The 144,179-nt window shown below is 40.5% G+C and overlaps 2 protein-coding genes across 3 annotated transcripts; one reads left to right on the top strand and one right to left on the bottom strand.

Annotated features, from left to right (window-relative positions):
• Positions 1 to 5,025: 5,025 nt before the first annotated feature.
• ROS1 (ROS proto-oncogene 1, receptor tyrosine kinase) lies at positions 5,026 to 73,519 on the top strand. Its single transcript, XM_053938540.1, has 44 exons — positions 5,026 to 5,148; positions 6,829 to 6,882; positions 8,729 to 8,788; positions 9,461 to 9,487; positions 12,305 to 12,365; positions 12,959 to 13,107; positions 14,283 to 14,421; positions 14,904 to 15,105; positions 15,788 to 15,864; positions 18,039 to 18,161; positions 19,113 to 19,297; positions 20,467 to 20,564; positions 21,100 to 21,611; positions 22,218 to 22,430; positions 23,289 to 23,399; positions 23,882 to 24,063; positions 25,019 to 25,210; positions 29,681 to 29,781; positions 31,378 to 31,592; positions 31,975 to 32,132; positions 32,710 to 32,872; positions 33,643 to 33,905; positions 34,727 to 34,790; positions 35,382 to 35,584; positions 36,079 to 36,290; positions 36,671 to 36,957; positions 37,870 to 38,046; positions 39,850 to 40,067; positions 40,489 to 40,630; positions 44,641 to 44,873; positions 45,687 to 45,863; positions 46,835 to 47,009; positions 47,487 to 47,604; positions 49,590 to 49,777; positions 50,417 to 50,509; positions 50,881 to 51,016; positions 51,428 to 51,590; positions 51,859 to 51,923; positions 54,665 to 54,794; positions 55,785 to 55,882; positions 56,490 to 56,693; positions 57,808 to 57,942; positions 63,070 to 63,233; positions 73,318 to 73,519. Exons 1-44 carry the CDS (start codon positions 5,026 to 5,028, stop codon positions 73,461 to 73,463), a joined length of 6,936 nt encoding a protein of 2,311 aa, XP_053794515.1. The 3' UTR covers positions 73,464 to 73,519.
• Positions 73,520 to 86,238: 12,719 nt separating this feature from the next.
• VGLL2 (vestigial like family member 2) lies at positions 86,239 to 92,166 on the bottom strand. 2 transcript variants are annotated; one of them, XM_053939250.1, is made up of 4 exons: positions 92,086 to 92,166; positions 89,627 to 89,918; positions 87,350 to 87,868; positions 86,239 to 86,279 (listed from the first exon to the last, which is right to left on the bottom strand). In XM_053939250.1, the coding sequence occupies exons 1-4, from the start codon at positions 92,164 to 92,166 to the stop codon at positions 86,239 to 86,241; spliced, it is 933 nt and encodes a 310-aa protein (XP_053795225.1). The 2 variants fall into 2 exon arrangements, with proteins under 2 accessions (XP_053795225.1, XP_053795226.1); XM_053939251.1 differs by lacking the exon at positions 87,350 to 87,868.
• Between the last annotated feature and the right edge of the window lie 52,013 nt (positions 92,167 to 144,179).

Below are 144,179 nucleotides of genomic sequence, written 5' to 3' on the forward strand. Positions count from 1 at the left end.
CCTAGCTTTTACATCTCTTCCTGTTAATCTCTACAGCTCAAATTTGCCTAGTCTGAAATCCATCATTGTGCATCGTTTAATGAGACATTTCTCCAGTCATCATTACTGTAGATCAATAGAAGCAAATCCCTGTCTCCTGACTGGTTTAGCTAAGGATCTCATGCATGACTGTCTTTCCAATTTGATCCAGTTTAACAGTCTGTTTCTCCCCCCCCCCCCAACCCCACTTTTCTAATCTGCAGAGATAGATATAAATCTTGAGCCAGACTCCAGGGGGTTTCTCTTGTATGGCCTTCCCTTGTTTGTTCACAGCACTCCCTGACCGACTGGCTGCTATTGCCAGACAAACAGCTGTCTTAGCAGTTGCACTAACAAATAAAAGGGGAAGGAGGGAGATCAGGGCAGTGGAGGGAAGCTTTTTGCCCTAAGGGTCCTTGTTCACTTACTTTACTAAGAAATTCAAAATCTAGTGGGGGCCCATTGCTGGAGGGAAAATGAGAATAATCTATGATCTTTGGAAAAGAGTGAAATTCCATCATCACTTATTGAGTACTTCACATCAGAGTAATTTTTCAAGATGACCTCCTCAAAACAAAGAAGGTAGAAACTGATAAGTAAAAGCAGAGATTTTCCTTTTCATTGCTCTGCCCTGTAGGCTGGTTGAGGGATTGACAGTCTGTCCTTTCTCACTGCTCCCCACTTTCATTCCCATCAAGATAGGACTCATGAACGGTGGTCTATCTTCAAGGAATTTTTAGTGCTGTGTGACTGGACACAAACAGCCCAGATTAGACACAAACATCTGTGGGCTTTGGGTGTCCCCCTGCCTGCCATCCCATGTTCAGTTTTTGTTGTCCTGCCAATTCCTGCTGTGTGCTGCTGTTTTGTGGAACTGTGCACAGATGTGCTTAAGCGGCAGGACATAGACAGTTGTTTCATTTGATGAGATTTTAGGTGCCTGACTCAAATGTGGGAGGAGATTAAAATGAGATTGCTGGAGTGGGTATTATGTTGAGTTTTTTGGCCAAACTTTGTGATGGAGGTTGCTGTCACAAGGGCAGGAATGATGGCACAACTCCAGGTCTGGATCAGCTGAGAGCTGACCATTTGAGAGCTTTTGTCCTGTACTATTAAAATAAGCTGAAGTTGCTATCAGTTTATGTTAATGCGTTGGGCTGTAACCTTTAAGCAGCCCAGAATGTGTTTCCCAGCTGATCTTTCTGGCTGTATGTGCAACAGCCTGTGGCTGGGCACTGGGGTGAATGGTAGAGGAGGCTGTCAACCCACCCTGAGCCAATAATTTTAATCTTCTACTGTAAGTGCAGCAAAGCACTAAAGCTGTGTCTTTGATCCTTTGTCTGCTTATATTATACCATTCATGTGTACATATGCACAGTCTTGTGCATGTTCTTGTACAGGAAAGATTTGTTTTTATGGATCATGATAATTTCAGATATAAAAAAGGTGTTAGTTACTCACTTTACTGGCAGTAACAATGTACATGTTTCTCCTCAAGGTATGATAGCCCTTACTCATGGCTATCAGGGCTGACCATTTATCTGTACATAGTTCTATTTTTCTTACAAGATACTCAAAAGAACTTGAAAGGTGAATCCATAGTTTGCAAAGAGCTCTGATATGTACTTCTGTCCAGGTAGGGAATTGTGATCAAGTTTTCTTTTCTCTATTTTTCTCTTAATTCTCAGTCTTCTCCCTTGCAGGTGTGCTGGTCTGCAAACACATCTTCCTCGTGCTGCCCTTTGAGATAATTATATTCTGTAAGGAGATCTATAATATAAAGGACTAGGTTTATTAATGATATCTCCCAAAATTTGGATCCCTAGTTCCATGTCAGGGTGCAGTGTAATGGAAGTGATGTACTTAAAAGTTACGTGTAATGCTTTGTTATTTACAGATATTGCAAACGGTCCTTTTAAAGTTCGGCTTCTAAAGCCCATAAGTGCTCGCTTCTTGTAGAATTCCTGAAATTCAGGTTAAAAACCTGAAGACTCAGGTGACTGCTACTATTTGTTCTCCCAATGTGTTCAAAGGAAGGTAAATAAGAAAGGAGATATTTCAGTGCTTTTCTTCTTTGAAAGTCGTGGTTTATGGAATGTTACAGTGACACCTGGTGGAAAACAGTGTTGAAAGTTTAAGAAAAATTTCTGTACCATTTGAGTAGTTCGTTTGAATAGTGTCTTTAATATAACTATTTTATTAACTAAGTGCAATGGTTAGAGCCCATTTGTGCGAGGCATGTGTGCACTACCCCTATATGAGTATGCAAAGACTCACTGACAAGAATTATCCTCATCAGTAACAGCCAAGTTTTCCAGTTACAAAGGGTTCGTTATGTGCATTGGATAGTAACCAAATTTCCTTGTCTGAAAAGCCAAATACTGTTTTGTTATTATTACGGTGCTGTGGACTTTTTCTTCAGACTAAGATGCACCTTGATTATATTCCTCATCAGGAGTTAACCTGGTTCTTAACCTGGTGGAGTCATGTCCCTGGGGGCATTCAAGAAACCTGTGGACATGGCATTTAGTGCTATGGTTTAGTTGGCATGGTGGTGTGCAAAGATTGGACTCAGTGATCTTGGAAGTCTTTTCCAACTATATTGATTCTATGATACTGTCTTTCTCTTCTCCCAGTGCTTCTCCCTATACATCCTGAAAAAACATGTTAGACATCCTAACAATCAAACAGTTCTTTTAAAAGAAAATCCAAAACAATTTTTTTAAAAAATTGACTATTTAAATGCTATTAAAATATTTATTTTTTTTTAAGTTTGAATTTAGGCATATTTTTTTTTACCTTCACTGCATCTAAGTTAGTGATTTAAATCCATGCCAGCCAGCATTCTTAATCCGAGTGACCACATAGATCAGTTGTTGAACCCTCTGTCTGATTATAATCCACATCAGCACTAGCACAAATAATATCTGGGAACAGTTTGGGATATAGTAAATCTAAAACCTATGGCCATTGCCCATAGGTATTTCAGCTGTATCTATCTTCTCTTGGATTATGAGAGATTTTTAAAGTGTGGATGTGGGTTATCCCATGCCACTTGCTAGGGTACTGATGTGGGTACACTGAATTTACTAGTATAGACCTAAAAGTCCTGGAGACCAAATCCTGAAGGTCCTAAATCTCCTAACTATCCAAAGCCAAAGTTCTTTGCTTCAGGAAGAAATTGCAGCTTCCATCTGTCTGTCATCAGCTTCCTCTTCAGTGTCGCTGGTCACGTGAACTCTGATGAAACTTCTTCAGCCAAGATGAGCTGGATTAGCAGAGACTTTTATTTAAGCAGTCAGACTAAACTGGCTTATTTTGGCTGGATCTAAGGAGCTCCTTCTTGAGCAGCTTTTCTCATGGGCTGGAGTGGGGGCAACATCCTTCTGGAGTGGAGAAGTGACAAGCAAATTGGGTGGTAATTCCCCCACACCTGTGTAGCTGAAAGCCCTTAGCTGAAAGCAACTCTCACACTAGATGTGCCTTACTCTCATCTGGAAGCTCCGTAGAGCAGTGGTGAGGAGACTGAGATAATGCACAAGGAAACCCCTCAATGCTTCCCAGGGCAACTGGAAGAAAAGGGAGGAACCTGGTCCTAAAAGCCTTTCCTTCCTTGCACCACATTGAGCCACATTCTTCCCAATATTCACTGTCTGTCTCCAGCCTGGCTTTCCTCCTCTCCCTTTCCTCCTGCCTTAGTGCATTTACTCCTTTCAATGCATGGACAGAACAGCACAAGGGATTCTACTAGAGCCTGAGCCAGAAAAAAACAGCATCAGGTTAATGCCAACCAATTTACCTCTGCTGTTGCAGGGTTAGTGTTAACCAGTTCCTTGGCCTATTTTGCTGCATGACTGCAGAAATGTTTCCTTGGCAAGTGAATGCGGCTTGGAAAGGTATGGTGGAGAAGCAGGTACCCTCTCTAAGCAGCAATAATAGGATGTGCCAGCCTCAACTGATCATCAAAATTCTGTGTTATTTATAAAGTAGCACCTTTGATTGGTAATGAGTAATACACATGCACAAAATAACATGGCATTTGTATATATATATATATATATATATATATATATATATATATATATATATAGGTGTGTGTGTGGGTGTGTGTGTGTAAGCTGGATCAATCTTCTACTGGGGAATTACTCTGTGGATATCTCTGCTGGTACAGCACAGATGTACCACAGACCAGAACCTGGATGTGTCAAAGTCAAGCTTAAGGCTTGACTTTCCACGGTCCTCTTTAATATGAGTCTTCAACTTTACGTAAGACTCTTGACCACTCTTTAAATCAGACACACGATTTATCTATCAGCTTCATTTTTCTTCCATGATATGGATGCAAACTTACTTGTACAATTGTGCCTCCTCATCTAGTGAACCCCTAGGAAATTGGCTCTGGTTAGTTTATGTCTAGATTGCATCTGAAGGCAGACACGGGTCTGTTCTGTGTGGTATTTTAATGCGGAAATGGAACATTTGGAAACAGGCATTCAAATAAAGAATTAATTAAAATTTTTGCCATGTCTGATATAACCAATGGTATTCTAACAGTTATTCATCATCACCAACAAATTTTCTTAGTTGCATCCACGTGCAAATATTTAGAAATAGCTTAATCTAGTCAAAATTAACATTAGGCTGTTTTTTCCCCACTGTTTCCTTGTTTCCGTGTGGCTTGGAGCACCTGATTAAAAGCATTGCACTTAGTTTCCTTTTTACGTTTATGATATTTGTGTAAGTTGATACACTGACTTTCATTTGTCAACTCTTTTGTTTCAGTGGCTTAATAAGAAACTATGAAATAGAGGTTGCGTAACTTCAAGCAAATGTTCCAGGAAGCTGAGAAGTTGTTGAAGGAGCAGAGTGTAAACAAGGATTCAGAAAATATTTTAATGATCTGACATGCAGAAATTTCACAGTTGTATCTCTGTCACCTAAACTAAAAGGAGTTTGTATGGCTGAGTCAAGGGAAGAGGCAAATTACCAGATGAAATTGTTTAAGTTATGAAGAACAATTGCCTGTGGGTTTTCCCTCTAAAAAGGCTTACTGCGTTTTGCTGCCTATGGATTTCTGCAGTGTACTGTGCTTTCTCAAGGAACTGTCAAAACTTATGTACAAGTAACCTGGTAAGTTTTCAAAACCTGTACCTAGTCTTTTGAAATACAGATTGTTGTTAGCACTGTAAGAACTTCATATTACATGTCAGTGTTTTCAAAATTTCTCTAAAGAATGTGTTTTATTAAGAGCAGAGTTTGAGAATTAATGTTTAACATTTGAATTTGTGGAATCTGGTAAGGAAAAAATCCCACTACTCTGACTGCATGCAGTTACTATAAATGCTAAAACCCTGGAGGGTGGGGAAGATAAACTTCTATTCTTTCAGTTTATTCACTTTATTAATTCATTTCAGTCTAGTCCAGGACTTCTGTTATATAATCGAGGAAAGCTGAAAAGTCACAAGAAATTTTCTTTCTGTGACACACACAGCTATCCTGAACCTAGTTGCAGCTTAATTTTTACGTTACCTGGTTTAAATTGTGGGTAATTCTGTAAGTATTAAAATTAGCCGTCAGATCCTTAGTTTTATACTTAATATTCCTTGGAATAGTGTGAAATACATTCTATGAATGCAAGACAAAGATAAGCAAAACCTCTGAAATCTAGACAATTATTCTGCCTTCAGGAGTTGCCTCCTTGCTTCTATTTGCCAGAAACATGTTGATGTGTTTTAGAGCACTGTGTAGCTTTGCTTTGTAAAAAAGACATTTTGTGCCTTGGTGCTAATTGTGGAAACCTGCTGCAGCGAACTATCACCTACTCTACTTTATTTCATACACTTCCCTGACAGTTCCTTTAAAACTATTTGAAGCTCTTGCACCAGTCAAAGAGTTAATTGTCTTCCCTGATGGAAACCTATCATGCAATGATAACTTTAATGGGGATCCTTTGATTTGAGTTTAAATTAATTCAGAATAAGAAATCAGCTGCTCTTCCTTTCAGCTTTGAAAGACAGGAAAATCACATTTATGTTCAGTGAATGTATTGATTCAGGTGTGAAAAATATAATCTCTGAGTATGAAAGCTGTAGATTTTATTTTTCTCCTTTGGTCTACTTGTTGTGTTCAATTTTTTTTTTTTTTTTTGGTGACAGCTTTGATTCTCACTATTTTCATGGTGTACCCAACGTGCTGAAAATTTCTTCCAGAGAATTGTTTTTTTAAGACTGCTCTTACCTGGTTTCAGGTCAGAATTTTATGAGCTGCCATTCAGCTTCTCTAAGGTTGTCTCAAATCATTTGCACTTCAGTGACAGTGATAGGTTTTGCACACTTTGAATGATGTGAAAAAGCAGGCACGTTTGCTGGAGAGCACTTTTGGCAGGAGAGGAAGGGTGGCTGCGATCACCATATGGCTGTGTAAAACTCCTTCAAAAGGTGGCCAGACAAAGGCATTTAGCTTGAAGAAAGGTCTTTCCGCTCCCAAGAGGTCAAAGCCACTTGGCTTTGTCATTTAAGCCCAACATATTTGTGAAGCATTTGTTATTGACTCAGTGAACCAGAATGGGAAGGTAAGAGCCAAATTCCTACCGCAGATTGACTAACATTAACTGATTCTGCCAATGTCTTTGTTTGATGGTATCTCGGAAATCAAGTGAGAAGCTACTTATCAACAATAAATTTCTCCAGATGAGGAAGCATCAGCCAAAGAAAATTTGGTTTACAAGAAGCCAATGACTTAGTGTGTTTTAATCAAAGAATTTTGGGGAAATATTTTGAGTCTTTTAAAAAATGATATATTTTCCTACAGGAAGGAGAACTTGGAATTACTAACCTTTGCAATGTTAGTGACATCACTGGAGCGGTGAGTAATGGTTTACTTTGTTAATTACTGACATTTTATGTTCCTACAATTTGAGTACAATTGGTACAATGATCATATTTTCAAAGAATTCATGAAAATGTGCACAGTTGCCTGTCTAGCATGTCACTAAGTTGAGTGGGTAGATTTGGTCCAAATTATTAAAGACATGGCTATATTTTTTATTTAAAGAAAATGTGTAAAGGGTGATGATCTCTCCTGTGAGTTATGTTCACATTTGTGATCTACAAAGTGCATAACCTCTCATTTTTGAGACAATGAGTCAAAACTAGTGTTGCCTCCAACATGCAAATCATTAAGACTTTCTTATTCAGTTTCCTCTGTACAGTTGAGTAGTTTATTTAGTTTTCTCAGTGATTCAGTGTAAGAAAACTTATAATTGTTGAACATTTAGAGTTCTCTAAGACTTCAAATGGTTGTGTCTTTCACGGGGGTTTAACCTGAGCTTTTCATAGGAGCATTCTTGGAGGACTTTAGCTGATTTCCTAGTTCAGACTGCAAATGCAATTCAAGCTGGTGGTGATAAATAACATAGAGAATAAAAATTTTCAGCTTCCCTCAATAGGCTGCTGAATAAAGCTTAAAGACTAACTGGCAAAAAAAAAGATAAAGGGATGTAAAGGTATGCATGCAGGATGATAAGCATGGTTGGAACCACAGGAGAAACTGATAAAAAGGACTACATTGGGGTTTTTGCAAATTATGTAACAAGAACCAGCAGCTCATGCCCAAAGAAAAAGTTCAAGGAAAAGTCACCTTTAATATTGAAGCATTCAGTGAATATGGCCACCAGAGACCCCACTTGATAAACCTTCAGGACCATAACAGGACTTCAGTAGGAGGCAGATACATGGAAATTAGCTCTAGGAAAGTGATGTTTATGTATTAGATAAGAAACACAATTTATAGGTATGATTATAGTAGATAAATACTTTGTTGTAATGTCTCACAACACACACAGAAATAAGGAGGTATCTTTCTGCGTGTCCTGCACAGATAAAGAATGCCTGCTTTCTAATGTCTCCGATTGTGTTAGAAAGTTTTTTCCTGCCAATTTCAGTATCAGTGATTATACATATTCTTTGAAGAGTGGTGGAGAATTTGCCACAGACTAGTGGCAAGCAGCCACTCAGCACCTGGTATCTAGTGACGCTGGGCCATTTATGATGCTGGGACCATAAAAGTCTTCCTTGTCACTAAATACATAGCAAGGTTGACTCACCTGTTTAAGTTACTGAGTATCTTTGCTCAGTGTTATCAAGTTTTCACTATATTTTTCATGAGGCTTTGCAACACTCAGTATCAGTCTTCTGCTTCTAAAGTTGTTCCAGCTTCCCTTTAAAAAGAAAAACCATCACAATCACTAAGAAGTAGATGGGACAGAATAAACAAGAGAGGTCCAACATCAAAACTGAACAACATAATATTTATTATTTCTCTGAAAACTCATAAAGCCAATGCCTATTGGCAAGCACATATGGGAGTGCTTGTGCTGAACAGCTTTCCTCTGTGCTTTGCTGTCCTGCACAATGCATATCTGCTGCTTCTGCACAGAGAGCAAGTGGTAAAACAAAGCTGGGATGGTGGGAGTGCTTGCCACATCGTAGCTGGCTGAGTAAACTCATTCCCAGAACAAGACTGAATTTGTTTTACTTTGCATTTGGATTTACATGGAGAAGGACACTATACAACATAACTCTCTTACTGTAGGATCTGAGTACTTACAATACCCATATGTACCTTTAATGTATCGCTACTGCTGGAGTAACCCTTGCCTTTGGAATTCTGCTTTCAAAGTCATTTTTAAAGCCATCCTCTGTCTTTGCAGTGTACACAGGGATGTCAGTTTTGGAATGCAACCGTGCAAACTGACTGTCCACTGAAATGTGTGAGTATTACCTGAGCTTTGGCTCTATAACACTTGTCTCCAGCCTGTCAAGTATTGTATCCAATGGCAGACATTCAAAATCCAATCAGAGCAGTGTTTCTGTGAAAAGATGTAATGTCTGCATTTTTTCTCTCTCCCTTATAAATTCTGTTTTGGAAAATTAGTAATTGTTATTCAAGTTGCCTCTAATATCAAAAGTTTTCATTGAGTTTGTCAGAATATATATATTTTCCAGTTCATTAAGCTCAACACAGATTTTTAAACAGTGAGAATGCACTAGTGCTTCTCAGGATTTTACTCTGCTGGGGCTGTTTCAGACTTGCATGCAGATGTAAATGAAGCACATGGCCCTCAGTAGATTGATTTCTTGTTTTTACTAAATCAGGTGGCTGAGAACTAGCATTGGTCTGGGAAAACTGCCATGATAGCTTTTAAACTTCTAATTTTTCTGCATCTCTTGAACACCTGAATCTTATTCAACCTTAGCATCACTCTAATGCTGACTTTCTGTTTTTCAAGTGTGGGCTTTCCTTCTTTCATTATTTGCCAGTGATAAGGTTTTGTAATGTACTTTCACTGTAAGAAATTCTAATAAATTGGTATTATCTGTTTGAAATACTCTGTCATTATATTTATGCTGACCCCACATTTTATTAATTTGTTTCTTGGCAGAATGAGACATACACTAGAGCATGTGAGGTAAGTTAAATGCTATCAGAGCAGTACAAAAAAAATCACTATTTCAGTGATTGCTATGTCCACACAGTGGTAAGAAATACAGTGTAGATACAAAACTTATCAGTTCGGGTGTAATTGTTTTGTACTCCCTAAAGCTGAAGAATGAGTTACTTTTCAGCATGATGACTAAGGACAGGTTTGCATTAAAAACTGCTGTGTGACAAAGAGCATTGCTGTAAAGAAAGCAAACTAATCTCATTATTATGAAGCAGGACAGACTTATGTAAACCATGTAAACTTATGTAAACTACGCTCTCCGAAGAGTGTTGTTTATCCAGTTTTTCTTTAATTCCATTAAAGACTATCCAGAGAGAATACTTGTTATGGCTGGTATGATACCAGCTTGGCTAGAAGTGGAAACAAAGAGTGGGAGCTAGAAGACAAAACTCTTGCCTGGATAGAGCCTAAATGAAATAAAATGCAATTCAGTAAGGGGCAACATGTGGCCCCTTAGAAAGAGACCTCAAGCAAGGAGTGCTGTGGATGGACTGGTGTTCACAGTGATGAGTATGGGTCAACAAAGTGCTGGTAAAGAGATGGGCGTTTTCAGCATGAACGTAGAGTGTAGGATAGGATAGGATGGGGATGAGATGATTGAAAGATTGTGTTTGGCACTGTCTCATCCTGAGACCTCAGGATGAAGGCTGATCCCAGATGGAAGCAACACATTTCAAGGCGGTGGTGGAGAAGCTGGAGAGAGTAATGAGTAGAATACAAACCCACTGGCAACCTGTACATTTGATTGAAAGGATTTTTTTTTTTAAATAGCTTTTAGTCTATCCAATTATGATGATGACAAAGGTTTATTAATGCACTAAATGGGGGTTTTGGAGTGTAGGAACAGTCCAAGAAGTAACCAAATTACTTTTGTAGAAACATAAAATGAGTGTGGGGGTTTTGTTGCTTTTGTGTTGGTTTTTTTTTTTTTTTTTTTGCCCGTCTGGTCACACAATATGCCACTTAAATATGCTGACTCTGCAAGGGCTTTTTTGGGATTATCTTTCCACTGGATCAGCTGACTGACTTGACTACCCACATGTCAGGCACAAACTGTGTCACTGCATCCAAAAGATCAGGTCATTGCAGCCTGCAGAGCAAAGGAGTGGGAGTAAGGGTGGAACTTTTCTTTGGCATTAGCTCAATTCTGTTGTCTGAATCCGCCTTGGGACTGAAATCTGGTAGCATTTCTCCTTCCACCTAGGAACAGGGGATTGCCACTGAATTTCATGGGAACAGTCACAAGAAAAGACATCAGACTGTGGCTTATATAAGAACATTGCTGATGTATGGAGAAAATATGAGTATTTATTGTTCTCAAGTAGAGCAGCTGGCAAATTTCCCCCAAAATTTAAGGTTAGGAGCCTTAGCAATCCTCTTACCTCAAGCAAAAATTGCATTCACGGTTCAGGTTCAGACAAAAATCAAAAGAAAGAATAACAAAACAAATAACAAATGTTCAGAAATACCTGTGTTCAATGAGGCAGAAAGCATTATGAAGCGGCATGCAATCTGGGGACACTACCCCTTAAAAAAAAATATTACTCATAAATTAAAGCTACACTGTACACTAGATAACTACTAATACCTGAATTTTCACCTGCTAACAGTGATGATAATTTGATAATTTACATGGAATTATTTTATTTCTCTGAATATGAAAATATTGGAAAAAAATGATAAGTCGTTGCACTTGGCACTGAATGTCTAGATGTGACATAATGTATATAGGAATATACAGCTAAGCAGGTTTTCAAATCTGTCTTGGTTGCAACTGTGTTGTCTGAAATAACATGTCTTATCAGTTTTCATAGGGTGCTGGAAGTGTGTTTCCTCAAATCATAGGAAGAGCAATTAAAAAACTTCCCTCACTTGCCATAATGAATTGCTTCTGAATTATCTAAATGTTGATTATCACTTGAAAGGTTGCTGCTGTATGGAGCAAACTTCAAGATTTTAAAGGCTGAATGAACTTGCAGAATAAAATGAGTCCAAATAAACTTCCTGCCTAGAAAAGCTCAAATCACCACTTCTCAAAAGGTTTGGATTTCCAGGAGATTCAGTCTTGCATGTAATTTTAAACCTACTGAAACCCACCTAGAACATGTTTCTACTTCTTCTTAAGTTCTCTACATAAAAAGCAGGATAACACTATATTAATCTTCCCTACCTGAACTGAAAACAGGAATTTTCTGTTCTTAGGTTGTCAGTGTGAAGCTCACTGCCCTGGGGTATTTGTTATGTTTGCAGCTTGTAGGCACAACTGTAACAGAAGGAGTAGCTGATGAAAAGGAAGTGTGAATTGGGCATGGCTGCTCTAAAAAATTGCCAATTTCAGCTATTTTGAAAATTCACTGGAAATACATTGTAAGAATGTGCCTCATTCATAGGGAATACATGAAGCAGGAAAGGGTGAAATGCAACATGTGGAATATATTAGTAACTAGCTAAAAACCTTGTCTTCCTAACTCCATGGTAATCACTGAAGTCTATTTCCAACTGTAATGTAGCCCCGTGTTCATGCTTTCCACAAGGGGACAGTGTGTAAGGAGGAAACCTTTAATTCGGGGCTCAGTGAGTTGATGAAAAGGTTCTCAAGAAAATCTTTGGAGTGAGTTCATGGTAGTGCTATTTTTTAGATTTAAAGTAATTATTTCCACAGGGTTTGTGTATTTGCAAAATGTCCACAGAATTTGTATGTATTTAAAATGTGTCTGCATGATTGTGGAAGGAAGTTTGCCTTTACACAAAGCTAACCAGTGAGTTCTGTGCCCTACACAGACAGTTTCCTGTAAGTTTGGCTGTAGCCGTGCAGAGGATGCATATGGAGCTGAAGCACTAAGTAAGTCTGAATAGAGTCCTGTGTCCAATTGACAGTCTGATAAATTCATAGTCTTGTTCTATGATCTGGATTTATTTAAAGAATAGGAATGTCTTGAGTATTTTCATTAATCAGAAAACTACCATTCTTTTCTTTTAATACATACACTGAGTATTGGAGTAAAACATTTTTCCCTCCCTTTCATGGACATAAGACTTTTTGAGACCAGTCTCAACTGTTTAAGACGATACCTTGGGCCAATACAGTGCTATTGAAATAGTCCCTTTGAAAATATTTTCAGAAGTCTCTCATGCCTTCTCTATGTTTCTGTTCAGAAAAATTTTACTAAGTAGCTGTAACTAAAAATGCACTTATACAAGTATGGGGTAGTAGTCACAATTGCTCACAATGAACGTGGCCCATTTCTATCTGACTTATCAAACTGTCTTTAAAATGCCATATGAGTTACTCAGCAACATTTCCAATATATTCTTTTATGTGTTTTTATGGGCTTTGCAGCTTTTAAGTGTGTGAGGTAAGAGGTTTTTACCTTTGAGATGCAGGGATTGCCATGAAAGACTTTTTCTTACTGTTATATTGTATTTTCCCCTCAGGCTACTTGAACAAACCAAGTGCACCATTTGCATCTGTCATTGGAAACCACAGTGTCACATTAGGGTGGAAGGCAGCTAACATCTCTGGGGTGAAATATGTTATCCAGTGGAAGTTCAACAAGCTCCCTGGTGACTGGAGGTACACAGAGGTAAGGGAGGACACCTGCTTTTACTTTGCAAGGAAATTGGCTCTTCTGTGCTCTTTTTTTTTTTTTTTTTTTTAGAAAGATATTGGATAATATGTTAGGTACACGAAAGAGTACTCAAAATCATGAGTGGCATGGGGAAGCTGAGAAGCTGGGGATTATTCCCCATTTCCTCTAATATAGGAACTAGGGACCTTGATGGAAACTAGCAGGTAGTAGGTTCAAAACTAACAAAACTATTTCCTCACTGAATGGGTAGTTGAAATGTTCAGCTATTTCCTGGCATGTGTGGATGTTAAATTGCTAAATTTAAACTCCTGAATATTAAAATTGCTAAAATTACTAAATAGGGTTTGAAAAGTGACTGGAAAAATTAGCAGAGAAAATATCAAGTTCTACTAAATGCAAATATTCCCATTGTTTCATGTTGAGTCATGCTTGTGAAATGCCAATGAGAATATTCAGGAGAAGTATGGCTCTAGGCTTTCTTCTCTCTTTTTTTAATACATTCCCCTAGAGAATTTTTTTTTGGTTCTTGTCAAAGCACAATACTTGGCTAGAAAGACCTTTGTTCTGACTCAGTAGAGTTATTCTCATAATTTGTTCTTTTGCGTCACCTGTACACTTGTAATCTTGCCATCATCTCTATTGGACCAATTTACAGGGCATGACAAGTTGGTGCCACAAATCAAAGGTAAAGATAATTTGTTAAGCAGGAAGTTATTCTGAATGAATCATTGATGAAATAATAGGGAGCAATTACTTCAGACAATAAATATTTCAGTGTAACTAGGATCCTTTGTATCTGAAACCTGTGGTAGATGTTTCAAATACATTGGTTGTAATATGCTACTATTTCAGCTTTTTTTTTTTTTTGTACTTTTTTCTTAAAATTTACTATTACATTGCATCAATCCTTTGATCCACCTGCTCATTACTGAGAATTGGTGCCATGTTCTGAGGAAAGAGAAGAGAAAATGTTCTGAAGAGATGGAAAATCAATGTCTATGTTGAAAATAATTTTTAGAATTTCCTCTTAATTAAACTTAGGATGCTGCTCATTTTTATCTTGAAATATGTATGTTGTTGTATGAGACCTCTTTTGCCCTCATAATACCCTACATAGTAGCTGCAGCTGGAGGAAGGAAAAGCCCAGTTGTGTTTGTGCATTTATCTAGGTAGTGTCTGAAACTTCATTTACTGTCAAAGACCTTCAGGCCTTCACAGAATACTTGTTTCAAGTAGTTTGGATCATTACGTCTCAGCTGCAGCTCCATTCTCCACCTAGCCCCAGCTACCGGACACATGCTTTTGGAGGTAATGAATTTCACTATTAATTCCATCTTTCAGGACCTTAACAGAAACATTTGAGTTTCAATGTTGTTTCTTTGGCAGAAAACTTTGGTGCCTAATCTTTAGAATCACGTGTGTGTCGTCTCTTGGGTAGCTGCAGAAGACCAAACTAAAAAAAACTATAGGTTCTTTTTGTTTGACCTAGAAGATTTAGGGCTTCTCCCTGCTTTTGATTTTAAAAGCAAGCACAGAAAAGTACATGGACAAAATTGTGAGGGCACATGGGATACGTTTGTACATAATTATGCATGTATTTGATTGAAATGCAGTCCTGTTTTCCTGAACATTAAAAAAAAGCTGAAATGCTGCTGGAATGCTAACTGTCCCTAATAATGTTTATTGGTGTATAAATGAATTAACTGGTGTGAAACCTAAAAATGTATTTAAAAATCAAAATCAATTAATGTCTTAATCAAGTATCGGAGTCAGATATTTCTGTCTTGCAGTTCCTGCAACAGCTCCTGTCATTAAAGACATTCAGAGTTCAAGTCCAAACACTGTTGAAGTTAGTTGGTCTCCACCACTTTTTCCGAATGGATTGATTATTGGCTATAACTTGCTCCTGACCAGTGAGAATCATGAATTTCTGAGAGCCTCAAGAGGGCACAGCTTTCAGTTCTACTCCACCTTCCCAAACACCACTTACAGGTACAAAAAGAAAAGATACCAGGTATCTGAAGTGTGGCTAGGTATGAGGTCACACTTCTTGCCCAGATAGCACTGAATATGCCTTAATACCACTTCTGCACAATTTTGCTATTTACTTACATCCTTGCCAAAAGCATGGGCACCTTCCTTGAGGTAACAGAGTTATCCCAGGTAATTTGGCTGCTTTTGCAGAAGTCAGATGCTGAGGAAGGAAAAGCAACTGGATATAGGGCTGGGAGGCTGCATTTTCTTTGCTGCTGTGTTAAATTTTTTTAGGCTTGTGTGGCATGTTTTTAGTATAGCAGAAGAAATATAGAGTGGTCTTCTCTAGTCCTGTAAGCATCTGGACAAATGTCTTCATTTTTATTAAATGCAGAGGTCTGCATTCTGCTTGCACTGGTAAATACAGATTTTCCTTTGAAATGAAGCTGAGTTGCTATTCTAAGTCTGAAAACTTATTTTGAATTGAAATTTAGAAGATTCTGTTGTTGTTTGTCCTTTGGGCAATTCAGACTTTGGTTTGGTTTTTTTTATTCTAAATTTTCCCAGACATTATATTTAAACGGGCATTTTCTGAAAGTCAAGCACTTCTGTACCAGCTTCCCTACTGGATAAAATGTTTCTCAGGCAATCTTTCAAAAGAAACCTGCCAACCAAAACCTGTCTCTTTGGTGTACCATAGGTTCAGCATTGTGGCAGTTAATGAGGTTGGTGCTGGACCCCCTGCGGAAGTCAACATCACAACCCCGGCATCCAAAGGTACGAGTGGCAGAGTCCTTACCACTGTCTGTTCCTGGGGACAAACTCGTGTTCCCTGGCCTGCCACATTCCTGGCAGAAGTACAAATATTTAGACTGTGAATATGTCAAGGAGTTGTACAGTGGGGAATCAATAGTACATCAGAGAGGGTCCTGTTCTTCAGCTGTGGACATGATAAGGCAGCACAGCATGGGAACGGTCACTTAACGTGAAACTCTTTTGTCAAAAATTCTCAATTATCTCAAGCCAAATCCATGAAATCATACCAACTTTTTATTTTTGCTCTTTCATGGAGGTATTTGTTTTACTGTATCAACTAATTAATATTGAAGGTAATGATGCGCTATAGCTATTACTCAAAGAATTACAGAATTATTAATTAATTGGCAGAGAAAGATACATGTTGAGATAGAACACAAATAAGAGTGAAATCGATGTTATCAAAATGTTCTTTTAGGAAAGAAAATAAAATACTTCCCTTCTCATGAAAAGATTCAGTTGTCAAACACCTGGAAATGCTTCAGCCTTATGAAAACACTTCAAGACTATCTCTGAATTGCCATTGGTTAGAGGAACTGAACTTGCTTCTCTACTGCTTTTTAAAATATTGGGTTTTTTTTTGGCTGTGTGTGTTAGCTCAGACATACTGATTTTTCCTTACTTACTACTCCACAGAGGTTTGCTCTAGGTTGGCTGACTCTGAGTTATAAATATTTGTGTCATTTTTGAAAAGTCTGGACTGTGTTCACTATGTCAATCAAATTGCCAAGCAATTAATTTAAGGTAGAAAACAAAGAAACAAATAAATAAACAAACCCTATCACCCCCCAAGCCCCCACCTTATGGGGGTGGGGAATCACCCCCTTACTAGTCACCACATAAAATTTCAGTTGTTTCCCCCTGAATTGCACAGGCACATGCTTTCTCTCTGTGCTAACACAAACAGGAACAGCCCATCCTCATGTATCATGTCCAGAAATGGTGTTACTGCATCAGGCACTGAGCTGTGTAGATCTGAGCCCTGAGAAGGGTCGGGGAAAGAATCTGATTGCCGCTGTTGATTGCAAGAAACATTACTTGAAAAGAGATAAAGAGGTAATATTGTCCTCTTGTACTTTGCTTTGAAGGCATCATTATTGAAATTACTCACAGTGCGTCATGTGAGAAATACACACAGCTCAAACTATGCAGATTATCTGGAAATAAATTAAGACAGTATTTGATCACAGTTTTGTGATATCCATATGAGGAAATGATATCTGATTGCAGACAGCTGCTTAAACTGGAGAGGAGGAAAAAAGGGGAAAGATTGTTTGCTGATGGAAGTTAGCCAAAATCATACTTGAAATAATACACCATCTTTAAAAATGAAGGTAGCAATCAATTTAGCAGGGTGTGTGCTAGATTTCCAAGGATCTGAGATTCAGAAGTGAGGCAAGCTATCTTTCCCAGGGCTAGGTACAGCCCAGACAGAAAGTACAGATTTACTGCAGAGGTTTTGTTGTAAATTACTTGGGCCTTTACAAGCATGAAATCAGTTTATGTGACCAAAACTATCCTTGTTGACTTTAAATTCTGTGACTTTATTAGAAAAAATTAATAAGTTTATCACCTTTGAAACAGAGAGATAATTATCCCATTATCATCTTTGTCTGTGATAGGTACTTCTTTTTGAATAAATCACTTATCATTACAATAAAACGCCTGAAATAAACAGACTTGCCTTGCTTTTCTCTAGCTCTGTGGGATAATATTCTAGTTTGACTGGGGTTTTCAAAGAAGTCCAGAGGGGTTAAATATCCTATTTCTGCTTCATCTTGAAGTCACACGGATGTCTTAGTGCCTTCATTTCCTCAAGTCAATAAAGCTTCATTTGCTCCAGCTTACTTTCCCTCACTAGGGAACTGACTATTGTTGCAAGAATGATGGCATAAAATTCACATGGCCTGTTCTCACCTGTGTGAGGAGCCAGAATCAACTGTAATGGTGAATAATTCCATGTACTTTCAAGACTCAGAGAGTTTAAGTTTTGGTCTGTCACTGGTACTGTAATACGTTCATACATACAGGCATAACGTAATTTAGGTACACATGCACATGCACGTCTATTAATGATGTATCTGAGTTAGCAACGTGCTGTGGTCAGCTAAATTCTGAATTTCTCTGTTTGCTAGTTAAGGAAAAAGGAGCATGGCTCTTCCTATCCAGAAGGGAGTCTTTAAGGAAGAGATACACAGGACATTTCCTCGAAGCTGCTCAGTGTCTGCCAGATGGTACTATACACCACAACATCACAGGTAAAATCGGATTGGGCTCTCTCCTTTTCTATCACGTGCGACTAAGACCTCTTTACACCAAGGACAGGATGCACCTCACATAGCTTGAGACAGTATCTAGTCTCCCTTTATAGTCTATCAGGAGAAATAGGAACTTTCAGGACATGATTTGACAGGCATTAGGAAGCAATAAATGGTTCTCCCCAGAGCAACTGTTTCTTCACTGTATCTCGGCAGCCTGGTTCATTTTTTACACTGTAGGTATCTAAATTGAGGTAAGATGAATCCATGTTTCCCTGCAATTAATATCTACTTTTTCTCAACATGAATAAGGGGAAATGAAGTAGTTCAAACTTCTGAATAAAATAATGCTGAGTGCTAAAAGATAGGGCCAATATGTTGGCATACTAATGAGGCATATGGCAGCTGTCACCAGATAACCATGTTATCTCAAATTACTCACCACTCCAATGTTTCTTATCTACACTGGTCCTTGGTGACAGTGTGGAAATCTGAGTTTATCTACCAAATTTCTCAGAGCCACAAAGGCTCCAGAGAAAGAATGTTGCCCGCATCTAAATAGCCTTTGATAGTGCAGAGGTGGCATAGATTATGTCAAGTTTGAATCCTAGAGTGAATGGTGCTTTGTCAGGAGATGCCAGCTGCAGCTGTTTGACCTGTAGAGGGGCAATCAGTGTCAGTTTGCATATTACATGTCCTCTCTTTGATTACCTTTCTGAAGGGCAATTCTCTATAATAATGTCACTTACATAGCAAATGGGAATGTTTCCTTGTTATCTGAAAGAAGACTAGAAGTGAGGAGAAAAAACAGTTAACCTTTCTCTGATGATGATGATGATAATGGTGGATTGCAGACTGAAAAATACATATTTTTAAGGCAAGGAGAAAAACTAACTGAAAAATGGAAACTTTTTTTATATTATCTGTGTGCATGTATCTTTCTATTTTTAGGTATTTCTGTGAATATTTATCAGCAAGTTGTCTATTTCTCTGAAGGGAATTCTATCTGGGTGAAAGGCATTGCAAATATGTCTGATGTATCTGACCTAATGCTCTTTTATGCTGGCTGGGGGAATATTGTGTCCATCTCAGTAGACTGGCTTTACCAGAAGATATACTTTGTCATGAATGAAAAGGTAATGCTCTAGTGCTTAATTAATTTCTTGCTTAATTTGAACCATTACATGATTAATTTTACATGGAAAAATATGATTTATGTATAGATTTGTATACACAAAATATAATTATGAAAATATTTTAATATAACATTAATATTCACATATTTAGTAATTTAAAAAAGAAGAAAGGCTTGACCATCAGGTCACATTTAAAGTAAACACCCTATGTGGAACTCTGGCTCCTTGCCTTATTTTTCTCCTTAGGACATAAGTGTTTTGGTTTTAATTTGTTTTTGAAACTGACTTCACACCCTCCTCATATCCAGTATTGGCACACCGTTTCTCTTGGTTACCCAGCTACTCTATTCATGTCCTACTCTGCCTCAGGAAGGTGGTCAGATAACTAGACAATGATTTTACTGTCTGTCATAACTGACAAAATATATTAAGTGTTCATACAATAGCAACAGCTCAGATTACCTCTGCTTCAGTTTGAAGTAAAAATGGAGATTAACCCTGCACTGGTTTTCCTACTCATAAAACATCAGTTACACTAATGGTCAGACTTTGCATGTACCCATGTAATCCTCTAATGTACAAAGGACTAGAAACCTGTCCATAATGGTTAGTGGGGGATTTTTACTTTGCATGTACCCATGTAATCCTCTAATGTACAAAGGACTAGAAACCTGCCCATAATGGCTAGTGGGGGATTTTTATTTTTTTAATCCCCTTGCCATGTTTGATCTTTTGCTTACTGCACAGGGAACAAGGAGCAGGAAAAGTAGTAGTGATGAAAAGATACAAATGAGCTGTAGATGGACAGACTGATGACAGAGATGTCTGACTTCCAAGGTATTGCTTCCAGGATCAGAAAAGCACTTCCCTTCCCTGCCAGATCATTTTCAAAGTACAGTTTGCCTATACCCTCCAAATTGAGTATAGGAAGTTGGATGTTCGATTTTCCCTCCAGCTTAGAGGTATGACTGACAGCTTCAGGGTAAGCTGTCATGGCTTTGTGTACAAGGGTGACTTGGCTGACTGAACACTCAGGAGCCCAGAAGGACCTAGGACTGTGAGAGAGGTGTTTCATTCTCTTGATCCTCTGAAGGAATCTCAGGTCAGCTTCTCCACTCATTAGCAAACACCTTATGAATGCATCACCCGTTTTTCTTCTCATTCCCCAGATACATGTCTGCCACTTAGAAAACTGCATGGTAGCTGAAGACATCACTCCTCTTTACGTGACATCCCCTAGGAAGGTTATAGCTGATCCCTATAATGGGTAAGTGAACTCCTTTGAGCACTTGGTGCCAAAGGTGCTATAAAGCTCCTCTCTAATTTTCTTCACTTCATTAGTCATCTAGGTTCCTGTTTCAAGGACCTAAGTTAACAAAACAAAAGTGCAATTAGCAAGAAATAACAAACTACAAAACAATTGGAGCAAGAGAGGTGCCATGAAGTATTGTTTCATACATTTTCTTCTTTAGGGCATTAGCAGAAGAGATAAAGCTTTTCCAATACAGAAATTTGAGTTTCAGAAATTTCATGCCTTTATGAATATGAAGCTCTATGAATTTTAAGTGTTCATGCTTAGCATTTAAGGTATTATAGAAGAATATTCTCCAATAATCTGCTATGCAAATTCCCAGAAAGTAAAAACTGATGTATCTACTTTCCCACCATATATATATTAATAATGCCAAAAGCATTTTTCTATTGTGCATAAAGACAGGCACATGTCTTAGCTGCTAAAATATTTGTGGCTCTACAGACTTCTTGCACTGTGTTTATTTGGGTTCATTTTGCTCTGTGGCCAGTTATATCTTCTGTCTCCTGGAGGACGGCATATACAGAGCAAACCTTCCACTCCTTCCTGGCATTGCCTCTGCAGCTTCATTGGTGGTGAGATCTAATGCTCTGAGAACCTTCATGATCAACTTCCAATCTAAGAGACTCATTTTCTTCAACAAAACAGAACAGGCCTTTGTGTCAGGTTTTCTTGATGGCTCAGAGTTTCACACACTGCGATCACATGTGCCATTTAATGACATGGAGAGCTTCGTTTATAAGGATAACACATTTACAGTCACAGATGGCTCAGCAGTTTTCCACGAGGAAGTCTCTCCAGTGGGAAGTTCTAGCTTCAATGAATACATTGTGGACTGCAATTTGGTGTACCCAGAGTACTTTGGCATTGGCAACTTGGTTTTCTATGGGCCATCAACTCAGCCTTTTCCTTTACCAACTGCTCCTCGTCTTGTCACGGCTCTATTTGGATTGGGCCGAGCCGTGATCAGCTGGAGACCACCTGAACACACAATTGGAACCAGTAAGTCCAGTTGATTCTCCCTGAAGGACCACTTCTTTTCTTTCTATAGAAGTAATTTTCTGCTTTCCCTTTTCTTGATTTGGGCTTTAGTGACTTCAATAGCAGATCCAGATGAAAATAATGGAATTACCTCTGTTTCAAAAATTTAGCCCATAATTTGCCAGTAAAAGAGCTAAATTGTCTAAATTAGCACAAGTTTGCGTTGGCAACTCATATGCCTCCTGCAAGGATTTTAAGCAAAGCTTGATCTTAAGTATGTTATGGAGTAGCAGTAATGCTGGGTACTGGTATCACATAAAAAAGCATGGCAGAGATGTAATGACTTTTGATCAGTGACTATGCTATGGTTTCTACCCTCTGTGCATGTGTTTTGAATAGCAGAAAATCACCTGGCCAAGGAAAATTTTTGTTCTAATTTCATTCTTCATGGAGAATTGAAGCATGGGGCCAGAGGGGACGAGTATAAATTTTTAATGTATCCCTTTCCTAATTCCACTGGTATTGGCGTTTTTGAAAGGAGTCTTCAATGTATATCTTTCTCAAAGGATGTATATCACCAGTTACAAGCATTTACTCTTTGCTAACACGATTATTTGCTTCACACAGGTTTATCTGCTTGGCAGAACTGGACCTACGATGTGAAAGTGTCACCTGAGCACCCATTTGAGGAGGAATGGGTTGTTTCCAATATTAGTAACACAAGGCTTGTAGTGAAGGGGCTGGCCAGCTTCACAGCGTATGAGGTGTTAATCAGAGCTGTGTCTCCTGCTGGTGCAGGGCCATGGTCAGAGTCATTTACAGGAACAACTTTAGAAGAAGGTGAGAATTGCTTTGTCACACAGGAAAAATGGAGAACTAAGTGTGTATAAATCTTTCCACCTAGTGAGGCACACACTTTGGGAAAAGACTGCAAAAAAAGGGGCACAAAGAGGTTTTTCTTAGCAATATTAAAGAACACAGGATAAGTAAATTTGCTTTTATTTAAAGTGGTAAGATTTTCAAAGAATAATGATATTAAATATTAAAAATGCATTAACATTAGTACATATCTACATTTTTCTAATGCAAATCAAATACTCTATCAAAAATATTGTTTGATATGGTAAAATAGGTGTTATCCCTTTTCATTGCTCTATAAAGAACTTTCTATGATGAAGTGGTTTGTGCAATGTCCTGAGGGTCAAAGACAAATCAAGGAAAATTGCAGCTCACCAAATGCTGAAAATCCTTGGTTTGAGCATAGATAATCAGGGGAAATGGATGTGTGCAAAATGTCTGAGATTTCCATGTCTTTGGAATGTTTTTTGAAGCCTTGTTCACCCAAATTAACCTAAGTCCGAGGGGAAAATAGCTTCGAGTTTAAGGTGCTGGACTGGCTTAGGGTTGACTTTTACCTGACTTTGATACAGACAGGTCCAAACCCACAGTGTTTTTTCAGCATCTAACAGGATTCCAAATTGCCTTATTGTTCTGGATCTGAAGCTGCCCTGAATCTTTGAATTTCTCAAATTATGATATGTTCATGCATTTCTTCTTTGTCCTTTATTCCTTAGGACAGGGACAGTTATAAAGGTGCTTTTGTAACTTTCCAGAAACAGGAACCACTGCTATTGAAATACAAAAATTATGCATAAATTGCTTGTTGGTGTGCACAACTGCAGTTTTCTTCCTTTGTAGCTGAAGAAGAACCATATATATTGGCTGTGGGGCCTGAGGGTCTCTGGAAGCAGCGACTGGATAGCTACAGGCAAGGAGAACTCCTCTATCCACATATAAGAAATGTTTCAGGTACATATTAAACAAATTGCATGCTGCAGCTACAGACTTTTTGGCATTTGTTAGCTCTCCATAAATTTCACCAACAGCACTGAAAGATAAGAGTTCTCTAGACTTGAAGGCGTGCAGTGCAGTACAGCAGCTTCACTGAGCCAACCCTTTGGGTTCATCCCCTTTCTTCTATTTTATGAGTCAAATTAATCCTTGGTGAAACCCTTCTGACATTACCACAGTTACAGCAAAGCTAAAATCAACCCTCTGAACTAAATAAGTCTGTCTCCAGCATCCCAATATATGTCATACATTTATAATAATCAGGGCTATATATGTACAATACATGTACATTATTTCTTATAATGAAGCAGCTACCTTCACATTAGCTGAGCCTAACTGTGCATTTGTATTGATTTTTAAAAAACTGAAGTGCCTGAATGCTTTTTATTCTTTAAAACAATGGTTTGTATAATACTTAACATCTTTCTTCTTTCTTCAAGACCTCGATTGGTGTAATAACACTCTTTATTGGATTAATTCCATGGGAGAAGTTCAGACCTGGACATTGAACAAAAGAAAGGGTACCAATGAGAACACTTATGTATCTGATGTCAGAAATGCAAGGATGTTGGCCTTTGATTGGTTGGGTCAATGCTTGTATTGGGCTGGCAAAGCAAATACGGTAGGTATAGCTTCATTTCTTAAAAGAAAAAAATCCCTTAAGTCAACAATAAAGACTGTAAGGCAGTATTTGGGAAAATAATCCCTACTTCTTGCAACCTGAGATACATTTGCTATTATAGTGTAAAACAAGGAGGCCTTTCTTTCCTTAAGTGATTTCCCACAGTCATACAAAATTTTGGGGTAAAATATCCACTGACATTCACTAATGCAGGATACTGAATTCACCAGGTGTAAAACAGGCAAATCAAACATGCTATCATCAGTTTTGTTGGATTCAACATTGTGAAAATAAATGAAGATAGTGAAAATGGAGGCTGCCCTGTTGATCTCAGCCAAGAAGTAGATGGACTTTATTTTAATCAAATTTGGCACTATTTGTTTACACAGAGATTTTCAAGGTTGACCTCTGCTCTGTGATATTTTGCAGATCACTGCAGTTAAAAAATAATTACAATTGCACTTTGTACACTCTCATATCAGGAACACTGACATGTGAATTATTTAAAAGGTATCTGACTTCAAAATTGTAGTGCTAATTTATGCAGTGCTGTCAAATTATGCCTTTCATTTCTTGTAAGTGCAAAGTCAGAAGCTGTTTTAAAAACTGGATCTAGGAAGCCAGATTTCACACTGCCTTGCACCCTCATTCACACTTGTGAATAGTGAATATGAAGTGGGTGAGAAGTTCTGTCAGACAGAAGGCTGCCAAAACTGGGAAAGTGAAGGGAAAAAGCTATTTCAGCTTTTTTCTTTTGTTACTTTCTGGCAAAAATGAGCTAATAATTTTGAATTATTCTTCATCCTTTTACTTCGAATGCAAAAGGTTTAGGCTTTGAAAGCTGAAGGCTTGCACAGTATTTTGATAAACAGCTGTGGAAAAGTCATTAATGTACATCAGCTGATCATAGCTGATGATTTAGATGTGATGCTAAAGTAAATTCTTTTGTCCCTAGATCTACAGAAAATCACTATGGGGAGGCCATATAGATGTTGTAGCTCATGTTGTGTTCCCAGTGAAGGATCTAGTTGTGGATTCAGTAAATGGCTATTTGTACTGGGCCACGATGTATTCAGTGGAGAGCACAAGATTGAATGGAGAGGAGTATCTCATGTTACAAGAGCAGCTACAGTTTTCTGGTAAACAGGTGACTGATTTTTACTTTTCTTTCTTTCTGTGAGAGGTGGGGTGGAGGGGTGGTGTGTGTTTTAGTATTTAGATCTCTTGACTATCGTCAGCGTTCATAGCTGTCAAAATTGTGGCTGTAATGCTGCTCCTTCCCACGTGTGAAAGTTCTTTTTTTCCAAATTATTTAAGTCTAATGGTCACTTCTGGCTTTCACATCAAAATATGGATCCAGAGCTTCATAGCATCCTGCCTCTTTTTTGATGCTCCCCAGCTTACAGGACCTGGCAGGGCCACTTTTGAGGCTTAGCACTTGCCAGGGTTGCATTTGAGGTTGCAGAAGTGCTGTTACAGAAACAGGCTTTAGCCACGGTGTTGAGAGAGAGGGAATGGCATCTGTCCCTGCTGCAGCCTGGCACAGCTTGCTGCTGCTGCTGCCACAGTGCTGGCGAAGGTGCCACATCTGGCACCAACAGTCTCCATCCTGCCTGATCCTGTCCCTCATGTGGTGGCAGGAGCACCAAGATCAACACCCTGAGGATTGTCAAGGCTCTCCTTCCCCAGTCTACCCCTTCCCTTCCCTGTCCTCTCTTTATCCCTTGCCCATGGCAGACACAGGCCTGGTCCCAGCTTGGCCACTCTTGCTTTGCCCCAGAGAGCAAAGCAAGAGTGCAAAGCTCATGAGGAGCTCCAGAGGGCTGTGAAGAGGCTGGTGCTGAGCAGAGCAGCTCCTCAGGGAGGAGGGGGCTTCTTGCAAGAGTGAGTAAAGACAGTGGGCAGCACAGGGGGGAAAAAGGGATGGAACATTGTTGTTTTAGTTGTAGTAGGGTGAAGAATGGGTCCCATGCAGAAGAAGAAAGGAGAGGGAAAATAGAGATGCTATTTCCACCAATAGCTCACCAAAGATCCTGTAGTACATGGAGGCGCATTAGTTCCCTTTTCCTACCTGGAGACATTTTGTTATGCTCTGAGGCCTGCCAAGAAAATCTCCATATCTCTACTGACTTCTCCGATGCCTTTCTTCAGCATTCACCCCTCTCTGGTGTCCTATCAAGTCTCTTAAAAACTTGGTTCACTGCTGGCTCCTCATAGATCACTGTGATCTTCTCCAAATCCATCCTGCCTCTGCCACCATGTGAGATTTGACCTCATTCTTGGTAGGTGGAATTTGGTGTTGCCTACGCAATGGAAGAGCTCTGAGACTGAGTATTCTCCTCATGAAAAGATCTGTCACAGTCTTAGCATATTCCTCCCTCTCTTCCTTCCTTCCTTTAAAAATTCCACCTGTCCTACAAATTTACTCCCATTTAACCTGAAGCCAGGTTGTCCATTAGAGATCCTTTCCAGGTTTAGAGATCTATCTCTCTTAGTTCGCTTTGTATCATTCCCCAGAACACTTAACTTTCTGTTCCCGAAAGAAAAAATTTGGTGTTTCTCTGATTATAAAAAAAAAGCTAGGCCTGGTTTAGTCCATGAAAGGGAATTAATATTCCAAAAGGCCAGCTAATCTCACAAATGTTTTACTTTCATGAGGGCTTGGGAAGTAGGAAGGCAGGGTCTGGTGTTCCACCTACTACACTTGTAATTTTGCGTACACAAGAACTGTAAAACTTTTGTACGTGAGAGAAAGGTCTGTGCTGCAAAGGACCAATCTATCTTCCAGTATTAGCCTCCCTACCTCTCTGTGGAAGCTGGCTGGTGTGGACTGTCTCCATGGAAAGATATATTTTGTCCAAGCTCAGTGGCACACTTGGACTTGGACATATCTTCTAGATGATCTGTGGCAAAGGACCAACATGTTCCAGTTTATTCTAAGTGGCAAACCTCAACTTTGTTGCCCTTCTCTTTTGATTCTCTACTTGCTTCTCTGGATTGCCTTATGCTAACCTCAAATTTCTTGTTCTTGCTTTCAAGAACCTTGGCAGCAGTAGGACTGCTTGTCTGGTCCTGTCATTTTTTTTTTCTGCACCTTTCTCTATGTCAGTGATACCAGCCTTCAACCATTCACTTATTCACACCTCCTACAAGCAAACATCTCTCCTGCTTCTCTGCTGCCCTAATCTATGCACTGACTTCTGAACTCAGCCTCCTGCTGTGATGCACATAGGCAAAAAGCCAAGTACAAATGTCTAGATTGAGGAGTGACCAGTTGTAGCTGACAGGTGTTTCTTTATGAAAATAAACCTCAGAATAAAACTATTAGGAAAAAAAGGACAGCACAGCATTCTTTAATGGTGGAATTGTTGAGGTGGTTGTTATTGACTCAATATCAAGAGGCAAATATATGTTTGCACAAGTACTAATATATATTTTCATTGCACAATGAAGTCCTTTACCTGAAAAGAGCATGTCTTCAATATTAAAAAACAGATGTAATAGTTAATTGCTGTTATTCAACAGTTAAAGTATGTTCTCTATGTAAGTGGTTCTTACTGGTATTCACCATCTGTTTTCCTAATAAAGAATTGCTGTTCAGCTGGATCTTCAGCAGTTTGTAGCTGTACTTTCTTTCAGCTTGAAATCTGAATGCTAGGAATAGGAATAGGAATAGAAGAGCCTACTGTAAAATGGCAGGTTTCCCAAACAAATACAAAGGCAGAGCTTTGAAAGTCTAATTTCTTTGGCAGGAGCTAAAAATAAAATCCTTTTATTTTATTTTCTGATCAATTGTTTAGCACAGTTGGGGTGTATTGGCAGAGCTTGATTGATTTGAGCAGAGCTACTCTGATTTATTCCAACTTAGGATCTGGCATAGAATTTCCAAAGCTCTTAGTAAGTTGTTTACACTGTACAGTATGACTAGAACAAAAGTAGCTTTATAAGGGAGCAGTAAAGTGCATTATATGGAAGTGGGACCAGGATCCTTTAGGTGTGGTTTCAATGTTTTTAGTCAAAGGTTATTTCAAATAGCTAAGTTTATCCTGCATCTCATGATGTTCAGTTACATTGCACCATCACAAATACATTTCGTGCCGAGAGACTAGTACCTCTCATGAGCTGGGAAGTGCTTGCCTGTTTTTGAAGCATCAGAGAAGGGAGGTGTTAAACTACTGCCTAACTCCTGAAAATGAATAGTACAAATATTTATTTGCCTTTTAATAATGATGATACAGGGGTCAGGATAAAGAAGATGGACTCATCTATAGGAAAATGTAATAGCTGCAGAAAAAAAAAAAAGGGGCAAGGAAGAAGGACCCAAATGTTCAAAAAAGCAACATAAATTCAGGAAGATGTCTTTTGGTGTTGAGCATGGGAGAGAGAATAGGTAAATGGGATAAAATATAGCACGGCTGACTAAATATACACTTGGGCACATACACGCTGTGAGATATTTTTAACAAGACAACCTACAGGAGCAATCATTCAAACCTTGATTTTCTGACATACAATGTCAACAGAAATATGTCAAGAATGTGATTGCATAAGGAGCAACAGACAACTAAGTGATATAGCATTTGCTTTCCTGTCATCATCTTCTGCAGTTTATTAATGAAGAGTTAGGGAAAAAAAAGGCTGTTCCACTTACATACATAATGGAAATTTAAGCTTATAAGAGAATAGTTATGACTAGTGTTTGCATAAGAAGTTTGAGAGCTGCTGGAAAACATGTTCAGAGAGGCCCCAAACAACTTGTTAGCTGTGCTAATGATATAAAATAGACTAAACTTGATAACATTTAGCAGACTAACTTATGGAAGCAAATTATTTTTTATTCACAGACCAGATTATAAAATGTCTGATTTTTATTACTGTTGCATATGGTATTGAACCTGTTGTTTACTGCAGAAACAAGAAAAATCTATTTTGAATATTAGTCCTATTAAAAAGAAACAACAAATCTTTCACCTTCCTTAAAGGAAGATGAAACACTGAAGCAATGAACAGGAAGATTGTTTAATTTCCTCCCCTGCTTTACTTAATAATAAATTATTTACAAAATTTTAAATATTCGAATTTCCTGCTTAATCAAATAAATGAATTAAAGTTTTGCATCTATTTTCCATAAGTAATGCAACGTTTTAACTGTTTATGTATTAAATCAAAGCTGGAAAGCAAAAACAAAAGACCTGAAATACTTTTTTCAGAAGGTGATTCTGACTTTCAGACTCGATATCGCCCACCTGTTTCAGACAAAGAATGTTAAAATACCAGATGTATTTTGGAGATTTTGATAGGTAGTTCCACTAAGCACTTGATATGCTGTTGCCATCATATCTGAGGTATTCAGAAACTCCAGGGATGAACACTGTGACAGGTGTTAAAAAAATGTGATCTAGAAAATCATCAGCTCCTATAAATAGGTGTCCACCAAGGACCTGATTATTTTCTAGTGCTATCTCTTTTTGTGTCAGAATAAACATTCATGGTAGTAATGCTATTTTTGCCAATAAAGAGCTACTCATGATGTTGTCTAGACAACTGTTGTGCCTAAGGGTGCTCATTTCAGAAGTGAAAATGTGTTCAAATTGCTATTTGGACTGTTTTTTCTTAGGTGGTTGGTGTAACTTTGGATCTCACCTATGGTTTTCTTTACTGGCTTGTGCAAGATAGTCTATATCTAAACCTATACAGAGCTTCTCTCTGCAAAGAAGGGTAAGTAAATGCATAGCAGAGATAAGAAAGTCTGTATTTTCTAGTTTTTGTCATACTCTTTAAGAAAAAGTTGTTCAGTGCTGGGCACATTATTTACTAATTTAACAACAAACAAAAGGAAGAGGTAATGATCATGGCTAGCTGATGGCAAGCCACATGTTGTGGTGGTTGATAACACAGTTTTACAGTGAGAGAAACAAGGTATGGGACTATGGGACACCAACTGAACTGAGATCATGCTCATCAATTTTTAGACTTAGCTTTAGGAAATAATTGCTGCTTATTGTCTACTTTATCTTGGCATTTACAACACTTGACAGTTTCCAAGTGCCTGCAGCTCTGTAACTGCCTCATCTTTCACAAATCTCAGGACTTGAACTGACACCACTTTCTCACTTGAGCAAACAGTACTCAGCAGGCTTTCCTCTTGATCATGAATGTGAAATGGCTGCATAACTCCAGAAAGGCAAAGTTCAATAAGACAAAACATAACAATGTTTATGGGTTATCTTGATTATATACTAAAGCCTTGAGAAAAATGGTGGTTTTTCTCTAAGTGCAAAGTGTATAATGCATAATAGTTTGTGAAATTATGTTTTTGCTCCTTTGCATGTGGAGAATGTGATTATATTAATTTTTTTCAAGCATCAGATTAAACTGCTTAAACTTAATAGAGCAGCATCTGTATTTACATGTGCCCATAATGTTGCAGGCTGGCTTTGTGTGGAATCAGATGAATTTTCTAGACTTGCTATGTTGCTTGTTAGATAGACTTGCTATGATTAATGGTAAACACTTAAAGAATCAAAATGTGTTGATTAATTTTATCTGGAACATACAGCTCCATTATGAACCAATTGGCAGCCATAAATCATGGTCCCTGGCATGCCAGAATACAGAGATTAGAAGTGATCCATCCTAATGGACCTGATGGTGTGTCAAAGCTTTTCCAAATTTGTTTTGGATGGCATGTGTCTAAGCTCAAAGACATTTCTGAGATGGTAAAATGACACTTCTTACCACATATTTTATCTCTTACCAAGATAAATTGGGATCTAAAAAGGCCTGTAAGTTTTGACATACAATATACAATGCAGATTAAATCACCAGTGATCCCAGTGAAGAAAAATGTTAATAGATCTTAGTAAATAATGGAAGGAAACTAGCAGGGTCAAATAAATCTGGGTTCCTGATGCAGTGAAGTAGAATGAATCTCATGCTCTGAGGTAGACTTCACTGGAAGTGAAAATTCAGTGGAAATGCTAAGAGAAGGTGGGCTGATTTTTCAAAATATTCATTTTTTTGCACCTATGCAGCAGAATTTTAAACCATTTTATAATTGTTTTCCAGTGAAATAAAGAGAATGAAGGTCTTTTTGTTCTTTCTGCAATGCCTCATATTCTGAAAAGTGTTCTGCTTTAAAGAGCTTAAAGAAAAATTTTTGATTTGACTTCCTGTCTCTTACCTTTTAGAATTTGAATTATAAGTATTAAGAACTTGAACTATAAGGAACTTAAAAATATGTCAAACATTGCATAAATCTGTTCCCTCTACATGTGTGCTATCAGTTTGCTAATTTCATACTTGTTTCCACAGTTGTAGTAATGCCATCATCACGGAATTTGCAGCATGGAGTACTTCAGAAATATCTCAGGGTGCACTGGAATACTACAGTGGTCGTCTGTTCTGGATTAATAGGCTTCAGCTGATTACAGTGCAGGAAGTCAATCAGAGCCTTAGCATTCCCTTCTCACAACCAGCACAGTTTACAGCCTTTACCCTTGTTCAGGCATCACTTAAACCTTTGCCAGGTACAATATTTTCTTTATCTAAACTCCTCAATAAAGGTATTCACTGTCAGTCTGAAATTCTTCATTCTTGAAATTATTTAGGCATTTGACAAAAGATAAGGTCAAGAGCAACTTATTAATAAATATATTAATAACTTATTAATAAATATATCAGGATACACCTGATATATGTATATATATATCACCTGATAAATATATCAGGAAAATATGCTATTATAAAAGCTGATGGTATATGTATGGATAAAAAGAATATGTGTTGTTGTTGTTGTTTCTAATTAATGTTGGCTTACAGGATTTACTTTCATGTTCTAAGTCATGTTTGAATAGTCCATCTAATCCTCACATTCCTTAGCTTATTATTATTTCTTCTGTTTATGGACAGGAAATTTTTCTTCTACACCAAAAGTGATTCCAGATTCAGTGCCAGAGTCTTCTTTCAGAATTAAAGGAAATTTCACAAGTTTCCACATCACTTGGAGTCCCTCCACAGAGGTGGAATGGGGAACTGTCTTTTACTGCGTGGGATCCAAAGCTCTACAAGTGAGGATATTGATGCAATCCCTCCCTATAATCTATGTGTATTACTGCATGTACTATCTGATACATCTATTTTTAAAAAGAAATGGAGTTTGTTTCTTCTCTGGCATTTACAAATTGGCCAAGAACCAAACTAAATTGCGAACACAGTGCAAGTTGTCCAGTTTCTCCACCACTGCAGTCAGCAGTAGCTCTGGGCTAGTGGCTGGGATGTGAATACCCAGGCAAGGAGATCCCAGTGATCAAAAATTTGTGAGAAAGCCTCTCAAAGTAACTCAGAAAAAGAAGCGTCCCCTGAGATGACAGTGGGACAGACTTTGCTTGAATGTGGAATCTAGCCTTCATCCCCCCTTTAGTGCATTTGGCAAGCTTTACTTTAAATTCAAAGGGTAGATTGCTGGCACATCACTACCCATCACTACAGTGCCACAGGAGCTGGTGAAACAATGACCACTCACAGGAAGAGAAGCTGTGTTTTGATTTAGGTGACCAGTTTGGTGAGGGAATTTTGGAAAACTGAAGGTCTTTTGAGCAGGAATAAGGTCTTGCTTTATTTTGTTCTGTTTAATTTCATTTGCAGTCTCTGGAGAGTGAAGGATGCCTTCAACCCCATAATCTGACAGTGCCATCCTACCGAGTGGATTGGTTGGAGCCATTTGCACTCTTTGATTTTACTGTCACTCCGTACACATACTGGGGCAAGGCACCAATGACATCTGTATCCCTTCGAGCCCCTGAAGGAGGTACTCCTAAAATTTTACATCCTCTTCTTCGTGTGTAATGGGTACTGGGAGCAGCTCAATGTCAGCAAGTGAAACCCTGGTGAAGGATGAGCAGCTTTCAGAGCTGGTTAGCTGCAGGCAGAATTGCAAGGACATGTTTCTGAGCATCTTTGGCAATCATCTATTGCATACATAAATGCAGACAATTGAAGTAATTGAATTCAGAACAGAAAAATGCAGGACAATATATCCAGCATGTGCCTGTGACTATGAGCAAGAAAGAGAACCTGAATTCATTACAATGTACACGAAAGGCTGCATGCAATATCTTAACCACTTAGTAGATTTTTAAAAGATGTTATGCGCATTTTACACTTGCTTCAGTGTTTATTTTTGTTCTTATGCATGTCAAAATTAAGTTAGCTAAAATACAGTGTTGAGTGACTGAAGCACTGAGAAAGCTTGTGAGATGCAGTAGATTTTGAAGTGAATAGTAGAGGGGATAGAATATGCTCTGTGTTGTAAAAATTTTTACAGCCCCATAGTTACATACATACTTAGCTAAATAAATATGTCCCAATCTCATTGCAGTAGTGCATTTTTTTTCCTGTTTATAATGCTCTTTCTTTTGGCTAGGCAAGTTAAAATCAGATAGCTTCACATCAATGAAAAACAGAAAGGAATAACCATTAAGTTTTAGATAATCTTCTGTAGAATTAGTTATGAGGTAGGGTTTGTGTTTTAACAGGAGTATTTTGTTCTGTGTATTTTATCTTTATTTTTTTATACAGTTCCTTCAGCCCCTAGGAACCCTAGAATATATGTGTTACAAAATAACCTACATGGAAGTGATGGGAAAGTCCTTGTGGAGTTCAGGTGGGACAGACCTGAAAGGGATAATGGAATATTAATGCAGTTCAGGGTTTACTATCAGATAGTGAATCAGAGCAGCACTGCCAGCACTTTCCTGGAGTGGATTGAAAGCAATGTTAAACCCACCCAGATGCAGTTTTCTCTCAAGGATGTGCTTCCCAGCCTCACAGTAAGGTTTCAGGTATGAAAAATTACTAAGCTTGTCTCGTGCTAGATGGTAGATGTTATCTGTGCAGTCTGATGTGTTTGCCTGGGAGATGTTTTTTGGCTTGGGGCAAGAGCTTGTGGTTTCTGTTTGTAGAACTGCTGATTTGCTGACTCACCCATGGATACCTGGCTTAACCTCTCTGTGTATCATGTTGTTCACTTAATGGTGAAGCCCAAAAAGAAACTTTTCCGGAGGTTTCCCCAAGCCATTGCTAGAAACTGCAAGTTGAACACAGATTCACCTGATCTGGTGGAGAGTGACAGGCCTTTTGAACAGAGCCACAGTTTGAGAAATTCAAGGACTCATGTGACTTCCATGGAAAGAGACTTCCAGTTCAAAACTTGTCAAGGAGTCGTATATTCATTGGGATAAATGTTTTGGAACAGACAGAATGTGTGCTTGAAAGACAAGTTAAAACTATGAGAGCATGTAACAGACCAGATACTAATAAGAGAGAACAGCATGTTGGTTGCAAGATCAACAAATAGTAGGAATTGTTCCAGGCTGGGAAAGGAAACAAAAAGACTGTCTGGAATCCTTTTAGCTCTAACTGTTAGATGCAGCGTGGATTGTCAATCTCTGGGCCACTGCTTAAAGTTCTCTTCATAGCCTCGGTCTCAACTTGAATGTAGCCTTTGAACTGACCAACACAGCCTTATGTCAAACAGAGTACACACTAATGTTTCTAGATGACATAAGTCAGACAGGGGTTTTGTTTCTGTTGACTCTAAAGGCTCTCAAGTGCAGTCATTTATGCTGTTACTTAACATAAGTATCAATCTCCTGTCTCACAGGTGCAGGCCTTCACCTCTGTAGGTCCAGGACCTTTGTCTGATATGACAGAGAGGAATTCATCAGGTATGGATGATTTAGTTGCCATCTCATGGTTTGTGTGCAATAGCTGGTGAAAATGACAGTACAAGAATTTGGCAATCTGATAAATAGCCTCCAACACTTTATGTAACATAAAACAGCAGACACAAAGGAAGAAATGGTTACATCCTCTGATACCAAAGATTAACACAGTCTTTATCATTAGACTAAATTTTGGGAATTTCAAACCTTTCCTCAAAACTATGCTAAATTATCTTTTCTATACAAGTCAGGGTAGCAAGGAACAGTAGGTTTTTACCTGTAATCTGTATACTGCTAGAGATCATAATATAGTTCTAGTTTTTCTGTTAAAGGTAATTAAATGAGCAAATCTGTTTTACTGTGCTTAAATTTGTTAGGTAAGCATTCACAATGCCACTGAAAATATCTTAGTAGTTTCACTGCAATGACAAGAGGGCATCTCATTACTTTATTTATTTACTGTGGCATGCAACCAAATATAATAAGTTCAGACCCATTGTTTATTTGTATCTCATACTTGCTTTCCTTATGAACAACTGTGTTTATCTAGGATGGGTTTTTTTGGTTAATTGTGCTGTGCTCTTTTCCTTCCAGATCTTTTCCCTATCCCAACTCTAATAACTATTTCTGCCAGCAAGTTGTTTCTTACTGACATAGACAGTGGTCATACCATATGGGAAATTTCAGCAAAGACTAATGTAAAGGACATCTGTTATACTGCTAACGATGACAAAGCATACCATATCACTGGAGATTCTCTTTTTATTCTGAATATACAGAATGCTTCAATGTTTCAGGTATTCCTGTGTTCACTCCCTTACTTGAGAGAATCTAGGAAAAATATCATTATGTGACCATTATTTCCATTATTTTATGGCTAACTGTGTTTTTGAAAAAGTAAAAATGATGACCAGAGTATGCTATTGTTAAAGTTGTCCTAATAATCATAAATGGTTTACTGACAAGTGCTTTGTTGATAAGATAATTTTATCAGATGTTCAATTTAAAATTCATACCAGTAAATACAAGAAATATGTATTTTGTATCACATTTAATTTAATTTAATTTAATTTTATTTACATCATTCTAATTTCAAGAATGAGGAAACAACAACTGATATTTGTGAAACAATAGTTTTGATTTGTCTAAAGATATTGCCAATCCATGACACGTCTTTATATTTTGACTTCTACTTCCCAAGTAGACATTTTTCTTTCAGAAGCAAATTGGTTTTCATAATGCCTTAACATCAGGTTGGAAAATTCTGTCCTTTTAAATTTTTTTTCTTAAGTTTTTCAAAGATGTGCGTCTTCACAATGTCACAGCCATCACAGTTGACTGGATTGCAAGACATCTCTTTGTTGCCCTGAAAACACCACAGAATGAAACTCAAATATTTTTTATTGATCTTGAGCTCAAGAAAAAATCTCTAAAAGCCTTGAACAAGCAGCTCAGCAAAAGTAATTCAACTGTATCATCTCTGTTATCATATCCTTTCTTAAGGTAAGGCACATACTACTAATAACTTTTTTAAAAGCAATTTTTAGACATGATTTTCACTAAAACTTGAACTCTTAAGGACCAAAAAGGATTTTTTATAGTGGATGAGTTTTGGCATTATGTAATTCTCAGAAAGTTTTGGATGTAGTGCCACTTCAGTACTGCTAGTTGGGCTTGGACATACCTAATTTCAAAAAGATGTCTGTGTTTGAGTAAAGATTTCAAATTATGCTTAAATACTGATAGGTTCTTCTATATGAGTAATGCAAATGAAAGTCAGCACCAGCAAAAAATTCTTTACAGTAACTATTTTGTCCAGAGTTTGCATTTAGATTGGTGAGGTTGAACTTTTCCTACTGAAAGCAATGCATTTTCTTTGATAGCCGCTTGTACTGGATGGAAGAGTTTGACAATGGCAGCCGCATGTTTTATTATGATATTCTGAACAAAACCGTGCACCACATCTTGGGACATGGCTTGGTAAAAAAACAGACGAGCAGCTACTGTACCTGTAACGTCACAGAAGCAGAGCTAGGAAGACCTATGAGTATAGATGTGTCTGACTCCAAAAATCCCCAGCTGCTTTTCATCAGAGGAAGAGATGAAATATGGGCCTCAGATGTGGATGGTTGCCACTGCTGGAGAACTATCAAAATACCAAGTATTCAAGGTCTGAGTGTCTTTTATTTTTCTAGATAGTTTGTGATTCTTGCTGTCTCTTACTTCAAACAACATTCATGTCAGAAAATAGCATTCATGAAGCACTTTGTTTATAAAACTGATTCATCTGTAGTCAATATGGACAAAATGTTTGTGTTCTGTGTTTCCAGTTGTGTACCCTGTTCATACAAACTAGGAAAAAGAGCAGTGTGAAGATGTTTACTTGATGCAAGTGCATATTCTAGTAAGATGTAAAAGAAATCTACGGTCTCAAGTGCTGCTTGTCAATAGATTGCACTTAGAATATTAACACATTATTTTGCTAGGGTTTTGTATTAGCTACACCTATTGCAGTTTATCCCAATGAAAAGATACAGCAGCAACTTATGCCTGAAAATGGCTTAATCATGTCGGGAAGGTACTTCACGCAGGTAGGGTCTTGTATGACAAGTTATCCATGTTTTACTTCTTGTGATAATAACACTTTTGGTTGCTCAGTTTTCAGCTCAGTTTTGGAGGCATGCTGGTAAAGCTGCTCTGTTACCAGATGAGCTGTCTTAGTTGCTCCTGAGAGATGGCAGATCACGGTGGTTTTTATCTTGGAAAAAAGATCGAAGTTTCTTTAGACACCTCTTTCTTTCGTGTTTTATTGCTTTTGTTTGTTAATTGAATAGCAGTTCTCATAATTATGGGTAATTAAACACCTTCAAATCTACACCTGTAAACTGGAATAGCAGTGTCTCAGCTTCATGAGACCCGCTGGAAAATATCAGAAATTTCTTCTCAAGGGGAGGTCATTGAGGATATGGTATGGCCAAGATGGCTATATTGAGTCACTCTGAATACAAGCACCCATCTGCTCTTGTAAAATCATCTCATCAGGGCTGACTATAAAACTTATTAATCCAATGTTTTCCCACAGGTAATAAAATTGGCAGCTTGACTGCAGATAAGAAATTTACATACTGGACCGTTGAAACAAAGGAATACACTGAAATTTGGCTAGCAAATAAAGAAAGCAGAAGACACTTTCTTCACAAGAGAGCAAACCACACACTGAAAATCTTAGCTTACAGCTCAGCAGCACAATCATATCCAGGTAGAGTGGATTTGGGTTGTTTTGTGAATGTTACCAGTTTCTATCAGAGCATGTATTTAAGTTGCAGGTGTGTATTTATGTAAAGTATGCTTCATGGATTTAGGTACCTGCTACAGAGAAACCATTTGCACATTTTAAAAAGGATGAATATAAGGACTGGCCTTGTGTTGGATACAATGGAAGGTCATGATGATGAACATTTCCCCTGTTTGTTAATGCCAAACTATGCCTATTTTCAAAGTTGTGTCAGGCATGGAGATTTAGAAAAGGTGGTGCATGTTACAGCACAGAAAAAGAGCTAGCATATTCCACAGTGTTGTAGCAAGAGTTTGATAGTGATCCCTGTTGTGACACAGATTTCTGAGTTTGTTCAAAACTAAAACAAAGGTCTGTCCTTCCAAAGATAAAGAGATAAGAACTCTGCTTATTAAAGTGATTTATAATGAAGTACCCAAGAGACAACTACAGGTTACATTATAGTAGACCCAGGCTTCACTTAGAACTCCTAATGTTTTAAACAAACCATTGTAGAATGATGATGAAATAAATAAAACATTAGTTTTAATAGAAAATTAAGATTCATGGTACCGATAGGGATTATCTGTAAATGCAGAGGTTTAGAACACCTACTAGCATGATGAATATATTCAAAATAATTATTGAACTCCAATTCTGCATAAAAAAAACTGGCAAATATACAAATGAATATTTTAACAAGATGAACCTCTTTGGAATAAAAAAAATTCACATTCTTTTGAGTAGCTGGTACAGTCATGCCTGCCTGTGGCTGCTTTGACCAATGCTCAGGCTATTCTTGCCAGCACCCTGGGCAAGTTTGTTCTCATGAGATCTGTGTGGGCTTGGCTTTGGTGTAGGAACCTGGTTTGGCCCTGGTACAGAATGTGCCAATCCCTATCCTCAGGGACAGGGTTTCCTGCAAGAGTTCCAGGCTTGGCTGGTGCAGAAAGGGAAGAACCAAATTTCAGTTCAAATGGATTATTTCTATCCAGAGATCCCCACGGAGATTTTCTAATTTACATTGACAGCTCCAAATATATTTGGAGGAATATGCATGAACCTGACTTTGGTAGCAATGGCAGGGTTGCTCACTTTGGGAGAAAATATCTTAACTATGAGGTCAGTTGTTGTGGCTGAAGGGCAAGAACTGGTCCTTGTACCTCCTTCCCTGTGCACATGCCTAAATTTCTTCCTTCTTAGCAGGAAGTCAATTTAATTTATTTTTATTTTGTTTTTGAAAGTACATCAAGTGATGAGGAATTTTCTCCAGACTCCTTTTCTGCCTCCCAGATTTGTCCCTCATTATCTGTTTTTACATTACATATGGAAAGCTGTTTGGAAGAAAAAAAACAAATAACATTTAATTGCTAGAGAAAGGCAATGTCTATGCAGCATATCTGTCTTTCCTGTAACAGGCAAGTTTGGGCTCATCTGTATGTACTGCTCTGACAACACAGAAACTACAATTTGCTACATCTTCTACAAAGATGTAGCAAATTGTAAAAACTACATCTTTTACTTCAAGAAGAACCTAAATTCTTTAATAAAAGTTTTTTTAATAAAAGTTTTATCTTGTTAAAGATAAATAAGTGTTTCTCTGAGTACCACTATTTCTGTGTCCATGAAAGTAATCAAATAAAGGTGGAATTTTCTTCTGTTTCTTTGTGAGAATAGAAAGAATAATTTGTAGCTATGCTTTCTCATATGAATGTTGGTAGAATCCCATGCAAGTTTGGATTGGTCCAGCCATAATTTTAATTTTTAATCTTTTGATGCCTTTCCTAGATAAAGGATGCCTGATTCTCTTGCCAGACACTGAGAAACCTACTATCCTTGCTATGACTAACACCAGTTTTACATTAAGCTTGCCATCTGTCACACCACAGCAGCTCTGCCCTGGCATATCCCAGCCTACACCGACGTATCTGGTATTTTCCAGACAAATGACAAACATCTGCAGGAACCCAAGACAATGTTTGTCTGCTCCACAGCAAAAAACATTGGTATGGCTACTTCACACAGAAATGCATGGGATATCATCTATAAACAGGGAATGTGATATCACTTTTAGTGATTTTATGAACCATTCTGTACCTTTCTGTCAGTGAGTTTTTCCATTTCTACATCCCAACAGTAATTGTCCTTTCTCTATGGTATTTGGTAAGTGGTAAATTCCTTAATTTTCCTTTGTGCAAGAACCCCCCTACTTTTTGTCTTGTTTTTTGGTATGTGCTTTCTTTTCTGTAGGGACCTATTACTGAAACTGTGATTCTAACATTCTTTTTTTAAACACTAAAGTGTATTACAATGCAAAACCACTAGTGCATTACTTTTTTTAACACACATTTCATTGACAGATGATTGGGTTGACATATGACTCTCTTTTCTAAGAATGCATATTTATTATCTGGTTTTGACTTACAGGAATATCAGGGTCCTATTGCTGTCTTAGAGAACCTACAGCCATTTTCAAGTTATGCCATACAAGTTGCAGTGAAAAACTATTATTCAGATGAGGAAGTGCTGCCTGTGGGAGAAGGCATAGTTGGCACAACTCTGTATGGAGGTTTGTTTCATATTTTATTCTGAATTTGAACAGAGTTCTCATCTCATTTAGAGAAAGGTGTATGAAAGTTTGGGTTGTAAATCAGAAAGTGGACAAATAATCTGCTTAAAATATAAGCTGGGTAGATCTTTGCAAGGTTTTGGCAAGAAGGCTTGATGAATTTGAAAGATTCATTCAATATATTTGTATATATTATTTAATATTTTGGCTTATTTGCTTCCTGAGGAAAGATAAATTATGGTTAAAAATGGCTAAACAGTTGCAGTTTCTGCCTTGCAACACATCTTTAAGTAAGTTGTATTTGAATGTATGTGTGGTTATGTAAGTTTAAATATCTGTGTTATGTATTCGTTCAATGTTAAGATTTTTTCCCTTGGCTTGATGTCACTCTCATGATTGCTCTTTCTAAGGGTAATACAGATTTGTTTTGTTGTGAACCAGGCTGAAAAGACAACGATCCATTTTCATTTTTGTCCTGAATGAAAACAGCTCATTTTCAGTTGATTTCAAGAATTTTGATGTGCCCTTTCAGTCCTTGTTCTTTGAGAATACTACAGTCTGAGCTAAATGCCTCCCATGCTTGTAAATACCTCAATTAGGGCAGGAAGATGCTTCTACTCATTCCCTGCTTCACTCTACCTGTTTGCAGCTGTGGGTCAGCTACTGTGCCAGTCTCCTTGAAGCTCTTGATGTCTTCCAGAAAGAAAAGGATCACACAAAAGCTGCATGCTATGCTTTTGCATGTGTTGCAGCCCAACCCAATAGAACTACCTTGCTCAGCACTTTTTCTTGTTTTGCATGTGTAATTTTGTACATGCACACTTGTCTTTATGAGGAGCTGCCTTTGTGCTCCTCTTCAGATAACTTTCTCAGTGCTTCTGCTGAACTCTCTTGCTGAAAACACAGAAAGCCATTATAAGAGGTAGATATTTCCCATAGTGGACATAGTGCTTGCTCTTCTCTTGAGTCAGTTTTGCTCTGTTGTTCCTGGTGTCACCAGCCAGTGTCACCTTGATCTACATAAACTCTTCACTTCCAAAGCCATCAGGCACCTCTCTTAATTCCTAAGTCAGAGAGTCAGAATTATAGCCAAGTCTACATGACAGCATACCTGTGCTTTGCTGAAAGACTGGGGAGGTGGTACCCAGGAATACTTGGTGTTGAACTTACTGGGATGTGGGAATGCTGCAGCCCCCATCTTCATTAGTTTTCTTGCCTGGGTCTTGTTCTGCAGAGTTGGAGCAGTTCTTTTTTTGAGAGAGGGAAAGGGAGTGAAACTGAGAGGCACAGCAGCCTCTGGCCCTTGGCTCCCTTAGCCCAGCTGCATCAGGGCTGGCTGTGGCTGGCACAGAGCCGTGCAGGCTGCACAGCTGTGCATGTGGATATTGCTGTGGCATGCAGTGAGGGAGCCATAGCAGAACTCCTAAGGTTTTCCTTTACCTCTTTTTATCTCTCCTTGGATTTTGTCTGCTTCAGAAGTTGATGGAATAACTGGAATTGAAGTACAGACAGCCACCACTGCGTTTTTCTTACTTTCCTCAATGTCTCTTTCCCCTAGTGATCAACTGTGCCCAAGAAAACATTTTATCCAGAATACCTGTCAACAAGTACACTCCAGGAGTTCTGATTTCCCTTTTCCTTTCCTTAGGGATGCACTCTTTAAAGATTTCTTTAAAGGTTCATTCATAGAATAATCAGTCTCTTTTTGCCACCATTGTCCAGAGGAGAGCATCACCTGTGAGCTGCCAGTGCCTTCTCTTATGCACAGATCATTCCCTGTTTTTTTTTTTTTTTTTATCCTGGGAGTAGTCACATTTTTTTCCCTTAAAAACCCTCTATTTAAGGTGAACTTTTTATTTTTCAAATGGAAGTGAAACAAGAGGTGCAGGCATATTGCCACCCTTCTCATGGAATCCAGACATGCTATACTTTGAGAGTTTCTAGTTCAACTATGCTGGGTATTTTTCTCTTAACAGTCAGATGCCTTAGCATCTGCACCATAAAGCAAATAGGCTCCCATCCTATCCGGATCTCTGAATATTGTGAGAATACTGGTCTCTTCTACCATGCCTGCAGTGAGAGGACTGGAGGCAATAGCCTTTATCTGAGATGGAAGATTCAGATTAGACATCAAAAAAATGTTTACACTGTTCAGGTGGTCAGGCACTGGAATAAGTTTCCCAGGGAGGTGGTGGATTCATCATCCCTGGAGGTATTTTGAGGCACCTGGTGTTGGGTGATGTGGTTTAGTGGTTTAGGGGTTACAGTGGTAGCTTTGGTTGACAGTTGGATTTAATGATCTGAAAGGTCTCTTCCAACCTTGATGATTCAACCTTGCTATGGAGTCTGTGGAGAAAAACGAACAATCAAAAACCCCAAAACTACCCAACAATTCTAGCTTTCTATGAATAGATTTCAATTCTTTGCATGGGATTCCACATCTGCAATATAAAATTTGTGTGATGCATTGATTGAATAACATTAAATACTATTGGGATGTGGAAAGAATTGACACAATTACTTTTTTATGGTAAACTGTGCTATCCTGCAGCAATGTACACCCTTTCTGTGATGAAACATAAAGGTAGAGTACGAAATAGGAGACTGGATTGCTCCACTCAAATGGAATTTTTTAGTCTCATGTTAAAATGAAACATGAAACTCAGAATAGGCTTCTCTAGTTGGGACAAAATGAAAAATCTGGATGGAAATCAGGTCTTAGATAAAAAGTAAACCAAATCAACAAAAACCCTCACCCTAGCCTACAAACACTATTTTGAATAGATACTTGTATCAGCATTCAGAGCTTTACACAATTTGTTGAAAAACTTCCAGCCAGCTGTAAATAGAAGGTATATGTGTCCTGACACTTATGTTCTCAATTTCATGAATGTAACTGCCAGTTTAAATTGTAATCAGATGCTGCTAGAGCCTCTTGAAGTGTGTACACTATTTAACACCTCAGAAGCTGTGTGAATTCCCTCAATGCCTTTTTCTCAATTCTCTAATGAAGTGAAAGAAGCCTGGAATAATTTATGATTTCCATCAAATAGCAAAATAGAGGGAATGAAAAAAAGAGGACGACAATGCATTGCTCTTGCCACAGAGTGTCACTCTTACTCCACATATGTTTTAGCTGGACAAATAAGAAATTTGTCCTTTCCTAGTCTAGTTTCTGTATATTTCATTAAATAATCTGTAGTTTTGCTACTAGGATATGAATTAAAACATATGGACTCATAATTTTGATATGTTGGGAACATAAATAGTGTTATGTTGGGAATGTAAATAGTGTTAAATACTTGTTAACTTTTTACCTCTCTGGACAGCTCAATAGGAAATAAAGAATTTTTTATACAGAGTAGGAACATGCCATATACCATTACGAGGTCCATGATATTAAAGCTTCAAAGGAAGGGTTGACCTTTCCAGAACAATTAATGATTAACCAGCTGGTATAGACATCTGACCGGCAAACCAATTTCTTCCTTACACAGCTCAGCCAGACTCTATTTCTGAGCAAAATTTTAATTTATGGGAAATAATGCTTAGTTTTGGGTTTTCTTCCCTCATAAGTTTCTGTTCAAGAAAAGACTTTCCAGTTGGAATAGTGCACAGGCTTTTTTTTTTTTTTTGGTGTGCATATTAAGTAAGCACGATATTAAATTCACATCTGAGACCCTGATTAGGAAACTAAGAAGGAGCAGGAATTCAGTGATATGACTGTAAATGTAGAGGTATGGGGCAGCAGCTGTTTCCCTGTTGTTGTTCAGTTTTTTTGGGTTTTTTGTCTGCTTGCATATTAGGATAGCCAAGAAGATACTAAAAGTCCCTCAAAATATTTTGAACTTGTCCACAGCTGACTTACTATACCAGAATATGAGTTTTACATGTGTAGAGTTTCAGTTCTGTGAATGAATCATAGTAATACACTGACACCCTTCTTTTATTTCCTTGGTGACATTTCTTGACTGCTCTAAAAGGGAGATTAATTTTTCTTTCTGTTTCAGTCCCAGAGGCAGTTAACACTATTAAAACATTAGTTTTGTCTGACACCACCATCAACATATCTTGGAGTGAACCTCTGAAGCCAAATGGACCTCTTGAATCCATCCGCTATCAAATCTCTGTCAATTTACTGCCTCCTGTCCCAGCAACACCTTTACGAAAAAGTGAATTTTCAAATGGGATGCTTTCCTGGTCTGTCAGTGGTCTCCAGTCTGGAACAAATAATTCATTCAAGGTATAATTGCAAGTAGTTTTACTGGTTTGTTCAACCTGCAAATCTTTAGACTTCTCTTCTGCAAAGCAGACAAATGAAAGTATGCCATGTGGATTCATAAGAACAAAATGCACTGCTTCTCCCTTTACAGATGAATGCTTAACAAAATAATAAATGATGCATCTGGACAGCAGGTCCATGATCAGAGTGCCATTTTCAGAAGTAACCAACACGTTATCTGCAGAATGCGCTCTGGGTATCACAAATAGAGTGATTTACACAGCTGGGAGAACTTTCAGATGATGGCAGGAGGGTATCTGTAGGTCCTAATTTGATTTTGGGCTTTTGTTAATGATTTGGATAATATAATGGGTAATATGTATACACACACATACCTAAATACCTGTATGTGTGTATCCAAGTATGCATACCTAACAGATCATATTTGCCTGTGGCTTAGTGAAAAGCAATGTGCTAAGGCACCTCTTGACTTTGTGTTTCTGTGGTTCTAAAACACTGCCTAATATGTGATGTGACATCTGATGTCTGTGTAAGAGTGTGTGGCATTTAAGAAAGATCTATAAAGAGGAGGGATTTGGTAGAAATCTGAGATGAGAAACTAAGAGTCTCTGTGGAAGAGTACTCCTGGACAGGAACTTTCAGCCTGAAGATATATAACCTTGCAGCTATAACGTGCAAAATCTTTCTACACCTTAATCTCTATTGTCTGAATACTGTAATTTGAAACTTTGATCTTCCAAACTTGGTGTTGCAAAAGCAAAGCTGCCTTTCCAACTGCTCTGGTATTGTACAGTTCATCCATTGCCTTACTAGGTTCTTGCTTTTCATCCTGATGAGAACTGGTTTTCTGAAAGTGTCCCTGTCATTGCAAAAACATTTGAGACTCCAGCTGCACCTATCAACATAGTCCCCAGAAATACCAGTTTCCAGCTAGAATGGAGAGCTCCTCTTCACATCAGTGAAACCAGCTTCTGGTTTGAGCTGCGTAAGGTAAAAATTCCTCTAAGTTTTGGGGTGGGTTTTCTTCAGATCAGAGAAAATTTAACCTACTCTGGCCTGGTAAGCAGGATAGGGTGGGTGGCAGGATGTACATGAAGAGTCTCAGTGGATAATTTGGGCACGGTGATGTCAGTCTTAGCTGCTCAGCAGGGGCAGGATGGAGTCAGCATTTGCCAGGAACAAGGAGGAGTATGGCTGTAGCATTTAGTACTCCATAGTGCCAAAGGACATCCTGGATGACCTCACCAGAATTCCTTCTGAGTCTCCTGTTTCAGCAGTCCTATCCCTGTTTCCACACTGCCCTGCCCCAACTGGGATTGCAGTTGCAAATCCTATGTCTGCCCCACACAAGAAAAAGAAGAAAAGGGTTTTCAGCAATAAATATTAGCTACAACCTAGTATCTGGTGCCACAGAGAACATGAGATCCAAGGAGTAAGAAGTAAGCACTGCAGTGAGAGCAGCATGCATGGAAATTTCAGACTTCAACAGCTGAACCACTGGATGCAGAAAAAGTCATGTCCTCAACTAGATCATGCAGATTCTTTACTACAGAGAATCAGATTCAATAGACCTACACCAAGGATTTCGCTGCCCTAAAATAAATGTCACATCACAATTCCACTAAGCCACCTCCTTTCAATTGCATCATGGCAAGCTGAACTCATGGGCACAATGATCCAGAAATATAAGGGGAAGGCTCCTTTTGGCTGTGTAAAGCAGGCACTTAATCTGTTCTTTGTTACTGCCAAGACTTGTAGGATTCCTGAAAACAAAGAAGAAAATTAGGGTTTGTGTCCTTGGTCACTGAGAGGACAAAGTCCCATGGTTGAAAGAGCACCTGCGTCATGTTTCCACTATGATATTAAGAGGTGGCAAAGTAGTTAATCTACCCAGGAATAGAACTGTGACACACTTTCAGCAGAGCAAGAAAGTTGACCATAATGATATTTTATTTCTCTAGTGGCCAACAAAAAGTGACTGGTTTTCTCCTGTGAACACTACATGTGTAGGAAATCATATTTACAAGTGCAACCTCACAGGAACTCAGCCTTGGACCAACTACTTTGTAAGAGTAACGGTAGTTTACATTACAGGAGTGAAAAGCACTTCCTTTTCAACAAGCTTTAAAACTACAGGTAAGCACTGAACCCAGGATAACAAGATTTTAAGATTTTTTTGCAGGATGTGAATATTAAACATAATATTTTCAAAAATTTAGCAGGGAATTTTCTTATACTAAGACCCAATAATTCTGTTTGTTTGAAAAACGAATAACACAATACCATACCTTCAGAAGTAATAGGGGGAAAGAAAGGAGATGCATTTCCAAGTGGAGCAGAGGAAAGAGTAAGGGGAACTAAAATGAAATGCTTATAATGCAAGTGAACTCATTACTGGTGAAAGGCTGTATGTGAGTAAAAATTTTAGAATCTATCCATCAAAAAGAGAAGGCCAAGGATTCATTTTCTATAAGGATTGTTAATATAGATCCTCCTTCCTTTTGTTTGTCTAAACACCCTTGTGCACATCAGATTTTTCTCTGTGCCTGTTGGCCCTTTGTTATGCTACAAACACATTTTAAAGGTTCTGTTTCTTCCCTTGTTTGACTTAAGCTGGTGTTCCCAGTAAGCCAGGAGTTCCTAAAAGAGCTGAAGACTCCAAAAACTCTCTACAGTGGGAAAAGGCTGATGACAATGGAAGCAAACTGACTTACTACATCTTAGAGAGCAGGTAAGGAATGCATGAGAAACTCTTCCCACAGGTAGCAGCCCAGAACAAATCTGGGTGTGCAGGGCTTTTCATGATGGCTCTGATGGAAAGAACAAAATGTATATGATGCAAAAGGTCCTTCCCATTAAAATCTCTTTCTTAGATATAGTCAGTACCTATAATTTCCAGAAATTCTGGAAAACACAGAAGGAAAATAAACAGTAACATTTTCAGAGCAATCTTGAAAAACAATTATATATTTGGATCAATGTCAGTGAATTAGAAGATTTAGAGATAATTTCAAATCACAAATCTCAAGTTACATGTAGTATGTATTTTTGGCTAAAATATATGTACAAATATATTCGTATTCAGAGGACTTAAAAAAGGTGTTGTAATATTGCCAGAAATAAAGTGTTTGCACTCACGTAGGATGACTGTGTAATTTTTAAAGTGCTCTGTCATCAAATACCAATTGCCTGGGCTATTGATGGCACACCAGTGTGCCAGGTCACTCTGATTCCTGCACTGGCATTGGGAAGGGCTGATTGGGCAGCTTAGAGTATATTGCTGTGGGCAGTGACTTTGAACTTCTAAGTTTTTGACCATGACTCTGGAGAGATTTCTTTAAAGCAGTTAGTGCAAAGTTTAATTAATGCATTCTTTTAAAATTAGGAGAATCTGTCTTCTGAAATATTACAGTGATTGTTTGAAGTCATTACTGGTGGATGGAAGCAGTTTTCTAAACTCAGCCATTGTTTCTTTCTCTGTGCTTATGAAAGCTAAGGACTGACATTACTCTGAGCTGGAAATGCTCTACCTATATAAGTTTTCACCCAGACATATTTTCCTGGTGCTGTAAGCTTCCTACAGTTCTGTGAGCATGCAGGAGCACTGACACACATGCTCTGAGAAAACAATAATTTTGATATGCCAGGAGACAATCTGTACCTGACTTGCTGCAGATGGGTAAGAAAAGGTCTGTGCCAGGGCTGTGCATTAGCTGCTGTGCTCTCCAGGCTTCAGCTTCTTATTCATCTCTGGAATCATAATCCGTCACTGAGGTGGTCTTTTAATGTAGTCAGCTTTTCTCTTGCAGTCTGAATGTACACAGGCTGATGGTTTTGACTGGATTTCACACCAGGTAGAAAAATGTTAGGTCAGTTGCACAGCATTCTTGCCCTTTTAAGCAACCTCTGTTTTTCATACAGCTCTAGTGGCAACATGTACACACCAAGGGCATGAGTTTTCCCATGTCTTTCTGGTTTAGAAGTGTTTGGCATTTTTTCTTCATTAAAGTGTGTTGGGAGAATGAGTGACTTGCTCATGAAGGTCATTTCACATGATGTACTACGGTGTTGTGTGACATGAAATGATATTTCAGATATGGCCTTTCAAGTTTAGTTACGTGGTCTTCTTTTGGTTGGTGAATAATCAGCTCTGAATTTATTATGAGCAATCAATCTTAGTCCAATGGGGAAAGGGAGAAATACACCCAGCAGTCAGCAGATACTATGGGAAAGTGGCTAGCTAAAGAATGGTATCTTCGTTGCCAATGACTTGCTTCCTATTTAGCTTGTGAAACCTGATGCACAAGAGACACTGGATTACTCTGGGTCTGGAAGGGCAAAAAGCTCCAGCACAGTAGAAACATATAATTTTTTTTTTTGCCAGAAAGCTAAATAAGAACGTTTTGAAATCTTGCCTGTGAGGCATATACTGTAACAGGCGAATCAGGCATATACTGAACAGGATTTTGTGTCTCAAGTGTTCTAGTATTTTATTTCCAATGCCAAGATAAAGATGTTTGGTTCCTAGCACTTCTGAAATGGCATGGCACAATTTTCTTCTCTGTAGCCAGAATCCCATGACCAGATCGAGCTTTATGCAGGCAGAGAAATGCTGCAAAAACCATGAAACTGAAGCAAAGAATGGGCTGAGGGTGAAGCAGTAAACTGCCCTCGTGGCATTAATGACATTCCTGTGTCGTGCTGTGCATGCTGCAGGAAACAGTCTGGCAACAGCAGCGATGTGAAGTCCACGTGGGAGGTGGTTTACAATGGCTCCTGTGGCAGTATTTGCACATGGAAGGCCAAGAACTTAGAAGGAACTTTCCAGTTCAGAGCAGCAGCTGCAAATGTGCTGGGACTTGGTCAATATAGTGACATTAGCATGGATATAATTTTGAGTGAAGGTATGTCTTGTACTTCTCTATTCTGTTAGTCCTCTTTTTGTTATTCTAAATAGTCATATCAATTTAGTAACAGAGACTGGCTATTTTAATAACAATATTCCTGCAAAGGTAAACTAATGTCTCTAATAGGTAATAAGTGGTGATGTTCATATGGTGACCCCTGCTGCTAGTGCTCATCCAGGCTCTTTTGCTCAGAACAGTGGGCCTGAAAAGTGCTTCTGCACTTTGTCTCCGTGATTCTGCCACTCTGCTTTATGATATGATTCTTGAAAAAAGGCAAGCTCACACATTGGGTAAAGATATCAGAATTACTTCTTGCCTTCAGACAGAATGGACTTTATAGGTGCTCTTGGAAATCCCACCTTGAGTAGTGAAACAGTTCAGCATTTTCTATTTCTGCATACACCTTAGGTGAAAGGAATGGCCAAAGTCTGGGGGAGAAGGATTAGTCTGACCAAATACACATCCACATAGAGCCTACAAGAGAACTTTGTGCAGTTCTTTGAGTTTTGACTTTTACATAGCAGGGAGCTTAAGGGTTCTCTCAGATGTGCTCCACTCCATGGGATTGACATTGCACACACAGTAATTACACACGCATACACAGTAATTAAACAAATTTCCTTTTCTCTTTAACAGATAATATGATAACCATGGGCACCATCATTGCCATTGCTTCTGTGGTTGGAGTTGTTGTGCTGTGTTTGGCTGTGGTCATGCTATTTGGTTTTGGTATGTGGTTGAGTTTTTTGTTTACCCTTGGTTTGCCAAGCCTTGGTGAAAGGCAGTTCAGATGGTGGGAAATGATTGGCCTCCAGATTTAGGGAAATGCTCCCTGCCTAGGATGGGAGCTGGGAGGAATTTGTATATTCTCATTCTTTGAGGCCCTAGAGATGGCTTATTATATTTTTGAAGGACAAAATCATCATATTATGTGAAAGACAGGATAGAAATTCACTCCATCCTCAGGCATTTCTTGCTGTTGATTACCTGCAGGGAGAGCACAGGAGTGCTTAAGGAACTCTAATACTTGTGTGTATCCTTATAAAAACTTGACCTTACTTTCTGAGTGAAGCACCTAATGGTCTCCTTTTCTATTCCAGTATGGAAGCAAAGATTGAAATCCAGAAAACCGCCCTTGCCTGGACAGATAGTGTTTATCAAGGAAGATAAAGAACTAGCTCAACTCAGGGGGATGGTTGAGACAGTGGGACTAGCCAACGCCTGCTATGCTGTACGGTATGTCCTCAGAGCAAATGTATTTTCAGGACAGAAACATCGAAGAGGTCTTCCCTGGACCAGTTTACATCAGGGCACTCATCCCTGAAACCTCAAGGTAGAGTTAAGAGCTGCATGTTTGCTGCAGGGCAGGTCTGCTCTAAAGTATGCCCTGCTATGTTGCCCCTCTGGCACACAGCCCAGCCTGGATCACCCCCCAGCCCATCCTTCATGTCACTCTGGCAAGAAGCACAAGTGCACAGGGAAGGAAGAAGACCTGGTGTTTTCCAGGAACTTCCAAAACATCCAGGCCTCACCTGAGCTCCCCTTAAATATACCCGATGAGACAAATAGTACCAGCTTCGTTTGAATTTTGATAGAATTTCAGACATCCTTAGGTATGAACAAGTGACTAGTATTGCTGTTTTGTAGCACTCTTCCTTCTCAAGCAGAGATTGAATCACTGCCAGCTTTTCCTCGGGACAAACTCAACTTACACAAATTGTTAGGAAGTGGAGCATTTGGAGAGGTATATGAAGGGACTGCAGTAGATATCCTGGCAGATGGAAGTGGAGAATCCAAAGTAGCAGTCAAGGTAATCACAACATCCTGTTCTCTTGCAACAGAATGGGATGGGCAGAGAGATCTGTCTCAGAGGTGTTACCTGAGAAATGGGTGTTGGGCTGATCTGGGTATTTCCTTGCAGTGTTTCTTGCAAATCTTTTAAAGCTCAGCCTTGTAATGATTTCTGGATAATAATGTGTATTTAAGGACACATCTATGTCTGATTATTTTACTTAAGCACCATGTGGTAACAGTGTTGATGACCAAATGTTACTAGACTTCTGCTTTCTGTTGAGCAGACTTTGAAGAAGGGTGCGACAGACCACGAGAAGAGTGAATTCTTGAAGGAGGCACACTTAATGAGGTAGGGACAGCTTTGTCCCTGGGCACCCTTCAGAGCTGGTATCATCTGAGGGTGGTGGCTTTCCAGGGGAATGAAAGCTTTCCTCTAAACATATTATTGTAGCATTTTTGGGGTATTCTTGTTTCTGTCAAACAAGTAAACCACTACTGATGAATATCATGTAACTAAAGCTATAAATCTGATAAGCAAAATTTAAGATATAGACTGCAACTTCAATATGCTCATATAATGGATTTATTTGGGATTGTACTGGTGTATTTCAGTATCTTTGCTCCCCTAAACCAAGTTAGTTGCTAAAGGCAATGGTCTGAATTCGACTAATCCCATTTTACTGAAGGAAACAAATCAGAATAAATTGATGCCTTAAAGTTGTAATTTACAGCGGAAGATATTTTTTAAAAATGTGCCACTAGGTGCTGCCAGATACCCCTTCTATTGAGGTAGTGTTAAATTATGCATCTGTCACCACTGCAAGAATTTCACATAATAAGGTTTGTGTTTCAGCTGGAAATCTTGTTTTCTAGAGTGTCCCCAGAAACAAGAAGTTCAACTGAAGTTTTCAACTGGTACTATAAGACTGAAATTGTAGTTTAGTTTCCAGGATGCACTTTTGCATTTCTTTGACTTTTATTTCACGCGTGCAGAAGTAGAAGCAATTTTTTGAAAATGAAGGATTTATTTCTGTGCAGAAAATGTGGTGTGATTAAACTGGAAATTGATTTTCACAGCATTCAAATTTTTTTTGTGGTTACACAGTTAAAAAATACATTTTACATGTTCTGCCTTTTCACACTGTAACTGAATGAGATAAAAGGCTTGTTAAAACCAAAATTTGACCATGTCATTAAAGTGCAAATTAATGATAAAGAGTAAGAGTTGTGTGTAAACTCCTCATAATCCATCTTCAGTCTACCTAGCAGTCATAAACACATTAAGGTCTTTTTCCTGTGTAGTAGGGAAATTATATTAACCCGTAGTTAAAGTTTCTGAGGCTCTCTCAGTTCTTGTTGCAGATAATAATCCAAACCCAGGAATCCTGGAGGACTATATAATTGAAAACTTTTTGCATTTAAATGTAAATATTGACATGGACCCATAGGCACACCAATACAATGAAGCAGAAATAATGATAATAGAAAAGTTTAAGTATTATATAATCCCCATAGTAATTAAAAACACCAGCACCACCAGCAGCAATGACAAAAACAGCAATAATAATAGCAATAACAATAACAACAATAATGATAATAATGATAATAATGATAATAATAATAATAATAATAGCAACATATATTTTATATTATTTGAATATGTCACTTTTTTATATTAAAAATAATTATTTAATTCCATCATGGAGGATTTAATTATTTCACTTGGTGTTCATCTCTGAGGTTTCCTAAATGAAACCAAGGGTAGAAAGGAAGAACAAGTGCATCTGAGTGCTTACAAACAGATAAGGCATATGAGATGCAAATTGTAAGATATGTAGGTGAAGCTTTTATTTTGCTTACCTTTTTGGATGTTCATTAAAATGTAATGTTATACATGTTGGCTCAGTTAAGCCAGAGCTATTTGCTCCTTTTTACTGCTATGCAGCAAAGGAAAAAGTGAGTCACCTCTGTTTCAAAAAGTCGTTTGATGTTGGTTATTGGTGAGTCGTTTGTGTGCAAATACATGTAGGAAATTCTTGTGTCTGGCCTATCCCTTGGAAAGTAAGGCATGATAGTTCAGTGGAGAAAGGTCTGCACTGGATGCAGAGGAAAGTGCCAGGTGTTCTTTCCCCTCTTTTTGTTCCTAAAAGTGCCAAAGTTTGTCTGATTGAGAGGTATGTGCTAGGGGCCAGGGGGAACTGTCAAATTCTAAATCGCACTTTTTGCAAGAGTCTTTGCTCACACCAGAGATTAGGTGAATTGAAAGAGATTAGAAGGAAAATGTCCCTCTCTTGTTTGTTTACACTGCTGCATTTGACAGCATTTTGGACACCATCAATTCTTGACTCCCAACAGAGTCAAGTTTCTCTGACTGCTTGTGCAAGTGCTTTCACGCATCATGAGAGGGGAAAACCATTTTCTAGCACAAGTGAAGTGCTTCAGAAAACACAGGCACTGTCAAAGGCAATAAATATTCTTCATTCTTTGAAGAATACTTGTAGTACTGAAAGTATTGATTGCTCTGTGGTAATCCCTGTTTTAGACACACACACAAACAATTGCTAGTATACTTAGAAGTATTACTCATATATATTTTGTTCCTCTTGCAAATGTACTGTGACAAACTGTCCCCTGCTGAACTGTGAAAATAATATATTGCACCATGTGCTTTTACTTTTGTGTGTTTCTCTGAATCAGCAATTCTACTGTAAATATAGTAGTAAAAATACTATATTAAAATAATGTAGATACCTTTAATGTACAGGTGATGAATAATTTTATTCCTAGAAGAAATTGCCATTTGATTACTTTTCTTTGCCTCCTGGAAATACGATGAAGTGTGCTTTTTAATATGTGTGCATGCATTAGAGTGCCTGTCAAAGAGTGTAAGCCTGTGTTTTGGAAGGATGTCCCTGAACTCTCCCCATGACTGAGCAAATCCAGGCACTGAAGGCTACTGAATCACATGCATAGAAGCAGGATTGTAAAGGCCAAACTGCTCATTCATTGCTTGCAAACATAAATACTCTGTTAGCTATCAACCAGCTGAATTTCTCATATGTAATCTTACACTTGTTTCCTTCTGTTTAGCAAATTTGATCATCCCCACATTCTGAAGTTACTTGGTGTGTGTCTGTTAAATGAACCTCAGTATCTTATACTGGAGCTGATGGAAGGAGGGGATCTACTTAGCTATTTACGAGGAGCCAGAAAGAAAAAGGTGAAGACTATAAGAATTATAATTTTAACCCATAGCTGCCCAAAGTTTCTCAGTTTTTCCCTTTCTAAAAGTCCATGCTGATATTCAGCTGTACTTGCAAGATCTGACCTGGCTTATCCTTAACACCCTGGGACCTCAGTGTTCAGTACTGACCTTGCGATCAGTGATGCTGTGAAGACTGAATGTCATTGGATCACTGACCAAAATTGTGGTTTCAGTCATGAGATGTCTGCTGATTTCTGACTGTGAAAATCATATACTGTCCTTTTGAAAGTGGTAATAAATAATGGTGGTTATGTATGAGGTTTATTAGGAATCATAGAGGGTTTTTTTTTGTCTTTGAATAACAACAAGTATCCTTAATGTCAGAGGCATAGTCCAAGCATATAAGAATACACTGTCCCTGTGCCTGTGTCCTCAAATTCTTTAGAAGGAAAGAAAAGAATAAATAAACAACTTCAAGTAAATTTTTCTCCAGTTAGTGTGCGGATTAGGAATATGGATGGTATGACGTGAGGTCAAAATGAAATTTTATAGCATTATAGCAATTGCATAGTTCATTTACATAATCAGATCAAATCTTCAGTCAGTGTTGAATTCTACTGAAATGTATCTGCACGTGTTCTACTAGAAAAATACGTTACACTGATTAATACAGCAACAAACAAACCTGATCTGATAGAGGGAGGAAATTTTCAGGGCCCTATTTCTTCCACAACTCTGAAGGTCCTAGGGCATTCTGAGCTGCAAATCAAACAGGATGTGTTCTCCTTCCTTACAGTGCAGTGATTTGGCAATTTACCCTTCAAATTAGCATTCACTCAATCAACATACAGAGATTTTGCACCTGTGCTTTAGCTCTTTTGGAAAAATCCTATACATTTCAAATGGGGAAATACATTTCAATAAGGCTGTCTTGCATGGGGAGTATGTCATTCTGAGTTGGTAAAGCTGGAAGAAATAGTTAACTTCTGTCTTTGTTTCTTTTAGCTCCAGAGCTCTTTGCTGAAAGTCACTGACCTCTTGGATATATGTTTGGATGTTTGCAAAGGCTGTGTCTATTTAGAGAAAATGCATTTTATACACAGGTACAGAACATACTTCCTGAGTCTTCCCAGGTTTACCCACAGTATTGGGACTCATTATCTTACCCAGGAAAAAATGTCTAGAAAGATGTCACAATTTAACATGACAGGAGAGAGCACTGGAGTAAAATCTAAGGCTAAATATCACTCAGAGTTCTCTCCCAAAATGGTGGGCTGCTCTAAGGTCTGAAGCAAGGACTCACTGCACCTTAGGCAAGAATCATATCCTGTGCAACAGAGAGAAGGACAAGTGGAAGATCCATGTACTGTCTTTGTCTGCCTAATGGGTAGCTTTAGAGGACATAGAGCCAGACTTTTCTCAGAGAGGTACAGGGGAAAGATGAGAAGCAACAGGCACAAATTACAGCAAAGGAAATCAGATAATATTGTTCACAACATCCCAGAACCATCACTGAAACAGGTTGTCCAGAAGGGCTGTGTCATCTCCAGTCTTGAAGATATGCCAAACTTAACTAGGTGAGGCCCTAAATTACTTAATCCAACCTTGGGGCTGGCACTGCTCTGAAGAAAATATTAAGCCAGATGACTTACAGACCTGAGTTTTTCTGCAATGCTAACTCCATCCCCTTTTCTCTGCCTTACAAATCAGGGACTTGGCTGCTCGCAACTGCCTCGTGTCTGAGAAGGAATATGGGCGTTCATCCCGGATAGTAAAGATTGGTGATTTTGGACTTGCCAGAGATGTCTATAAAAATGATTATTACAGAAAAAGAGGAGAAGGTCTACTCCCTGTCAGATGGATGGCTCCTGAAAGCCTTATTGATGGTGTCTTTACAAGTCGCTCTGATGTCTGGTGAGTTATAGCAGCCACAAAGCTGTGGCAATAACCATACTAAATTCTGAAGCAAGAAAATATTGGTTTAGGGGAGGAACTACAGGGTTGTATATTGTCATCTCTAATAATTTTTAAGCTCAGGCAAAGTTTCTTCTAAGTGAAATTCAAGGATCTAATGAAATATTTGACACCATGACAGTATATTTCATGGACATATTTCTTTATGCTTTGAGTTCTTTGGATTTTGTCTGGAAGGAGCTAGTAGTGTCACTCAAATAATTTTACAGTTGTACCAGGCCGACAGTGTGATTTTTGGTTGATTGAGGAGTGAATTGACTGCCTGCATGCTGTTCTGTTATGTTTTCCATTAGGTTTATTGACATTTCCTTCCAACAGCCAAATACTTTGCTCTTACAGTTTCACGCTCTTCTAGTGACTTCTTTATTTTGAAGAACCAGACTTTGCAGCATTGTCAGGGGAAGCTCACAGCACTTTTTTGGTGGAGGGTTGCTAAAAGTGTGTATTTGAGTGTCTTTGAGTTTATTGTGAAGAAGCTGTGTGTTGGGAGACATGGAAAAAAAAATACCTAGAATAAACCAGATCCATGAAACCTGATATTCACACAGGTTTAGATTTCGGTGGCCACACGTACTCCACCCACAGGCCTTGTCCAAGTCCCCAGTGCCTGCACCTATCTATTTGACTGCTACTCTTGCACTTATCTAAGAAAGTAGTTTAGTACTCTGTGCCAAACCAAAGGAGATGATAATTGCTCCACAAGTGGTGCTTGGAAGAACTTGTCTTTCTCCATTTTGAATCACACCTCCAGAGATTTCAGAACACTTGTTTATATGAGGACATGCTCCACCTGAGTGTTTCTCGGGGAAGATGTGGGCACTCAGTGTTTCTGACCTGCATCTCAGTGAGTCTGGGGAAGCATCTCAGTTCTACACATTTATTTTAGCTATTCCAGAGGGTGGCTTAGGGACAAAACCAAATTAATTCTTACTCCTAATTTTTCTGAGTATTATTCTTAGGTTAGACTCAATCAATCTGTTAATAGGGAGATTTCATGATGGCTATGGTTATTAATTTTTCTCTTTTTTTTTTTTTTTTTTATGGTGTTTCTCAGGGCTTTTGGAATACTAGTGTGGGAAACATTGACTTTGGGTCAACAGCCATATCCAGGTTTCTCCAATACAGAAGTTTTACACCATGTACGATCAGGAGGAAGGCTGGAATCTCCAAACAATTGTCCTGATGACCTGTAAGTTAATTTTGTTTAAATGTTGTTGATAATATTTATAAAAATCAAGAGGCTTTTTGCCAGTTGGTCATAATTTTGAAGGTTGGTCATGCCCATGAAGAGCCCAACATCCTCCACTTTTGTTTCCAATAAAACTGGCCAACCTGCTACTAGTTCATCCAGTAGACCAGCCTGTGAATAAGAATTTAAGGCATGGATGTGGTAGTAGTGTGAGAACAGGCTGAGAGTACCTGAAGGTACTGGTTAGAAATTAAGATGACTCTAAGAAAGACTTTACTGGTCTCTGTACATCATGTGTCCGTGACTGTGGATAAAACTCTCTTTCTTAATGGTAGATGCAGGAATAGGCTAATATTAGAACATATGTGAAAAATAAACTCCTCCCTTTCTAGAGAGAGCTCAAAAAAGCCAATTAGAAAAGCTGACACAGTACAGGAAAAGGGAAGTCTGCAACTCTGGTTAGTCTTTAGCTGGGCTGGATAAGTAAATCCTTCAATTTCTGTTTGTGTCTTGAGCACGAAACTCAGGTTTAATTGCAAAATTCTTGCAATTAACAGCATAAGATAAATACATCCAGTGGATCAAACCTGTACTGATTATAGAGGTGTATAAAGGAGGAAGCAGAACATGAGCTTAACAATCATTCAGTATTGTCTAATTTCATGTCTCAATTTCTTTATCACCCACTCAGCAAAAGCACATGACAGCTGGTCCTACAAATAGGAGAGGCCACTGAAAGTGACCAATTCTTACTCCCAGGGCTGAGGAAAAAGCTTGAGAATAATTCTGTGATTGGCAAGCCAATACCTCCATGATAGATCTTACACCGATAACTATGTTCTGAGCTTAGGAAAAGGTGATTATTTATCATTATGCAGATATAGCTGAAATACCATGTTAGCAATAAAAAACACAGAAAAACCCCAAACCAAGCTTTAGCACGTGGAGGAACTGAAGAACTGAAGAGCTTCGAATTTTATTTTAATAACAGAGGGAAAACTGGAAGTCACAGAACAAATGAAAGTCCAAAGAAATTTTAAGTGCAATATTTTCTGCTGAGAAAGGTTTCCTCAAAAAATTTCCAACATCTGTCCTGTGAATAAAAAAGCACAGGAGGCAGCTATATCCACGTACTAGTCTGACATTCAAACTTAAGCAAAGGCTCATAAATTGCCTTAAAATGAGTGACTAGATCTTCAGAAAAATCAAGAAAACTTTGCTTGAAATAATTTTTAAGGTCCCAGATCTTGAATTTAGCATAGCAGATAGGTCTCACATACTGCTCTGCCTGTTGTAACTTGTAGGATCGGTGCCTAATAGTAGTTTTTGAAAGCCAAAGAGCTGATGAGCTTAGACTCTTGTACCATCTTTTATCTCATTTGGTGAACACTCAGCACCTGCATGCAGCTTCTGTCAGTAGGTAAATAACTTTTTGCTGCTTTGCTAGGTCATTAATGGCATGCCGGGATTCTTGACATTCCTGCTTCCCTCCTTGTGGTTTTGAACCTGCATCAGGACATCAGCAGTCAGTAATTGTCTCCTCAGCACTTTGGCTTGCTCATTGTCATTTGACAAAACAAACCATCACTGATAGGAAGAGAGTTCAAAGGCCAAAGTACTTCAGCTGAGAAGTGTTTAGGAATCTGTGATAGGCTTACACTGCAAGTGCAAGTAGGGCTGGCACAGAAACCTTAGGGTGTAAAAGCATAAAGGAAGTGGGTTATTTGTTGGAAGGGAGAAAAATTCTTCCCCTTGCCTTCATAAGTTGTTACTCCAGGAGCTAATCACCTACTTTTCCCCAGAGAGCTGTGGCTAGATAAAGCTTGGTAAAGAATTGAAAAAGGGTCTTGGAGATGTATAAATGAGATACATATACTGAAACAAGAATTAAATCTATGAACGTAAATACTTTTGCAGTCAGAGATCCACATCTGGCACAGCCACGGCGTATGAGGCTTGCATGCAAGAGAATGCCAAGGTTTAGACCAAACTGAGCTAATTTAACAAATCCTCAAAGGCTGTGGATTACAGTCTAGAGAATTTGTACAAGCATCAGGATATTTGCTGACTTGAAGTTGCAGTTTCAGGAATGTTCAGTCCTCTGCAAACTTATACAACTGACTTTGATAGGAAATTTTAGTTTGGTAACTAAAAGTTTTTTGCTATTTGTTTCTGGCAATGATCCCCTGGAGGGATTAAGAGAGTGAGAGAGAAGAAGGCTTTGCACAGAATGCATCAGGTGAAATCAGGGATGTTTTATCATGACAAATTTTCTCATTTTCTAAGAAAGTCACACATCAATTGTGTTTCTCATTTCATGTGAGAAAATAATTGGTAATGCCTGTAGCTTCTGTGCAGTATAATGCATTTCAGGAATGTTCACATTCTGCCTCCAATATCAGATACTGAATATTAGTTCTTTGCTTTTCCAGGCTCTCAAATTCTAACCAGCCCCACATAAGCAGCTCTGTTGGACATTTGGTTGTTGCCCCCAGATAAAACACAGGTGTGAAGTGTGGGTTAGTATGTGTACATCTAGTGTAAAGGTTAGCTCTTGAACCTAACATAAACCTTTAGCTAATGTTGTGTTTGGAACTGTCATTTTTCATTTCTTTCTGACAGGCTTTCCCCATGAAGTAGGGGAATCCTCTGGGTCTCTTTCTCATGTTGAAGTGATGCACTATTTGCTAGCCCATGTTTGCCTCCCCAGAAATATAGGAATATATTCAATCTGTCACTTACATATATCTTAGCATGTTAAGTGACCTTTCTCCCTCTTGAGTGGTCTCATACTCATGCATTTCTGAGCTAATGAAAATTTGTGCCATATGACTTAAAACTTTGGATGTCACAGCATGCCTCAAAAGCTAAATGACATGCCACAAGTAGCTGTACGTGTAAAATTTGCAGATACATTCTGAGAGAGCATGAAAGTTTTTGTCATTAGAAACCTAAAGCCTATCTGAATTAAACACTTAGTGAAAAATACCAGTACTGATATTTTAAGCCAATCACCAAATAATTTGATTTAGGAAATAAAAACATGGAATATAATTAAAATGAGAAAATTACAGTACTGAATTACAGTTTAGCAGAAGTTAATATTGTTACTCCATAGCAAAACTGAATGGATTTATAAAGCAGATTGTCCAGTAAAAAATAGTTATTTAGAAAGGCAGAGATTGGTCATAGGAAACAAAAAAAAAAAACCAAAAACTTCATATTCCACACTTGCTATGTTCTTGTTTCATAAATGAAAAGAGGGTAAATTTAGATTGCATATAAGAAAGAATTATTTTACAATAAGGGTGGTGAAACACTGAAAAAGATTGCCTAGAGAAGCTGTGGATATTCCATCCCTGGAGCTGTTCAAGGCCAGGTTGGGTGGGGCTTTGAGCAACCTGATGTAGTGGAAGATGTCCCTGCACATGGCTGGTGGGTTGGACTAGATGATCCTTGAAGGTCCCCTCCAACCCAAAATGAGTCTATGACTTTGTATCATTTCCTGTTTCTTTCTTGGTCAGTGGCTGGCTGTTTCTTCCACAAGGCTCTGCTCATGAGAGCCCAAGTGCAGACCTGACGAAGCACAGTACCTGAACTAATGTTTATTTGCCTGGATATCCTACCAACAAGCGTGACCAGAAAGAAGATTGTTTGGCTTCCAGCATTCAAGGCTGGAATTCAGTGTGACAGACACTTTGCTGGCAGCAGAAGGAAACCAGTTATTTAACCTTATTTTGAGACCTATTCAGTCCTTTTCCTTCTATATTTCCAGTGTCATGAATAACCAGTACACCTGCAAGTAAGCAGATGAAGTGATTCAGAGTGTTAGGAAGCCAATACCACTTTTAAAATTCTTAAAACGGATTTTAAAAATTTCATAGAATCCTTTTGAAGAAAACATAATTACTCTGTTCAACTTGAAAACCACAAGAATACAGGTTGATGAAAAGTGGCTTTGAAACAATTTTTCTACTCACATTCTCACTTGACACTAATATTTTAATGAAAAATACCATTGAAAAATCAGAAGTCAAGTGATTCCTCTCAGCTGTCATTAAGGGCTTTTTAAGATGCCCAGTTGTGGTGAAGGACAGCAGTCATCTTTTTAAGATGGATAAGTGAGGATCTGAGCAAGCCAATTCATTTCACATAACAGATTAACGCCTGGTATCACATAGCAGCAGGTCTGGGAAGATGTTTGTCAGGGGAGGGTTTGTACTTAAGGCTTAGAGGTAAATGCTCCACATTCCAGATGCAGCTTCCTGAACCAGCCTTTCACTGACTGCTCTCTGGTTTTGAGACTTTGAGACCTCTTTCCACTCCCAACACTTAGCATGTCCAGGTGTTGGCTGTGTTTTGGTTTTCAGCATGTCTCTCCCTGGCTTTTGTAGGATTTGGTTTTGTGTAGTATAAACTCACCTTGAGCAGGGAATAAAAACCAACCCTATCATTTAGACAAACAGGAGGTAAATTTTCCACTAATGGTAGTGATAGTGCTGTACAAGGTGGGCTGGAATCCCTGCACCCATAGGAATTTCATACCATTTTTGCCTTTGGAAAATTTATTCTTATTTGTTTTGGTCTGGAGGTAGAACTTGAAATTAACTCCCCATGTGCTGGAGGGTTTGCTTTGAACTTCTGAATGTGAGGTAGCTTGAGTTGAAGGAGGATTAAATAAGTCAAAAACTTCAGGTTCATTTCTGATTTTACACTTATTTTTTTGTTTTGTTTTGTTTTGGTTTGGTTTGGTTTGGTTTTTTTGTTTGTTTGTTTGTTTTGCTTTTAAATTTTTTTTTCTGTGAGAGAATTTCCTCGTCTACTTTCTTAGAAAGTATTCATGACTTCTTCAGTCAGAGTAGATGTTCATGGCAAATGTGTCTTTTTGTTTCATGTTATATCTGCTTCCAATCTCAAAAATATCCATCTTTGAGAAATTAAAATATTTTATAGTAATTATTCTCGACATTAATTTTATCTTTAATTTGTTTTTCATTGCCTCATGATGATAATCTTTGTACCACACAGAAAGTTTTCAGGCCAAACTTGCTTCCCAGATGTTTTATGGTAAATGTTGAGATGAATGACTCTATTATCATTTTAGTTTGCATTTAAATTTTTTTTTAGATGTGATTTAATGACAAGATGCTGGTCCCAAGAACCTCATAACAGACCTACTTTCTCTTATATTCATGACAAACTGCAAGAGATAAGACACTCTCCACTGTCCTTCATCCACTGCCTTGAAGACAAAGAAGCATCAACTGGAGTCATCAATGAAGCTTTTGAAGGTGAGTCTGGGCCAGCACCTGCTATTCTTGTGGCCTCTGCCCTGTAAGCTAAATGTTTTTCATTGCATTTCACTGCCTCAAATTCTCTGGCTGTTACATGGAAACAGCAAAGATTTACCTCTATCATATTGAACTTGTAAAGATTCTTTCTGTGCCTGTGAGGTACAACCAAATAGATGAAGGATGTGTAAGATTACCAAGCAAAAAGGCCCAAATGAGGTTGTAATTAAGACTGACTCACAGAGATATCCAATTTACATCTGAATTCTTGGTAGTTCACAACCCTGTTCCACTAAAATAGATGCCTAAGTTCCTTGCAGAGCCAGGAGAGCCTTAGAAGGCTTCTGTGTGGAAATCTGTCCCAATTTCAAAGACATCTATGCCCTATCCGTGAGCTAAACATGGCCATTAGGCAGCTACTCTGGGAGTACTGGCTCAGCAGCCACCTGCAAGGGAGGCATAATTTAGGCACCCTAGTAAGGTAGCCTTTATGCAAGCCCAAACCCTGATCCATTCAGGTCTTGCTTATGCTCTGCACACTGTGAATGAATAAACTAAGTGATGTTAGGGAAGACATACTTAAGATATGGGACACAACAAAGCTCAGTTATATAAGAACATCATTAAGGTTGTGAAGACAGGAATTAAGAAAAAAGACGATGCTAAATTTGAAGTTGTCTGTGTAACTGGGATGTAAATCATCTAAATTTGGAAATGAACATCCTGGCTGGGCCAGAATTGCAATCTATTCACATCCTGCAGTAATTCTTGACTAACTAAATATTGAGAAAAATTGAACAATATTAGTAAACAATGAGATCTTAATTCTACAAAAAGAAAGTTTTTATCAGTTGAAATATTTCAGTTTTGTTTCACAGGTTAATTTTTTCATTTAATCTATTTGCATACTATGGTTTTATAATGAAAAATATTGAGTGGTAAAATAACTACTTTCCATTCTAGAAAAACCAAACCTGACTGTTTCTAAAATATCTAAAGGCTTCATTTTGGAGGTGATTTTTTGTGGTTTTCTTTTTTCCCTTCACAAATTGTTACTGAACTAGAAATTCACCCTGATTCACAAACAGTTTTGATACTTCAGTACTTCATGTTTTCCTAAAAACTTCCTGATCCATCCCAGGAATGACACAGTACTCAACTGCACAACTAATAGACATTTTTCTTCAGGATTCTATCTATATTCAATTCACTGGCATTGTCCAGTTGTCACTTAATTTGATATTTTGCTAATCTTTATCATTTGGTGAAGCTTTACAAATGTCAGTTTATTTCCATTGTGGTTTCTCTTTACGTCAAATCCAGCCTGTTCATGGCATGTTTGCATTACAAGACTAAAAACTTTACAAAGAGATGAAGGGACCAGCACAGATAATCTATCATATAATGCATTTTTAACAGCTGATTTTGCACCCTTATGCTATAATGAAGTACAATTTACATATAGTGTAATTCTTTAGTTTCTTTAGGGGTATCTTAGCTCTCAATAATGACATTCAGGAAAGAGATACTCAGTCTGGCACAAATGTAAGCCTGGCATTAGCTCAGGAAAGGACTACAGCCAATTAATTAGGCACTATGCCCAAGCTAATAGGTCTTACATTTTGGAGGGACTTTATCTCACCTAAATGCAGCTGTCTACAGGCTAGGAGCCTCATCTAGGATACTCTTCTAGGTAGCTCTGCAGTCAGAAGCAGGAAGTGACAGCTCCTGGTTTTTGGGTATGTATCACAGCAGAAAAGGGGTCACCTTTTGCCTTTTCTTCACTGATGATGGCTGGCATCCAGGTGACTTGCCATAATTAATTTGGTTCACATAGAATCACGGGGTGGGTGAGACTGGAAGGGACCACTGGAAGTCACCCAGTCCAGCATCCCTGCTCAAGCAGGGTCCCCCCCAAACACATTACTCAGGATAGTGTCCAAAACACAATATCTCAGCTATAATATCTCAGACTAGATGTTTAATTTTCAGATGGCTACAGGAGCACAGCATCCACTGGACACAGGGCTGTACTGATTCAATTGCTTGCACCCACCCCTGAGCTGGTTTGGTTTCCTCGCATAGACATCTCTTCTCTGTGTTCCCTAACTTTACCACAGGCAACAGAGACATGAAAACTAAGAGAGTTTAGAAGTTCTTGTGGCATTACATCAATATCTGTCAAAATCTTTAGTAGGGCTGAAATTTCTGGAGAAACCTACCTTTCTGCTGCTTGGAATTGGGGAAAGAACCTGTAAGATTGGTCACTGTGTTTGTGGTGGAATACACCTGGCACAGATGTAACATGAAAGTGTTTTAGTTTCAGTGCAAGTCTCTGCTTAGCATGTGTCAGATAAGCCTGCTCTTTCTCCAGCTGTTAACTTGCTCAATCTAAGCAAATAATTACTTTCACTGGGATGAAAAACACATATTCTTAATGTAAGAAACACTATTTTGCCAAAATTTCAGGTTCTGCCACACAGCAGAGGTCATAGAAAAAAAGCCATTGTTTTGTTTATTTGCCGGGAACAAAAGTTATATTCTTAGAAATTACCAAGTTGCAAAGGAAAACACGGATTGAGGCTTCCATGCAAAGTGTCAGTTTGAAGGATAAAAATTTGAAAAAAATCAGTTTAGTGCAGAAAATATGCTAGTATAATGGACTTTAAGGGTGGTCTTAATAATAGCTCTGTACTCCATAATGTAATTTTAGTCAGAGAATCTGTTGACAGCAGTCACTTTTAGAATCAGACTCCATTAAACCTGTTTATAATAACTTGGTAAAATCTGGCCCACTGTGGTAAGCAGGGCACTACAGTGACGGCAGAGCTTTGGCTGTCAGAACTTCTACTTGGCACACTCTCTTCCTGAGCCTTGGACCTTTCCCCATCAGCTGTCATGTTCCCTCTTCTGGCTTCCTTTCATTCTTCCCTTTCCATAGGTTCTGCCCAGCTGCTGTTGCCACAGACCCATTGCTGGATCTGCACTGGGAGGAGAAGACAAAGCAACTGTTTTCATGCTTCCATTCAATATTTTCATTCTTCAGTCCTTCTTAACTTCTCCTCGGGTTCATTTGGTGATTCTCATATAGGAAATACCCTTCAGGAAACAGAGTAGCTTGAATTTTATTCATCTACATATCATCCTTCCATTTAAAAGGCTATTTTAAAAGACCAAACACTTGACTAGCTCTTTACACGTATAATGCCATACTAATTTTCCTGTATATTTATAATTCACCTGTAGGTTATATCCCTCTTTCCCCAAGCACAGTCTTAATAACCCCATTAAAATGTTATTCTGTTTACTTGATTGAAGCTCTAGAGTCCTTGTGATGTCTTATTGCTGAATTTTCTGATCAAGGACACGTGCATGTCAATTTTCTGTACCTCTCCAGCCTTAAATTAATTTGACAGTTTTTCTGCCTGCCACATAAATCTCATACAGTGGAATTCAGTAAGACTTGGGCTCCAGAAGTGAGATTGATTTAAGCAAGAAAAGTCCATTCAGGTTCTACTTGAGTTTCCAGATTAAAATGTGTGCTCCACTATGACCCTGTCAAAAACAGTTTGGGGCATGGAATATGTCTCAGACTGTAATTTGTAACACATTGTATAATAAGTTAGTGATTTTTAAAATTTGTATTCATTTTTAGCTGGGACTAAGTGAAGTATTTTTGTGTTCATAGTAATAGTAGAAAGATGACAGCCTGTCGTGGTTTGACATGGAAGTGAATTTTTTCCAGGACAAATAATCCAAACAAATCCAACAAAAATCCAAAAATCCAACAAAACAAAGTCTGTTCCATGATGGATTGTCCTCGACAATATTTTCCAAAAATGCTACACGGTCATTGGCCTTTGCACGTAATGAAACTCCAACCAAGAGCTTCCAGCCAAGAAATGCGTGCTCTCACTGGGTGACCTAGTTTCAAAAGAAAGAGACAAATGTCAAGCAAAGTGAAATTACATGCCTCAAAATAGCTAAGATACCTTACAGGGAATCATACATCTTCCAAATTCTGTTGAGTCTTACCTACCCATGGCTAGTCACACTTCTAGCAGGTCCATGCATGCTGTTAGTGATTTTCATAGAGCTGAAAAACATTAGATTTTCTCAATAACCTTAATGCCAGTGCAGTATGACACAGAGATGGCAAGTGTGGGTAAACCAATACAGACAGGCTGCTAGTGGACAGCATGCTAGCAGGATAGCATGGAGATGGCCAAAGGGGCGCATGCTGTGTTCTAAAGCAGGCATCAAGTGTCAATAAACATGCCTGAGCAATACCAGCACCTCCTGGCACTGCTGCATGGGAAGGGAGGGAAGCAAACTCAGGATCAGGGTCTACTGGTTTAGAGTTTTTCCTTCTTGCTCTGACAGACTTTCCCAAGACATTGATTTTGGGCATAAAGTAGCAGTAACAATATTTATTTGAGTGAGGGCTGCACTATCCAGCCAGACACATTCAATGGGAATTTACTGAGCACAGGCCCTGTCACCAGAGTTCCCATTCATTGCTGAAAGAAAGTCTGTTCTTCCCCCAGTTCCAAGAAGTGCAGCATGCTAGAGGGACAGCCCTGCATTGCTGTAAAAATAACTGGACCATCTATTTTCAGACATCAGTTTTTACATTTGCACATATAAGACAGCAATATAGCTTTTCAGGTCCCGTGAGTGCCCCTTTACAGATGGAAACACCTGTTTGATTTGGCAAACGCCTTTCCTGACATCAGACAACTGGGCATTAAGCAGCTGGAAAGACTTCTTGCCTTTATGACTTAGAAGGACTATTCTTATCAGGGCTACTCCTCACAATGCCTTTTGGACCTATATGGAAAAGATGCCTAATTGCTCAGAAAAAAAAAGCTCCTCTGGCAAGAGGAGATGCCAGGCAGTTAGAGAAAATCCAGGATAAAAGACTCAAAATAAACATATTTGCCCTCAAAACCATGATTTTTAAATTCCTAAACTGGATATATTGCTTGAAAAATATGGCAAGATATAAGAGTTAGAATTTAGTAATGTTTCTTTTTTTTTCGTTTTTCTTTTCAAAGTCAGTGTATTTATTTCTTCAGCAGTTTAGGTACTTGCTAAAACTCTAATTTGTATTTTTTTTTAAATCTCTCTGCAAAATTTTGCAATGAGAGGACTTGATATTAAGGCTAGAATCAGCGATTTCATCTTCAATTGTATGTTTATACTCTGTACTGTCTGAGTACCTGTTTTCTGTTGCCCATGTAGGAGCCATCAGTTTATTTTCCTAAACCAAACTGCCTTTTAAAAACTACTCCACACACCCCTCTGAATGTAAAATAATCACTTGGACAAATGGAAGCTTCTCCAAAGCAGATGTGGTGATAAGCAACATTTTTAGAACCTTGTATCTAGTCTCCTTTGTATTTTTCTGAAATTCAGTAATCATCTTTACCTCTTAGCTTAGTGAGTGGCTGACCCAAAGCCCGCACAGGTCAGAGAAAAGGCTGCTTCCAAAAAGGACTGAGTGGTTACAACACTGCAAGTAAAAGGGGCTTGGTGGTGTAATCATTTCTTATTTGTACTCCAGACAAATGGTGTTTTATTCCAGAGAGTGCACAGGAGCCATATGATGCTGCAAGTGAAGTCACACCAACACTTTGCCAGAGACCAAAAGAAAAAATCAGATGGTGTAAGACTGTAAGAGCTGACATTTGTGTAGACAGATGTGGATAGAAATAGGCAACTAAAACATAAAAACTGCATTTACACTGGGTGTCTAGGCTGTTTGACAGACACCAGAGACTTGTAGACATATTCAGGGGATGTTGATGTGTAAAGGCAAGGATGTGGATTAAACATCTCCACAAAGTGATTCATTCCTCCTTTCTCTGTTGACTGTAAAGACAGCCTAGGCAAGGATCTTAAAGTGGGCATGTAAGACCTGGGTGGTTAAGACTTGGTAAAATGAATCCTGTTTTGTTACCTTTCCTATTTGTATAGCCTTACTGCATTGCAGCAAATGTGGAACTGTTTTTTTTTTTTTTTTTTTGTGCATTTATATTATAAATTTTAATAAACTAGGCAAGAAACAGGTTTATATCTGTAATTACTAGGATACAGAGATTTCAGTACACAGGTCTCTAAAAAATACATTAAAAATAAAAAGAGAGGAACTGCATCAAGCAGATTAGTGCAGGGGAAATGTAGGGTGAACAAAATTCTCACTTTTAACACCTTTAGTGTCTGACAGAATAGCAAAGCTCAGTGAGTCACCCTCAAACCATGCAAGATCATATGCTTCATTAGGCAGGAAACACAGATATATCTCCACTGATACATAATACAGAGTGGAGTATCAAAACGGATATATATTTGTTCTATTTATATTCTTACTGGCTATGTGCAGAAACTGAAACACAGCTCCTCCAGCTCCAGGTGGCCATCAGGTATCAAGAAAATACTCTCTACACAGGAGCTGTCTCCTTGAGCTAACCAACGTGGCTGAGGTAAAGAAGTCAAGGTTCAATAGTCACCATTTTCACCCTTAACAAAGACATGTCAGCAGGTGTTTCTCTCAAATGTGTTTGCTGTGGGGTATATCTTTCATCCATGCCAGTAAGTCAACCAGTCTCTTGTTTACTGCCACATACATTGTGTAGCAGTGACAAAGGACAGAGTATGTACGAGAAAGAGGAAATGTGGCTGGACTTCTAAATACCTTACCGTACTGAAGGTGCTAAGCATCATATGGGATTATGTCACCCGGAATTAGTAACGTCTCAGGCTGGCTACTTAGCTGGTGTAAATTGGTGGCACCCCACTGGTTTCAATGGAACTTCATTAATTTATGCTAGCTGAGGGTCTGGCCCTGAAATAGCTGTAATATAAGATCAGCATCTCTAGATCAGTTTATTCAGTCTCAACCAATCAGCTTTTCTACTGACATTCTTTCTCTTCTTAGATGTTGTCACCTTCTTGAATTTAAACACCAAAACCCCCTCATCTGCTTATCAAGACATCACAAAAATTTGCACCCTTCCAGGCAGGACTTCAAAATATGTTGTGAGCCCCCAGAGTTTACCAAGCAGGCAAGGACAGGCACTCTGCGATCGTGAGACAGGACCCACGGCCCGGCTCGGCACTGCGGCTGCCCTGTGACAGGAAGCAGCCGACTGAGGTGCTGGGATGGGGAAGGGGAAAGCACCGATTTTATCAGGTCAGGGCTGGTCTTCTCAGAGGAGGCTAAGCAAGCAAACTCTATTCCTCTTTAGTATGAGTCAGGCGATCATTGTTTCGTGTGTCAATTAGTGTGGGGCTCTCTAGAGCAAGCTTCTGCCTATCCCTGGAGAAAGATGATGTAATTAATTTACCTGCAGTTTGGCTCAGATGTGCTTTATGCACAAGTTCTAAGCACAAGCTTTAAGCTTTATCACAGCTCTAGTAGGAAAAGTGTCAGCAAAAGTGTTCAGCAAGGTCAAAGCCACGTGCATTTAGGACCTGAGACGTGTCTGTGCAAGTACAACGTTGAGCTTTGAACTTGCCATTTTAGCTGTAGGAAGCACCCTTTTACAGCACAGAGCTCAATGGGATCCTGCTTCTCAGTGGGGTACTCCTCAAAACAAAGCTGTACGAAGCTCTGGACTGACAGAGCAAGCCTGCCTCGCACCCTGAGGTAGGTTGTTTAAAGCAAACCTGGGTAACTCTACACTATGCAGCATTTCACAGCGTAGACAACACCTCAGAATTCAAGTCTGCAGAGCTGACTCTCTGGCATGACTTCAGATTTCATGAAGGTGCTCCTTGGATGTCTCCTCTTGGGGTGTTTTGTTGACTCAGCCCAGCTTTGCTTGTGAAATCTGAGGGGATCACATCACATGGTTTATCCTGCATTTACTCACGTATAACCCAGCATGACTGTACATCAATCAACTAATTTTAGCGATGTTAAAACTGAAAAGAAAATAATGATATCTCATAAATATACCGGCCTGCCTCTCCAGTCCTGTTTCTCTCTATCTTCCTTCAATTTCGTAACATTTTTTTGGGAGGGCCTTCCAAAGATGATTCAGAATTCCCTGAATTGATTTATGGCTTCCCAGGGTGCTGGTGGTGCTTCTAGTCCTGACATTTCTGGTGGAATTTCACAACATACCCTGATTTTTTCTTCAATTGCTCATTTTTAGTATTTTCTGTCTCCATCCATTCTTCTGCTCCAATTAAATGAGCAAAAATAATTTGTTTGCTTTGCTGACTTACATAACAGTCAAGCATTGTCCTATATAACTTGAGATCTTTGTGTAGCTTTGCCTTGTATAGCAGAATGGTGCTAAACTTTCATCAGCGCTGAAAGAGATGACTCAACAGTGAAGGAAAGGGCACTTCCAGTCAAAAATGTACAGTCAAAGCGGCAATGTATCTTACACATGTCATGTCATAGGAGAAAGGTCATCAGTATTATATTTTTCCTCCATCATTGGATATGATAAGAATATTCTGCAAAAATAGTATTTCTTCCTTATTGCATTCCCACAGCTCAAAAAGTAAAACCAAGACCAAAGTGTTTGATTTTTTAGCTCTTTTTTTCTGTAATGAGAAACACAGTGGCGCATAAGCTGAAAAAGGATTATAAAATTTTATATATTCTGTAGTTCTTCAGACCTGTTGGGGAAAGAATTAGTAATGTATCTATATATCTGGTAAAAATATCTCAGTGACCTCATACTCACATTTGTGTAAACATCACCTCATCAGTTCCAGATACTTATACAGGAAACAAATCTGAATGCTCCTCTAGTGTTCTATACTTAGGCAGGTCAGCCGGCATATGTCTGGTCTGTAAATACCCAGTTTTACTTGGGTCCTTATTTTAAGATTTCCCTCTTAAGAGTTTGCTGCAAACGTCCCCTCAGCATTTGCCTGTGTGCCCTTTCCAAAGCAACTTGTCCCTGAAGGTTGCCATTAAATTAAACAAACAAACAAAAAAAAAAAAAAAAAAAACTACAAAGAAGAGCTGAATTGGTTGGTAAAGGCTTAGTTGGAACTGAATTACTAAATATGGCCATAATAGCCCTGAACTGACAAAGTGAGTATCAAATGATTTCTCATTGCTGTCAGTCACTGTGGTATGTGACCACAGTTTGCTCTGTGTCCCAAACCCCATCTTGCTAACAGGTTTCTAAAATAAAAATTTTCTTTCAGGCTTTTCCTGATAATATTTCCTATGCTAATGGACTCTAGCATGTGGAATAAATTTCCAACTTTATAGCTTGGGGAGATGTGTGATTATAGTGACATAATAAATTGTGTGTTGCCTGGTGGAATAGCACAATGCTTGTGATTTCTTTGAACAGATAACCCTGAATGTCACATGCTTAATTTTTCAGTTATGAAGTAAAATAAGGAGAGAGTGTAACAAAAGAAGGTATACATTACAAAAATAAATGCAAAAAATAGTAGCAGTTACAGCTTGAGCGCTTAGTGAAAAAATTTTATCTTTTTAAAAATTTATATCCCCTGCAAAAAATTTCAAGCAACTAGGTATATGCAAACTGCATCAAATTAGGGAAAATGGAAAGTTTTTCAAAATGTGAAAAGCACAGTGGATTGCCAAGTTTAAGCTTCTGGAAGGGCAGAATACTAGAGAGACAGAAGTCTAGACTAGTCCTCTAGAGAGACAGTATATAATGATTTTGTCGATAGAAAACTGCCAATGTTACAGAACTCTTTAGCAGTATTATTAGCAGGGTTACTACAAAGGTTCAGATTAAAATCACTTTTGCTTTATGCTTCTTCACAAGGAAAAGAAGCAAATCATGCATTCATGACAGTATTGCTGCCTCTGGAGGTATGAACACTGATAAGCAACCTTTCCCAAGTGATTTACTTAAAGTTCTGGTCTACACAGACAATAGCAGAAAATAAATTTGAGTCATCATTCTTATGAGGTCACTAGACCAACTTTCTCCAACAGCTGTCTGATTTTGTTTGCTTTCTAATACTACATGTATATTACTGGGTTGTTGTATTTTTTTTTCTTTTATTTTTAAGAATATTTTTCCCTTTTGTTTTCTTTTTTCTTTCTTTTTTTTTTTTTCTTTTAACGCAGATAATGATATCCCATGTGCAGATTCAGACAGCATTCTTTCAGCCACAATAACGGAAACAAGGAATCAAGAGGGCTTAAATTATTTGATACTAGTCAAAGAAGGCAACACAGATGAAGAAAGCACCAATTCTGCTGAAATTAGTTAAGTCTGGTTACCACTGTTTAAGAGAGTGAAAGAAGAGAAAATACTCATCAAAGAAGACATAAGCCAAAGAAAATATTCTGCATGTCATCATAGTTACAGAGGTGTCTGAAAAAAAAATGCAACTCTTTAATAAAACTACCAGAAAACATATGTGCTGAATGTTGTGTATCAGGATAAGACAGTGATTACATAGCCTCTGATTTTCTACATGTTATGGTTTGGGTGCTTCACAGGAGATAGTTTAAAGCAAAAAAACTTGTACCAGTCAGTAAGGGATTTTACTGTGGTATTAAGTTTATGCAATCACATATGCCTCAGGCACAAGGCAGCCCTTCCAAAAAGGGAGCACCGGTATGCTGCTTTAAAGAACAGACCAGCTTGTTCATGAAGAAAACCAAATAGTTGAAATCTAGTTTCACTGTGCACAAACCGGATTTTACAAACTGAAAAAAGCCAACATGAATACCAAACTCCAAATCAGAAAGCAGCTGAAGAAGGGTGTCCAGGTTGTCCACTGCTGTGGGTGGTCTGTTTCCTAATTAATTTAAACAAATGCTTGCAATCATCTTGCATATTAAGTTGCAATTGATCTGACAGTCTAGACAGTCCTGTTTTCTTACATTTCTTCTCCTTTCCTTTTTGAATGTTTATCATCCTTGTTTATTTTTTATCATACTGGGTGAAAGGAGGTATTCTTCCTTGGTGTGTTTGGAGATAAACTCAAAGTATATAATAGAATTTTATACAAATAATTATTGAATAAAAGACAGCAATAAGCTTTTTCTAACCTTTCATCATGAGCATTAGTTTGCAAATTATACAGAGCTATTCACTTACATCTTTCAGGAAGCTAGAAACATGCTACAATTTTATGCAAATATTTGATAATGGGGCACACTGGAGAGTAGTAAAGGTTCTGATGTTAGAATGTATACATTTGTAATAAGCAACTCCACAGCAATCAAGCTTCAAAAGTTTCTTAAATGGAGATTCAACACAGATGAAAAAAAATTTGGAGTCTCAACATTTTACTAAAATGAAATAGAAATTCCTAATTTTGAATTAAGATTCTTCAAATTCCATGAAAAACTCTTTTAAGCATTATATAAATATTTTCCTTCAACTAGAAATCACTGTAAAAGACAGATTTGCTAATAAATACAATTGCAGCACTTCACTATGCTCACCAGGCCATGAGCAGTGGATAAACAAATAAATACTCTTTTATGTTTCCTTCCCCTTTGAGTGCTGCTTGATTGGTTGTACGGTGATTCCTTCCATTTCAGTAATTTAAAAATTACTAACGTTTGCTAACCTTTGGCATGTGGTGGCCAGAAACCAGGAGGATCCCTTTTCTGTGGCCACCACACCTGAATGTGTTCTGTGTGCATAGTTTGACTTAAGTCAAGAAGACTGCTCAGTCAGCAAGCCACAGGCAAAGGTTTTGAACAACAGGGCTCCATACGATAGCTTTTTCTTTAGCAGGAGAAACCTTCAATCCTCCCAAAATTTTGTCAAGACAATACCTTTCACGCACGCACCTGTGATGTGATATCCCAAGTGAATTCAATTTTGTGTAGGTCTACATTAAAAAAGAATCATGGAAGAGCCTAACCAACATGTGTAAACTGGGTTAGTGGGAAAGATGAGCGTCAGTGACAGAGAGCAGTCAGGAGTAATGCCCTCCAGGTCTTGAATCTGTCAAAAATATAGAAAGCAGCACAGAAGGGAAAAGGGGAGAGTAATTCTTGTTCTGTTCACATTTTGTAAGTGTTGCAAGGCAAGCCTAGTTTTAATGAAATATTTAGCGCAGCATGATGAGAAAAAAGTGTCAAGTTTAATACACTGCCAATAAATGAAACCTTAGGATGTTGACCAGTGATCTATACCTTTTGTACCTGATAGTATGAAAAATGTATTGGACATGATAAAAAATTAACTTTTGGCCCATACACTGGCCAAAACTCCATTGTTCTCATTTTCCTGCCTTAGAGAAGTAAGTATGCAAATGCAACTATTCCACTGAGTTGTGGTAAAGCTGAATTTGATGCAGGCAAACTTAGCCTCACTTGCATCTACCCATGATTCTACTTGAAGAGAGTTTCTTAATCTCTCATATTTCTGTATCACCCTTCTCCTTACACATCTTCATTATTTCACCTTCTCTGTCTTACTGAAGTGTTGCTTCATCTCTTCATTCAAACTCTTCTTGAAGATTCCCATTTTTTTTCAGCAACACTTATTCACCATCAGGAGGTCACCTCTTTCCTTCCAGCAGACAGGTCTGACAGCAGTTTTCATGCTACTTTTTGACAGAGTAGGAATGAGAATGAAAGACCTCTTAAACACATTCTCTCTTGGGTGGGGAAATGGGTACTACCTGGCCTGTGTTTACCTCTAGTTTTACCTCCTTCTATCACAGATCAAGGGAAAGAGTCAAGAAACCCTTGAGTTCAAATGTCTTGACTTCCATGGCTACAGATTTTAAATAAGTACAGATGGATTTAAAGGTGATAACATCATTTAAAGGAAATAAATGTTTATCAGAAAGATTCTATGTGAGATAAGGGGAGTATAAGGCATGTGGACCCAGTTTTCAGCTGCTGTAAATCAGGTTAGATATGTTGAGCTAAGCTGATGTACAGCAGTATAAAAACTGTCTCCAAGTGTTTAGCTTAAATTTGTCCTGAGACAGCTAGACTTATGCCCAGCTGGTTTCTAAATAAAAGAGGACTAATCTCTTTAGGTTCCCTCCATTTTATTGCTGAGCATGACATTTAATGGCATGGAATATCTCTTTGGTTAATTTGAGCCATCTGCCTGGTTGTGTCCCCTTCCAATGTCTTGTGCACACTCAGTCTATTCACTGGAGAGGAGGCACAGAGTGAGAAGCAGAGAAGGCTTTGATTCTGTGCAGGCACTTTTCACCAATATCTAAAATATTACAGTGTTACCAGTATTGTTTTGGTTGCAAATCTAAAATACAACACAAGATGAGCTGCTGTGAATAGACTCCAACCCAGTACAGTCTCTAAGCTGCTGGGAAGAAGAGACATGTGCTCCCAGGCACTGATTGGAGATGCCCCAGGTGAGTCTCTGGGCCATAGCTAGTTCCTGTCTCAGGCTTTTCGGTGTTCCTTGATGTCAGCCCAAATACTGAGCAACAATGGTGAGCACGCTGCACACATGATGCCACACACACAGCCCACAAGTGCTGGGCTCCCAGATTGCCATGGCAGAACTGTGAGCTGTGCTTGGATAGACATGGGTATATTGTGTGTCTGTAGCTGGTTTGTCTACAGATTTGACATGCATATGAAAGGGTGAAAAATATTCTACTTCTGCCTATGATTAGAATTTCCTACAACCAAACAAAAAAATGCTGTGGCGATTGATTAATGTTTGCAAATTATTTTGTAAATGTGAAGGGCCATGGCAGATGTTACTTATTTACTAAGGCAGAATTTTCAGTCTTCTGAATTTTAAGTCTTTTCAGGTCTACTACAGGTGCATTTCATCAGTGCATTTCTGTTTTTCAGGGTTGCTTGCAAGAGATTTTGAGCCAGCACATACTGATAACCAGAGCTATCCAAAACCTGTATATCTCATGCTTTCTATTTGGGATCCATGATCAGGATATTATGAAATAAAAACAATGTTTTATGACAAGAATATTGAGTTCTTATTAGATCAAAGATAAAATTATGGAAATGTCCATGTAGCTGAGAGATATGCCAGGCTCTAGCAGGTTCATTCTCTGATTCTCATGTGCCATAGAGGGAGTGCCCAGTGACATAAGCTGTGGGAATGTGGCTGTCAAGAGGTCTGAAGAGAAAATTTATACAGCTTGAAAGGATGATTTGTTGAGGTATGAAAGGCAAAAGACATCCTTGGTTTTATCACGTTGGCCAGAAAAACTTGGGGTGTCGAGATGATTTCTTTGCCTTTTTTATATTTAACATTCAGGTCTCATCTTCTCTGGGAGACTTTACTGTCATTTATTCAATGGCATCACAGGATTTGGGAAACTTAAAAATTACCACCAGAAAAGCAGAAGGTTGTATAGCTACACTGCGAACACAATTTTTTTCTGTTAGTCTTCGTTACCTGCAGAAACTCATAAGTGGTGAGGACAAGAAAGGCAAGGACTAAGTTCACTGAGCCTAACCTGTCTGAGAACCTCAAGCCAGGGTCCAGCACTGAGACTAAAGTTATTGTTCCTCAGCTTTCTTGGTACCCTAGATAACAGAGCCTAGTAACACCCTCTGGATCACAATGTCCCTCAAAATTTGCTTCTCTCACCACTTGTATAGAAGGGCACAAATATCCTGACAGCAAAGTCACTGCACCCTTGCTTTCCACAACAGTTTTCAGCAAAGAAAATTTTACCATCTATTTGACTTGACTAATGTCTCCAGGTTATTTCCTCTTTTTTTAAAATTTTCCTTGACATCCTGTGGCATGCTGTCTGTGATGATTTGAGTCCTCAGGTGTGGCTTTACTGAGCATAAGCAGGTGAAATTCATTCTCTTTAATTTGGGTTTAGGACTATGCATTTTAATGGTGAAGACAAGCTTTAGATTCAAATTTACCTCACTTTCATTTAATTCATTCTTGAAAATCTTTGTTGGACACACACTTCTAGTTGCAGAAGCTTGCAAATCAGCTGGATTTTTTCCAACAATTGTGGCTCTATTTATAATGACACTTAGCAACTCTAACTGATATTATGTTTTAACTCTAAAAAATAGCCAGAAACCCAGGGTATCAAAGCCAAGTGAACATGCCAAAATATTGTTGTTATTGTTACTGACATAACTGATACTGCTTTATAACCTTCTTTATGATGTGTTAACTTCTTTGTATGACATCTTCAGTTTGGAGGATATTCAGCCCTGCCTTCTATCTTTCACTGTAAGGACAGAGAGTGGTAAAATAACCACTCCCTTTTTTGATATTAATACCTTTTGTAATTCTGTTGACATAGCTGGATTTTCTTTCTAGAATAGAATCATTTACGTTGGAAAAGATTTCTAAGATCATTGAGTTCAACTATCAACCCAGCAGTTCCAAATGCACTAAATGTCCCTAAGCACCACATTTACATGTCTTTTAAGTACTTCCAGGCATGGTGACTCCATCACTTCCCTGGGCAGCCTGTTCCAATGCTTGGCAGCCTTTTTTGAGAAGAAATGTCCCATAAAACCCAACCTAAACCTCCCCTGGTGCAACTTGATGCTGCTTCCTCTCATTCTGTCACTTCTTACTTAGGAGAAGAGACAGACCCCCACCTTCTTACAACCTCCTTTCAGGTAGTCATAGAGAGGATAAGGTTACTCTTGAGCCTCCTTTTCTCCAGGCTAAATAACCCCAGTTCCTTCAGCTGCTCCACATAAGATTTATGCTCAATACTCTTCACCAGCTCTGATGCCCTTCACAGATTCACAGAATCAAGGTTGGAAATTATCTCCAAGATCATGGAATCCAACTTTTGACCAACCACCGCTTTGTCAACTAAATCATAGCACTAAGTACCATGTCAGGTCATTTCTTGGACATTTCCAGGGAGTGACTCTGCCACCACAGCAATTCATTCCAGTGTTTGACAACCCTTTCCATGAAGAAATTCTTCCTAATATCCAACCTGAGCCTCCCTTGCACTGCTTGAAGATATATCCCCTTGTCCTGCCACTTGTTGCCTGGCACCTCACTACAGCTTCCTTTCAGGCAGTTGTAGAGAGTGATAAAGTCTCCTCTGAGTCTCCTTTTCTCCAGTCTAAGCAATCCCAGCTCCCTCAGCTGCTCCCTATAAGACTTGTGCTCCAGACCCTTCACCAGCTCTGTTGCCCTTCTCTGGTCATAATCCAGCACTTAAATGTCCTTCTTGTCGTGAGGGGCCCAGAACTGGACGCAGGATTCCAGGCATGGCCTCACCAGTGCTGAGTACAGAGGGATAATCCCTTCCCTGGTGCTGCTGGCCACAAAATTACTGACACTAACCAGGATGCCATTGGCCTTCTTGGTCACCTGGGCACAGCTGGATCATGTTCAGTTGGATGCCAACCAGCACCCCCAGGTCCTTTTCCTCTGGACAGTTTTCCAGCCACTCTTCCCCCAGCCTGTAGTGCTGCCTGGGGTTGTTTTGACCCAAGGGCAAGGCACGCCACTTGGCCTTGTTGAACCTCATACGATTGGCCTTGGCCCATGGATCTGGCATGTCCAGATCCCTCCACAGTCTTCCTGCCCTACAGCAGATTAACATTCCCACTCAACTTGGTGTTCTCTGCAAAGTGACTGAGGCAACACTCAATTCCCTCATCCATGTTACTGATAAAGATATTAAACAGGACTGGCCCCAGTACTGAACCCTGGGGTCACCACTTGTGTCTGTTGACCTCTGGATGTAACCCCACTGACTGTGGTGACCACTGCTCTCTGGGCCTGGCCATCCAGCCAGCTTTTTACCCAGTAAGCTGGGTAAACCCCCAGCCAAGCTATGAGCAGCCAGATTCTTCAGGAGAATGCTGTGGGAAACAGTGTCAAAGGCTTTACTAAAGTCCAGATAAACATATCCACAGCCTTTTTCTCATCCACTAAGTGGGACATCTTGCCATAGAAGGAGATCATATTAGTCAAGCAAGACCTGCCTTTTGTAAGCCCATGCTGCCTGAGCCTGATCCCCTGATTGTCCTGAGTGCACTATGTGATGGCTTTCGAGGTGATCTGATCCATTCAGATGTTTTCTTCAGGGAATGCTTTCTGGAATGCCTACCTATCTACAAATAGAAATAAATTTCTGGGCAAACGTGTTACTAAAGATCTCTTTAGAATTCTTTGATTCAGTTTTATATTATGAGTAAATCTTAATCTTGATGGAAGCAATATAAGAAAAAGCAGTGACAAACTGACTATAGCTGCAAACACCCTATAGTTACCATGTTTGCACAGTTGTGTTTTGGCTCAGATCACAGGATCCTGCAGGTCCTAAGTGGAATATATGTTTCTGGGGCATGGGAAGCAACAAAAGATATATGAATTATAGCTTTTAAGAAACAAGCCTATGTGCAAGGAGGTTGAACTGTGAATAAAGTCTTATGACTGTTACTCTAAGGACTATACAAATATAAAAATTGCAAATTCTTACCTGATCTACAGTCTTTTTTTTTAATGGCAGAAGTGTCACGTTAAGTGGCAAAGGAAAACAATAACATTCTCTTGGAAAGAGACTCCCAAAGAGTGTAAACAAAATCAAATAAAAGTGCTGTCTTAAATACAAGATTTGCATTTTCTTAGCAGAATAAACTCTCTGCCTTGACTCTGTGCAGTTACTGAAGTGGAGGTCATGGCTAGTGACAACTGGGAGCTGTTCCTGGAGGCTTTCTTGCCTTTTTAGGTTATGAGGGTCTCTGTGTGTTTAGGATAATATGATTGACGGCTCCACTCCGGCCCCAATTAGCACCCTATAATTTATTAGCTTCTGCTTTCAGATTATGCGCTAACTTCACAAATATTTCAACCACGGAAACAGCAGCTATCAAGTATCTCTTTCTTGATCCAGCTCACTTGGACTGCAGTTAAATACAAGGAGGGAGCTGTGTAGGTCTGTCAAGAGAGAATAATCATTTGTGTCTGTGTGCAACTGGCTCTGTCACAGTTCTTTAGGACCCAGCTTCTGGAAAAAAGGAGTTGTTTCACTGGATCAGAATCAGGGGCTAGGGCTTGGTTCTTGCCACAGAGGTTTGATGCAGGATTGAGACCAATGCACTAGCTCTTCCTGAAAACACCCATGTTATTTCGACCCTATTTATCATGTAAATACTGACTCTATGCAAACAACATTGTCAGGAAAGCGTGTGTGTCCCTCCTAACACTTGCTGCTGTGGTGTGGGGGCAGAGTACTCAGTGGAGGAGGGAAGAGCCTGGGTGAGACAGGAGAACAGAGAGGAAATGAGATGCAGGGTCCAGGCTGAGGACACAAGTCAAGGAGAGGAGAAGTGGAGAAGTTGGGGTGGGTATGATGAGGGAGGAGAGCACCTTGCAGCTGTATCCAGGCCAGGTAGGGCAGAAGGAAATGTGCCATGCCATAGGGAGATGGAGTACCCTCAGTAATATCCAATATGCTATTACATCTCCTAATGGGATAGCACTCCTGCCAGGTGTTTTTCCTGCCTTTACCATGAATGAATAAGCAACTGGCATGTACCTAAAGAAATGCTCCCATCCTTGGCCAGCCTGTGCTTTTGTGGGCTGCAGCCGAGCATGGCGAATGGAAGTGCCCATGCATAAGACTGGGGCCCAGGAGAGTGCACATCTTCACCCCCTGCACCTCTACACCCCTTCACTTCTGCACCCCTGCACACCTGCACCCCTGCACTCCTGTACCCTGCACACCTGCACCCTGCATCCCTGCGCTTTTACACTCCTACAGTCTTGCACCCTGCACACCTGCACATCTACATTTGTGCTCTCTGCATCCCTGCACTCCTACACTCCTGCACTCCTGAACGGGCTCTTCCAGCACCTTCCCTATCTCTTGCAGGACCTGATGCAGAGAGGGCAAGGGCAGGAGGATAGGGACATAGCACCCCAGGGACTCTCTGCTACAATTTGCACTTACAGCTTTGATGCGCATTATTCCCAGGTAATACCTGGCTAAGCAAGCAGTAGAAGGTGCACTGCAAAAGTAACTCCTCCTTTAAGACTAGAAATGAAGAACCCAGGTTTGTCACTACATTCAGATTAGATAATAGTGTTACCATGCTAGCAACTAAATTAACAGCATGGTTCCCTAGGCTGTAGTCCCAAAGCTTGGGAAGTGACTGAAGGAAAACTTTTTTTTGGTTCTTTTTCTTGGTTCTTTTTCTTTTTCTTTTTCTTTTTCTTTTTCTTTTTCTTTTTCTTTTTCTTTTTCTTTTTCTTTTCCTTTTCCTTTTTCTTTTTCTTTCTTTTTTCTTTTTCTTTCTTCAATGTCTCACTCCTGAAAATAACCACAGGACTCTCTCCCTTCCCTGCTGCAACTCCTCCTCTGGGTGGCAGTCCCGGGAAGACAGCCAGTACACTACAATCCTCCACAGAGCTGGCTCATCCTTCTGTAATTAGAAGGGCATGTTAATTACAACACTTGCCCAGAAAAAGATGCACAACAACTGTCAGTTAGAGAACACTGCTGCATCCAAAGCCACCAGCAGCATTTTCCTCCCTTCTAAGAAGGGCCCAGCATTTAAGCCCTAACTAGAGCCTGTCTTGTGAGCCTAAATATGACTTCAAAGGGAAGGTGAGAAGGGTCGGCAGCTCCTGACCCAAGGAGGAGACAGGGAAGATACATTTCCCCAGAGGCAGCAGCACACAGTCTAGGGGACGCAAAAGGGATAATTCGATCTCTGTTTCACCCTCTGTCCCCTCCCTTCCTCCTCCTCTGCTGGGGGCTCCTATGGCAAACACACTGGAAAGGTAAGTAAGAAGTAAGCAACACTATCCTAAAGCTCTCCAACATTAGACTGTAAGTGTAGAGGCACATATATGCATTTAAGAGTTTAAGGATTCATTCTTGCAACTGCAGCTGTACTGAAGCAAAGACCTCATTAAAATAAAGTGGAGACTGCACCCACACATACCATGCCCTATCCCCACTTCCATCCTTCCCTTGACAGATCAGTTTTAACCTCAGAGATCATTAAAACAATACTCCTTCATGCTTTGCTGATTTTCAGAAAGGGAAATACATACCTGTGGTGAATACGTCCAGAACTCATTTTGGAAACTCCTTGTGGAGAAGACAATCTTGCCCTTGGGCAGCAGCAGATATCCTTGCTATGTCCAGGACTGCCAGATGCTGTCCCTCTGCCTCCTTCACTGGACTCTGTATGAATGGGTCTGAAGTTGTTTGTGTCTGTTTTTCTGTCCCAGCTGGGCTAGTCTGTTTGTCAGGTGGGCAGCTAGAAAGCACAGTGTGGTGCATGACATTCAGAAAGGGACAGCAGGAGGATCTGCCATCCAGGCTGCAGAGATGGGATCTCACATCCCTTTCAGTGTGTGACAAACATGTGACAGGTAATATTTACGTAACATCTAAGAAGGGTTTCTTCTGTAATTCCAGATTTTCTACAAGCATTCATGACTAAGGGAGTAATGACCTATGATGCAAAGAGGAGTAAAACAGACTTGAGAAATGGCACAGAGGTCATGTGCACTGTTACTGCATTAGGAGCTGTGGCACCAGCGCTGTGAAGACTAATGCCCAAGCCTTAAATGTTGGTGCTCCTTCAGGAGTCAGAATAACACAGAGTGAGCAAAACTGCAAGGATTAGCCAAAACAGGGCATGTGTGCTTTCAGGCTGCAGTCCAACCAGAGTAGGAGCATTTTTAAAAAGTTGCTTGTACTTTTAGCACCTTGAGCCACTGTCTTGGCTTTTGTGTTTAGATGCTGTCATGATAAAACAGTAAAAAATATATCCACAGAACAAATGCCAAAACCAATATTCATAGATTAATTGCATTAATTCTTGTGCTTGAATACATTCACAATCAAAATGAATTGTAAATGCCAAGGTGCCAAATGACTTGTTTATGCTTACATGAATATTTCCAAATTAATTTGGGCTGTGTCACTCAACCCTCCTCATAAAGAATTGCAGAGAAGAGGGGAGGAAAAAAGAAAGAAAAAAGAAATAATTGTGGTAAAGCACAACAAATCATAGACTCAGATTTATCTTTTTTTTTTTTTTAAATAAATCTTTAGAAACAGCCTGTAAAAGCCCTCAGGAAAATGCTCACAAAATGACCCTGCTAACTTTAAGTTTCTGCAGTTAAACACTGTTTTTAGTAATTTTTCTCCTGCAAAAAGGTGGTGCCGTCTTCCTTGATAAAACCTCAGAATGTTTTTGTTTTAATAAGTAATTTGGAGGCTGAGGGAAAAATGCCTGTGGGTTTGTCTGGCTGAAGGGATCACTGCAAGTCCCCCCTGCCATTTGCTAAGCTCTGGACAGGGGTGCACCTAGTCAGATTCTCACCGTACGTACTCACACTGCTTTGTCAAACTCTTTCTGTTAGGATTCCTATCCTTTCCCAGAAACTGAGATTTCATCAAACCTAGGAGAAGCAACTTTGGGTTATTCATAGCTTCACTCTTGAGACATGGTGAACATGATGCCAAATTTTGTGAGAGTTTCGAAGGTAAAAAACTCAGATCGCAGCACAGAAGTTCATTTTCTACCACTTCTCCCAGTGTCAGGGTGTAATGTTAGGAATTTCTTACTATATGCTTTAAAATTTGTCAGCTTCGAAGACATTACATTAAGAAAAAAAACCCAAACAGAACAAAATCCCAAAACACAGTAGTATTGGGATCAGATGTTTTGTCTATGAAAAAAGTCAGCTTTTAAGTGTAGGATAAGTGCCATTTCTGCCCTGTTTCATTATTTATCACCTGGTAGTAACATTTTAATTTACCACTGCAATAGCAGTTCTATATGCCACAGTCCCCTCTCCTAGCTGAAGACATATGGAGCAGCTCCCTTACTTTAACCAATCTTACAGCCACACCATACTCTAAAATGGTGTCATATTTTCTTATCTTTTGTATTTATCACTGTGTATTTTACTCACCAAGAAAATATTTTCAGCTGTTTTCAGCTGAATTTCTATTTATCTTTCATGCAAAATAATAGAATAACTCACTTCATCCATATGAGAGATAAATTCTCTGCTTCATCCTGAAGTTTCCAGTTTGCCTAATTTCTCCTATTTAGCTTTAATTCTTAATTAAAGTACATAGGATGAATGAAGGAAATACCTTTAATACAGCTTTGCTACTGTTAAATATCTATTTCCCCCTTTCAAAAAACCCCAAACAAAAGAGCTACTAAAGTGGCAAAATGACAGAAAGAAGTAAAGGGAAGTGTTAGAGGCAATTCAGAACTAATGTCCATCATGTGCTTTTCGTTCTGCTGTTCCCTTTAAAGGATGTTGGGTTGGAGGTGAGCCATTCTTCATCGGATTCCTTTCCCCCTCTGCTTTAAGAGGGGGTTTAACTTCCACCATAAAATGTTTATTGTAAAAAGAAAAAAAAAGGAAAAAAGAAAAAAAAAACACCAAAACCCAACCAAAACCAAACAAACAACCCCACCCCCAACCAAACAACTGTTATACAGCCAATGCAATGTGCCAAACTCTGAGAAGTGCCACCTTGGTTTTTGTCTTTCTGGGATTTAAACAGTTGTGAGGGGAACAGCTGCATATCTGTAAGTCCAGGGCAGGTGGCCCCAGTCAGATACTTGCCACTCACAATGACAAAGCTGAAAAATCTGACCAGTTCCTTGATAGTCTGAAAATGTTCATGAGTTCCAGTTTCTTCTCCTTTTACTTTTCTATAATGCAAAATAAAAATCCAGTTCAAAACTGCTGAGTAGCTTTCCCATGGTTCCATTCAAGAAATAACTTTCACTGCCATAAAAAAATAGTCACACCACTAGAAAACCCCCACAGTTTCCTCTGTTGCCTGTATGAAGGCCAGTGGTTTTGCATCACCGTCCATGATGTCATTTGACTCTTTCAGAGTAGTCTGGCTGCAGGTCTGGGTGTAGAGTCTGCTTAAATAGAAGTTCAATGTCTTTGGCTCTCTTCTTGCAACAGAACGACTTTCCTCTCCGAAGTAAGTCTAAAGTACCACCCTTGCAATGCCAGGTCCTTTTAAATCCTGTTGTCTTTCCCCGAGCAGCAGGGCCATGGTGGGCTTGGAAAAGGGCAAGGGGGGATCTGAGAGTCTTTGAGTCAGCACATCAGCTCAGAAGGGATCCTCCACAGAAGGAGTAACGGCGAGCTGCAAACCAAGATCAGAAGCTGTTACAAACTGACCCGATTTCAGCTCTGAATGCCACCATGTCTAATGGGTAGAGAGCTACAGGGGAGAGCCAGGGGAAGAAGAGTGAAGGACAGCTCTAAAACCAGTACAGATCCTTGCTTTTATCCTGAGGTTGCAAACCTGAGAATGGAAAGAAGAAAAAAAAAAAAAAAAGGAAGAAAAATAGGTACAGGCATTTAAGAACAGATGAAAACAAATTGCATTTCTTGCCAGCTGAGATCAGTTTAAAGCATGGGATCTCCAGGGCCCCAGAAGGCTGTGAAACAAGGAGAAGAGCCCAAACCAGATTGGAGAACTCCCTCCTTCTTAAAGTGAGGACATCATAAGGAGCCATTAGTGGCTGTAATAATGAAACCAGCATGGAGCAGACTTTCCTTCCCTTCACAATCACTGACTCAAGTTCTGTCACTGCTGACTGTGCCTACGTACCCATTTTTGTCAGCACGACAGCCACAGCCTTGGTTCCAGACACCCCAACAGGCACTACCAGGGGAAGACCTCTGCCTTTTTTGCTCAGCAAATGCAATTGTGCTTTCATCTCAAAAACTGGAAGGAAAAGGTAAATAAGGAGAGGAGCTAGTTTGTGAACCTGCATGGTGTCTAGAAATGACCCCTCAGGGCAGCATGTGGATGGGGCCAAGCAGTGACCTTTGGGGCTGCTCCATTCTGCTCATAGCTCTCACTGCTCAATGCAGGAGCAAGACCAGGGCCCAGACAAAAGTACCTCAAAGCAACACGTAGCCTCAGGGAATGTTTGAAGGCATCAGAAATTCAAATAATGTTGTGGAGATGTGATGTGTTGGGCCTGTCCCATCCTTCCTCACTTGCCTGGCCTGACAGCCCAAGAAGAACACCCAGGGTACAGCTCAGGTGTCACACATGGGGCTTCCACCCTCACTTCATTCCCCCACAGCAGAACCTCAGCCACCCTCCACGAGTCCTTCCCTACTGCTATGGTTGGTGTGGAATCAGGGAGCAGGGGTGCAGCTGAGCCAGGGGACCTGGAGGGATCGAGAGCAGCTCATTACCTGTGTCCACATTGAGGCCAATGCTCTGTGCCATGTCTCCCGTTGCATTGGGAAAGGGGCCCGGTGTCGTCCAGGCCGCAGCAGCACCCGCTTCGGTCTTGCCCAGTTCACAGGGGGGGCTGACTGGTGTGGATACGGAGGCAGGGGTGAGGCGGTGGGGGCGGACGGAGGCGGTGGGCACCAGGAGCGAGCCGTAGCGGGGGTCGAAGTGGGGCCCATAGACCTCGTGCATGGCGGTGGGGCGGGGGTAGGCAGTGCTCTGTGTCCCAATGTAGGGGTGGTGGTGGTGGTGGTGGTGGTGGTGGTGGTGGGCGTGGTGCCAGGGCTCGGGGCCGCCCTGGTGCAGGTGGCCGTGCAGAGAGGTGGGCGCGTAGGGGTCGGTGGCAGCGGTGAAGGGCAGCTCGCTGTGGGCGGCAGCTGCCAGGGGGCTGCTCAGGCTGGCTGGGACCGAGGAGGGCTGGTACGTGCTGTTCCAGAAGGACGGCGGGAAGATGCGCTGGCTCATTGGGAAGGAGCCATCTGGGTGAAGGAAGTGGGAAAGAAAGTCAGCAATAAGCACACACCGCAGGACTTGATCTCCTTTCCCTAGGGTTCTGTCCCTCCCTGATCCACCCAAACCAGTCCTTTCATTCCCTTTATTCCATGAAAAACTGGCAAGCATGAGAACTTGCTCCAAACAAATACATATTCCTCTCCAACTAAACATCCAAGACATCTATCCTATGGCTTATCCATGAAGCAGCAACTATATCCTCCAGCTTTTTCTTACTATGTAGGTGGGCAAAAGGTTGTTACCTAAGGCAAAAGAAACATCTCTTTTCTTCAGTAGTGGAAACCGAGGGCTACTATATGCCACTTAAATTTGCAGGTTTGGCTTTTTCTTGTTTGTTTTTGTAATAATCTCCTCATCTAAGCGTTTATGCCCAACTCTTCCTGGAAAGCGGCTGCTGCCTCAGTGCAGTAGCAAAGTGGGCAGGAACAGTGAGAGATGTGACTAACAACAAGTTTGAATTACTCAAATATCTGGGGGCAATTCTCCACCTATTAGCATCATCTGTTTCTTAGGTATATTGTCAGACTGTCTGGGAAGCCCTCAGCAGAACTTGCTGGAGATTGGCAGGGCAAAGACAAAGACCCTACATTTTCTTAGCCCAGTTAGCAACATGCAAGATGGACTGGTGATTATTATATACATATACATAACAAACAGATGTTATGTATGATTAATTGGGAATGCACACTGTTCCTGAAAGAAATAAAACTATGTTCCTAATAATTTTTTGCCAGGGAAGTATGTCAGCTCTGAGCCTTGGCATTGCTTGGGAGAAGGGGAAGCAGTTCATCATGAGCAAAAAAACCTCCTCTACTGCCATCAATTCCGGCACCGAATATCTCTCACCCGTGAAATATTCTTAGACACTACAGACAGCAATCTGTGTAAGGTCTGGGAAACCAGCCCTGTCCGAGCAGGTGGCCCTGTGAGGGAGAGTTACTAAGACTGCCCACAAGGAAGTGCCAGCCCTAATTCTGGCAGATGGAGTGTGGAGAAGGATATTCCCCTCTTCCCTGACTACCCTCGTGGGCCCATCCAGTGTGAATCAGGCATGGATATGGAGATCTGTGCATAAGCCATGGCCTTGGCCTTGACAGCACATTGCCTTGGGCAGATCTGCAAGCCCTTGTTTTCAGAAATGTAAGAGTTCTTGTTAGCATTTCAGCAGCAATTGAGGTGGTGATACATGCAGGGCAAGATACAGGGACACACACCACTTTTTTTTTTTTTTTTTTTTTTTTTTTTTTTTTTTTTTTTTTGAGGTGGGGAAGCTGATGGAATTGTTCCCACATTTGTTTTTATTTTGCTCCCATCACTGTGAACATTCTAAACTGAAAGCTGGGGTCAACGGGGAATACACTGGTCACAGTCACAGTTTGGGAGTCACTCCACGGCTAGTTGGGTGGTAACCCTCTCCAGGTAAAGCACCTGCAGTGAAAAGACAATTTGTTTTCCCCGACTGCCTCTCAGGCTGTTTTCCCCCTGAGCCGTGGCCTCCCTGCATAATCTGAAGGGCTTTATTCTTTCCTTTTTACCCTAAAAGGGCCAAGCAGCTGGCAGCTCCTAGCCTCGGAGGAGGGATGCCGCCGCCGGGCACCAGCCGCTGGTGGGAGGAAGGAGGGAGCCGGGATGCGGAGCCGAGGCGAGGACGATGTGCCGGCCCAGAGGGGCCCTCCGCCGCCCCCCGCATCCCCCGCGCCCCCCGCGCCGCGCTAGGCGCTCACCCCGCCAGGAGCCCGCGTTCCGCGCCGCCTTCGCACTGCCGAGGGAGAAGCTGCTGGGCTGGCTGAGCGCCCGGCTGAAGTGCTCATCCACCACGGCGCTGATGTCCCCCTGGAAGTAGGTGAAGAGGACACAGCGGGAGCTGATATACTCGGCCTCGGGGGGTCGCTCCTTCTCGGGGCTGCAGTCTTCCTCCTTGATGCTGGCCGCGGCGTGGCTGGAGAAGGAGCTGCCGGCGCTGGCGCTGCTGCTGCTCTCCGGAGCTTCCTGCATTTTGGAGTAAAAGGCCAGTTTCTGCAGGGAAGGAAAGAAAACGGAGCCGGTCACGCAGCACACCAAGGTGCGCTGGCCCGCCCCGTGCCATCCGGCGGGCAGCGCCCAGCCCTCTCCCGCGGGCTTTCCGAGAGGATGCCAAGTCTGGTCCTCGGCTGCCCGCCGTCCCCTCGGCATACACCACAATCCCCACGCCCCCATATCGCCCTCTGTAGTCCGGGGGCAGTGAAGGGACTGCAAATAGGGCTGGGGGACCGAAACCCACAGGTGCCAAAGGGGATGGAGCAAGACAGCCTCCGGGTGGGGAAGGCGCGGCCGGGCGGGGGTCACACCGCCGGGTCCCCCGCACCAAGCCCTGCAAAAAAAGGCTCTTTGCAGCTGGCTCCGGTGCGGACGGCGGCCTCCAAGGGGCTGCAATGCGGGGCAAGGGCGGGCGACGGCCCAGCACCCACGGAGCAGAGCCGGCAGCTGGAAGGCGAGAGCCGCTCGGTCCCCGGCTCCGAAAATCTATCTGATGCAAAGGGTGTCCTGTGACCCACAGCACCGAGGCAGAAGCAAAGAGGGGGGAAAAAGACTGACAGTCTCAAACACACTTCAGGGCAAAACTCAGCATTTCTCTGGACACCAAGAAGCTCCAGGTATTTACTACAAGATTAATCCCCTTTTACTGGACTCCGCCGAATGGGAAAACAGCGGGCATTGTGAAGTTTGCCGGAGGTTTCCCGTCTTCACGCGCGTTAGCGTGTCTGCAGCTGCTGAGAGTTTCTTAGCAATAAGCGATGGGACGCGGAGCCCGAGCTTGGCCGCCGTGGGCAGAGCCTTGGGGCAGGCGGCCGGCGGGGAAGAACCGAGAAGACGGGGCAGAGTCTTGGGCCAAGACACGCGATATATTTGATAATGTCACTCGTCGCGACGACCGCCTTTCCGCTTGGCTCCCTGTTCGGCCATTGAGGTAATGTCATAAGCCGGGGGTTGAGAGGGTAGTGGGAGGGAAAGCAAGGTGGGGAAAGACATTATCTGTCTTTTGTGACGGGTCCTGGGCCCCGCTGCCGGGCGCTGGAGGGGGCAGAGGGACCGCCACGCCGCTGGTCCCGGCCCGCTGCACGGCTGGGGCTTCACCCTGCTCAGGCCCGGGGCGCCGTTCTCTATATCCATCCCCTTTTTTCATTATGCTGGGGGAGGAAGGAATTAGTTTTTGGAAGGGGTAAGGGCGAGGGGAAAACTGGGAACGCAAAAAGGTTAAAAGGAAAGCAGTGTGCAGCAGGTGCAGCCTGGGGAGCAGAGCCTGACCCACGCGGGACCGTGCGCATCCCGGCGCCAGCGCACCACGGGCCGCGCGTGCCCGAAACATCCCCGTGGCCGGAGCCATCCGTTTCTTGAAACCTCGGGATTAGCTGATACCCGCGACCGCCCGAGCAGAGCTACACGCAGTGAGGCGGCGGGACGTGGCTGCAGCTCGCGAAGCACCCGCGGGTCTCGCAGGCGACGGCCGCTGCCGACAGCCGCGGGGGCCGGGGGACGTCCCGGAGTCCCGCCGCCGCCGAGAGCGCCCCGGGAGAAGGGAGCATCCTGTAGCCCTTGCTCCCCTTCGCGGCCGCGATTTCCTCCGCCACCGCCAAACCGGGCGAACTCCGCAACCTCCCGTCTCTCTCTCCTCCCCCACTTCCAGAGCGTAACTCCGGAGCACCCCTCCGGAGTAAAATCTCTGCACCAAGAGGCTTCCGTGGCAGCAGCCGGGATGCCGGCGCGCAGGGGTGAACGATGTCCCGTGAAGCCCGGCGTCGCAGCTCCCGACGGTCCCCACACACATCGCTACCCCGACCCGCCGCGCTCGGAAGTAGCCCGTCCCGGTAAAGAAAACAAACAAGCAAACATTTAAAAACAAACAAACAAGCAAACAAACCCCCTAAAAATCCTTCTGAAGGTTAAAATCGTCCCCTCTCTTCAAAGGCATCCCGTAGCCCGTCGTTTGCCGCCGGAGTACGTACCCTGCCGAGCCCCGCGCCAAGGTGGGATGCGGTTCTGCTCCGCTCACCATCGCAGGCTCCCAGATCTCCCCCCCTCCCGCCCCCCCTTTCCCCTCCCCTTCTCCTTTTCCCTTTTTCCCTTTGGTGAGGCCCCAGATGGCCATCCTCCAGACGATACCCCTCCCACCTTCTGCCTCTTCACCGCTGTCCCCTACACGTACCTGGTGGTAGGGGCTGTAGGCTGCTGCGAAGTAGGGCTGGGAAGGACCGTAGACTTGGTACATAACATCCAAACAGCTCATGGCTGGCCGCGGCCGAGAAGTATTTTTTTTCTCATCAACTCGAGTTCTGCAAAGTGGAGTAATGCTTCGAGGGAGGGAGGTTCCCGCGGGTTAAGAGGCACCACGCACTGGTGGGAGGAGTGAGGGGGGATGAGGCCGCGCTGGGCTTTGCTGACACCCCCTCCCTGCCTTCTTTCCCTGCCTTCCGCCCTTCCTATAGCGTGGCTCCCTCCCGCAAATACGCCGGGACTGGAGGGGCTCCCCGGCCGCCGGGGGAATTTCAGCCCCGGGCCCGGTGGGTGGCAGAGGCGGAGGGAACAGGGAGACCCCGGTTCCGCAGCCGAGACTGTCCGGGAGCAGCGGGGCTCGAGGCGCAGGGGGAGCTCCGGCCACGCAGGAGACTGGCGGGGTGCGAGGGGAACTGGGGGTCGGCAGAAGATAGGGGCTTACCCAGCGAGTCAACCCATCTCCCGCTGCTTTTGATTTTATTTCATTTATTTCATTGCATTCCACGTGCCTCCTGTGCCGGGTGCTGCCCCGCTGCCCCCGGGGAGGATGCCCCTGCCGCCCCCCACCTCGTCGGCCCCCGCTGCTGCCCGGGCGAAGTGGAACTCCGGGAAAGGCAGGGATCTGGGTGACCCCATCCAAATTCCACCAAGTCCGGCGTCCACCGGAAAATGCCACCACCAAAACTACCGGAGTTGAGAGGTCTGATAAACCGAAGGAAGAAAAACCAGTTGCTCTCGACGAATAATCTCCCCAGAAACTTTTAAATCATTACAAATCCCGGGAACAGTGATGCTTTTGCATTTAATAGAAACTAAAACAACGCCGAGGGCAAAGTCACGTCAAAACAACAAATTATCGTGAAGGTAAACTGGATTTACTCCCTGGCTTTCTGCTGAGTACAACACACAAAGTTGTAAATAGGTGAATGTATCTTCACTGCTCATCATTTTACAGGAGTTGCATAGGAGGCAGATTATATTTTAACAGAGATGTAAGTTCTCATTTCAATATCAACTCTTTGAAATGTTCAGCTTCATGGTACAGGTCACAACTACTGTGAGAAGAGACACATCTTGGTTTCTTTTAAGCACCTGTAATAAAGCAGAAAAAATATAGAAAATGCAAGAGAAAGAATATTTCTCAGTTTTTAAATGCTGATTGGTTACGGAAGTGTTGGGGAAAATCTGAAAAGAATGAACACTTTGAATTTTGAAGACCTGGAAATATTTAAACTAATTTTAGCAGAAAAATGTCATATTTAAAACTAAACATTGACTCTATTTTGTTTTCTTCAAAATGCAATTTTTATATTCCAAGTGCTAGAAATTGTTTTGAATACGTGTCATTCACCAAAGTCATATTTCAGTGCCTGATGATCATGTTTCAATGTTTTCTGAACCAGGTGCAAGGTTTAAAATTCATATTTAAACAAATTTCTTTCTCCATATTCTTGTGAGTTTGGGAAATTTGTTTTTCACACTGTACTGCAGCCTGAAATACTGTGGCTGTGGGTTCTGCCTCAGTGTTGTTCCTTCCCCCATCAGAGCCAATTTTGTGTTGGTGGTCAAGAAAAGGAGGGGATGACCTCTGGGTATTAGGCTTTAAAATAAGAAATGTAACTTATATTTTTATTTATCCTGAGCAGTAAGCAAATAATCACAGTAGAGGGAAGGACTCACTCTGTGGCTGGGGTCCAAATTAAAGCAGTCTGCTAAAGAACAGCCCTTCTCTCCTCACGGCGAGAGACTGAGGGATCTCCCTTGGAACAAGAGGATCTCACTTCTCCTCTGTGTCCCTGCTTGTGAGAGGCAGGGAGCTTTCCCAGCACACAAACCTGTGCCTGTTTCAAAGGTGTGCTGGGCAAGGTTCCAAAAAACAGCCCATTTCTCAGAGGGTAAATCCAATGCGCACCTGTTCCAAAGACACAGAATTCCCTCCTGCTCTTCAGACCACCACTTCACCAGGACTCTGTGCCATAGCAAAGGTAGGACCTAACACTGGCCAAGGCTGAGCATTCACTTGTGTGGAAAAACCCGAAGTGTAACAGCAACGTGTGGCTGGGTGCTGCAGTGTGGCAGATGGTCTAGCTTGCGTACCCTGGAGAATCTCTCCTTGAGGGCTGAACTCAGGGGTTTTACCTCACGCTCAAGTATATGCTGGGGGAATTGGCTCTGATGTGGCTTGGTATGAATTAAGTCTCTTTTATAGACAGTTATTTGGCTGTAAAACTATGCAGTGTAAGATACAAGTAAACTTCAGTGTCTTAACGCAGAGCAATAAAAACATTCATGCAAAAATGCTGGCAGTATTTTGCCTCTTTGGTGGCAAAAAGTCTGTAAGTCTGTGAAATTAGTCCTGGTATAGGAAATCATCCTGGGAACCCAGGGTCAGAAATTATATTCACTAATGATCTCACTGTGCATTTACAATTCTGTAAAAACAATCTTCCTTGGTCTTAACTAAAGAATTTTAGGTGGGTTGAGTCACATAAGGAATTACAAAAACTTGGAAAGAAACAGCTGAGTTACCTCAGAGAGAAAATTATGACAGCAGTGAAGGAAAGCACAGTTTTAGAAAGGACATGGCTAAAGAAGTGGCTGTGTCCCATCACAGCACTGGCATGGGCCTACTCCTAAGCCATACACTGGTAAATATTTCACAGCAGTAATATGAAAAGAAAGTCTTGTTCAGAATAAAGAATGATAGGTTCTGATATACAGCGAGATGCAGAAATCTACATCTTGCCTCAGAAAACATTCCTACAAAGCAAGTCAGTGTTCTAGCTAAGTTGGAACTTTTTACAAAACAAGAATTGGGTACTACTGTGAATGGTTCAACAGACAAGCAAACATATCATGAAACAAAACATCAACATTCAGAAAGACTGGGAGAAAAACGTGGTAACACTGGCCACATTAGTTGCTCACCTTCCCTGGAAATCCTACATCCAGTGCTAGCCTGCCAGCCCCTGGTGTGTGAAGGTTTGAGCACTGAGTATCACGTTCAATTAAAGAATTAAGTATTTATCATCCATAAGGGACATTTCTGTTTTTTCAATCATACCACATATATCATTCTTATTGTTCATAATATACTTCTTTAGAAGCTCAGGGAGACTTTCACTGTTTCCAGTAAGGCATGCTTTTCCAAATAGAAGATACCATGAGGTGGCTGGAGAATCCTGCCCTCGCTGCAGCCGTTTGCCACTCTGCTTAACAGCCTTCAGTGTTTTTCTCTTCCAGCTTGGGTTGGCTTGGCTTCAGCCTCCAGCTGTTGGTTCATGTAATGCCTTAGTTCACTTATCTAAACAGCCCTTTTGAATGCAATATTTTCTCTTATGAAATTGATTTTATTCCATATAATATTTTTTCCTGCCAAAATAGATGGAGCTCCTTAACTTTCTACTGCGATTCCTCTAATAGTTTTTGTACCATTTATTTGCAACCTATGTAATTTTTTAACATTGTTCTAAAAATATTGAGGCAAGGATTTGTTATCTTTCTAATGCTTCTCTTGCTGAGAAGTACCTTCTTTGCAACTGATGCTTATAACTATTGGGTTTTTTTGCCATAACACGATTTTAAAGACATGACACTGATGTGCTCTCCCACTGTGATGACCACTGTATTTTCAGTTTTGATACTACAAGTACATAAAAGATCTGGACTGCTTGGTGGTGAGGAGCCATAGGTATTGGAAACATCCTGGAATTTCTTCTAAACTCTCATATATCTGACTGAGATTGCAAGTAACTGGGCTGAAAACTGTGATGGTCCCATGTGAGCCTATGACATCTGCTCATGATGCCTTGTATTAGTCATCCTTTCTAAAACATTTTCCATCACTTGTCTTCCTTGGTCGTAGATGTGCAACTCTTCAAACAGCTCCATTCATGTGCTATTTGCTCTTGAGAATGCCAAGAGACTCAGCAATGGGCTCAGGTATTGCCAAATGTCCCAGTTCTCACTTTATTCACCAGTCTTCTTGTTACTATGTTACCTGCTAAATTTATGGGTGTGATTTCATATCAACTTTCAATTTAATAATGATCATCTTGCACAGTCCATAAAGGAATCCTATAAATCCACTCCACAAATATTCCTAACAGTGTTCATATACTGTACTCCTATGTGGCAGTAGTCTTATTTCTAAATACTGAAGATTGTGTGTTGACTTGTTTCTTGTATTTTTTGTCTATTTGCTGCATGTATCACTTATATTGTGTAATGCCTCCTCCATGAGATGATAGGTTCAGTTTCACTAGTCTTCCTATTCCTGCTCTCTACTCTTTAATGCCTGTAGGACTCAGCACATACTTTACTTATAGCTGAATGCACTGCTTGTGAGTTTATGTGGGTCAAATCTGGCTGAAATTAAGATAGATAATGCTGTTCCTCTTTCTTATCTTGTCAGTCTTTGTGCTGCACATCCCTAAAAGCTTTTTGTTTTTTAGGGCTTGGCAACTGTTACCATGGTGTTCTCAGGGATGTTTTTGAGGTCCAGCCTCTGGGTCTGTATTAATCCAGAAGACTTTAGGCTCAAGAGCTTCTGGCTTGGTAGTTTTTGTAGATACTGAATTAACTGACATTAAAGATAAAAAGTCAGTATTATAAATACAGTAAAACACAAAGTAAAAATCAGAGACACATATCACTGACTTCATTGTCTCCTTCACTGTCCTGAAAAACCTGTGTTTCAATCTCAGAGACCTTGTATAGTTAATTTTGATCTTCCTTTGAAGGTATGTTTTTTTCCCCTTTTCTTTTTTCCCCCTACAACTCTAAGAACTAACGGTTAGCTGCTAATTAACCCCACACACGGATACTATTTGGTGTGCGTTTGTACATGTGACAGCACGTCTGCTCCAGTGACGCGCTGTGCAGCAGCTGGAATGTACGCGGTGATTTTTACTCCATGATGTATTTCCAGGGGAGCTGCAGCCCAGCTCAGGGTGCAGCATCTGGTGCGTGTCACTCACCCGTCCTGCCCAGCCCTGACGGGCCAGAGGCATCACCTGTCTCTCCTCTACTGATGGCGGCAGATGAAGAGATCATTATGCAGGGCTCGGAGGGAAATCCAGGGCTGTCATGAGGGAATACATTCACACGTGTGAGAACACGCTGACTGCATTGAATTTAGGACTTGATTTTGTGACAGGAAAGTTCATGGAAGTTTTTTTCCCAAGTCAGCATAGGAACAGACTCTGTTTTGCCCTCAGAGGCAGAGGCAGCAGCTTTTCTGATGCAGGTGTTTTGGCACATTCAGATCTGAGCTGAATTAGTGCGCACCTCTTTCCCCCTCTCAGCACTGACCCACCAGAAGATGAATCTGGCTTGTTCTGAGATCCATTCACCAAGATATATATTTTTTGTATTTACATGTAATGTCTACAACACATTTTCTTTTCTCTGCTCAGAGCAGTAATGTAATTTCAGTGAAAAGTTTCCTTAACAATCACCTCCATGCACAAAACAGGAGCAATTTATGTTTTATTTTACTTTTTTTTAAATTGCTTTTGTGTGAAAGCAGAAAAAGGTTGTGTCTGCACTCTTTCGAGGTTTCTTAAGCACCAGCCCTATTAATATAGGCACTAAACTCCTGATGTAATTTTGATATATAGATCCCTAGCAATGTCCAGTCTCAGTGATTTTGATTGCACAGTCATACCTTTGCAAGTTTTGTTTTGAAAAAGAAAGTGGTTTTATACAAAGGCTTTAATTCCTGTGAATGCTTTCATTTTGGAAGCATCTTTCTTTCCACTCTTTTAGACAATATTTCAGACAGAGGGAGGTAGGTGGCAGAGGAAGACTGCAGCTTGAGAGAGTAAGTGGCTGGATGCAAGGAACAACAAGAAAATCAGGTTTTCAGCAGAGCACAAACAGGTAAGGTATGTGTCTTTTAATGTCTGTACAGACTTTAGTATACTACCACCAGCAATATGAAGCTGGGATGAGGAAAAGAAAGACTCTCATTTACTTCCGTGATTAAGTCTTCCTCAAGTGGAAACTTTAATTGCTCAGGGGGGGCAATATTATATTATACAGAAGGAGCTCACTGCTTCACTTCTGTTTTATGCAGTGTGTATTTGGCTAAGCTTTGAGAGAATGCCACTAGAAAATGGTAACAGCATATATATTAAGGAACAAAATTGCAAAATAAAATAAAAAGAAAATTCATAGCAAAATACTGGAGGTGGAGCCATGCTACAGGGAATTGTGTTCTCATTGTGTGGAATTGCCCCAAATAATGTAGCTCCTGGTTTAAGTGTAAATAGGGAGCCTGGAAAATATCCTGACTTTATGAAATTGCACAGAGCCTACATGTAATTTTTTTAAAAATGGTTGTATTTAATAGAGAACTTAGTCCTCACAGCTGCAAAATCCAACTCCATCTTCAGAAACGAGGCTTGAAAAACAAACACGAAGGAGTGAGGAAAACTATTAGAAAAGAATCAATAAGCATACTGACACTACAGGTATGCACTGTAGGAGGGAGAAGGGGATAAAAGAATATGTCATTTGATTTCCATAATATCTAGATATTGCAGTCTAGTCCACTGAAAAACATTGTATACACAGTCATATTGCAGCCCAGATGGGAATTCTGACGTAGTCTCGTATTGCTATCTCTGCAAATTCACCTCTTTTAATATGGAAAGATAAGATATTAGTATGCAGATGACTTACTATAACAATAATAAATAGCAATGCTCCAGACTCTATTGAGGACATGTAGTTTGTGCCCCATGCCCTTGCTTGCACACAAAATTATTAGAATAAGCATGAATGAAATGAAATCCTACACCAAAAGCACACCTTCAAAGGCAAATCATAATGCTCATATCAGGACTCGTCTGCTGGGATCTTCATGCAGGATGGTCCTACTTTTTAAAGAAGAATCTCTTCTCATGCTGAGGTGGGCATGAGTTCACTTCCCTGAACTGCCAAGAGTTTTACACATACACATGAATCAGCCAGTGAGCTGGCACAGCAGGCAAGAGCCATGAGCTTAGAGAAAGTAAGCCATTCTCATACCTCTGCTGAAGAAGACTTGTGTGCATTAAGAAACTTTTTGTCTACTGAGCTAAATTGATGGAGATACTATTCTAAGAAATCAAGTTTTTGAAATGCAGATCCAGTTTTTATAGCAAGGTAACATAATGCAATTTTCATTTCAGAAAGACAGCCCAACTGAGGAAAGCATTAAAAATTACCTTTTAATTTTGTTGAGGTTCTGTATATAGCTTGTAAGAGCCAAGCACATGGTTTGGCACATACTTGGAGCTGCTGCTTCACAAGAAATTAATAGACAGGACTCATTTAGCCTCAGAATCTGGCATGATTTTTGAATGACATTTTTCAGAAATTGATACAGATAGTTCTCTGGTGAGATGGGAGCATGGTTTATTGCAAAGGAGAGTATGAAAGCTGAAGATCTGGCCAAATGCAGAGGGCAACAGAAAGGTAGCTCAAAGTTATTTCTGAATCCCTATCTGTTGAAATAATACAACTGCTGCATTAAGTAAACTGGCCTGTCCACCATTAAGGCATCAATTTTTGTTATACTGTCTATTGTTGGTCACAGGGACAATTTTGTCCCTGTGTGCCTCTTGTCCTGATTTGCTCCTTTACTTCCAGCCTGGGAATAGGCTGGAAGTAGGTTTTAGTGGTTTTGCTGTGCAGTGGTTTTGCTGCTGCCTACAGGAGCCCTTGTGCACCTTCCTGGGGAAGGCAGATAGCTGCTGAAGCAGCAGCTGAGTGTGATTTCCAGGGCAACCAGAGACACTCAAGAAAAAGCTGTTGGGGAAAGCCTGCCATCAGCTCCATGCTCCAGAGGAAGATAGAGGTACTCAGGAACCCCTTACAGCTCTTTTCTCTCCCACATGCAGTGTGCCTTGTCCCAGCCCCCTGCACGCCCAAGGACAGGAGCTTGTCTTTCAGCGTGTGGCTCCAGCCAGCACGTGCCAAACCATATTTCAGTCTCTCGCCTTCCAGCACCAAGCAAACTCCACAGTCTTCACATTCCTGCCGCATGGGACACCCTGCTCCTGGCTCCTGCCTCTTCCCACATGGAGCACAGCTTGCTGCCATGCCCTGGGGGAAACCACACACCCATTACTGGGTGTTGTGCTCTTTCCCAGGTGAGTGTGTTCTCATCGTGGAGGACAAATTTTATCATTCAGCAAAACACACCAGGTGCCACGCTCCAATGACCTGCAAGTGCAGTTATGGTGTTTGAAGCCAGAAAAGATGTCATATAACCTATTTGCTCCTATGTTCTCTCTTGTCCTGCATTCTACACGTGCGGAATTGTGGTTACATTGCTTCTTTTCTGCTTGCAGACAGGTTGTGGCGTGTGCCCTGCTCTTCACTGGAGCTTCAGAAGTTGGTTGCAATTTCTCTCTCATGTTACTTTTGTGCATTGTCCTGGCACAGTGTCAAAAGTCAGTTGCCTCGGAGAAATAGGGTCCATCAGTTCAGTGTTCTCCAGATTGCCCTGCTCATGGATCCTTCCATCACAATCCTAAAAGCAACTGCCTTGTGGTACCCTTCTGTATGCTCCTCTTACATGAGAAAAGCAAGATGACTCCTACTCCATGAATTGTATGTGTTAATCTCCTAAATCAGTAATGCTGCCTCACAGCTTTTGCATAGATGAGAGAAAGCTGGCACAAGGGTAAAATGAATTTTCCAAAGGGTATTCAGGGCATCCTGACACTGCATGGTTTTATCCAACTAGTTTTACGTGCTTTAGCCAGAACAATATTTTCTTCTGCATCTCAGAGAACACATGCTAAGTAGAGATTTCACACAAACATGAAACACTAAGCAGAAAAAATTACCATCCTCACTGACTTAGTAAAAAGGCAATTTTCTATCTCTTTACCAGCACATTTGTTTCTTCAACTGTGTTCTGTACTTACAATTTGTCCTAAAATGCAAATCAGTTACAAGTTTCTTTATCAACAAAAAGAGTCAATACTTTTGCTCTTAAGAAAGAATAAAAACTATTTAAAATATGTGTGAAAACATGCCCAAAATATGTAGTGTTTTTCACACTGAAGAGCTCCAAATGTTTTGAAAGGTGTAGTTTACATATCTGCTAGACTATTTCTAGCAATATTAGCTATCCATTTAATATGTAATTACCTACCTACTAGCCTATTATATAAATTTCTCAAAATTATTAAATACCTAAGCAGAGACAACTTGAGAGGGATATAATGGAAAGAGAAGCTGAGCAGCTAATATCTATAAGCCATACCTTCAGATCTAAGAGATATGTTTGGGAAACTTCTAAATCAAAAACTGGAAAGAGCATTTTGCCTTTTGGGGGTGTTGGGTTGCCTGACAGCTAATATGCAGCAGTTTCATGGACAAAATTCACTTCCAGTCTTTTACAGGGACTCATAAGGTTCCCAGGTTGCTGTTGTCTTTTGTAGAAACAATTGATCAAAACCTAAACCACTAATTTCCCACAGCTCTACTGAGTTAATACTTTTCTCTCATTTTTCAAAAATTCATTTTCAAGAAGGACTAGAAATCTACCTGTATTTGGAACTTTTGGAACACCTTTAAAAATCCCTATCACACGTTAATTACTATAAGCACTGTAACTGATCACCCTTTAGTTCTTTTGCATTTGAGATTGACAGAGATTTCCCTGATGCTGTTGCTTTTTTGTGATGATCCTTCTGTCAAAGGGGAGAACTTTCAGCTTATGTCTCTCTTCTCTGCCAGAGTCCTCCTTTCCACCCTTTTAGCTGGAGCCAGCTGGTGATCCCAGCGTGGTTCCTTCAGTTTCTGTGGTGAGACTTCACTCTATGTGTGCCTTCAGCAGGTGTACTTCACTTCTGCAGGCCCAGTTTGGATTTGGACATTTTCCTAGGAAGCTGCACCCTCATCTCAGGACTGCATAAGCAGCATTCCTGGTGTGGATGGCCAGCTGGCTGTTACAACCTTTTTTCACACCACGCTATGTAAAACTACACAGGGCAGGTCTTGTTGATGTGTGAAAAATGCTTCTAACAGCCTGCTCCCATGTGCCCTGAGGCTTCCAGCTTCACAGACTCCCTGACCCCCAGTGAGCAGCAGCGCTGGAAACAAGGAAATGCTTTGCTATAGGCAGGGAAGGGAGAAGAAAATGAGTGCAGGAATAGGCTTGGTTTTCAGAAGAAGATTCCAGAAGCATGGTGATTGAGGGTTGGCACTGTGGGCCAACAGCAAGTGCAGTTAAGAATGAGCCTAAAGAAACCCTTGTTACATGCACAGCTCTCTTAAAAGACTGTTATACTGATTGGTTTATATGTATTGACTACTTTCCACTGATCAGCTTGCATACAGTACATGTACATTTGGCTTTTCTGGGTAAATGGGGCTTGTGGCTGTTCAGAATGGCACACCACTGGTGTATGAGTCACATGGGATGTAAGGTCAGATAAACACATTCTGACATGCTGTCACAGATGGACAGTTCCTTGTGAAGGAGGCAGTAAAAGTGGTTAAAAAGTGCATGCATGTTCATGTATGCAAATACACATGCACACACATATGTGTATGTAAACAGAGAGATAGAGAGATAGCTAGCTAGCTAGCTAGATAGATATGCACACAAATAGTCTTTTTTTCTTCTTTGATAACCATAATGAAAGTCTTAAGATGAAGATTTTCAGAAATTATGAAATTATTCACTAAAAAAATGGGAAAGGGGTGCTTTTCTTAAAAAATTGTAAAACTAACATTCAGTTGAAGAACTGCCTCAACATGAAGAGTGTGGCCAGGCCAGCAGCTGACGCTTCTCTGAATCCAGAAGATGCCAGAAGCAGGTCTTTCTTTCTCTCCTCGAGGTCATGGAAAGTAGGTGCTCCCAGAAAGCCCCTGCAAGGGAACACTTCCAATCCCCTCAGACTGCAGCTGCTCCTGCACCACATACAACTCGGTGATTGGAGACTTTGGCCAAAACCTGTGTAGAAAAACCCAAAAGCACTGCTCATGTTCATGTGGCAATGTCTGGTGGATGTGTAACAGTGGCACATACTTTAGAGGAAACTTATTCTTTGTCTGTTTTCTACAAATCAAATCAGATGTCTATGCCATGAAAAATTCACTCCAAAAATCTAATTTGTTTGTTATTACAAAATTTAAGGCAACTGGGGCTAGAAATATTTGCATCTGTTCATGAATATTCTGGACTTTAAAATGTCATTAATCTGTCATGATAAATGTTGGGGTTTTTTTCTTTAGTTTTTACTTACCTCTAGAGCAGGTTGGAATGTTTCAGGTTTTTTCCTGGGCCAAATTTTTGAACAAATAGGAAAATACTGAGCAAACATGGAAACATTGTGGAAAAAATAATCCACACTCATTTCACCTCTGGAAAACTCTTTCACTGATCAGTCTCACCCGTGCTAGAAGATTACATCTGCTAGTGTGTGAAGTTTTTGGAAACAAACTCTCAGTGCACATGGCACAAACTTAATCTAAAAATGAACTGTTAATTGAGACAGGCACAGGGTTGGGTTAGGAAAGAAATGGAATTAATTGGGAAAGGGATAATTTATAGTTAATGTGGTGGAAGGTCATCATATAAATAGTTTTTAGTCACTTCTCCTTACTACACTTTTCTGAACCTGCCTGTGTGCCTCTGGTGTGCTGTGAGTGTGGTATGAACAGATCACTGGATGCAAAATAGAGTGGCTGGGCAATTGTTCATGGCAAGGGACAGCCATCAAGGAACTGTTCCTCTGGCTAAGCTTGTTGGAGAGACTATGTTTGGATTACAACCTCTCATAAATCTCATGTTTTATGGTAGCACTCTTGATTAGATCTCAGCTGCTTCTCATGGTGGGAAAACCATCAGATCCAAATAAAAACTATGTTTTTGCAGACCTCCCAGGTCCAAAGGAGGCTTCGGTAGGGTAAAGGATCTATTCCAGTCATCTAGCATGGCATCTCTAAATACTCACATGCCAACTGGTACCTGTGGAACATGATCCTGTTAGATTTGGATATGCAGCAGAGACAGACCTATCAAGGATTGATAAGGAATACACTGTACGGGCCATAATTGTGCCTTGCTACAGGCTTCTAAAAAAATTATGATGAGGAGATTTCTGTTTCTTTACTAGTTTGGAGGTGTTGAGAATAAAAACATTTTGACGCTGCTCTGCTTTTACCATTGAGGCAAAATCAGGAGCAAAGAGAAAAAATTAATCTAGATTTACTTTAATTCTAGATACCATCCCATGTTTTATGAAGTACTGGTCCTAGAAGCCTGGGTGCAGATGTGACTTGGAAAGCAATCCTGCAGCCCTGGATTTACCCCCAGTGAACAGAGTCTGATCTACTGACTCCCCAAAGGCTATTTTAGAAAGAAATGTTTGAGCAAGATATAGAGATAGGAATCTCTGTAAAATGTACTCTTAAAGACAGTCTTGTATACATTGGTTTCATGTTATATAATGGCATGTCAGACACGGTCTGTCCCAGTCTGAGGACTGAGCCCTTTTCACTCAGCACACACAGTCTCGGGCTGGTAACAACCCCATGCCTTGCATGGATGACATATTTTGGTAGACAGTGAGAGGCTGGACTCAGAGCTAATATAGAGAAAATAAGAAAGACATAACATGTAAAAGAGTATTTCATGCACGTCCAAATTATGCCTGTAAAAAATATTCTTGTGAGAAAAATAGCACAGTGCAGGGAGAGAGTGCAGTGTGGTGGAGTGGACAAAGAGCCAGCTCAGGCAAGCCTGGCTGAACAGCGGTTACTGTGCTGTAAAAAATGGACATGGCAAATGTACTGCATTTGCTAAAGGCCCCATGAAACTCCAGGGAAAACAGAGCATTCACAGAGTGGCCCTGCCGACAGCAAGAAAGTTTCATTATTATTAGTCATATGCTGAGGATGTCAAGGAATTTTAAGGCCGCACTCTTTGCATTTTTAGAGGTTATTAATGAAATAGCATAGCAAGGTGAATTACATTAAAATATTTTTCTAACCATTCCAGAAATCTTGGTCCAAGTTGGCATAGGGGGCTGGCAAGTGGTGAACTTTTGACCTAAGCTCAGATTGCTGGGAGACACATCCTCCTTGTTAGTTTCGGGTGACAGTTCACTGTACTAGAGGGATCCACTTGTGTGTAAAGAGGCGAGTGGGGGAGGAAGATTTAGCACTGCATTTTCACAGTGGCAAGAAATTCCATCCAGCTCAAATGTGTTTTGGCCCACTGCCCGGCTCCTTGTCAGACATATGACCATCACTCAGCTTCCTATTTCTGGCCCAGGATAAGCAAGCCCCACTAGTGGTTAAAATTAGGCAACTGACCTGTGACAACACATGTTGACTCTCCAACAGAGGGTAGACATATTTAAAAACCAGAAAAGATCTAGAGACACCAAGATTTAATGTCAGCGCCATGTGTAATTCATCAGTTTGGGCTTCTATAATTCAGATAGCAGCTGATCTACTTCATGGAGAAGACTTAGTAGGATTTTCTTGCTTCCTTCTGACCAAAGACTTCCTATAATGATTGCTAAAGAGAAGATTATGCCATTATTTTTTTCATGGTAGATATCCATAGCCCTGGCTCCTCACCCTGTCATTATGTTATTGTATGATGGAAAATTTCTGAGAGTAATGAACCAAGACATCTGGTTTACACAGAGCTATACTTTTGTTGGGAAAGTTTATTTCCAATTGAAACAGCAACAGATTAGGTGGTTAACAAGGAGGCATTTTCCATTGGTCAAAAACAAGTCAGTTAAATGCTTGTGCACATTTGGATGACCTTCTTGAATGCAGTACTCTTACAGCCATTATACTTGCTTCTGCTCTTATCACACCTACCTTCATCTGCTTGGCCAACGACACTGGTCATGGCAGTCTGTCTGTCAAAATCTCATAAGGTTCTCTGGGCTTTATTGTACTTCCCTAGAGATACCCTCATTGAATCCATTAATGAAGACCACTGGCTGTCCTTGAAATCCCTTCCTAAACCTTTTCTACATGTTGAGGTATACCCAAGAAATCAGCCAGGGAATATTAGGCTGCGTGAGCAGGCTATGGTAGTGGTTGATGTCTTAATAATTGTAGAGAGCTTAAGAAATGAACATGCATTTTCATGTAGGCACTGTAGCCTTCTTTCATCACCCTTGACATCTGTGTTTCTCAATAACAGCACTGAACCAAGGAGTCTGATGCTGATGTCATGCAAACTAATCCCTTCTGTCGTGTAATGGGCCCTTGCATTGCACAACTAACCAATCAAGTCAGTCTTTTAAATCTTTGAATAGCTCAATTTAATACATCCTCTCCTCTCCTCTCCTCTCCTCTCCTCTCCTCTCCTCTCCTCTCCTCTCCTCTCCTCTCCTCTCCTCTCCTCTCCTCTCCTCTCCTCTCCTCTCCTCTCCTCTCCTCTCCTCTCCTCTCCTCTCCTCTCCTCTCCTCTCCTCTCCTCTCCTCTCCTCTCCTCTCCTCTCCTCTCCTCTCCTCTCCTCTCCTCTCCTCTCCTCTCCTCTCCTCTCCTCTCCTCTCCTCTCCTCTCCTCTCCTCTCCTCTCCTCTCCTCTCCTCTCCTCTCCTCTCCTCTCCTCTCCTCTCCTCTCCTCTCCTCTCCTCTCCTCTCCTCTCCTCTCCTCTCCTCTCCTCTCCTCTCCTCTCCTCTCCTCTCCTCTCCTCTCCTCTCCTCTCCTCTCCTCTCACATTGCTCAAGCAGAAATTTCCAAGAGATCTTCAGTTATAGCAGAAAGCAGATTACTTGAAATTAATAAGAAATACACTTACTAAACAACAGAGCAGTAACAAAATGTGCTTTTGCAAATGTTTGTTGCTATTAACAATCTGGTATTTTAAATTATTCCAGTCTAACAAAAGCCTTGAAGCCACTGGAAGTGCATCGGTTACTCATGGGCTGCTTACTGTTTGTGGGCATAAGTGATGTTGCAGGGGCAGAGAAACTCCAGGTGCCAACTCAGGTGTGACAACATGTGCTACCCTTTGGATGGGAGGATGCCAAGGCAGATCTATGTCAGACACTTCAGCACAGTATTCCCAGCCCTATCTTGGGCTCTGAGCACAGTAAGGTGCAGCTGACTCCAGGTCTGCACCCAGTGTGGTTCTCATGCTAACTACGCCCAGGCAGAGCCAGATGGAAAGATATGGGGACTAAAGCATTAGCCACAACCCCAAGGAAGTAATTTAGACTTTTTTATTATCTGGGATATTTCTGCCTTCTCCTTGACACCATGGAAAAGTGGCTGTGACTGTTGGCACCCGAATTTACTTATTGCTGAGTGTCAGCGCATGTGTGAGTGTTTTAACACCTTGCCACTGCAATCAAGTTCATCAATATGGTCCAGGCAGAAAACGGCTCATGGGTTGGTTACTATTTGTACAGAAAATAAAACATTAGACCTTCAGGTCTGGTGGAAAAACCACTTTCCTCTTCTTTCTCTTTACTGTGGTCTTCACTCTCAGTTAGCAGGGTCTCACCTGGCTTTTCTGCTCTTCTCCATCAAGTTCTCTGTCTGACCCACAATATGCCAGCAAATTCCCATGCTTGCAGAGTGCCAACAGCTGTCACTCAGAAGAGAAGATCAAGAAAATTCCAGGCAAGGCAGAAGCAACCTGTCCAGTTAGCAAAGGGACTGTGACCAAGTGGAGCAGGGTTAGAGGACTGACAGAGTTGGACCTGGTTTGTGATTATAATTACATTCTCACTGGTGAGATGTTAAATCTTAAGATTTAAACATTTTCCTCTGTATGTTTCAGTCAAGTCATATAAAATGTTTTAATAGAATAGAATATAGATTTTCAAAAAGTGTGTACAAATGGGTATATTTGGAAGGAAACACAGTAATCATCTGGTCCAACCTCCCTGCTGAAGCAGAGTCATCCTAGAGCACGCGGAACAGGATTGTGTCCAGGTGATGCTTGAATATGTCCAATGAGAAAGACTCCATAACCTCTTTGAGCAACTTATACCAGTCACCTGCACAGTAAAGAAGTTCTTCCTCACACTCACATGGAACTTCCTGTGCATCAGTTTCTGCCCATTGCCTCTTGTCCTGTTGCTTGGCACCACCCAGCAGAGCCTGGTGCCATCCTCTTGGCACCCCCTTCAGATACTGATAGACATTGATGATGCCCCCTCTCAGTCATCTCTTCTTGAGACTCAGGCCCAACTCTCTCAGCCTTTCCTCATAAGAGAGATGTTCTAGTCCCTTTTGTAGCTCTCTGCTGGACCAGCCCCAGGAACTCCATGTCTCTCTCCTACTAAGGGGTCCAGAACAGGACACAGCACTCCACATGTGGCGTCACCAGGGCTGAGTAGAGGGGCAGGTTCACCTCTTTTGACCTGCTAGGAATGCTCTTCATAATGCACCCCAGGATGCCATTGTCCTTCTTGGCCACAAGGACACTGCTGGCTCATGAACAGCTTGTTGTCCACAGGGATCCCCAAGTCCTTCTCCTCAGAGCTGCTTTCCAGCAGGTCAGCCCCAGCCTGTACTGGAGCATGAGGTATATTTTCCCCAAGTGCAGGACCCTGCATTTGTCTTTGTTGAGTTTCAGACAGTTTCTCTCTGCCCATCTCTCCAACCTGTTGAGGTCCTGCTGAAGCGCTGCCCAGAACCCTGGAATATCGGCCATTCCAGGTCTTCAGAGAACTTGTTGAGGTGGCATCTCCCCTTCATCCAAGTAAGTGATGGATAAGTTAAACAATTCTGGGCCCAGTATCGACCCGTGGGGACACCACCAGTGACAGGCTTCCAACCAGACCCTGTGCCACTGATCACGACCCTCTGGGATCTGCTGTTCAGCCAGTTCTCAATCACCTCACTGTCCACTCATCCAGGCCACACTTCCTGAGTTTGCCTACGAGAATCTTGTGACAGTGTCAAAATCCTTACTAAACTCAGTATCCACTGCTCTCCCCTCATCCATCCAGGTAGCTGCCACGTCACAGAAGGCAATTGGGTTGGTCAAGAGGGATTTACCTTTGGTGAACCAAAGCTGACTACTCTTGATCAACTTCTTGTCATCCATATGGAGAGAGATGGCCTCTAGAATGAGGTTCTCCATCACCTTTCCAGGGACTGAGGTAAGGCTGATGGGTCAGTAGTTCCCTGGGTCATCCTTCTTGTTCTTTTTGAAAACTGGGATTACATTTTCATTCTTCCAGTCCTCAAGCATCTCTCCCATATTCTGTGAGTGTTCAAAGATGACTGTGAATGACTGGCTTTAGTCTGCCAGCTCTCTCAGCACTTGTGGATGCATCCTATCAAGTCCAATGGACTTGTGGATATAAAGTTTGCCTAGATATTCTCCAAACCAATCCTTCTTGACCAAGGGAAAGTCTTCCTTCCAGCATTCCTTTACTCTGGTTTCCTGGGTCAGAGATGCCTGAGGGCTGTTCTTGCCAGTGAAGATCAATGCATAGAAAGTGTCAGTAACTGCTATTCAGCATCCTCATTACTGGGGTCTCCCCTCCATTTAGCAACCCTCACTATCCTTTGTTTCCCAGCTAAGATTAATTCTTCCTTAAATCCTATACCCTCCACATTAAGTATTTGATTTGAGATGCTAAATAATTTCAGACATAGAGGGTTCAATTGAGTAGGGGGGCTTTGTACAATTTTTTAAAATCCATTCTTGTTGCTTTTGGGTTTCACTTTTCCCACTTTCTATTACCAGTTGTCCTGAGTAGTGTTGGCCCAGGTGCTATTTCCTGTTGCCTCTGAGTTGTTTCCTGCTTTCTTTTGTCCTTCCTATAGCAAGAGTTTAATGTCGACTGAGTGTGCTCAGTGAGTTAAGCAGCACAGTAATTGTGGCTCCCTGAAATGTTTAAAAATGTCTACCAGTGTAGATGGCCAAACTGTCATTAAGGTGCTCTTATGCAGACATGAAGATCCTGCTCACACACAGCTATTCATCTCAGTCTCCACAGTAGTAACAAATGTCATCTATATACAGAAGCTACTCACATATCTCTTTTGGCTGACATTATTGACGCTTGTCTTTCTGGATACATATATTGACTAATTGCAACTGCCAGTGTTTTAAGAGTCAGATCAAATAATAAAAGTTGATGGTGGCCAAGTGATACTCTGAACTCTCAGGGCCAATTTGAAATATGGGTAAATTATTTCCATTGGTTTGCTAGAACAGCATATTAAACTTATCATGGAGGCAATGCTTTAAAAATATGCTCATTCTCTACATTTGTTCCTGCAAACATGCCATCAAGAGAACTCTTTCCTGCAAAAAGCCCTTTCCTGCATAATTCCTGACAAAGGGAGCTGGTGAAATGGAGGAAAGAAAAGCAATTTTAATACAGCACCTGCAATCTTCTGTGAATTATTATCATAGTTCAATTCTTGCTTAAATCTTCTGTAGAGTGGAGATCTTTAATCAATTCTTGCTCACTTCTCAAGGAACTGTTCCCAAGAGGTGATAAGTTTCGGCTGACCAGAGGAACTTCTTCATGTTCAGAACTGTTCATGAACCTTTCTGGACTTTCACTACTCTGTAGCCCTGAAATATAAGCATGAGTTTTCTGATTCTTGAGCTCTTCCAAGAACAAATTAATGAATAGGTAGCTAAATAGTATTTTCAAATGGATTAATAAAATGTAAGAATTATAGAATATAGAATTATAGAGGTTGGAAAAGACCTCAGATCATTGAGTCAAATCAAATTGGGATCAGCTGCCTTCTCTTTTAGAACGTTTCTTTTGGATAACAAGAACCAATTGTATGGTGAGAGGTGATGGTTATCCATGAGCTTACCATTGTAATGCAGGCTTTTTGACGAAATATTAGAGTATTGCATCTTTGGTGTCAGAGAACAGGTAAAGATGAATGAAGAAACAGTACATTCCAAATTCTAGTGAGCAGGAAGGTGAGCCTAGAGGCAATCATGCCCTTGGCTGCACTTTGCCTTAAGGGAGAAATGGTGCTTCACCACCCATTTTTCCTTAAGCTGCACTCACACACTACATTTTACATCAGCTTTACCTTTTGATAAGTTTTCTTCTATTACAGACGTCATTCAAGTCAATAGTCTGACTACTTTGATTTCCTATCCTGTAATTTCAGTAACAGACTCTATGGTTTTAGAATCATAGAATTGAATAGTTTAGGTTCTAAAGGATCTTAAAGACCAACAAGTTCCAACATTCCCAACCCCCACCAGGGACAGGGGCACTCTGGGAAGTTTTCCCTGTTTATTGTTCATAAGGCCTAAATGTGCCTCAGAAAGGTATTGTAACCATCACGTCATGCAAACCATGTCTCTTGCTCTAAATGTCCAGGCAATAGTCATCTTGTTCAACCTCATGGAACTGCTTTTCAAGACCAGATGTAAGTTCTTACCCCTCTTGCCAACACAGGCAGAATTAATTAGCACTCACCTGACCTAGTGTAGAAGACACTTTTATTCACCTGACATTTAATGACTTGTTATCTAATACCTTGCTTCTGTCCTCCTAGGTAGCCTGTCTATTCTAAGCTTCCTCTCTTCCTAATGGCATATGTATGTCATGTTCATACAGCCCTCATATGTAACACTTTCTCTGCCAGGGCCATGCAGCAGCCCCATTCTTATCCCCCTCCTCTCTGATATTTAGTTACCCTGAACTTCTGAGCCACTGTGCATGACCTTATTTGCAGGTCTTGCTGCAATACAGTGTACCTGATGAGAAGATTGGCAAGATGCTGTGTTGAGCAACCCTTGCCCTCCTTTGTTCCCCAGACTACAACGAGTACAAGGCAGCTGTTTGTCAGATAGGCACAGAAATGGGTCCACTGTCACTGTGACATGACTGTCCCTGCCTCCGCATCACTTTTGATCCACAGGATGGCATTCTGTGAAAGGCAGGGTCTTGGTCTCTGCTTATCAATACAGACTTATTGTTAGCAGAAAAGAGAGATGGTGTGATCTCATTCTCCAATTAATCTGTAGCAGCAGCTCATTAGTGTTACTTTTAAATTTTGGTGTAGTGAACATGGAGAGACTTAATCCATTTTTTAATCTCTGCTTTCTTTTCTCGGATCACAGTACTGGCAGTGCTTGCATTGCTCTTCCAGAACGTTGAGTGGAGTAGGAAATAGGAGAAAACGGGAGACATGGCTGAGGGGAAGAGGCACTGTATCTACCCTCATTTGTTTCTGGAGCTCTTCTTGGTCCACTTTGGCTATATGTTCAGGTTGCACTCTCCTTTCTAGCCTGCAGTCCAGGGAGCACATACTTTATTCCCAGATGAACCTGTTTAAGTAGGGAGTCTCCATCTCTCTCTTCATAATGGATTTGTCTTTTCCTAAAGTGGACAGTCTTGATCCTGATCTTATCACCCATGCATTGCCGATGAGGAATCGCCACCAAAATTCAAATCTCATCTTCAGATTTGAGGGTCTTTCTGGGAACATGTTCTTTCTTCCTCTATCTGTTAAATGAAATTATTAAAATCATAAGCACATTTTATTTGCCTTGTTCTTTCATTAAGCCTCATGTAGGCTCTTCACAGCACCAAGGCTTGCTGCCAAGAGGAGGAACTGCAGTCCAATTTTATGCAAATAACTCTGGGCTTACTCTAACAACACCTTTGTTTTTCAAAAGTACTTTCTAAGTTGGCAGATGCTATTTGGTTACCTTCCATCAGGCACCTGATTCAGGCTTGTAGCCTGGAAAATGTAACCTCATGTTAGGCTTTGTGAATTGCTTAAGAACCTGATATTCCTAAACTCCTTCTGCAGCCATTTCCTAAGATCTTTGTTGCCATATAAAAAGGGAACACAAAATAAGAATTAAACACTGCCAAGGAGGCCATGCCACTGAGACGTGAAAGAGAAGCTAAGGAATGGCACAGTGTCTGTCCTCCCAGGAAGATTACAGAGGACTCTTCCCTCCCATTCATCATGACATAACTTTCCTGTGGGGATTATAGCATTTGTTGACAAGGAAATGTAATAGTAGGAAATTATCCAATGCATTTTGATATGTCTAAGTGATATCTAGCAGGTGGAAGCATGAACAAAAGCCTCCACGTACAAAAACAGAAGTCCCATGCTTGTCTTCTATTGACAACACTTTATTATTTATATTCTGCAAGGACAACAAGTAAAAACGCCATGTCTAGGCCAGGGCTGAGAAAGCCAAGTCATGCAGCCGGACAAAGGAAGGACAGAATACTTAAGTAGACAAAGAGGGGGAGTAGGGGTAATGTGTTGGGGAAAGTTTCAAGAAAAATAAGAAGAAAGAGGAGCAGAGATCATGGGGCATATCAGGAAAGGAAGGTAGATATACTGTTCCATCCTGGAAAAGACAAAGATGGTGACCCTCAGTGAATTTAGGGAGTGTGGAAGCTGCCTGTTTCATCAATGTAAGACGTGAAATTACACCTATATTCACAGTTTAAAGCTCTTTCATGAAGGACTGTGGCAGGGCACCTCCCATATTCAGCATATCCACTACCAAGCGTGAATATTGGACAGCAGTTAGTTTTTTATGCCCTTCTCAGCAATCTTTTTTTGCTTTCAGACTCTGACTAAAGTTAGGACAGGATGCAGAACACACAAACAGGTGTTTCCAGGCCTGGAAGTGGATGACTATGGGACCCTGTTTTGATTACAACAGATTCAATAGTGATGTCTACAGCATGCTTTGCATCTGAGCAGCGTGTTTATTGTTCATGGCATTGAGCACTGACATATCAGTGAAGCCCAGACTTGGCTTTCAATAATAAGGCCTAACAAAAGGACCACCTTTTGTTAAACAGACCTGTTGGCATACAATGACTTGCACCTTTCTCTGTTTAACTTCATAAGTGGCATTGCCACTGTACATTGTCTTGCCTTGTAAAATGCAAATGACAAAAGTCACTCTCATCCTAACCTGTCTGAACACAAAACAGACATGAAGTCTGCTGAAAACAGCATAACTCAGTTACATCTTCTTCTTGCTCAAAAAAGCAGGAGGAATATTGAATCATTCAGGTGAATCTAGAAAAGTAATCAATGACATCTTTATGACAGGAAAAGTGCTTCATCCTTAATAGTCCTGAAATCCTGCTGCTTCATACCTTGCTCAGTTTCTGTTTTCATAAAAACAGGGTTTACCCCTGTTGCAGACTGTCTTTGGTATGTGCATTAAAGTCATAAAGCTTGGAGCTGGCAGCTTCTGTACTACAACATAGTACAAGCTCAGTTATTTCAGGTCCATTATCAAGGCAGATAATGTAGATTTTTTTAATACTTCATATTAAGGCATAGTTGTAACTTGTCTCTACAGAATGAGTAAATTTTTTTTTGCTCAGATTGAATCTTCTTTTTATATTAAAACTTCAACATTGTAACATTTCATTCAATCAGTCTTGAAGATGAGTTTGATTAGGCAGAAAAAAATTTGAGCATGTGAAATAGCAGGCTTCTCCCTAAGGAATGACATTATTGACTATGCATGATATACTGGTATGATGGCAATCCCTCTCCCTCCAGACTCACAGTAACAGAGAAAACTCTTTCCACTGCAGTAGGTGGGTGTCAGCTGACTTCCTGAAAGCAATCTGTCACTATGTTTCCAGCAAAGAACTTTCCAGTACTCAGTAGTGTTGGTGTGCAATACAAAACCACCATGGGAAAAGCTGGGTTGGTGTGCAATACAAAACCACCATGGGAAAAGCAGGGGTTATACCTGGTATTAGGGAAACTGCCTGTACCTTCAGAGATACGGGAATGGCAAGAATCCCTTGTGAGAAATGGTTTGTTTGCTTCTGCCTCAGAATTCCCACTAATGCTCCCACAATATTCAAAATCTCAGGTATTTCCTCACATCAAGTGGCCACAGTTAAATACTGTCTATAAATTTGGGACTGTTAACACATTTTCACACTTAGACAAATGGTTCCACCCTGAATCACACCATCGCACTTGCTCTTCTGGTCATCAGGCTAGCTCTCCCTTTTTTAAAAATTTTGACCAAATCTGGAAATGCTTTCCCCAAATTAACAAAATTGTACAAACATGCCAGGCTTTGCAAACACATGAATTGTTCTTGTTCTTGTCTAACAGCAAACCGTGTTGGGATGTATCCAATGTAGAACTTCTCCTATAAATACAATCATATAGGTTGAAACTACATAACTAGGGATTATAACTCCAGTCCTCCAGAGGGATTAGCTTTCTTTCTGCAGACTCTGACTATATGTCCTGGCAATGTCACATCACAATTTATTTACCCTGTTTGTCATGTTTTAAACACATAAAATCCGAAGTGTATCTTTCCTCAAGTATGTGCATAAACCAAACCACAATTTGTCTGGCACCGCTCACATGTCTTTGTGCTTCCAGTGTGCACCCAATATACTACGGGTGTGTGTTTCACTGTGAAAGTGAAACTAGACAGAATGCCATTTAAAGAATAAAGTGAGGTGACATCACTCCATTTGCTTACTTGAATTAGAAGATTACTCACTGCATCTTCGAGTCTCAGCTGACCCGATTTGGATTTTAACCAACAAGTAAACAAGCCCTATTAACAACACTATTCAACACTACTTCTAGCAGGATGCCAATAGGTTTATAGTTAAACAGTATTTCAGACCATCAGCACCCAGTCACTAATTTAAAAACTGACCTTTTGAATTCACCACATGGATGAGCCTGGGAAGTCAAAGGACAAGGAAAAATCTTATAAAAAAGAAGAAAGACAGCTGCCAAGGATGGAATTGGATCAACTTCAGAGTAAAGTCTGCAGAACAGAGTGGCATTTGCAAAGGCACTGAAGAGTTCTCATGGCATCAGGCTGGTGGTGGTGACAGAGCCATCTGTCCTGTCTTTTTTGCCCTTTCCTGTCTGCCATTAATTTTCCACAAAGGCTCCAAGCGACAGTCCCCTCATAGTGACCATACTTGGAAACAAGGTGTATGACAGGCAGGGGGAGAATGGCAATAATCTCTAAGAGCCCCCGTGTTACAGCTCGGGAAAAAATAGCTGAGAGTTTGCAAAGTAGCAAAGAAGAAGTGAAAACCGAGAAGATCTGCTGACAGGAGGATTGGGCAGGCACGCACCCCCTCGTTACACGCGGCGCAGGAGCGGAGGCGGATGCTCTGTGTGCGCGCTGCCGGCAGTAAACAAGGGTGTATTTCTGGAGCAGCTGCCTTGTGTAAAAGGAGAGGTGCCTGTTGCTGTCCTGCAAAGTTACACTTTTATAGTAGTATGTATCGCACGCTTCTGAAACACTCTCATTTCTGGCACTAATCGTGCTAGGCTTTCAAACAGCTAACTTTTTCTTGGGGTTGAAGCCCGTCTTTAAAGATAAGACATTTTGCTGAGCTGGATCTGTAAAACATAAGACGACATGGCATACTTTGGCTTTTAAAATGGTCTCTACCACAATATGTGAAGAAATTAACATTGTTTGCTTTTTGTTCATATTGGTGCTGGGTTTTTTTACCCCATGACTTACTGTGTGTGACTTATCCATGGAGGGCATGAGAACTGGGTGTTTAATAAGACTGTGACTGTACCCAATGATGGGTACTTCCCCAGCCCTTATTCCCATTCCGAGTTACTGTTCTCAGGACCTAGTAGGATAACTGAGCTCATATGAGCAGCTCACTTTTTTATTTTACATTATTTCTGTTACTTGCAATTTGGCAGAACACAGCGACCTGCCTCCAAGTGATTTGTGTAGATATTCCTGACAACAGATAAGGCCCAGTACTCCTTGGAATCAGTGACTTAAGTTCTTGTTTTCTTCCTTTCTATCAAGAAAAGGAAGGAGATTTCTATTATCCTGGCAATGGTTGTTTTTCTTATGGAACAGGAATCTTTGATTCTTCTTTCATTCAACTTCTCAGATAGCCACTGCTTAATGAAATAGGACATTATCTCCCTTTTATATACATGGTTAAACTAAGAGGTCAAAACAGCTTGTTTGTTCAGCAGCGTATTTTTGTAATTTTTGATGCCCTGGCTAATTTCTTCTGGCTTCTAGAGTTGGAGGTGCAAAGTTTCTGTAAGTTTTGAAGTAGCATTCCTCCACATGTTTTTCCAGGTTTTCTTGCAGCTATTTATTTTCTAATAACTAAATGTTGAAATGCCAATGTGGGCTACTTACTGGTTACCAAAAGAAAATTTTCCTAATTTTGAGAATGTCAATTATACTCTAGTTAGACGAATAAGTATATGTTTCTGCTAGAAGTAGTGGAAATACAAATGCTTAATCCTGGCTGATTTAAGAATACAAGAGATTAAAGTTTTGCAAGAATAGTAATCTCTTTTATGTGCTTGTTTAACTACATTACCCCTTCCTAAGAAATTCATGTTTGTGTACGTGTTCTTTGGGTTTAAATAATGAAGACTGATCTAATAGCTAATACTCAGCTTTACTTCATGAACTTGTATGTGGAGATGTTTTTGTATTGCTAACACTACACAAGACTAAGCCATTTGACCTAAGGAATAGAGGAATTTTAATAACTCAAAGCTGCAAGCTTTTCAGGGAGTAGCATCATGTGGAAGGCTTGAAGTTCAGTAGCTACATCCTTAAAGAAAAAGACACTAGAGGTTCTCTTACTGTTTCTTCCAAGAAAAAATACCTTTTCTATGTGGAAAATGTTTCCTTCAAACTTTTTTTTCAAAGCTTTCCAATTTCTTTTGGCAGACATTCCCAGAAAAAAAAAAAGTAAGGGTGAACAAAATAGCTTTTTTTTCCTTGTAGTTTCTAGATTTTCTTCCAGACCCTCAGACCTTTAAGCAGCCTAAAGGGGTCCAGCAGTTGTGCCATACCTCTGTGAAGTTGTTGGCAGAGAGGATGTCACTGGATGGAACGTGCGGCGGCTGTAAGAGAAGAAAAAAAACAATGGTGTAGCCTTGCCTCTTTCCCTTCACTCACCTGAAAGCTGCTGTACCCTGAAGAATTGTGACTGTGCTTGGCTAATGCTCAGGATTCACTCAGGTGAGAGTTTTTTTGCATGATCTTTATGCTTGTGAACTTGCTCAAAGTTTAGATCTGAATTCAAGCTTTGGGAGTGTTGAGATATGTCGTTTTCTTCACAGCTGATATCTGGGGATGCCAGGGACTGGATAGCTTTGTAAGTAGCCTCCAATGGAAATAATTAAATTGCAGATGACAGCTCTGTCTGTGCTAAGGTAGACTGTGCTTTGAACCTTCTTCTAACTTCTTTACAAATATGTGAGAAAAGTTCAGGGTAGAATCAGGTCCAAGTAATATGCTTGCTGCTGATTCTAGGCCAGAGTTGTTGGTGCTACAGCAAAAAAGATGTCTGGATGTACAGAGTTGGCCAGAAAAATGCAGGCAGGTTTTGGGCTTATAGTTATATGGACAAGCATAGGCACATTGCTCCTCGTGTTCTGGACTATGTGCTGGTCATCAGCTGGAGTGAATCACCTTTGTTTCTGAAAGGATTCCTGATATTTTAGAGAGTCCAAACTGTTTTGAGTGGCTCTCACCAAAGATGGAATGTGAATGTTAAAGGGAAATCTCTAAAGGATGATCTCTGGAGAGCATAATACTTGGATTTACTCTCCACCAAAACAGCCCACTGAAATCAAAGACATGGAGAGTTCACAGAGGCAGAACTCCTCACATGACTTTTGCCAAGCTGAGAATTTGGGACAGTTTTGATCCAAAGAATGTTTGTTAAATTAATTCCTTAAATATTTTCACTCACATAGATGTGTGTGAGGGAACCCTGTTGCTTGATTGTAATTTCTAGGGTTCTATTTCTTTTGGTAGAATCAGAGAAGCAGATTAGACTAAGGATGGTGGACGTGCACAGTGAGAGGGTGAAGTTGCAGTTGCATAGAATGAATGTAAACCTCTGGTCAAGGCTATCCATGTTCATACCATGTTCACTTCCTGAGCTGGCCCATCAGTTGGAGGCAACTTGAAGCACCTCCATGGTTTGAGACACCAAGAGATTATGTTGTACGGTGTGCATAACACATGCAGGACCATAGCCCAGTAACTCTCATGTAGAAGTGATGAAAAGAGATTTAGACATCCCGGGTGGATACAGTGATGCACAAATAGAAGCTCATGAACACATTGCTTCATGGTTATGTAATGGAATTGATATCCATCTATAATTGTCCAGTTGGACTACTTAAATGAACTGAATAACTAATTGAACCTATCTCATGTTGTGAACTTTTTTCATCTGGACTTGTTTTTTTCTTCATTACCTCCCTGTAATGTCATTGTGGCCAATTTTAGCTTTTTAGCTGCCATTTTCCCCTTGAAGATATTGGTGCCCTCAGCCTCTTGTAGTACAGGAAGTTGGGGCTGCAGAATATCTCTCCAGGCTGAAAGCTTTCCTGTCAATGATATCAAATTATAAATAGCTGCACTAATCTGCTTATCATCAGAAATATCCAAAGAAAAATGCACAAATGTAAACAAAAAAGGAAACTCTCATAATTTTCATACTTGTCATGGTTTACCATAAATCACTGTAAATATCAGAGGGCTTGTTCTTTCTGACATGACCTGGAGGCTAGTTTTGCCTGTTGACATCTTATCTTCTCACAAGATACTGTATATTAGTAAAGTTAATTGACTAATCATTTTCATCACTGGAAGTGTAAGTAAATAATTCCATCTATTCCTACCTAGGCTTCTGTTTACGGTCCGAGGGTGCCAAGCATTCAGACTAAATGAAAATATACCCTCTGGTAACCATGCATGGCATCCCCCATAACAAGCTGCAGAAACTCTCTGAAGCATTGCTGTTATGTTGTGGGGAATCCTGAGAATCTTAGGCTTAACTCACCATGCTGGCCAGGCTCCTGCAGGGGCAGCCAGGCAGAGGCTGGGAGAACAGGGGAATAATCCGGGCAGACCTGTGCTAGACCACCGACATCTGTCATTTTTAGGCAAAGGAGGCAGGTCTGAAAGTAATTAGTTATTGGTGGCTAGGAATGTGCATGAGAGATGTGGGAACACGTGCTTCAGCCAGAGGAGAGGAGCTGGAGGGTTATCTAATAGCTGGTGCTTTTCCTTTTTTGAGAGTCCCTGCATAATCAGCCATAACCATTTTGGATCTTTCTGATAAAAGAAAACAGTTTCCCTTCTCCCTCAGAGGTGGGGAAAGGAAATTTTCTGCTGCTTCTTCCTTCCATATCTTTGTCATCTGGTGAATTAAAGAAAAATTGACTGTGAGTTAGCCTTTGCAGTACTTATGCATTTGCTGATAAGAATTCAGAGGGGATGAAAGTGGTAGTCCTGAACTTTCGCTTTCATTTGTGATGAAGATTTTCTAGGTGATGCAGGAACAAGTTATTAAGTCACTAGCTCCTCATCTGTCCTACAGGAACACAGGACCAGTTTTTTCTCTTTCAACTGTACCTTAGAATTTGTTAAAGTATGCTTAATATTTCCAGAATGCCCATATAGTGTGCTGTGTTCTGTTTCTCTCCTTGTGCAAAATTTAGCTTTGTCTAGAGAAGTGTCTCAGGTTTTCTTTGGACATTGTGCATCTAAAAATATACAGCCTGAACTCTGTCACTAATTCCTACTATGCTTACTCGTTTGTATGACTTGCTACAGAAACTTTTCCCTTTACTCCTCTCCCTCCTGTTTAGAGGGGGGGGTGGTCCTGTGCTGGCCTATGTGTTTTCCTGCATAATTTTGTCCTGGTTGTTTCTGATGTGACTTCTGCCATCAAGGATATCATTTATGCTGGGGATTTTTGCCATGAACAACCACCTGGGCTGAGACCACCAACTCATTTTCCCTGCTGGGCTGCAGTTCAGAGAGGCAACAACTGCTTTACTGCTGCCAAGGTTGACCTCACTTGCACCTGGGATTTACATATGAAAGGCTTCCAGGTAAATGCTGAGACCAGGATGGTTTATTCCCTACTAGAATGTGCCAGCCTGGTTGCCCTCAGCAGCTTTGGCCTCAACCAAACTGAATCCTATCTTTTCATTAGGTCACAAGAGGTGATGACAGCTAATTATTTCTGCACAAAATGAACAGGTATTTTAAGTTTAAAAAGCTGAATGGCAGTTGAGAAAAGGACCTAACCTATGCTTAAGTATCACTATATACATCTGCATTTAAGGAAGGGCTCTTGAATAGGTAGTTAAATGCTTCTAGTAGTGAAGATTGTAGTGCACAGAGCCAGGGAATGTGCAACTTTGTGCCCTTATTCAAATGGTGCAATGTATTTCACCAAATAAAAAAGCCACTTATATTTTAATTTAAAGAACTAATAAGTACTTCCATATATGTTATTTCACATATATAGCTGTTCCTATTTCCCAAAAGCTGTCATATTAATTCCCCAAATGAAGTTTTTTAACATCTATGTGTATTTATCTTATGGATGGTACTAAGTTGTGAGACTTTTACCACTGGTCTTCTCATTGTAATATGCAAAAAACCTTTTATGTGGCTATGTCAAAACACAATCTTGTATGCAAGTCATATTTGTTTTAGATCAAGTTGTCCTCTGAGGAACAGTGTGGCATAAAAGGTACAGGGGAGGGAATTAAATGGAACACTTAATAGGGAGTTAAATGGAACACTTAATAGGAACTAATCTAGCAACTGGAACTGATGGGAACAGACAGGGTTGTGAAATGTGAGCCTACAAGATGTCCACTGAGAGGTATCCATTCCACTTCATCCTCCCAAGTCTTACTTCCCAGAGATGTATGGTGCTTTTTTTTTTTCAATCAATTCACATGTTTGTGAGAAAGAGCAGTACCACAGTGATTTCTTTCTAAAGGTATTTCTCGAAATCCCAGAAATCTTTCCAAATAGTTTCTAACAGCACTTTAGACTGCTGACTTTCTGACTTTCTTTTTGCTACCCAATGCAGTGAATGGATCTCTAAGCTTGATTTGATTCCCACAGAAAACTAAACAACTTTTGCTTATGTTTCCTCAGTGAAAAGAATTTTAATAATAGATGTTTGCTGCATTAGAGTTGGTAACAGTTTACATAATCCTTAGGGATATAGGAGAAGTTAAAGAGTAACAGCACCTTGGGCAAACCTTTCTGTAAAAGAACAGCACAAATTACTGCAGTTAATGAAAGAGAGGATATTTTAATGAAGGAAAATATCTGCAGATGAGCATGCACTGCAGGTTTCTAATTCTGAACATCTGAACTAATTCTGTATTGGACATTGAACACTGCACCATGTGAACACTTTGAATATCTGAACACTTTATGTATTGGGGATATCAGGTAGAAACACTTCTGTATGTTCTTCCTGGTCAAAATTCAAATTTTGAGATTGGTGCCACCTCTAATAATTGGAAATAAGCTTGGAAATAATTGGAAATAAGCTTTATTACTTTGTTAGTACCAGTGTAACTTTTTTTGTCAAGCTTAGCTTTACAACTGCAACACTGCCAGCCTAATTCAGCTTACAGAGCACCCTGAAGCTCCAGACACAGAGGGCCCTGAATACTGAAAGGGAAAAAGTAGCCTCAGAAAGCAGACAGGACAAAGGAATTCTGGGCTGGCAAAAAAAAAAAGAGAAAAAAAAATTTACTACAGAGTGCTGGAGAAAAAGGAGAAGGTATAGGAAAAAAAAAAAGTCTATAGAAAAGCTGCAAAGTTTTATGAGTGAAGACTATGGAGAAAAGCAGTTTCCTGGGATGCCATGAGGATTTAGTGAATCCCACACTCACCTGTGAGTAATGAGACATTCCAGGCCATCTGCTTTGCATGCATCAGATTTATTATTTTCTTGGCCACCTAACTGTCTGTCATGGTAGGGAAAAATCTTCTGGACCTAGTTTGGTGTACAACACCTTTGATATTTATGTTGTATCCTTCTCCTCATAATAATTTGAGCTGAAAATATCCCTGATTGCAACAATAAGGGGGAAGGAAAAAAGAGAGAGTATGGAAAAAATATGATAGGCTGGCAAAGGAATTTTAACTATAAAAAGCACTTCCATAAAATTCTTCTTTAGTGACTAAGTTGCTTCAGTGACTACAGGAGCAACTGGGGAACTGGATATACTGGGAAGACTTAAATGCAAACTGGGAGCATTCTTAGGGAAGTTGGAGCTCTGGTTCCAAGCAGAACACTTGCAGCCACTGGGCTCAAACCCAGTATTACTGTTTCATTGACTGCATTCATAGCAAGGAAAAATGTTTAGGAGCAAGTGGGGAAATTTCCTTTAAATCAGTAGCACTGTTCTCATCTCTCCACTGGTGTTGCCAGTCAATTAGACATGGAAGGCAAAAATAAGCATGGGCTACTGTATGTTTTCACTTTCGTACAACAGATTTTAATCAACATACGCACAGTATATCAACATTATGTCAGTATATAGTCAGAAAACGGCATATGTGTAAAATAATTCAGATGCTCTTCTGCCTGACACAGTCTTGGAAGTATATTAGTGTTTCCACCAAGCAACATCTTACTTCTATGATCATCCATGCCCTTCCAAAATTAAATCTCTTGCTCTTTGAGTAGAGGATATATATTATCAATAAAAATAGAAAGAGATGGAATCCTTCCTTTCATACAAATTTTGATATAATCTTAACAAGTGTGTCAAGATCATTACAACAGCTTTTCTGTGACTGCAACAATACATGTGCTGCATAGAATTAATTATCAAGAAGTGAACTGTGTGGGTGATTTCAGCCTGGAAATAGCTAATCAAAATGTCTGCTGGTAGGCTGCCTTCAAACATGTAACCTACTTAACCTGTAACATAATGAGAATAACTGTGAAGCATCAAGTGGCTACCCAGCAACACTGGCTATTGTTTGGAGTTTATTTATGTATAGGTAGTCTGGCACAAAACTCCAAAATGCAACGCTTCCACCTGCCTGGATCATTTATTGTTGACTCACAACTGTGATCAGGTTTAGCAAAAATGAACTATTATTTGTATGTTTTTTTAGTGAGTTTGCCCAGAAATAATTTTTGGCATTTAAGAAAGCATTTCCAACCAAGTTTCACATCCCTGCCATACCACTTCTCCCTGGACATGAGGTAAAGAAGGGCTCACTGGGTAGCTGAATCACTGAATTCAGTCCTTCTCTACTTAAGAACTTAACAGGTAAATTATGGAGTTGAGCCTGGAGAGACTCTGTGTCCCCCCTGTCCCAGGGTTGCTTTCCTGGTTATAGATCATTATTGTGAGAACTACTCGACTGGCCCCTCCCTTGTGCATTTTCAGTAAAATGATTTTGAAAAGTTTTCCCTACTCCCAAAATTCTAAATAGTTAATTTCACCTTTTGCTAAGCAATTTAGCAGCACAAGTCTAGAGAGGTTCAGGGATACTTGTTCTTCTACTTTAACTAAGAATATAGAACCTATTAGGTGCACATACATAGGAAAACTACACAATCAGATGTAAGCCAAATACTGGAATTTAAAAAATATTAATATTGTTTTATCCAATATTTGGAAGGTTAATACCACACCAAGTGGTGTAATTAACAGTCAGATAGGTATTATCTAGAGAAGTCATTTATGCTTGGTAAAAGATTCTCATGGAGCCTTGGACTAATGAGTATTAAGTACAAGATTGGATCTTCCTGCCCCTAGACTGTCATCACCACCAAATGTGTCACTAACTTGAAGAGTCAAGACTTTAATATCCTCTGTATGTCTTGTTTAATTGTTTCTTTCTGCAGGGTCAAAAACACTTACCAGGGTTTATTTCAGCTGAGCTATCAAAGCCCAGCTTAGTTTCCTTTCTCTGAATGTAATACATGCAAGCCAAGCAACTAAAAGATCATTTGAAATATATATCCTTCTGGGACAGATACTATGAAAAGTATCTACTGATATGGCTAAATTGGCAAATTACAGCTATCTCAGAATTTACATTGTCTGCACCTTGTAGACTCCACTGTTGATCTGTGGCAGCCTATAATCACTCTTTGACATGCCTAGGAATGCCATTTATTGGGACATTTTTTTCCCAATTACTTATCGAGAAATTATAATCATTTGGCTGGCCAACATAATTCTCAGCTGTGCTGCAGCAGGGAGAACACCAAAGAGGGATACCCCAACTGAGAACAATAGCACCATGGCTTTGTCAAATCTCATCTGCAGTACACTGATTAAGAAAGGATCTGTTATATTGGAAAGGTGTTTACAGTCAAAATGAATGAAACAGGATACGGATAATTGGGAGGGCCATATTACTGGAAAAGAAACATGAAACAAGCTCCTAATTCCATTTGAAGCTAATTAGGTGGCCTGTCACTTTAATAACATGTTTGGGCTCACAGAATCTGCTTTGTTGAGGGTATTTCTTCTTTAATTGGCCTGTCAATTACAATTTGTCATGAAATGCTGCAAACTCCTTAGGGCCTGTTCTCAGTCTGTCTTATAAAATGGGTACCAGAAAAGATAAAAAAAAAGGCATTAAAATGCATACTCAGTTTTATTCCCCCGGTTAATTTTAAATATTTTTGTTATTCAGGGCTGAGCTACAGAAGTCTTCCACAACTGAAAAGATAGGAGTTTTATGCTCGTGATGCTAGTTGCAATGGAAAAAATGAGATTTAAATTGAACGTGGTACAGAGGACACAGTGTTGCCTTTTCCTGGGGCGACGAGCTGAGAATGCTAAAGCTGAACAAGCAAAGCAGCAGAATAGGTGTCCTACTGGAGCAAAATATTTTTGATATCTTTAAGGCTTAGTTGAGAAATTGAAAATTAATAAGTACTTTTTAGAAGGAGCATGAAAATAATCAAGCATGAAATTACAATCTATTGACCTCTGGTAATATGATGTCTTGATTTAGAAAACTGCCTTACAAGCTTGACAAACAACCTAATGCCAACTATACTGGACTTTTTATGGTAGCTTGCTAGTTACTCAGATGAGGAACGGTCACCATGTGACAAACCTTTAACAGCTGACTCAAAGCCATGCTTGGTCAAAGCAAAAGCAAGTGTTTTCCATGTTGTAATTATTTGTTTCTCTTTTGCTGGCTGAGAAAAACAGTTTGGTTGACTACAAGGGGGCTGTAAGCTCTTGCTGAGGAGCAGTTTTCTTTTAGGAAGCAAAGACTGAGAAGAGTTTGCTTTTAACTTATACTGTTGACAAAAGCAATAGTGTTAACCAGCACATGAATTTAATTTTTGTGTTCCTGAGCATGCGGTGTCTGTATTGTCACAGAGCTGCAGTAGCAAGTATCTAGTCTATTCTTGTCCTCTCCCTTTGCACTGTTCAAGTGGTATGAAAGAGTTATTGTAAAAGAGTTTTCTAGAAGAAAATCACACTTTCTCTCCAATGACAGACAGAGATGAAGAAGGCAGGAGCAGCAGTAAGCACTCTTCAACTGCGTGTGGAATTAAATGGGTGCCAGAAATCCAGGAATAGGTGATTGTGGATGTAGATGTCAAAACCTAAGTCACTATTGGCCTTGTAACTCTCATAATTACTGGAACTATTTGAGGTGTCTGTCTAAGCCAAATCTTGTTTCTCGCCTCTTAGGAATTGCAATGAAATGCCCTGATCGTAGGAGGTGTGAAGTGTGTTTTGCAAACCAACATTTGTCTGAAAGCACTCAGCCCCACCTCAAATCTGAATGGAGAACAGTCTGCTTTAAGATTTTTTTCCAAAGCTTGGATTAAGTAAAGAAATAGTAATTTCCTCTCTGGATTTCCTCTCCTTTTTTTCCTAAGGCCAGATTCTATTAACACATATTCACTGACTTTCCTCTGCAACAAAATGTTTATTTGTTTGTGACCTTTGCTTCATTTTCAGACTGGAATAGTTCAGCTGGAAGAGGCCTACGAGGATTATCTAGTCCAACAGCCATTTTAGATTTTTGCCTTGACTTAGATCCGAAGTGAGGTGGCTGCAGCCACAACACAGAGCAGTGACCACCATACAACCACAGCTGCCCATTGTCCAGTGCTATTGCCATGCATGGACCTTAAAAGCTTGCCTTATTCTGATGCTATGTCTAGTGGTGACTTAGCATTTGATTTGGGCAGAAGAATTAAAAAAGCAAAATAAAATAATGACTCAAAATGCTACACATTTGTTCAACCCCTTGAATAGCTGTTTACACTCCTACTTTTACTATAAATTGGTACCTCATGGCTTCTTCGTATAAGACAGTGAGCTAGTCTAGCAGGATGACCTAGTTATTTTTAAAGTCTGCTTATGTCAATACTCTCTGTCCTGTGACCATGTTGGCCACCATTATTTCAGGGTGAGGTCAGTCTTTTTCTTTGCTCGGGCCGGCTGCCAGTTTCTCAACACCTGCCTTGAAAGTGACAGCTCTATGGGTGTCCTCATAAATTAAAAATCATGTGCCTCTGCCCTGATGCCTTTGGACAGGCATAAAGTTAGAAACTGTCCTGTAACCCAAGCCCTGGGGCTGCTGCATGGGACAGCTGAGCAGCAGGCAGCGAGCCCCAGCAGCGGGGGGCCGGCTACACCGCAGACCTTGGGCAGCGCCCAGCCTGGTGCCATTGGGCATGTGGCTGTGCCAGTGAGAGCCAGGGATGGCCCCCAGGCAGTGATCTTCCCCCGTGGGAAAGGTGGAGAAACCAATGGGCTAACAAGGGGCTGCTCTGGGCTCTGTGCAGCCTCTGCACGCCCGGGGTGAGCTGAGCTGGCAGAGGCAAGATGGGGAGTGAGGAGTGGGGAGCAGGCTCTCTACAAGGAATGGGCAATCCTGTGCACACTTGTCACTATCCTTTGCCACCTCCCAGCTCCACCATTACAGCTCTGGCACGTAATTTACCACAGCACTAATTAAGTCACGTGTTTTCCTCCTTCCAGTGTGCACTGTAGACACTCAGACAGCATACATGTTCTCCATAGTCTGACAGAGTCCTAAAGCTTCAATTCAGCAAAGTACTTAGGAGTTCTCCTTTCCCCCAAACCTGGCTTCTCAGCCTACACCTCTCACCACATCCACCTGTGGGGAAACTCAGACAAATCAGAGAAGCTGCAACACCCCAGTGCTCCAGTCTGTCTGCTCCTGCCCCAGGTGTGTGTTGTGACCCATTTCAGGATCCATGCCTGGTAGTGCCCAAGGTCCAGGGAGCTGCACCTGCAGTATCACAGCAGCACAGACACCTCTCAGCTCCATAACTGTGGGTGCTGGACACAAGCGCTAATGTGACCCCCGGTATGGAGTGAGGTCCTGGCATGACAGCTCCCAGCAGAAAAAGCAATAAAAGCAGTGAATGGAACAGAAGCTGATCAGGCATCCTTTTCAAACCACTTGGATACTGCCTTCAGAGGCACAAACAAAATCTGTTACCCTCTTGGCTTAGGATCCTTAGGAGAATGACTAAATTACAGTAAAGTAGGACCCTCATTTTTTTTTTAATTTTCCATTACTTCTGTTTTAACAGAGACTGCTTTTTGTCTTTCTTCTAGTCTTCTTGTGGGTGTCTTTTAAGTTCCTTCTAACAACTGTGTATTGTATGGTTGATGCTCTTGCCCATTCATTAGTAAAAGGCTGCAGATGGGTGCTGCTCACTGGTTCTACAATCCAAACTGAACACTATAATTATAAGATCCCAGTCCCATTTAATGCTTCCCATACTCTATCTCAAAATAAATGCATAAGCATCCACTGGAGTGCTACTGGTAGTGATGCAACCTGTATTTTGACAAGTCTCTTGGTATGTGTGTTCCTTGCATTCCTTTCAGGTATTCTTTGCATTCTTTTCTTCTCCCAGCCCTGTTGGCAACTGGCAGTATTGAGGACTCCATGTCCCTTGAGCTGGTAGCAGCAGCAGCAGCAGTAAGACTATGGGCACACACACTTTGAGACCTTCTGCCTTAAAAGCCTTAAAAGATCTATCATCCCATCCCTGCATCTGGTAACATTTTATAGATAGATAGGAAATCCAGATGAAATTGTCTCTGGGGAAGGCTGCTCTGCTGCTGGCAGAGTGAGGGGCCAGCTCCTGCCCCTGTGACATACCCTTCCCAGTTGCCCCACCTGGTGCAGAGCTGGGCAGTGTGCCAAACAGGGAATGTACCTCCTTCCTCCTTTCCTATGGGTCTGGTGGTGTCAGCAGCTCCTGGCCCCTGGCCAGGATGGCTGGGGCCTAGGAGGAGGCTTTCAGAGGTCTCAGAGGCATCTGCTGGCCCAACAGCTGCTCCCAGCAGGCAGGCAGGGGACTGGGACAGAGCAGCCTGCTGGGCATTGGAGCAGGGCCTCATGGTGGGAAGGGGAAATTGTAGGGCTGCAGGACAGATCAGTCAGGGCTGAGACATGATGACACTAGGGAAAAAGAAATGGGAAAGAGCCCATTAGTAATAAGATCACTCTTTAGCACAGGACACAAATTTATCTTGCCTTGTCACAGTTTTGCTTTCTTCTTGTCTTTTCCTAATGGAAAGCACTCACAAAAACAGTACCGTCAATAAACTTTGGAAAAATATCACCTCTCATCTTTTCAAATCTTGAGGCAATGAAGACATTGCCAAGATGATCATCTATTTGTCACCCATGAGTGATGCTAACAAATATTTTAAACCAAAGCAAGGCATCACCCCAGTGATAGAGGAGCACAAGAATTCCCCATGCCTTTGTTGGACTAAAGTGTTGAGTATGTCAGCAAAGGTTGGTCTCAGATTGCCTTGGGGAAAAGAAGGCAGACCTAGTTGCACTGATCTATTCGCACCTACAGCTGCCTTTGTCAGATTAGCAGTAATATGGAAATAAGGAACCATCCACTGGAGTAAATTTTTCAGGGAAAAAGGTTATGGTAGTTATTAAAGAAGGTGGAGATTGTGGTATTTCTGCAGGTGAGATCACACAGCTGAGATAAAATATGGGGCTTAAAGAGTTAATACTTGAGCTTTTTGCCTTTACGCAGAACTTTTGGACTGAGTCAGCATTGTTCTGAAATCAATGGAAAATGGATCCTTTAAACTATTAAAACCATGATGCTCTAGGATTGCACTTGCCTCCTAAAGTCAGTATTGCTGTGTCAAATTAGAGCATGACATCAGGTGACAGCTAATTTTATTTTTGCTCTGTGACACACCCATGCTTCCTGCATATCCCTAAAGAAGTAAAGTCCCAAAGTCTTTGTTTCCCTTCTCTCTGCTTTCTTTTCTCATCAACTTCAACCTCCATTGAGTGACTATGAGGCCTCTGTCTCAATCTGAGCTTCTTAGTCCTCCAGTTTAGTTATGGGGTCATAAATAAAAGTAGTAGAATAGTAGAAAATATAGAACTGTTCAGTATTGAGCAGCTTGTGATGCTGAATTAATTACACAGAAGAAAAATGTCAGTAGTAGTAATCATGGGGAGTTGACTGCACAAAACAGTGATTTGTCTGCTGAAACCTCTCCTAACTGCTCTTCACTGGGTGCAGAGTGTGGTTATGTTCAAATTTCTGCTGTTGGTAATGCAGCTAGGGATGAGCACAAAACAAAAGGAAGCCTGCCTTTCTCCTGTAGGATTGATAATACAAGGTCCTGAGACTGGCAACACGCATAAGCAGGTTTTATTTCATGAGCATAACTGGTAGAGACTGGAGAGTAGAAAGCAGACCAGTTGCCAGATCAATTTCATAATGCCAACACTCTTAAAAGCAGAAGTTACTAATTAGTTTTACACTGCTACAGAGAAGAGAAATAGTTTATGTTGTAGGGATCCTTTCTCAGAAGAGAGGAAAAATACAAGAGCTGATTTCTGTGCCCACCTGTGTACCGATGGGAGCCTATGTGAAAGGGAAATGTTCATGGCTGTGCCCACAATGTGGGTACAGTGGGCCAGTGGGTGTCAATTAACTTTGTATCCTGGTGGCTGTTGATGATGAATCATTAATCTTCACAGCATTCTGTTTCTAGTATTTTAATACATCTAAAGAGATGCACAAATGTCACTGGCAACAAAGCATCTCCTGATCGTTGACATCCCATGAAAACTCTCGGTGTTTTCTATTGCAATCCAACAGGACTGGACAATAAAAAGGATTCCAGAATGTGTTTAAAAATACTTCTGCTTGTTGAATCACTGTACACACTTTGCTGCATTCAGAGAGTTTGGCATTCAGGTCTTGCCTGAAGCTAATGACAGAAACACCTCTCATCCCTGTGAAAGCTGAAGGCCTGCTTTAAGTACTGTGGAAACAAGTTCAGCACCTCTTGATGTCAATTTAATTATATGTACATGGATCTGCTTACACTTAATATACAATGCCTTAATACACTCCAAGGCCAAGAGAATTCAAAAAACGGCACTTGCTGAAAGGTTTCTTTCCTCCAGCTTGTTCCTCTGAACTCAGCACCTCATTGGGAAGCATGACAGCAAGTTTTCTGTGCTAGCAGTATTTCAATAAGGCACAATGTATCAAGATAAACTGGAAACTATCCAGTACTCCCTGTTCTTGATGTCTTCATCACAGGACAAATGTAATACCTATTTGATTTCACATTCTGCATTTTGCCTGATTTGTGTGATGAGATGGTTGGCATATTCATTCACTGTTCTCACATATGTGTTGCCTAAACACTGTGCTGAGAATAGCAAAACATTTGGGGGACTTCTTCTGCCCTCATTCTGCCCTGGAAAAAACTTGCTGTTGACATGCACAACATCTTAGGAGTAATAATAAATAAAAGGAAGGATATCTCATTGATTTGCAGATTTCTGTCTGCAAGGCATGCTAGAACCACTTCATCATTTTCAGTGGAATTAGTCTAGACTTCTCCAAAGGTAAGTATTTTCACATTTGGTTAAGGAGAAACAAGAATATGTTTTCTGATTCCCTCTTATAGCAGCTTCCAGACTGACATCTCCATGGAAGAATGAGTATCCACAACAAAGCCAGGCTGCATGCTGTGTTTTCCATACTCCAGCTGCGCAGGAGCCATCAGGGTTCCATGTAACAGGGTGCACTGATCTAGCTTCTCTCTCCCTTTGGAGGATGAGATTTTCTAAGTGCTTAATGGTAGTGAAGTTCTTCTGGTGACCAGGCTGGTATTGCCTTCCTCACAGGGGCTGTTAAAGTGCACTGACTATTATTCGCCTACTCAATTAATTGCCAAGGAGACAGAGGAAATATGTACCCAGAGGAGAAAATGAAGCCATTTTTATTTGCTGGCTAATCAAAATCCAATGGCTTTTGAAGACAGAGTGAAATGATCACTAATTAGGAGAGACACCTAAATCTGAAGTTTGAAGAACCTTGTGCAAGCTGAGGAAACAAGGCCTGGAGGACAGAAATTGTTCACCCACTGGGAAAGGGTGGCTGCGTGGAAGCACACGAGTTACATGACCTGTGGAGCATGACCTGCCTAGCTGCATAAATTTTTCATGTTCTCTTGTTAGACTTTATCCCAGAAGGGAGATGGTCAGTGATTTCTACCAACACAGATCCTATTCCTCCATGTTATGTTAGTTGCTTGTCCTGCCAGGGATTTGGGCACGGCATCTCTGAGTCTCTGTGGTGACCTGAGCATAGTCTCTGTTATGAAACAGGTGAGATGTACCTAGAAGGTACTTAAGAGTAAGTAGGGCAGTAAAATAAAGCAAAATTCATTTCCAGACTAAGAAAAATGTAGAAGTTTGAAGCTCTCCCAATAGTTAGTGCTCTTTGATTGCAATAGACCTTTGCTCTGTTTCCACTAAAAAAAAAAAAAAAAGCTGATATCAAAATTTACTGCCAGTTGTGTGCAGAGGAGTAGATATAGGATTCCTATATTGTTTTTGAAAAGGATGTATATACAAAATATTAGACCTGAAGGTATTAGAAAAGATATTCTGCAAATACATAAAAAAAAGAAAACATCTAGTAATGCCAAGGCCGCGGTTTTGATCCCCATATGAGCTGTTCACTTACTAGTTGGACTCAATGATCCTCATGGATCCCTCCCAACTCCAGAATATTCTGCCATTCTTGTCTGATTTTTCAAAACAGTATCCCTGAAGTACTTTGTGACTAAAAACCTCTCTTCAGACTCAAGTCAGAGTTGGACTGTGGTTTTGAGAAGAACTTTTGCCGGTATTATGCCCATTTATTAAAATAACTAAGAGGTAACCCCAGCCAGCTATATGGAAACCTGAGGATAATAGAAGAGAGCAAAACTAGAGAAACTTAGAAAATAAAATACAATTTTCCCAGAGTCAAGGGGCGGGGCTATTTCTCTCCTGGGAAATAAACACTTTAATATGTGTAGATCTGACCCAAATCACTATCTTACAGATTAGCCTGAAAGACTGTGCTCTGGAAGGGCACGCAGAGAACTCCATGTGATAATTTCCTGGAATTTCTGGACTGAAACAGATAAGAGCTGCATGTTGACATCTGTGAATTGATGTAACCTTTTGTTTGCAAGGTGATCAGACTGTGATCAACCAAGAACCATGATCAAAAGCCTTAGATAAAGGATTCAATGAGTTAAATTTGGGAAAATTAAGTTAAAAAAAGTCTGACTTAAGTTCCACATATATTGAAGTGCTATTTTCAGACTCCTTTACAGAAGGACTGCTTCCTGGTTAAATTTACTGTCTTATTTCTAAATGCTAAATCATATTAAAATGTGCATGCTGGTCAGAAATCTTCAAGAAAGCAGTATCTGTGGTTCCAAAAAGAACAAGCATGTGAAAAAAAACCAATTAGAATCACTTACAAATACATCATATTTGGCACTTTCTCCTTGCAAATGAGGAAAATGAGGAAATATGAACATGATATAAAAATTTTAAAATCCTATGATTTTGAAGAATGCTATACTAATGAAAGTTGTATTATCACTACTCTTCATAGAGAAAATTGGAAGAGATCTTAAAGAATAAGTACTTCCTCTTCATTTATAAAGTCTAGGCATTTTCATTGGGCTTTCCTTTCCAGTAATAGTTATACATGGAAGTTTATGACCAAGGTCAGAAATGTTATTTAGACAAAAGGTGGAATTTTGTCATGGATTTTAATAAAGTCAGATTCAGGCTTTACTATGTGTTCTTTCCAGTACTGTGCTATTTGCCTATGACAGTCACAAGCCCTAGCACCAACCTGCATCTGATGTAGTTCAGTGAATAAAGACAAATATTTATGGGAGAAAACTACCTAGACCTGCTATTTAACTATTTAGGTAATTAACTCTTTAGACCTGAAAAGCTATTTTCAGCCCTGTATGGAGACATTTTTGTGTCCTAGTGTAGAAGTATTGAGCAAGCATGTGGCCAAAAGCTGAAGGCTGAAAGTTCATGCAAAGCACGGTGAAATATATTCCTATGCAAAAAAGTCACTTTCTCTCAAATGACTATCAAGATCTTCACTAAAGACATGTGTGGACAGCTTTCCCAAGACTTATCAAGCCAAATTTTCAAGAATGGAGGTTCACCAGCTTTTCTGGACAAGTGTGTCAGTGCTGGTCATGAAAGACATTTTCCTCAAGTCCACCCAGCACTTCTGTTGCACTTGTGACTGCTGCCTCTTGTCCTTTCACTTTTATCTCTGTCTCTATCATCTCCACAGCCCCCTGTAGATACACTGCTAGAAGACTGCTGTTAGATTCACCTACTTGATTTGTCTTCTCCAGGCCAGAAAAAACACATCTCGCTCTGTTTTTCCTTTTTTTCTTGGATGCTCCATACACCTAACTGTTCTGGCAGTCCTTTGCTGGACTATTTGCAGACTGACTGCACCCAACCACTCCCAGGCTACTCTGCTCCTGGCTGGGGTTGTGGAACAACTCTGGCTTCCAGGTCCTTCCCTTCACCCTAGGAGAGCCCTCGCCGCTTCTGGTCCCAGAGAAGGTCCCTGATAATTCCATATCTACACTCCCATGAGCAGAGGAGAAGGGAATCTGAGTTCCCTCAGTCTGCTGCTTAAATTCCTACTATCCACCATGATCTCTGGTGTCCAGTGGCTAATACTCTGAGCCACTTCTCCAGTCTTTTTTTAGGAGACAGCTCTAACTATGCTTACAAAGCCTCTCTGATAAAATGGCTGTCATAGTGGTGCCCACTTTCCATCATTTCTGTACAATGGCAATTACAGGGTGTATTTAGGGGCATAACATACTTTATATGTCCTGTTTCTAATTACCAAGATGCTAAAAATAATGTGTAAGCTGCTTGATAATAACATGTGCGTTAAAAACTGGCTGGAGCATTTATAAGAGCATTTCTTTATTCTTTAGCATGTCAATGTATACAGGCAGTATGGTTTTCCTGTTCCTTTTAAAAAGAAAAATGTTAGGCTTTGATTCTCTGGTTTCTTTTCATCTTCATCTAGCATAAAAAGCTTCAGGGAAGGAACACAAAAAGATAGAATAGCAAAGAAATCACAAAAGGAAGATATCAATAAGAAGCACCACTGACTATTCTCTAAGCAGTTTCCAAGCAACTTTTAATGGAAGGTCAGGCACAAGCAAGGTAGAGGGAGGAAAACCCAAGACATTATTTCATACAATAAAGTGACTGTGAATGCTGTCAGTTACAGAGGAAATAGATTGGCCAGCCTGAGCACTTATTTATGTTTTTCTGTGAATACAAATGAAAATCCTCTACAAAAGGTACTATCAAATTTGAGCGGGAGTGTTAATTCCAGCAATAGGTTTGCAATGCTCCTCGGAGAGGCTTTCATCACTGAATATGTGATGTTGACTTTGTGGTAATAATAATGATCCTGCTGGACTCCGTCAGCTCCTTCTCTCTGAAGATCTACAATGCTTTCATTAATTAATTAATCACAACATATAGTTGCAGCTCCAAGAATATTTGACGTGAGTTATGTGGATGGGGCAACTGAGGGATAGAGACAAGGAGTGACTTTACCAAAATTGCTGTAGCTGTCCACAGACATCGTAACCTAGACAATGGAATGGCCAAAGAAGTGCCTCCAGTCAAGCAGAGACAACCATATGTGCAGACAAACTTTTCTCCCCAGCACTGTGGGCTAGCTACCACTGGTGGCAAGAGGCACAGGTTGTACCCGAAGGGTGTATTTCTGTATGTGTGACTCATGTGTGGTGTTTACTTCTTTCTTCATCCAGCATCTGGCAGCTTTAGACAGTTGGCAGCTGAAATAGCCCTTTTGAACCTGAGTGCCATAATAGGCAGTCTGAATGTATCACTTTGGTCCCAAAATCATAGAGCACAAAGCATCCCTCTGTACTCTGTGGCTTGTTATCATGGTCAAGAAGCAAAACTCCATGTGTCCATGTCAAGGAAAGCCCTAGGAAGGGTTCCAGGGGTTGATTTGGAGGCCTGAAATTGAAGAAGCCAAATTATTAATTAAATTGGGAATGCTGGCCCACTGAGTAGTAATAGCAAGTGCAAAACAAAACTTTTCTCTTTTAGATTCAGTCTTGGAGTAAAATGTTTAGCTGACAAGATGATAAAGTTTGGTTCAATAAAACTTTGCTTCTCATGGCTGGATGTTCCGATGTCTGTACCAGGATGATAATACAGCCTGTCTCTTCACGCGGCACTTCTCCTTCCCCATCCAGCCTGTCTTCAGGTTAAAAGAAAAAAAAAAAAATAAAAGGAAAAGGTGAGTGAAACAATAGTCTGGATTTGAATTTTTAACCAGAGTAAACATTTTTGCTAGGAATTACTGATGATGAGTTTCTGGGTCAGTATCCCGTATGCTCAGGAGCCTGAACAAGAGAATGAAGAATCATTTAAACTGGGAGGTCCTCAGCCTTGATCCTGTGTTTAATCTGATAGTCCCACAGAGCTACCTTGGATACTCCTAGGACATGCCAGATTCACGCACCACCTCCATCTAGACACTGTCAGATCAGAGATTTAATGTTGTCAGGCTGCAAAGGCTTTTTGCTGTATGGGAATGGAGGTCGCACACACACACACCCGCACACACAAACACACAAGAGACAGGCTGTGAGGAATTGTTGCAGCTGAACATGAGACTCTGGGAAGCACCTCTCTGCACATGCACTTCTGTGTGCTTTCCACAGCTGAGGGGTGATGCTGAGGCCACTTGTCTTGCTCCAGGTCCTTGCTTGCCAGGCACAGCTGGTTCATAATCCAGTCCACTGGGACCCTAAAGTGGAAAGAAGTCACATTATGCCCTTGAAATACATGAGAGCCAGTGGCCAGATAGTCCAGTATTTAAAGACTGAGATTTGAGTAAAAGCTTACAACTGTGATGCCTGTACTACATTTTGTTGGGAGAAATTGATTAGAGATATTAAAGGGAATGGGCTAGCTTCTTAACATGATTTCAGCTACTGAAATCTGCTCAGCTTTTACTTTCAATTTCAGGCCTGTACATAAGAAGACTTTCCAGAGGGCACAAGAGACAATCTCAGAATTTATTCCACAGTATGAATGGGTGAGTTATAGTGCATTTTCCTTGTCCTAAAAATGGACTGAGTGAAGGTTTGAAGGTCAGTTTTTGATAAACGAATCTGTTTCTGTGTTCTTAAACTGTGTTAAGAATAAGACTGCTTTTTTTGGATGATCAAGGGTAGCTTATGAACCAGGGTACAGATGTCTGACAATATATACTTATGAAAGAAACTGTTACAGTTCAGAAGAACCTTGTCTGTAAAATATACTCAGAGGTATCTGAAAAAGTGCTGTGAAAATCTCGGTATTCTTACAGCCCTTCTCCTATTAGACATGATTTATTTTTTAATTTAAAGCACAGCCCTTTCCAAATTGTATGTAAACCACATTCACCCCAAGCTTCTTCCTGCAAAGAAGGACACCAGTAAGAGCTAATTACATCCTTACTGAATGCGCTGAATCTGACCTCAAGCAGAGGACAGATTTTTCACAAGACATGCTCAGCAGTGAACATGGCAACTAATTATCAGGGTGCAATAACATCTTAGGGCTAGTGCAGCTACTGAAAACTGAAATAAGACCTTGTACAGTGTGATTTGTGCTACATATCGACTGATACAGGGACCAACAGTTGAGCTGCCTCCATTGTCTTCTTCAGCTGCTCCAGACCAGCTTTCTGCTCCAGACCCACTTGGCTGAGGTCACCTCCTAGGCTGAAGTCAGTGATGCAGCTGCCAAGTCTAGGTCAGAAGAGGAACCTACCTCAAAGTAGATTGATACTGGTTTTATCTGGGCTGCCCTGCTGTCCTCTGCAGAGGTGTGGTGTGCAACTCTGAGTGTGTGGGTTATGCTCTAAGTAGTTGGCTGAGAAGTGCTTTGTCAGAGCACCAGCACCTGTCTCTGTCAGAGGTTTGTGGTGGGTGTCTCTTCTAAGACAAAAGGTTAATAGAATTCCAGTATTTTACTTACAAAACCTTTGTTTTCTTTGTTTGCTTTTAATTTAGCATTGTGAAAATGTCTTCTGTCATGACGGGAAGATAACATCTTGAAGTCCATGCAATTGCAATTATCTTAATTTAAAGTTGTTTATGTGAGTTATTTAGCATGCTTCAATCTTGGACTATAAGCATTCCTCATGTTTGCTCACTACATTTCTTCCTGCCCTTATTATCTAATTTCTTCTTTACTTATTTTTAGTAAAATTTTTACTTATTTTTTATCTTTACTTATTTTTTTGGGGGGTTCCTTTGAGAGTCACTCAAGATTTTTTCAAAGTAATGATCTGCACAGCAGCCAGCAGCTGGGCTTCTTAGTGGGACCACAGTGTGTATATATTCCACAGAACTACTTGCTCCCTTGTTTCTGAATCAAATTTAAAGCTCTCATCTCAGCCTCCATGAAAAATCTCTTGAGTATTTTAGAAACTATCTCAGCTGGAGCAGTTTGTTTTAAGCCAACAAAGTTAATGGTTCCTAATAAAACTCTTCGTAGCTAAGGAAAAAGCATAACTGGATGAAATCTTTGAGTGGAATTAACTACAGAAGTAATGAGTTTAAGCCCAGTTTAAGTTGGTTTTGGAGCATTTTAAAAAACAGGCTTCTTGCAAAAACCAAAGATCAGAAATGACAGCAATAATAACACGAAATTTGGGAATTTCAACTCATTCTCCATAATAGGCTTTAAAGAAAACATTACTAATGGGATGTGGTAAGGTAATATCATGGTTATAAAGGCAAGGGACTGCAGGTAGGAGCTAAGAAATCCATCTTTCTGACTGTTGCTTTCAGGGCAGTGACAACTTAAACAATAATATACAGATCTACCTTTTAATTCCTAACCTTTCTTCTGCCCAGATCAAATATTTTCTTCTCTCCCTATAATACTTAATGGATTGTTTAGTCACTGTTTCAGGATTTCTCTACCTAAAAATGACTCTTTTACTTTCTATACCTTTTTCTAACACTATACCAGTATATTGTCCTGTGGTCAGTACCATTCTCAGCCTTCCATTCTCTCAGCTTTTGGCAGAGGCGTGAATGCCAGATGACACACGTCGAATCTCCTGGTAGCTGCTGTGCCCACCTTGATGCCAGTCCTATGTTCTTCCTCCCTCTCTTACTCTGTTCGTGCTTCGTGCAATGTGTCAGGCACTTCAGTGAGTCCTGCTGCTTCAAGACAAAACAGATGTTTTTGGAAGATTTGGTTTTCAGCTGTGTAGGTTCCCTGAAGAACCTCAGTGTGAGGTTTCACGGACTGTAGTATCCATGCAGGAAGAGAGCATCAGGACTTCAGCTGGGTTAGGCTGCTACAGAGGCTGCTACCTTAGCTGATGGTATTTTGCTGTATAATTCATCTAAAATGTACCCTTTCCCATTCACAATGCAACTTTTGTTACTGCAAAATTATCTTACCTGGTGTCGTGGTTTAGGAACGGTATTCCCCAATTTAGTGTTCCCACTGAGCCTCTCCAAACCGTGCACTGTTCGCTCATTCCCTCCTCCCACTGCAGCAGGCTGGAGAGGAATATTGGAGGCACAAAGGGTAAAGATCATGAGTTGAGATAAGAACGATTTACTGGAAACATCAAATAAAAAGAAAAAAAAAATGTGAGTGATTCACACGTGATTGCTCACATCTCAAAGAATTAACACCCTACAATAGCTGACTACTTCCTCTACCGTGCTATGTGGCTCTTCTCCAATCCCATCAAAATGACATGAGGTGTTACAGAGCAACCTCTGTGTCCTGGCCATACCCCCTTCTGGCTACTGCAAAAAATTAACTTGGTCCTGGCCAGAACCAGGACAGCTGGTCTTGAGGAGACACCATCCTAGCTGTAATGACCATTCCTTGGCATGTCAAGTTCCCTGGACAGCACTTCCCTACGAAACCTCCAACAATTCCCCATGCTTTCTGCTGCATTAAATGCCTCAAACTCAGGGCCCTTCCTGGACATTTTTATCCTACCTCAACAGATCTTAATTGCTCTCAGGTATTAACTTCCTTCTCCATTTGGGCCCTGCTGCCATCACATGCTCAGTTTCAAGATGCTCTTGACCACACAGTTATCCACGTTCTACATATCCCTGCTATTATCTTCCCTGAGACCTCCTCTTAAGATTCCTCTATTCTATGATACCTACAGCAGGAAAAAAAGAGAAAGATGACAAAATGCTGGTGTGCTCAGTCTGTAGACTACTGTGTCAGCCAGCATTGCTGTGCATCCTCTCATGCTCATATCTTTTTTTAGGTTGATGCAATATCTGAGAGCAGCACCTTAGTCCAGATTTCTTACTTGGGGGTTGGAAGGAGGTTACGGCTCCATTTTTATGGACTGTTTCATCTTTACTAGGTGATCAAGTTGCCAGTATGTTGATCCATACAGTCCAAAATTCAAACCGGAAGGCAATATGCAACCATAAAAATTATCTGAACAGCTTATTCATGTTGCTAGACTCACATGTAGTAGCACTATCTGGAGTAATATCAGCAGAGAACTGTAATTTGAATTTGTTTGGGTGTTTCACAAACTAGGAAAACCTTTAAAAATTTATGTAATCAGAATTAAACTAAGTAAAATACAAGTTTTGTTAGGACTTTGTGGCTTGGTAGACTTCAATGCAGGCTGAAGAGACCCATTTCTCTGCTCCAATGTTTGTTTTTATGAAGACATTTTGTATATAATGATGTGGTGATATGTTACCGTGGATGTAGCACTAAATATAGCGTGAGAATATGTGTGCTATTTGAAAAGATCATGCAAGGGTGTGTAGTGGGGGCTGCATTTGCTGTATGTGCAGTACCCTATTTATAACAGACATATAGGATGGATTTAGTGTACCAGAAGTGAGCACGTGAACTGAAGACTTGGAAGGACATAGTGGTAGAGCTCAACAAACCAGAGTATCTAACGTGTCAAAAAGAATGCTGAATTCATGAAATGCACTCAAATTTAGCTTCTTTTTGCTATACTAAGAAAAAACATCTCTGGGTTGGTTTCATTTTACACCTAAACTTAGTAGTCAATAATAAATATGACCTTGATCTTGCTATTTTTGCTGACTGGGTTTTTTGCATCCACTCAAGTCAAGTGAAATCAAGGATATCCTCAGTGCATAAGATGCGTTCATGTGGCAAATTACAAAGTTATGTACAAATGCTGGTACATGCCACTAGGAGCATGGCCACTAGGCTTGGTCTCTGTTTTCTGGTAGGAGAAGATGTTTTTCTAGAGACTACTTCTCACTTCCTTGCAGGAAGCTGAAACATCTCAAAATCAGAAAATGAAAGGTATACACAATTCTGACTTATTCATCTGTATGTGTTTCCAAAACAAATCATTACATTGTAATTGTACAACTTAAGAAACTTTTAAAATTCTAATCAGCAACTATATAGTTAAAATATTTTGAGAGATCAGCTGTACGTGTACCAATACATACTTTTTCTCTAACTTGCATCGTTCCTTCAAAAATCATGAGGATTTTTTTGGCTTCCAGGAATAGCAAAGATGCCACAGGGATTCTGTGTGCAAAGAAATCTCAGTCTGCCTTATTTTCTAAGGTCAGAAGCTCCTGGTCCTCTGGTTCCTAAAGGAGGGAACACAACACGAAACTGGTTGGTATCTGTCTACCATGTTCTCCTGTTGCTCTGGTGGAAGAGGTGTCTGTTGCCATCCTGCCCTTTAGAGTTTAACCCAAACTCCCTCAGCTGCAGAATGCAGTAGCTGCTTCTGGGTCTGACACATCCATTGCAGCAAGGTGGGGATGCTGCTTTTGGGAGCACATAGAGACTCTTGCATAGCACCTCTCTCCCCTCAGTGAACCTCATTGTGCAAGGTCAATCATGAAAGGAGAACTCAGCATTTAGGAGCCCTGGTCTGAACTAAAATCTCTTGCTGTGTCTACTTTAAGCCTGACCCTGACCTAGGGACACAGTTTATCAAGGCTGGTACTCACTTAACTCTTTTTTAATTTCTATCTCACGTTTTCATCACACAGGTGCCATTTACACAGGTAAACAGTCACTTAGTATGTGTTTAGAGATCCTTGTTGTCACAGCCTTGTGCCCTTAAGGAAAATCTGTGCAAGAATTCAGGAAAACTAAGGAGTTTCCTTGAGTTCCTCATTGTCTGGCTCATGACTCCCTTTTTCCGACTCCAGGATGAGAACACAGATCTGCTACAGCTGCCAGAGACTGTCAACATACAGTGACTGAGGGAAACCTATATGCTCATCCTCATTACAGTGATGTAGGGTGTTTTTAGCTGAAGGCCCATGACCTTTGAGGAAAGTCATGCAGTGAAATGCAGACCATGGCATGGACTGTGAAATGCATGCAGCCTCTGGCCATATGGCTGCACCTCCACATCCAGCAGTGCAGGAACACTGCAACATCTCTTCCTGCACAAATAAGGAAGAACACTCAATTTTCATTACATTGTCATGTATACATCATTGCCTTATAGAAGAGATCAGCATCGTAGGCAATCTAGAGCCTATCTGTTCTGTTTCTGTTACAATTCCACCTTTCCTGAAAGCAGAAGTTATGAGAGCCTGAAGACAGTATTTTCAAGAGAACTCTATTAACAAATAGGCTTTATAGGGCTAGTTTGTGTATAAGAAGAACTGAACATACATTTGGAATCCTGGGCCCAAATGTGCCAAACAAATTGTACCCGGGCTCGCAGCACTTTTGAAAGTCCAGCATTCAGACCTCAGAGGAAACTTGAGGCAAATGTTGGAGTGGGACCCAGGACTGGCTTCCAAGTTTCTCTGGTCCAAGATGAACATTCCAGTTTACTCAAGAGAGCATGCCATGTTTAAGCTCCAAGTGTAAGGGAAAATTTGGTTAGTGAAAAGTTACCAAGACTATACTTTGGCAATGGTGCTGGATTAAAATACCAACTCTTCACATGAGATTTAATGAGTGCCATAGTCAAGGTGAGGCCTGTTTGAAACTCTTTAAAAATAATTTTATTTAGTCAAGCCAAAGCATTTTAATCAAGAAGATAGACAACTTTTTTTAACAAGAAATGGAAACTATTTTCTAATACTGGAAAAGGGACATACCTGTCCCTAATACTTGGTCACATACATGGTCCGCCAGAAGACAACATCCCCTTAGAAACTTTTATAGCCATAAAAGTTTCTGACAACTCTTCTTTCCTGCAGAAGGTTTTGATTCTGGTCTATGGGGCAAAGGGGGAGCCATATACAAGCCAGGGAACAATGCCTGGAAGAGAGTAAGATGAGCCTTCTTACTATGGGCTCAGCCTAACCAAACCCAAGCACAAGCATGGCGAGAGCTGCTCCAAAATTGGACAGCCTTGAGCAGAAATACTCCTGTGGCATTTTCAGAGTTTGAAAGGTTTTGTCTAGCTCTGATAATAGTCTCTGCACTAGAAAGAGTGTGAGGACAACTCTCTCCCAGTGTCTTCCAGACAATGGGGTGATTGTCTGCAACTAACTCCGTTCTCTTACCAGCCTTCACACGCTGGAGATCATTCAGCTTCATGAAATTGGGCTTGTACAGGGAGTTTTCCATTCTCTGGGGCATAGGTCTTCCCAAACACTGCCACAGAATTAGTTTTTGGCTTATTGTATGGATGGGCCTCTTGAAATGACTGATTGTGAAGGAGGGGAGGCAGGTCTCATTTGTTTGGGTTTTTAAAAAATCTATTAGTAGTAGATGATGTTTTGATCCCTTTGGCCTGGCATCTTCTGCAGCAGAGGCAAAAGCAAGACCTAAATGATTATGGAACCCTGAACAGAAAACACTATTGTTTCAATTTTTAAAAAAG

Source organism: Vidua chalybeata, chromosome 3, assembly GCF_026979565.1.
Source record: "Vidua chalybeata isolate OUT-0048 chromosome 3, bVidCha1 merged haplotype, whole genome shotgun sequence".
NCBI classification, from domain to species: Eukaryota; Metazoa; Chordata; class Aves; order Passeriformes; family Viduidae; genus Vidua; species Vidua chalybeata.

What these genes read in the sequence shown, in the direction of transcription:
- ROS1 (XM_053938540.1), top strand. Translation starts at nt 5,026, where the DNA reads ATGAAGAACAATTGCCTGTGGGTTTTCCCTCTAAAAAGGCTTACTGCG. An exon ending in TGGCACAACTCTGTATGGAG is followed by an intron (nt 40,631 to 44,640) that starts GTTTGTTTCATA and finishes TTTCTGTTTCAG; the next exon opens with TCCCAGAGGCAGTTAACACT. An exon ending in GAACAAATAATTCATTCAAG is followed by an intron (nt 44,874 to 45,686) that starts GTATAATTGCAA and finishes TTGCCTTACTAG; the next exon opens with GTTCTTGCTTTTCATCCTGA.
- VGLL2 (XM_053939250.1), bottom strand. Translation starts at nt 92,166, where the DNA reads ATGAGCTGTTTGGATGTTATGTACCAAGTCTACGGTCCTTCCCAGCCC. An exon ending in GAACGCGGGCTCCTGGCGGG is followed by an intron (nt 87,869 to 89,626) that starts GTGAGCGCCTAG and finishes TCCTTCACCCAG; the next exon opens with ATGGCTCCTTCCCAATGAGC. An exon ending in TGGCCTCAATGTGGACACAG is followed by an intron (nt 86,280 to 87,349) that starts GTAATGAGCTGC and finishes CTTGGTTTGCAG; the next exon opens with CTCGCCGTTACTCCTTCTGT.